Source organism: Gopherus flavomarginatus, chromosome 1 (genome assembly GCF_025201925.1).
Source record: "Gopherus flavomarginatus isolate rGopFla2 chromosome 1, rGopFla2.mat.asm, whole genome shotgun sequence".
Taxonomy (NCBI): Eukaryota; Metazoa; Chordata; order Testudines; family Testudinidae; genus Gopherus; species Gopherus flavomarginatus.
The window spans coordinates 33813398-33957576 of NC_066617.1; the positions used below are offsets into that span (position 1 = coordinate 33813398).

The window sequence follows — 144179 nt, forward strand, 5'->3', positions numbered from 1 at the left end:
TTAACAGTTAGTCTCATTATTTACTGCCTCACAAGCTAATGGGTGAATAGCTAAGAAGCTTAGTGAGTTGCAAAACAGTTTTAACAAGTGTGCTTTTAAAGATGTTACTGTCAGCCATAGGTATGTTAGTGGTAAGAGGATGTGTTCTCTGGCCCAAATAAGAAGTATGTAATATATATTTCATTTCATTTCATTTCTCTTAGAATGTAATGCATGTGATATAGAGGAACGTGTGTATCTCACAGCCCCAGAATTTAGTGCAGATCCCCCTTTACCACAGAACTGTGCTTCAGGCACTAAAGCTTTCATTTCAAACCATGTTATAGTTGGTTATGAAGAAAGCTCTCCATATGTTAACTAAGCACAAAGCCAATGCAGTTCTATGCAATGCAGTCTTTCAGACTCTGCAGGCAGTCTGATACAATAGCTCTGACAGGGGAGAGCTGCCTGTGCATCTTCATGGGACACTGAATATAAGCGTCAATACTGTTACTGCTGATCAGCTTGACATTCACGCCAAGTTTTCTGACACCTGAGGTGTGATGGAATGCAGCATGCTGGGGCACTCTCATGCTGGGGAGCTGGCTGGAATGACTTCATGTCACTCAAAAGGAATATATGTTGGAACAGTGATGTTTGCTAGACACACCTTACTTGACAAAGCTGGTTAGAGTCAGTAATTTCACTGAGTATAATGTATCAGAGGGGTAGCTGTGTTAGTCTGGATCTGTAATAGCAGCAAAGAATCCTGTGGCACCTTATAGACTAACAGACGTTTTGGAGCATGAGCTTTCGTGGGATGCATCCGATGAAGTGGGTATTCACCCACGAAAGCTCATGCTCCAAAACATCTGTTAGTCTATAAGGTGCCACAAGATACTCAGTGTAATGGAATCACCAGAAGTAACACACTCTAGATCAGGGTGGGCAAACTTTTTGGCCTGAGGGCTACATCAGGTTTTGGAAATTGTTTGGAGGTCCCGTTAGGGAAGCTGTGCCTCCCCAAACAGCCAGGCGTGACCCAGCCCTTCCCCCATCCGATCCCCCCTGCTTCTTGGCCCTTGATGACCCCCCTGGGCTCCTGCTCCATTCAACCCCCCTGTTCCCTGATGGCCCCCCTGGGACCTCTGTGCATCCACCCCCTGATCCCTGTCCCCTGACAGCCCCCAGAACCCCCACCCCTGACTGCCCCCCCACTCCCTATCCAACCCCTCCTCACATTCCTGACTGCACCCTGGGACCCATGCCCCCATTCAACCCCCGTTCCCTGCCCTCTGACCTCCCTGACCCCTATCCACATCCCCACCTCCTGACTACCCCCCCAAACTCCCCTGCCCTCTATTTAACCCCTCCACTTCCTACCCCCCTACCGCACTGCCTGGAGCACCGGTGGCTAGTGGCACTATAGCCGCGCCACCCAGCTGGAGCCAGCCAAGCCACCGCACAGCACAGAGCATCAGGTCAGGCTGGGCTCTGCAGCTGCGCTGCCCCTGGAGCTCGCAGCCTCACCGCCCAGAGCATTGTGCCAGTGGTGCAGTGAGCTGAGGCTGTGGGGAAGGGGGAACAGCGGGAGAGGGGCTGGGCAGGAGGGTCCTGTGGGCCGGATGTGACCTGCGGGCCGTAGTTTGCCCACATCTGTCCTAGATGGTGCAAAAGAGGCTCACTCTGTAATATGGTGACACAAAGCTAATAGAATGATTATGTTACTGCACAATGTTTCTCTCAATAAAAAGATTATAAACTGTTGTAATAAGTATTGTTTTTTTATGATATTTACATGGCAATGATCTGTAAACTTGATAAAACTTTCTAAACAAATAAATAGTGAGAAAGAAAGAAAGAAAGGATAGTTAGTGGTGTGTACGCTAAGCCTCTGTTCTGAACACAAGGGCATTCAGCACATACTGTAGCAGTAAAAAGGAATTTGTTTTTTGGTTTTTTTCACCTTTAACACAATCATCATTTTGTCTTATGACCTGCTCTTTCGAAACATGGATGAGTTTTTAGAATAATTCATGAGCAGAGATTTCACAAAAAAAGTTGAGCCAGGTGCAAGCAGGCACAGCTCCTCTTGAGGTCAATGGGCATTGCACCTGATTCTGCTAAGGTTGAATTAGGCCTCCATCCATCCTGTTGCACTGGGCTTGTTCTTGTCAGTAGTTTTTCCATCATTCCTAATTGGCTGTTAATGAGCTGTCAGTAATGGCTGCTCATTAGGTGGCAGCACATATTGCAAGGTTGTTGTGGCTAGTCTTGAAGTTTATCTGAAATATTACAGAATAAACATCAAGCTGATAACTGTCATTACCCTTTTGTCCTGATGTACAGTACACATATAATGTGATCTACCCCACAGATGAGTTGACTTTAAGTGGCTTTAAAAATATTTAACGAGGTGAACAGAGGATTTATAATTCATATAAATGCTGAGCTAAAGTTCTGTTTTGATATTACATTACAGTCCAGTTTAGTATAATCCTGCATTGACGATATAAAATATCTCTTGTGACCACTTGTTATTTAATAACAAGAAATTGACCAAATGATAGTGGGTTGGCTACGAGGCAACAAAATGTGTATTTCTTAAAAAGGATTAGAGAGAGAGAGAGAGAGAGAGAGAGAATTCATATTTAGATACTCCACCTTTCATCCATTCCTTGTCTTCTTAGACTGTGAGTTCTTCAGAGTAGGGGCCAAGTATCCCTAAGGTTTTGTACAGTGAGAGCCTGCTCCTGGTCGGTGCCTTTGAGGCTACTGCAATATATTAATGAACAATTAATAATTACCAAGCACCATAACTGTCAAAGGGAAGATGTGGAATCAGGATTAAAAGCTGGGAAGGGGATGGGCCCCAAGAGGTTCACTCTCAAAAAACTGCTCACACTATGAACAAGTTTGATGTCAAACATGCAATAAGGCAAGACAGCAAACATTTACAATGGCCCATTTCCGCATGACATAGGAATAATGTGACAGTTTTCGGATGACATGAAAAAATCCTATTGGATGAGACCCCAAAGTGAGGTGCTGAACCTCTAGTGGTCATTAAAGGTTCCATGTCACTTCTGTTGTGGACATGCAGGAAGAAAGACAAGATATGAGGAACGGGGTTTAAGTAGACCTCATCTTTAACTTAATTCAGCTGGGAGGGCTCCATCTGGAGGGACAAGGTTTATATACTCTTCCTCAGAGGCACAAGGCCATTAGCTTACCTGAGCACCTTCAGCCAGCCCACTAGCTCAGATGATGCCTCCCCTCTTCACCCAACCACCCTCTCTCTGCCCACCCAAGGGCAGTACGGAACTCTTAAAGGAGCTACAACTCACCTCTTCCTGCTGATCAGAAAAAAAACAACCCCTCCTCCACCAGCACACACACATATACTTTTGAGGTTGCAGGGAATCCATTTTTAAGAATAATGCTGTTGGGTCGGGTGGCAAGATTTCAGGTCAGATAACAATGTTCTGACCTGCCTACATTTTCCCTGTGCATTCAGTTGGCTATTAGCATTCACTTTCTATCTTAGCCTGATGTTTAGTGTTGCTGGAGAGGCAGAGGAAAGGATTTGTGGCAAAACTGATGCATGCTCAAAGGTTGTATAAGATGGAAATAAATAAAGTAAGGATAATAGAGGCTTATGGGGATAAGCAAGGAGATTTGTGGTATAATTTTTGAAGAACATGATTAGCACAAAGATCAAGGAAGGAACATAATGAAAAAGAACCCAGAAAAAATATTAAAGAAGCATAAAAATGAATAAAGAAAGGTAAAATAGCAAATACAATGAAACTAGCAAAAAGAGAGGAAAGAGAAACAGTAGCTTCTTTAAATACACTCTAGCTGGCCCAGTGTCTGCACACAGGAGTTTTGGGCTCTGAAACAACTTCAGCTTTTTTGCTAGGGCTTGGAAAGTCTTTAGAGAGAGAGCAAGAGGAAAGACACTGTAATTAGCACTTTTCAGAAACTGCCAGCTACTGGATACCAGTGCCAGGTGGTGGACATTTCTTGCCTTCCCAGTTACAGAGTAAAGTGAAGCCATCACAACTTAACATGGTAGATACTATTTAAGGATATGATTTAAAAATAATTATATGGGGGAAATTTTTAGCATAGCTAAAAAGCTGGGCTCACAGGCTTTGGTTTTATAATGCAACCAGCAAAAATGTAGCAGTGTCTAGCCACTCCTCTGGGAAAATGGTGTTTCCCTCAGCAGTTATCCCTTGCTGTGGTCAGTAGGAGTGGGATTTGCAGTACACTCAGATGTGAGCCTCGGGAACAGTTTAAAATAGTTATTTTAGCACATGCTTAAAGGCAGTAGGGCAAGAACTGAAAGTTAATGAGAGCTGAATGATATTGCTGCAGGTTGAAGAGGGGACAGGGGGTCAGTGAGTAGAATACAGGTTTGGGAACTGGGAGATCTGAGTTGTAAGTGGCTGTGGGGTTTGTTACAATACTTAAAGGCTTTATTATCATTTCACAAGATTCCACCCAAGAGATCATAGACTGTAGCAGAGAGAGAAAAAATTCAATATGTTTCCATATGAATATGTTTAAAACCCTGCCAGAGACATGCAAGGTACCTGATGTTTGTAAGAAAATACGCCCCTCTTAAGGAACTTCTGTGGTCTTACTATTTGAGTTGAAACTGTCGGGGGTTAAACATTTGGAATAGGATATTATTCTTATTTATAAAGGGTATTTTTTAAATGTTGCACCCACACATTTTGAGTACACAAACATAGCTTTAGTTAGACATGTAACTACCTTTGTGCTTTAATGTTAGGCTATTATGTACATTCATCTTTAACAAACGCTGCATGAAGTTTAATAACTTACACTGGTTCACCACCCCAAGTGATCTGTTTGGTCTAGTTTTCTTTTTTATGAGGATGAAGCAATAAATCTGGCAAAATATCCATTTCCAGAACAAAAATCTCCCAAATGAATAAGCTTGGACTTAACATTTCTTGCAAAGAAAACCAATCTTTTTCTAAAAAAGTGTTGCTGAAAAGTAATTGAAGCGCTTAAAAAAAAGAAGACAGCAAGCACTTGTGCAGTTGTGAAGATGAAGAAAGGCAGCTTGGGAAGAGTAGCCACTCAATCCCTCTGGATTTTTTTCTCCTGCAAGCGTACATGGTAACAAGCTAATGTAGGATTTTGACTGACCGCACTAAAGCTCTTGGCATTCAGTGACAAGATGGAATGAACTGATTAAACTGTCTAAAAAGTGGAGCAGCTGTGTGAAAGCTTATTCAGAGAGACTAGAGCACCAAGGCTAATTGGCAGTTAAATTTATGTTGCTGTGTTGAATGAAAGTTTAAGAACTGAAATTTCCCAGCAGGTATTTCCCCCTGTTGGCCTTTTAATTAAAACTCTGGTCTGCACTGACTTGGATATAGAAAATAAAGGTAAGACCGATTATTGAAGGGTACTATGGAGGACATGGGTTATTTTTGTTTCACAACAGCCAGGCTTTCACTTACATTGTGTAGCCATGGGAGATAATTTCTGGGAGAAATGAGGCAAGAACAGGGCTAGAAGACAGGAAACCTGGGCCTCATTCCTGGCCTTGGCAAAGAATACTTTTGCGTTCTTGACCAAGTGACATAGGCCAATTTTTTTTTCAGACTTGAGTAGCTAATGTTAGGTATCTAAATCCACATTAGACAATTACATTGAGTGGCCTAGTTTTCCAGCTCTGGACTTCACAGCTGCCACTGAAATCGAGTTTGAAAGAGTTGGCCTTAACTTCACAAGGAAATGTGGGCTTTACTAAAGAAGTCCCATGCACTCTAAGCACAGCGTAAGCCTCAAACGTGGGGCTTTGAATTCTGATCTCCATTTTCTTTTCATCAGTAAATGTAGATAATGGTGCTTTACTAACATTTGTAAAAGATTCCTTGATGGAAGGTGGTGCAAAAAACCATAACCTGTCTGTGAGGGTCAATGCAAATCTGCAGGTAAAAGGAATGCCGGGGACAAACAGAAAATTCACTTTCTTGTAACAATAAACAAGAATCTCTACTAGTGACCATTATCCCTAAAATGCTTATGTCTCACCCTCCACCTCATAGTCAGGCTCTTGCTTAGAACTTTTCAAAGCCTTCCTCCTGCCTGGCTTCCGTCTGCTGATTTCAAGAAAGCATAGTCATATCCTCACACAGGTCGTACTAATTAACTACTGTTGCAGAAGCCTGGTCATGAAGTGTTGGGATTTAAACAACCACAACAAAGCATAGTAATTTAGGCCTAAATTCTCAAATGCTGTCCTCCAATGTTTCCACCCACCATGAATTGTATATAGTTTTGCAAAATTAGGCTCTGTCTACACTAGAGTTAAGTCAACGCAAGTTACGCCAACGATCATAAACTGCTATAATTACATCACTTGTGCATGTTCGCACAACGCTCCTTGTGTTAGCGGAGTGCATCCACAGTTGGTGCTCTAGCATTGACAGTGAGGGCAGTGCACTGTGAGTAACTATCCCCCTGTGCAGCTCAGCACCTTCTGCAGCTAGGAGTTGTGGGAAGACAGCACAGTGCATGATGGGTGCAGGCTCAATGTTCTATGATGCAGTTTTTTCTGTCACACCATTCCATGGGCTTGTGACTACATTTTGTACCATTTTTCAATGGCTTCTGTTTACTGTGTGTCCACCATCTCTGCCTGAAAAGATTGATCCCGCACTGGCCTCTACTGTTGGGGTCAGTGTTATGATCATGCAGTATATCATGAGCTCCAACTCTGAACGGGAATCCATGGTGCCTGCCCTGCTGTGTGTCATGGAAAGAAACACCAGATTACTTTTGACAGCAGAACATGGTGGACCATCACTCTTGGGCTCAGGAAAGAAGCACTGAGTGGTGGGATTGCATTATTATGCAGGTGTGGGATGACAAAGAGTGGCTACAGAACTTCCAGATTAGAAAAACCACCTTCGTGTGCAGATCATGCCCCAACACAAGGACACCGGTGGAGAAGCACATGGCGATCACTGTGTGGCAACTCCAGACCGCTATTAATCAGTCTCAAATCAGTTTGGAGTCAGAAACTCCACCGTTGGGGTTGCATTCATGCAAGTGTGCAGGGCCATTAATTGCATCCTGCTATGAAGGACTGTGATTCTGGGAAATGTGTGTGAAATAGTCGATGGCTTTGCAGCCGTGGGATTCCCTAACTGTGGAGGGGGATAAATGGCACACATATCCCAATTTTGGCCCCGGACCATCTTGTGATGATTACATCAATAGAAAGTGGAACTTCTCTATATTACTGCAGGTGCTTGTGAATCACCGAGGTCGTCTCACTGATATCAACTCACACACACATCTTCAGCAACACTGGCCTGTACAGAAAGCTGCAAGCAGAGACTTTCTTTCCCAATGGAGACTTTCAGAGCTGTGTGTAAGTCCAGCTATCATTTTGGAAGCTTTCCAAAGGGAAGGAGTGAATGGGATACCAAGATGGGCCAGGAAGATGCAAAGAAAGTATGGGAGGAGTTTGGAGAGGCATGGCAAGCTGTTCTGTATTGGCTGCCATGGAGAATGGGGTGTTGGGGTAGGTGAGCAGGCATGTGTTCTGCCTTCAGAGTGATTGGGGACTTCAGCATCTCCATTTGCTCCTCCATCACTTTAATCATCCACTCCTGGGCCACTAAAATTTGCTCCTGGTTCTCCTTCCTATCTTGACTGTCTATTTTAAATTTTTCATTAACTGTCTCTCTCCATGTCCTGTGTGCTTGTTCTGCAATGACAGAGTATTGGAGCACCTTCTGAAACAGGTCGTCCTTGCTCCTTCTTAGTCGCTTCCTTATCTGGTAGAGGCACTCTGCCAATGTGTAGGGGGTTTCCCTGAAGGCCACATCTGCAGAAGCACAAGAAACAATAAACAGAAGCATGATTGTTGGTGCACTCACAGCATAGAATCATACTAGTAAAGTACACTTCTTTCTCATTCCTCACAGCTCAGCAAGTGCCCTTAACATGGTGAATTGAGCCTAGGGGAGGAGGGGCATTCAACAGGGGGCAAAGGGTCTAGATGTTTTGTAAGGGGATCACTGCAAGCAACTAGGGACAATATTGTAAGTTGTGCCACCATTTTCCACAGGCACGAGGGGTCATTGAAGCCAATATCTCACTTCTGAGGGTAAGCAAGGACACAAGGGTGCATCTCCTGCATGTGTGTCACTTCAGACTGGGTACCTTTGCTTCACTCATGTGCTGCTTTGGTCCTGGCACAAGTGCATGCCGATTGGTGCAGGAAAGTTTCCTGCAACAGGGGAAGGAACAAAGCAGCTCTGCAGTGGAACCGATTGGTGCAGGAAAGTTTCCTAGCAATCTCGCTAGATGATTTCCAAGAAATACTGGTGTGTATTAACACTATATGTGTGTACAGTGAGACTCTGATCTCTCTTGGGGCCCCTAGGCACTACTAGAATACAAACAATAATAATATGTTCAAAAATCACAATTCAGGACCCAAAAATCATGAGATTAAAACTTATGAGATTTTAAAATAACAATAATAAATTTGGGCTGCTTTCTAGTTGATGTCTGGTTTTGAGACCTTTGAGGGTCACTCAGGTCACATTTTCAAGCTTTGCTCCACAACCATGAGGGCTAAAAATAGCACACAGCAGCAGGGTTAGTCTGTATCCGCAAAAAGAACAGGATTACTTGTGGCACCTTAGAGACTAACAAATTTATTTGAGCATAAGTTTTTGTGGGCTAAAACCTACTTCATCTGATACATAGAATGGAACACAGAAGGTATTTATACATACAGAGAACATGAAAAGGTGGGAGTAGCCATACCAACTGTAAGAGACCAATCAATTGAGATGAGCTATCATCAGCAGGAGAGAGAAAAAAACCTTTGAAGTGATAATCAAGATGACCCATAGAAGGTGTGTGGATATTTAAACATGGGGAAATAGATTCAATTAGTGTAATGACCCAGCTACTCCCAGTCTCTGTTCAAACCTAAATTAATTGTATCTAATTTGCATATTAATTCAAGTTCAGGAGTCTCTCTTTGGAGTCTGTTTTTGAAGTTTTTTTTGTTGCAAAATTGCCACCTTCAAGTCTGTCACTGAGTGGTTAGAGAGGTTGAAGTGTTCTCCCACTGGTTTTGAATGTTATGATTCCTGATGTCAGATTTGTGTCCATTTATTCTTTTGCGTTGAGACTGTCCAGTTTGGCCAATGTATATGGCAGAGGGGCATTGCTGGCATATGATGGCATATATCACATTGGTAGGTGTGCAGGTGAACGAGCCCCTGATGGCGTGGCTGATGTGATTAGGTCCTATGATGGTGTCACTTGATATGTGGACAGAGTTGGCATCGGGCTTTGTTGCAAGGATAGATCATCAGCAACCGCACACCATACAACATAAACACTACCCAAGGGACATGGGGTGCGTGTGTGGGGTAATTGGCGCCTATAAAAGAAAAAGCCTCAAATTTTGGGACTGTCCCTATAAAATCAGAACATCCGGTCACCTTACCAGAATGACAAGTGGTACAAAGGCTGCTGGCTAATCTACATATACAGAACCAGTGGTGTATGTGTGTGGTGGTGGTGGGGAGTTAGGGGACATATTCCCCATCTCCAACTTTTTTACTATTTCATTGACGGGGCTGTACTCAATGGGGCTGTACTTCCAAAAATATCAGGCCACTTAATTTGAGTGCTGACTAGGGACTTAAGTGCATAACTTTAGGCACCCAAGTTTGAAAACATTGATTTCCCCTCTCAGTGCAGTTGCTGGTCTCCTGCTTTTTATCTCCTCTTCCTCCAAAATTAATAATGATATGGGGGTGCTCGCTCTATTTATAATTATCAGGAAAATGAATTTATATATATACCTGAACAGGATCTACATCTGAGTGTATGGCTTTCCCTACCATCCCATCCTACCCCTTTGTATGTCACTTGTCTTCTTAGAGGCAAATGTCTTCAAAGCATGGACTGTATCTTGTTAAGTGTTTATACAAATCCTAGTACAATGGATCCCTGATTCTGATTACGGTTGTGCCTCTGGCATTACCGTAGTGTCAGTATTACATAAGAACACTAGCACCACGTCAGCTGCACCCTGCAACAGAACATTGCAAAAGCAATAAGTGTTGTAACAGACCAAGCCCACAAGGAGGGAGACCAGGATTTTGAAAATATAGCTCACAATAGCTATAAAAATTGCCACGCTGGTGAAGGGCCATCCTTATGCATGAGCACATTCAACGAGGCAAAAACAGGGCCAAATTCATCTCCCATACTAATTCTGAGCTCAGGTTGTTAGTACGCACATAAACGTGTTAGGGGTCTGTACAGTTAATTTATTTCTCATAAACAGTGAATGGGTAGTGGAACACTGGACACCTGCTGGATCTTGAAATTCTTTAACTCTGAAATTGTGCCAGTCGGCCGGGGAGGTGCAGAAGAGCTAGGGAAGGAGTCTCTAGTAGAAAAACCGTTCTTGGACTCATGAAGCCATGCAGAATTTTAAACACCAGATGCTTGTTATACCTGTAAATAATTGCTGTGCTGCTGAAAAAACAAGATTGTTCTCTAGGGATGCAAGTGTTCTTTACTCTGAACCCTGGGAAAATAAATGGCTTTCTCTAAAAAAACAAAAATGTCATTTAGAGCTCAGCAATCAGTCTCAAAAGGTGGTACTTGTCTGACACAGCTATAGAGGTGGCGTTCTCCTCAGGAAGGAGTTTGCATTGTTATTATCATAATTCCTGCAGGTCCAGCTGGCTGGTTGGCAGAATGCAGAGCAGCTTTAATCACAGTTTTAAACAAAAGTGGCAGAAATTTATGATAGGAACAACAGTGGTGTCAGCTGTGTTGGATGCTGTTACAAACTAACAATCAGCTGTCAGAGATGCAGACAAAATAAAAAGAAGCAGGCTGCTCTTAAAATGGGGAGGTAATGTTATAAAAATATAAAGAACACAATTAAATTTAACCAAAAGTTTGCACTTATAAACGGCTGCCACGGAGGCTTCCTGGGGCTTTGATAAACACTTGAATATTGTCAAGTGTGTCTGCAGGAAGATTAGATGGAGAGGTATTGTAATGATAAGGGAACTGAGAGAAAGGTACCTTCTCCTGCAGGTATACTCCCCAATTCTATAATATATAAATTATGTCCCTTGGCTGCTTGCTGCTACCTCTCTCCCTTGAACTTGTGCTGATGATAATCAAGGCTGCTCATTACTGCAGAGAGGAGAAAACCAGACAGAAACAGTGAGAAGTCCTCTAACATTTTGCTCTTATGAGTCAGGTCCTAAAAATAACAGACCTCTGTGTAATTATGCAACAATATCTGGTATTGAACAGCCTTCTTCAGTGTCACAAGCTGGTGGCAATGCGCTATTGCACCTTGTCCGCATTTTCTTATTGCTCCTGCTCTCACTCCATTGTCCTGATTCTGCTGGACTGGGACCAGCAGTAGCAGAGTTTCTTGTCAATCATTGACAAGAACAGCTGTCTCCTGAAGGGCAAGTTTCACACTGCAGAGTAGTTCAAGAGGTAACAGAGAAACTGATTGCAATTCCAATATAATATTTCTTCTTAAGTAAATAAGAATATGTATCACTAGCAGGCTGGACTTGAAGTTTCTTTTCCTAAGTAAATAAGCAGATTGGCTTATACTAGATTAGCAATAACCATGTAATGTAAAAACGCAGCAACTTTTGGAGGCCAGAAAACTAAAGGCAAATGCAGAAAGAATTTTCGACGCGCTGAAAGCATGCTACTGGTGGGATGGAATTTAATACCTTGGTGTTTGTTACAGTCATTTGAAGGACTCCTTGAATCATCCACACATGTTGTATTTTCAAAGTTTATGAATTGTCACAAACCCTTTTCCCCTCATGTTTTTCTTCTCACCTTGGTGTCCACATCTACTTCATGCTGATTAGGTTTCAACTGGAGCATGTGTCCCGTTCTGGGCACAACATTGCAGGAAAGTTGTGGACAAATTGGAGAAAGTCTAGAGAACAACAAAAATGATTAAAGATCTAGAAAACATGAGCTATGAGGGAAGATTGAAAAAGTGGGTTTGTGTAGTCTGGAAAAGAGAAGACTGAGAGGGGACATGATAACAGTTTTCAAGTACATAAAAGGTTGTTACAAAGATGAGAGAGAAAAAATGTTCTGCTTAACCTCTGAGGATAGGACAAGAAACTATGGGTTTAATTTGCAGTTAAGGCAGTTTAGGTTGATGCCATAACTATAAAGTGAAGGTTAACAACTCTCCTGTGTACAATTCTATAAAATCCCTCCTGGCCAGAGGCACCAAAATCCTTTTACCTGTAAAGGGTTAAGAAGCTCAGGTAACCTGGCTGACCAATAAGGGGACAAGATACTTTCAAATCTTGCGAGGTGGCGGGGGGAAGGTTTTTGTTTGTGCTCTTTGTTTTGGTAGTGTTTGCTCTTGGAACTAAGAGGGACGGGACATCAATCCGTGTTCTCCAAATCTTTCTGCACAAGTCTCTCATATTTCAAACTTATAAGTAACAGCCAGGCAAGGCGTGTTAGTTTTATCTTTGTTTTCTCAACTTGTAAATGTTCCTGTGTTTGCTGTAACTTTAAACCTAAGGCTAGAAGGGGTTCCTCTAGGCTCTTTAAATCTGATTACCCTGTAAAGTTATTTTCCATCCTGATTTTACAAAGATGAACTTTACCTTTTCTTTTAATAAAATTTTTCTTTTAGGAACCTGATTGATTAATTTTTCATTGTTTTAAGATCCAAGGTTTTGGATCTGTGTTCACCAGGACTAATTGGTGAGGGTATACTCTCAAGCCTACCCAGGAAAAAGGGGTAAGGACTTGGTGGAGGGGAGAGGAATTAGTCTTAAATCTGCCCAGGAAAGGTGGGATTAGGGACTTGGGAAATATTTGGGGGAAGGCAGAGTACCAAGTGGCTCTCCCTTAAGATTTGAAACACGCTTGGTGGTAGCAGCTTACTGTTAACCTAAGATGGTAAATAAGCTTAGGTGGTCTTTCATGCTGGTCCCCACATCTGTACCCTAAAGTTTAGAGTGGGAAAGGAACCTTGACAGTTGGACATTAGAAAAAACTTCCTGTCAGGGTGGTTTAGCACTAGTATAAATTGCCCAGGGAGGTCATGAAATCTCCATCATCGGAGATTTTTAAGAAGAGGTTAGACAAACACTTGTCAGGGATGGTCTAGATAATACTTAGTCCTGCTATGAGTGCAGGGGACTAGATGACCTCTTGAGGTCCCTTCCGGTTCTACGATCCAATACCCTCAGATCTCCCCTGACAAAGTGGCCCATAGTCTCACTTCCCAACCTAAGACCAATAAACAGGCTATTACTTCATTGCAGATGTACTCCTTTATTAGCAAATCTTGCCCTGTGCCAAGGCCAGATATAGAGGCTTGAGGCAAGGGAACAATCCTGGAGCTGGAGAGAAGGAATCTTCTCCCCCAGGCTCCACAGAGCAGGAAGAGAACTGTCTACTACTGAACTCTTAGGGCTTCACTGACTTCCACACTGCTTGCTCCATCCAACCAAGGTGGGAAATGGTGGGTGGATCTGCACTGTCATGAGTCCAGTGGTCCTACCCATACTTCTTCACCTCAACCCCATTCCCAGTTCAGCACTGCAGGAGAAGTCACAAGTTGAGTTCAACAGGCAGACTCCCAGAATCCTCTTACCCCTTTCCTGAATCCTCCCTCACCCTCCCACCCTCCTGCAGTAGCACCACAGGGTATGTCTACACTGCAGCTGGGAGTGAGCACAGGGCCTTCATAGACACACTCGCACTAGCGGGGCTCAAGCTAGCATGCTAAAAATAGCAGCTTTGGCAGAGACTCAGACTAGCCCCCTGATCTCAAACCCAGGTAGGCTTAAGAGCCTGGTCTGCTGCCTCAACTGCAACAGCCACACTGCTATTTTTAGCACACTAGCTCAAGCCCCGCTAGTGCAGAGCTCTCTACCTGGGCTGGGAAACTTGCTCCCAGCTGCAGTGTAGACATTCCCCCAACAGCAGTGGTGTGGGCCTGGATTTGGAGCAGAGATTTCCATTGTTCTCTGTTTGTACAATGTATAGCACTATGGGGACATAATAATAATATCCAGACTATAATAACAGTGAGAACAAGTTGTAGGGAGATAATCAGATCAATTTAAAAAATGATCACACTTTTCACTGTTTCTGTATATTTTTTAAAATAGTAAAGTTCATACACAGAAAGCAGACAGTGAAGTAGGCTGGCTCTCTGCTTCCACACATGTTACTCTGGAGAGTGCAATATGTGGAAGCTGGCAAATATTGTCATTTCAATGAGAAAGAATCAATGCATCCAGAATAAAACTCCTTAGAAAATCATTGGTACCTCACTGCTGATGAAACAACTAAAGTTGTCTTAGTTCATGTCCCTCTGAGCTAGCAGTTCTGTACTTTTTCTGCCTCAGGCCTGTTAACTCCTTGTAGCGGCCAGGAGTCGTCCCTCCCTGTCAAGCTTGGAGGCAGGCCACTCTGCCTCACTACAGCACATAGTATAGAGTCAATTACTAGGCTAGGGCTCTGGCCCTCTGGTGGGGCTGAGTCTATAGCCTGAGCCTTCTGGTGAGTCAGGGTGCTCCAGAGCTCAGTAGCGGGGCTGGAGTCTTGCAGCTGGCTACAGACACCTGTTTCCTTCACCAGTTCACTCCCAACTGAGCTGAAGGGCCCATGTCTTATACTCAGGGCCAGATTAACCTTTTTTGGGCCCCGGCACCAAACATATTTGTGGGGCCCTATGTAGTCACTGTGGGCTCCAAGTGTGGGCCTGGTGTGGCAGTGCCATTGATGCCATATGGTGCTGAATCTCAGAGACATTTTTCATTTTGATCACACACCTCTGCATGACTATATGCATTGCTATACACAGCTCCCTCAGCCCCCCGTTTTTCTCACTGAACTGTACCATGTGGGTTTAACAGTGTCCACAGTGAGCAGAACTTTCATAGTGAACAAGGAAACTCCCCCACAGATTTATCTCCTTCCTCATTCAGACCTTCTATAGCTATGTCTCCAGTAGCACCCTGTGTCACCAGTTAGTGCATGTGATCCTAGTCTCAGCTCAAAGCCAGTAGATACCTGCTCAGTTCTGACAAATCCCTCCCTCAGCACCCCTTCTGCCATTTGAGCAAGCCACCTGCAAACACTATTTCCCCAAAGTGAGGACTTAGCTCTTGGGAATCTGAAGACACCACCTCTGCTCCCATCTACATGCTAGTCTACTACCTGATCACCACCACCTAGCCCCATGCTTGTTTCCTTTCTACTTTGGACATGCTCCCCAACCAGCTAGAGCTATTCTCCCTTTGCAAGCTTGACCTGCTTCCTCTTTCCCTGCTTCCCTTGACATGTCTTTCCTGTGGGTGACCTCGGTTCCTTGAGGTTAACTCCAGTTTCTTCATCTGCTCTAGCTTAATGGCCCACAGTAGTCACAGAGCCACTTTGTAGCTTCTCTGGCTACAGCCATGGGGCCAATTGCAGGAGGCCAGCCTTAGATAGCTGCAGCTGCTAGCAATGGAGGGGTGGCAATTCCAAGGCTGAACATGCTTGAACCTTGCAATGGCAGCACTAGGGACTCTAAATTCTCAACGTTGGCCCTAGGCAGCTGCAGACTCTGGAGTTAGGCACGTTCCTCCTCTAGGCCATGGCTTTAAGTACTTGAGATTCCCATCACCTACAGCAGAGGCCATCAATTCCCATGCACCACATCATGCAGAACGTGCAGCCTGAATGATTTTGGAGGCTGGGGTGTCAGGAGGTTCCCATCCCTGAGCAGCAGCTCAGCAACAAGCTCACATGCCCCCCTCCTCCGCTGTGAGACCAGGACCCTGTGAAGACAGTGGAATTACCCTGTGTATAACCAGTTCTGTCCAAAGCCTGTTGAAGTGAGTGGGAGTCTTTTCATTATCTTGAATGGGCTGTGAATAGCAGCAAAGGACCCATTCTAGACTCTAGGAGCAAAGTGCATTCTATGCTGCACTGGTTTACTATTGTAACAGGAAGGTCTCATATTACCTAGTGAATAAGCAACACCACCTACAGCACTTAACTTTTTCTGAGAGGCTTCCCACCCAATTACTAAATGTAAACCTGCTTCTCTTACAAAAGGGCTGAAAATATCAGGGAGTATGGTCACAAAAGCAAGGCACTTCTGAATTCAGCAGGAATTTTGGACGTGCACAGAACACAGACAGGCCTGGTTCCTGCATGGTTACAGAACTGCAGTGAAGTGGAACAATTTTCAACTTTTGTGATCGGAAGATATCTGGATCCATATTATAAGACTGTCCTACATAAATGAGGAAAAGTTGAGGTGTCTTTATTATTCTTTTGTTGCACTCTTTGTTTCTACAGGGAATTTGCCAATGCATTATCACTGTCTTCCTTTTAAACAAATAAAACAAAACAAAAAAAACCAAAAACAAAATAAAAAGGTAATGGCTGTTGAAAAAAAGCAATTCCAGTCCTAGTAGGCACTGGGAAGACTCCAATTGCTCAATTTTATTCTACTTTTTCTACAGCAAGTTACAGTGAATCAGCATATTTGATTTGGAAGAAATAATGTAACAGCTGCCCAAATTGAGCTTGAGCACTCCTGAATTCTGAGGGTGTTCAAATGTGGAAGGCAGGTGCTAGATTCCCTTTCTGAGTATTAGATAAATCTGGAAAGGAAAAAGTTAATTTCTATTTTCATGGCTCAGAAGTGGAAATCCTTCTGTACTGTATCTGAAGCTGCCCAGGTTCTCTAGTAGAGCCTCCCCTCACTTACTTTAAACTTCTAGTGGGATCCACATACCTCCCTTGATAGGCTTCAGCTAGAAGGCTGCACTGTCCATTTAGTCCACCCACTTCCTTCTTTGGGGGCTGCCAGGTGAGGTCACACCAGCATCCCTAAGCCAGTCTGGGGAAGTCTTCTGAGGGTGCTATCTGGGCCAAAGCCTTCTACTCTTTGGGCATACTTGTTCCCCATTCACAGTGCCACCCCCTTCTAGCAGCCAGCTCTCCATTAACAGCAACCTGCAGCGCACGGAGTCTCTCAGCTTCCCCCTCCCTTTCCTGTTGATAGCAGCCACAGGAATGCTTGGAAATGTAGTTCCTTCCCTGCTCCAGGGCAGGCTCTCTAGGCAGGGAGCTGGCCAAGCAACTACATCTCCCAGGGCCCTGTGGAGTCTCAGCTCCCATGCAGGATCTGGGCTGCTCTGAGGCTCCATTTCTGCAGAGGAGAGGAAGCAAGTGTTACCGGCCCCCTTCTGAGCTTGGGCCTGGCACTATGGTGCCACTGGCGCCATGGTAAATCCAGTACTGCTTATACTTCCTGTCCCACTCCTCTTCTTCCAGTGTGTGTGTGGTGGTGGGTGGTGGCTTGGCTCCATCCACCACGGGGAGTGTCGTGGTCCCTCCCCATCAAGTTCAGAGGCTAATCTGCCTCACTACGCTCCTCAACTGAACCCTAGCATTGGGAGTTCAGAAATACATGCCCCTCAGCTTTTGATCTTGGTTAATTGCCAATAATTCCATGATTTTGTAGCTTTTTCACACTTTCATGCATCTTTTTCCCCTCAGCATTTAAAGACTTCATCGTTTATTTCTTCCTATTGGTGATACTGGTAAGTACACTCACTTAACTGAGTTACAAGCAAATACACAGAATAATGACAAGGAGTTTATCTTTCACACTCTCTTCTGAGCAAATGGGATCCTTGAAATTGATATGCTGTTTTAATATAATGTCAATACATTCTCTTCTCCTTTCCTCTGTTGAGATGAGTTTGTGTATTACCTAGAAAATGGAGATTTGCCTAGCCCAAGACAGTGCCTGGAGATTAAAGTAACACTTCCATCACACTAACAACAGGGGTTCACAGAAGATCAAGAGAGAAGTGCAAAGTTAGTTCTCAGGTAAAATTAGCAGAAAACTATTCTGTGTGTAATATAATAGATACAAATGACTGTTATGCAAAACAAATCTGGTGAAAAGTAGTTTGTAAAACCACTTGGGTAGGATGTATATTGGCCAAAACAGATTGGGCCAAATTCTTAGCTGGTGTAAACTAACGTAGCTCCATTAAAATCAGCGGAGCTATGCTGATTTACATCTGCTGAGTATGTGGCCCTTAAAACTCAATTGTTTTTGTCCAGGGTATCTGTAAGGGAAGAGAAAATCAGGTTGCGTTCAGTACCACAAACATTTAAGTGGACTGAAGAGGTTGTGTTAAGATTTGCTTGGATTTCAAACTTTTATGTAAGATTGTTAAAGTAGAGTGGTCATGTGCCAAAGGCTTCAAAGCACAGTCAGTTTGGATTTTATAATCAGCATGCTACTGGCCAAGCCTTCAATGCAAATCTGGGTAAACTCAGAGAAGCCTTGCCTTGGACTGGCAGCTTTTTTCTGTTGCATATCTTTATTCTACTGCTCCCTCCAGGGCAGATGGAAAAGTACTCGTCCTTACCTTTTTGATGGCCACTCTCATCATTTCCACTACAGATCCAATATAATAATGTTCATGCTCAGCAAAATGTCTATGCTCACAAAGTCCTTCCGGCAGTATAAATGGCCATTTTCCTATTTACAGCTTATGGTCTCTGACAAAATCCAGTTACAAACATTAGGCTGCTCTTCAGTCAAGTATTGTGCAGATTAGGGATCCCATTGTAAGCAAGCCACCTCATGGCCATAAATGTTAGGAACATTTGCATTGTAATCACTCTAGCCTATTTTCTGCAAAATTGCTTTTACGTATAGATCATTGCTTTGCTATACAGGAAACAAGACCTAGAGCATGAATATTGATATTCATATTACCCATACACTTAGACATCATAAAGAAACTGGTTTTTAAAGGCCTTCAATAAAGTCTGGCTGTGGAAAGGTTAAGTAGAGCGAGAACAAGTATCTTAGCAGTACCCTATGGTACTTCTGTTTCCTTGGAGACTCTCTTAGATCTGGAAAAAGTAAGAAAATATTACTGTTCACAGTATAAGAACCAGAAGTTTCTTTTAACCCTCTCTTAGTGCACATTAGGTAGATGCAATGCAAGGGTGAATATGCCAATGCTTTACTAAAATGGCTATTGCCCTGTGCTTCTGTACCAGCTATGGACTGGCTACAGAGCTGGGTTCTGTAAAGACACGTAGTAAGAGCTCCTGTTCTAAAGAACTTACAGTCTAAAGAGACAAGATGTGCTCATTAGAAAGTCCTTTAATGCTCTGCCAGGTCTGGCTCCAATTACCTTAAGTAAGGTATTTTACACACTGTGCCACCTTGTGGTTGAACAGCATAATACAGTATATCATTCCGCTACAGCTACGGTAATGTTTTGTAATCTTAGGACACTGCTAGGGGCAGTTCAATATTTAAGTATTTAAATATTCTCAAAGATAGCATCAACCACCTTATCTACTGAAGTTCTTACACCCAATATTATTTTCATATTACCATGTTAACTCAGATGCTGTGCCCTCAATATTTCTATCTGATAAAGGGTTTTTAACAGGTAAACTGTACTGATCTTTATACCTCGCTATACATGTCTTGGTTACAGATAAAAGCTTGGTCTCTGTGACTTTTGTGTTATGGTGTCAATTTTAATTATTGGTTGGATCAGACAACGTACCATTACAAAAGAGATACTTCCAGAGGCCAAACAATTATAATACCCCTTCACTGGATTATAAGAGTATACCCCTTGTACCAAATTCAGGTCCATCAGCACTTGGAATATCTTTATCATCAGAAAGTTGAGAGGAAACTATAGAGAACAGAGGGAGCATAGAGAAGGACTAGAAAGACTGTCTGCTAGAGTGGCAGAGAACTGTGCCACAGGAATATCAAAGAAGGGCCAAAAGAGCATAAAGGAGTAGAGAGTAAGTGTGGTGAGGACAGTACTATAGGGCCCAGTGACCACTAGAAGAGGGCCAGGGACGGAATAAAAGGTAAGGTTAGCATGAAGAGAAACCTGCACGGAAAAGCCAGACAGAAAAGAAGGGGCCAGATGTAGGCTGGATAAGCTCTAGGAAAGGCTGGGCAGAACAGTAGAGCTCAGCAATGATTTGCAGCATGAACGAGCACATGAGGGCGGGGCATATCCAGGAATTTACATAGAGAAGAAAGCAAGAGTTGGATTTTCTGGAATTCCTGCACTTAAAGTGGCAGATTTCACACAAATTTGCCAAAGTGACTTCGAATGATACAAAAGCGAGGGAGTGATTTTTACGGCGGGTTTCCTGGAAGGTGCTGGAGTGAGGGAACTAGAAACATACTGCCAGTATTCACCCACATTCTGCCAATGTGCCTCAGGAGGAACCACCATCCGGGATGAGACGGTAGCCCAGCTTCAGAATCTGTTTATTTCTTGCCCACTCTATTGAGACTGCCAACAAAAGTGCTAATTAGAATGAGTGATGGGTGTGCTAGTAGGTGGACACTTGGCAAATATGAATTAGACGGAGCTCACAGGCTCATTTCACATAGGTCATCATATAGCAGTCTGACGAAAATGGCCTTCATTAACAAATGGTCAGTACTACGTATGACCTGGTGAGAGACAAAACATTACATCCCATTACCAATCACCAAGCCAGACTAAATCTACAGGAGCCATACAAAGAGCCCAAGGATCCCAGACACAAAAGAGCTACAAAATTGTTTTCATCTAGTGGCAAAAATCTATTTTTTTCTGGTGTCTGCATGACATTTTTAAACATCTCTAATGAAGCCAGAAATCAGAGACCTTGTCCAACTCGTTCATCTAAAAAAAGTAAGTAATTGGAAAGAAAACAACTACAGATCAACATAATTTTATATGAATTATCCAGAATTATTTGCACTCAATCATCACTGAAAGAAAAATTAAAAACCAGAAAGTATCAGTTTGTAACAGAAGTCAATTCATATGCTTCAAGAAAAAATGCACATCTCTTTTCTTGGCCATTTCTGAACAATTGGCTTGGATTTGCCAGCCCACCTTCAGAAACAAAACCCCTCATTGAAATATACAGTATTTTAAGAGAATTTATTTTCAGTAGAGGGATCTATAGGACCTCAAAATCTGCTAGTGTTCCAGGGCACAGATTTTGTAGATGCAATTTCCTATAGATGCCTACATTTCAAATGCAGTCTACATTTCTGATTCTTTTGGTCATATTCTCCCGCTGTTGCTACTAGCACAGCTCCACCACTGCTAGCAATATGCCAACTAGCCAGCTAGCATAGTTAACTGCCAACATTTCACCATTTTGCAGCCAGCCCCATCGTTAGGCAGCCTTCTTTGCCAAAGTGCTTTAGGAAATATAAAAAAAAGCTAAGGCGGTGGCACGTGCTTGTTCAGAGGAAGAGGAGGCTGAAGCAAAATACCCAGTTTCCCACAGACATCAGAACACATTCAAGTGCATATTCAGTCTAGTTACCTGCTTGGAGATTTATCTGTTTGGCCTCTTCTCTTATGCAGCTGCATAAAGAGACTTTAAAGGCTTATCTCAAATAAGCTTTGTGTCAAATTACAGGGTTTCCCTATTGTCAAAATTAGTGAACACAATAATGAAGGAACGGGCTATTCCACCCATCTCTCCCTTCTGGGGTCCTCAAAAAAAAAAACAGGGTGGGGGGGAGAGGAATATGAACAGGTGGGGCTGTCTGAAAGAGAGTGAAGGGGAAGGAGCAAGCTTTCCCATCATGGCTGCCACCCGCACTATCTCTTGTGACCTCAGACCTTCTTCATCCTAATCCTGAAGATGTCATGACCAGACTCAGGGAGCCAGATGACACCGCCACTCCACCAGCTACAGCTAAATCCCGACCACCTGGGATACAATAACATTTTCTCACTCAAATACCTTCTTTCTTCTTTTCCGTTCTCTCTAATAAGAGTCTGTCTTAGACAGCCAAGACTGTACATTTTGCAACACTGCGGTCAGCCCGTGAACAGAAAGCTAAATGCAATGCCCTAAACAGCCCCAACACTGGTACAAATTGGCCAGGTCCTGAAGTGGCTGATAAGTCCGTGTACCATGCCTGTGGTTTTTCCAGCAGGGAGGCTGCAAGAGAGAGTCAACACTAGAGACAGAAGCTGGGGTTCTTTCTGTTTTTATCGTTCTTTTCCTTTCCCCTTTTGTGTATGTTTGTCTTGTTTTGTCTTCTAGGAAACAGGACTGGACTTTAGCAACGGCACCAACAACAGCTCCAGCCCATCCCAAATAACGAAAATCCAGTCGATGCCATCTTTAATTCCAACTAAGTGATGCCCAGCCAGGGAGGTTTATTTCTAAAAATGTTCTCTGGCTACTGGGAAAGGGAACAAGGGACACTGTTAACATTAAAGTCTTAATAGTTTACATTGTAATTGCTTTAACTGCTTTTCCTTCTTTTCTCTATCTTTGATAAAGCATTAAAAGATTTTTAGGGTATATTTGGCACAGTACTATGTATGCTGAGGTCTCTGTACACCAAGCCCCAAACCTTGTTTAAAAACTCTTCAGTACTGAACAATTTCATGCATAGGGCAGGGAAAGTGATTGCATCTCACACCTGAGGTTCTGACCCCAAGTTTTGAAAATATGGCACAGTGTATGATCTATTTGAAGACCCTATGCAAATATGCACTGCCATTTCTGCAACAGCCAGGTAAATACCAGTGAATCGTCCTACAGATCACTTCTTTGCTTAGCTTCAAGCAGTTTTTACTTAATACTGATTATGCTCTAGCACTTTTTTTTTTGGTCTGAGTAGGTTGACCTTTGTTTATATAACTACACGGATAAAAACCATATAGATATTGCAGCAACAGGCACCTTGGAAATACAACAGATAGTAGATAGAAATAAGGACATACAAAGAGAACAGACGGTGTCTCTCCCAAATAGAATTCTGAGACATGTATTCTCATTCTGGGCTTTCTGGGATATACAGAAAACATGTTTCATTTCCTAGTATTAAACAGTGATGGAGTTACTTACTATACTGACATTTTAAAAATCCATGCTTTTGTTTAAGGCAGATGTCTAGAAGATATTATCTGTTCACTAGTTTTGTGGTTCACTTTGGTTTTATAGAGTACAATATAGTTAGTGCACCCAAATACTTAATTGCACTGCATCTAAAGCTTTGTTTGCTATTTTACAGTATGCATCTTATAAATCAGTTATTTAAACAGACATCTAATTATTTTCAGTCAGAGACTAAGTTCTGGAAAGATAATTGCTAGAAGTTGCTATTGGTGTTGTGGCAACAGTGTGCAAACTCAAAGATTTGGTAGATATCTGAACATTGTCTTAGTAATGGAATTTATACCAGATTGTGCAAGTTTTTCTTATATTTGGGTTTTGGAAAGAGTTATTGTTATTCACATGTATAGTCTTCATATTAGAGAGACTAGGTGAGTGCGGTAACATCTTTTATTGGACCACATTCATATTGTCATTTGTAATCTATGCATACTGCAAACTCAAACTTTATGGATTTGTTATACTCATTTCTTTCTCCAATGTGAATCAATATCACTACTAGTCACTAAATAAGTCCTGACGTCAGTTTTTCATTAGATGCAACACTGACCAATAAATGATCTGAGAACTGTATTATCTAAAATTCAACTATGTTTCTTTCAGTTTTTAATCCAGGGTGAATCATCAGTACAATGACTCAGTTTAAATGTAGGACATCTTTTTTATTTCCTACACAAATGTACTTCAGCTCCAGACTTGGAGATGTTGATGGCTATGGCAAAGGACAGATGTCAGGATTTTACAAAATGAGCTGTGATCAAATTACTTTTTCAGCAGTGTCACAAAGATTGCAAAATATGCTGTGACCATCATAGTCACCACCTGTAAAAACAAAATCCACTGACTAATTTGCCAGTTCCTTGTTTCTTTACTTCTGCAAACAATTGTATCTCTATCAGCAGGCTCATATGCATAAAGGATGATGCATACTCTTCTGTCTTTGTTGCTCTGTATCAAACTGGCTGTATAGTAACATAGTTCTATTCAATATTTTGAATCTAGATCTCCCAGATGGAAGCCTGTTAATTAATTCTGTGTTTGGCTAAATCTGCTTATGTTGGTGCCAACTAGCTCTTGCCATCACAAACCAACAGGACAGAGATCAGGTGATGAGTACATTTTGGTGGATGAGAGAATCCGGGTGGGTGAACAGGTTAGCACTAAGGTATTACAACTTGTTCTGAATTTTGAAGCTCTGCTGTGCAGATCAGAGCAGCTAAAGAGTAGGGGAATTAGCATTGCAAAAGAGGTCAGATTCAAATCTGTGCAAAAAGAACAGAATTGTTGGAGCAGAAACTTATGACAAAAGAAAATCAGCCATATTGTGTACAACATCATTTTATTTTTCAGAAGAGTTCACTTCAATGTGTCAGAACAAAATGCAATTTTATAATCTTGAAGCCAGCAAGATTTAAAAAGTTAAACTTTTAGTTTTTCCATCTGTAATTTCAGTATTGAGATGGTTTTTAGAAAAGTACAATCCTATTCTAGTATTAACTAAGACATAAGCAGACACTACTTACACAGTTCTCTATGCTTAAAAATAAACTGGAACACATCACGCAACCACATATGCTTTGATAGTACAGGTCTGTCGCATCTTATGTGGGGGTTCCGTTCCACGGTTATCGCGTAAAGCGAAAACCGCATATAGTCAAAACCCCTAGCCCTTTAAATCCCACCCGCAGCTCCGGCAGCGGGGCTGGGGAGAGGAGGGCATTTAAAGGGCTGGTGGAGCCCTTTAAATGCCGCCCCCAGGTCCTGCCACCAGAACTGCAGGTGGGATTTAAAGGGTTCCCCCGTCCGGCCGCCGGAGCTGCGAGCGGGATTTAAAGGGCTCCGCCAGGCTTCCCGCTGCGGTGGGGAGCCCAGTGGAGCCCTTTAAATGCCCCCCGGTCCCACCGTCGGAGCTGCGGGCGGGATTTAAAGGGCTCCCCCCCCCGCCCAGCTGCCAAAGCTGCGGGTGGGATTTAAAGGGCTCCACCAGGCTTCCTGCCGTGGTGGGGAGCCCCGAGGAGCCCTTTAAATCCCGCCCGCAGCTTTGGCAGCCGGGCCGGGGCTGGCATTTAAAGGGCCCGAAGCTCCACGGTGGCTGGAGCCTTGGGCCCTTTAGTTCGCCCCAGGGGCTACCTGCCACCTCTGCAGCTGGGAGCCCCCTGGGTGATTTAAAGGCCCTGGGACTCCCAGCCACAGCTGGTGCCCTAGGACTTTTAAATCTTGAGGCCTCACCTCTTCTACTTGAGGCCACGCCCCCTCCCAGACTCCAGGCCTTTCAGCGTAAAGCTGAAATCGCGCATGTTAAATGCGCGTAAGTTGCCAGAGATCTGTACAAAAAACTACAAAGAAAGTTATTCAGATGAAACAATGTAGTTTGAAAATTAGCTATATTCTTGCTATGTTGCAACAGCCCAGTTAATTTTTAATTTACCTTTCATCTCTCCACCACACTACACAACTCCCTCTCAGCTTTCTCCTTGTGGCTTGTTCTTCACAATAGGCCCTTGAGAATAGGATTCTTTCGGGAACATTATACACATAGCCTTTGGCAGTAGGAGTTCTCAAAGGACATTTATGAGAGGACGAGGGGCTTTTACCCACATAACCCTTTTTTCTCAGCCTTACACCTCTGATCTGGGGCAGTTGGATAATGATCACTTCTGAACACATAAATTGTAGTTCTGCCCAGCTGGAACTGATACTTTAGAGCATGATGAGTGTCCTCATCTGCCCGTGAGCAAAAAGTGCCACATCCACAGTGCTGTGAGCCACTGCCTACCCAAAGATCAAAAGAATTGAAATGTGGGTTTCCCTCTAGATGCCTATCACTAGGCCACTTAAGTGGACAGCAAACTTTTACACTAACTTGATACTTTTACAAAACATGGATTTGTAAAACTGGATTACTGTATTTCCAGAGGAGGTTTTACTTCAAAATACAGTTAGTAAATGTGGCTTTAAAAATATAGTGTAAATCGCGTTTTTATGTTAAGTAAGTTTGAAGAACATTGGTTCAGTCAATTTTCCAACCCGTCCCATTACAGAACAGCGTAAAATAGTACTGCTTTTGGAAACGTATTCAAATATTTCACTGAAATAGTACATAATGAAAAATAGAGTCTAAGTGTTCTATTGCTGTATTTTAAAGGAAAATCATTTGCATATGTTTTATCAGAACACTGCAGTACAAATAGCATTACAGTAATGATACAGAACCCCATTTAATAATTACACTTAAACGTAATTGCCTCCATTGGAAAAAAAAATCAGCCATCTATAACTGTACTTCAAGTGCGTCAGCAGTACAATGAAAAATTATCAAAGTTTACACAATACAAACAGGTGTGAAAAGGAAAACTAATGCAGCTACACAACAGAAGTTTCAATAAGTTATGTAAATATGGTACTGTTAGTTGTTCAGACACAAAACAAACACAAACTGAACATTTTATAGCAAAGCATACGCTCATCAAAAGGCAACACAGAGAGAGGGTGCTAAATTCTGATCTTCATTATGTAGGTGTGAGACTGGAATGATAAAAGAGAATTCAGCCCAAAATCTATATTGACTTTAGCACAAAGTGTTAATACTCAAATTAATAGACACATGTAAATAATCACTCCATATCTGTACAGGATAATCAATTTTCCCTGCTAAAATAGCAAGCAATTGACACAGTGAATTTGTAATCTATCAAAGGTCAGTTTTTCCCATGACTTCACACAGCAAATTTTCCACATTTCACTAATTAAAAGTACCTAAAACCTTTCAGTCAATTAAATCACATTTAAGATGAACATTTGGCCACCTGTTCACCTTGTATAATGGACTCACCAAAGGACTGTGCCATTGTCATTGCTAGGAGGGAACCTTTTTGTGTATTAATTTAAAATACTTTAAAAATGTAGAATTTGCTGGTGCTTTATAATATATTTATAATTTTTCTCTTGCCTGTGCCTTTCTGGTATTACAAATGCCCCTATGAGCTGCTTGTCAGATACTTCAACTGCCGTTTGGTATCATCCAAACAGTTCACAAAAGCCTTTTATAATCCCACAAAGTTCCATGCATTGGAGTTTATAAATACAGTATGTAAAATCAGATATGCTTTATATACAGATGTGCCTTTTATTTACTAAAATACTTCTAAACTCTTAAAATTATTACTTAAGCCAGGAATGTATATTTGAATTGCATTGATAAGTTGCAAGATACAGTCAGAATCAAGTAATGAAAGATTAACCAAAAATAGAGATGAAGTAAATGAAGATATATCACTACTTTCCAGTATTTAATCACATGCAGCTATAGAATAATTCTAGCAAGGCAGATCTTTTCAAACTGACATTGGAAATATCTCATTTTGATCTCCTCTAAAGGTGTGATTTCAGTGGAAAGTACTCACACTACTTTAACACATCTATAATTATTATTGCAACACAGCCAGTCAGTTAGTTCTTTAAAAATGGAATGAACATCAGTCATTATGAAAATGTAAGCCAATTAATCCTCTTCCTGCCACACACATAATTTAGGTTGTTTCTCTGAAATATCTCCTGATGACTCAGAGAAGGTTTAAAATCCTTAAAAATGTACACAGATGAAATTAAAATATAATTTTATAAATATTTTACCATCAAAATGCTTTCCAATTTTAAAATATTTATTAACTTGAATGAAATTCATATTTACTCAAGTAATTTTCTTTAACTTTTTTTTAACCTGTGTGGAAGGATATCTATAGTAATTGCTCAACTGTACTCTGGTTGTAAATAGCTTCATCATTAGAGTTCTCCTCTATTCCTCTTGCAAAGAGTTTCATTAATTGACAGTGAACCCTGCAAAATAAAGAAATTATGTACTGAAGGTTTTTTTACTAAGAAGTAATCACATTTGCTATGGGCGTAATTTGGAATCACTGTGCATTCCACATGGCTGGGCTAAACTTTCTATTCTGCAGCACAAAACTATTGCCCCCTTGTAGGGGACCCCGGAAGATATAGTTACGGTTTAGCTAGGGCCTGCACTTTCTCAAGGAGAGGTTATTAGCGGACAGAAGTTGCTAGCAGCTGCTGCTTCTAACCGGTTAGAACTGCCCTGTGTGGGAAGCCCCTGTGTTTTGGGGAACTGCAGAAAGTCTCTGGCCTGAGGCCAGGGGAGGCGGCCATTGCTGTTGGAAAGTCCCCTATTGCATATGTAGAGGCTGCTTTGCATGATATTAGCATGATGCTATAATTGCTATGGGCTGGAGCTTGCGCGTTGGACTTTGCACCTGACTGAGCTGTTCGGACATTGGACTCCCCAAGCCAGTGGCAGCAACGCGTGGAGTCCCCGTTGCGGGTGTGTCACTTAACCTTCATTAAAGCCAATTAATTCACCTGTGTGTGTGGGCCTCATCCTTGCAGAGCATCCAGGCACGTAACACCCCTACTGCTGGGACACTCCCCTTCTGCAGAGGACGTTGGACAGTGGGGTGCATATTCACAAGTTCACCAGCCCTGCAACCACCACTCCCCACAGAGGGTGTACAATGGGAGTTTTGCATGATTTGTAGATTCCAAGGCCGAAAGAGACCATTGTGATTATCTAATCATTTGATTACTGTTTAATGGAACTCTGTTCTATGGACAGACTTTTGTACTGTATTTCTGGTTCCTTTTACCAATTAAAAAAACAAACTTCGGCCTTCCACACTCCCTCTCCCTTGAACATTTACCTAGTTGAAACATACTCCTCTACTTGCCAAGGCCTGAAAGTCATATGCAACATCTGACAAAGAACCAAAATCAACCAAAAGTATCTTCATGCAGGTTAAGTACAATGATATGGGATTCACTCCTTTAGAGAATGCAGTTTCTATCATCTTAGTTTTATGATCCTTTATTTCTGATGCAAGTCAGTTTTAACAATAAAAGTAAAGAGATAGTGAATTTGTGTGGAATGCTGGTAACTTTGAGATGTATATGAATGACAGCCCTCAAAATGAAGGATAACTGAAAGGTACAAGTACAAAACCAAAAGTGTATTTTAAGATAATTTCTATGCCTGATAATGTGGTATAAAATAATAAAAACTATAAAACACCTATGTGGATATTCTCAACCCTTATGTAACCTAACCAGAAGTTTGGCACACTTGTGATGTTGCATGGAACTAATTCCTCACTAGCCCAAATGAGCACTGGAAATGCTCTCTGTATCTTCATTGTGGAATCCTGGGAATTGTGGAAGCAACTAATAGCTATATAAGCTGTTAGATGAAGCAGGAAGAAAGGGATTGAACCATCTTCCTTTCCAACCATTGCTATGCAGGATATTTACAGTTAGTTTTACTTAGCAAACAAGAAGGCACATGAAGAAAACATAAGAACATAAACGTAAGAATGGCCATACTGGGTCAGACCAAGGGTCCATCCAGCCCAGCATCCTGTCTGCTGACAGTAGCCAATGCCAGGTGCCCCAGAGGGAGTGAACCTAACAGGCAATGATGAAGTGATCTCTCTCCTGCCATCCATTTCCACCCTCTGACAAACAAAGGCTAGGGACTCCATTCCTTACCCATCCTGGCTAACAGCCAGTAATGGACTTAACCTCCATGAATTTATCTAGTTCTCTTTTAAACCCTGTTATAGTCCTAGCCTTCACAACCTCCTCAGGCAATGAGTTCTACAGGTTGACTGTGCACTGCGTGAAGAAGAACTTTCTTGTATTTGTTTTAAACCTGCTGCCCATTAATTTCATTTGGTGGCCCCTAGTTCTTATATTATGGGAACAAGTCAATAACTTTTCCTTATTCACTTTCTCCAAACCACTCATGATTTTATATACCTCTATCATATCCCCCTTAGTCTCCTCTTTTCCAAGCTGAAAAGTTCTAGTCTCTTTAATCTCTCCTCATATGGGACCCGTTCCAAACCTTTAATCATTTTAGTTGCTCTTCTCTGAACCTTTTCTAATGCCAGTATATCTTTTTTGAGATGAGGAGACCACATCTGTACGCAGTATTCAAGATGTGGGTGTACCATGGATTTATGTAAGGGCAATAAGTAATTCTCTGTCTTATTTCTCTATCCCTTTTCGAATGATTCCTAACATCCTGTTTGGTTTCTTGACTGCCTCTGCACACTGCATGGACGTCTTCAGAGAACTATCCACAGTGACTCCAAGATCTCTTTCCTGATTAGTTGTAGCTAAATTAGCCCCCACCACATTGTATGTATAGTTGGGGTTACCACAACTAAAGTGCCCCAAATCAAAAGCAAATGATCCCTGACAAACCCAACCACTCATTGAAATTCTTGTCAGGATGTGATTTGAATCTGCTGTCAGGTACATTTTAGTGTATTCTAATGAAAGCGAAAGGATGCATTTAATATTTTCCTGGAAAGTACTTGGTAAAAAGCAAAGGCTAGCGTTCAAAGGAATTCTTCACAAAGATTCTAAAAATCGTCATGGAATTCTTTAGGAATATAATGTTATCTATTGCCTATTAACATCTTAAAACTGACTACCTTAAAAGCAGATACCTTAAAAGGATCACCTTGCTACAAATAATATACACTTTGACAGTTACTCACCTAACTTCAATTGTGGAGCTATCCAAAGTTTCTCCATCACAGTTCCAGACGCTGTTACTAAGATTGCAGCAACAAGCTGGATGGTCTCTGCAGAACTGGCCAAAATGTTTCTTTCCTACGTCCCTGACATCATTGTCACTGTCTTCTAAATGCTTTGATGTAAATTGAAACTTCTTTACCCGATAAACCTCTACAAATGTGAAGTCAAACTATAAAGAAAAGTTAAAACAGGCATTCTACAAATGATTTTATTTAAATCAATCAGTAAAGCTCAATATAGAAAGCAGCATTTCATTTTCACTAGGGTCTCCAATTTTCCAGAGGGGCTAATTGTGGCACGAAGTATAAGTGATATTTTCCTAATGTTACACTACAAGTCAATGGCTCTTTTCACATAAAACACATGGTCCTACTGGCTTTCAGGCCTTTGCTTTCATCACCAGCATATGGGCTCTCAAAGGACTTTTTTCCCAAAACCCTGTCCTTCTTTATGGCTAAATGAGGTAGGATCTTGAAACTATACGTAGGAGGGGGCCCCAAAATTATTTTATGTCATGTCATAGGGTCACACTATGAAAAAGATTGAGGCCCACTGCCATACCAGTCTATGATTCTCAACTTCCGACCCTATACAACTGCCACATCTAGAGAAGTCCATGGCAGTATAGGAACTGTGAGGGAGTTGGGAATGTCAAGGCTGGAGGGGAGAGAACAGTAATATTTATTCTGCAATGAAGTAAAATCTTCTTAACTAGCTAACCTCACTGAAAACAAATGTGGTAATTAAGAGACTATTTTAATTATCAGAGGCTTACAGGATTACATTGTGATAATATACAACCACTTTATTTCAAAGTTGTTTAAAATAAGCTTTGTATAAAACATTAAGGGACAAATCAAGTTGCTGCGTGTCTTCCGCTCCCAGGAGGCAACTTTCAGGATCTGGTCTGAAATGTTTAAAAGTCAGGATAATGTAAGGTACTAAGTTTAGCAACTGCAATACTGGTGGGAAACAACAAAAGTGAGCAAAGGGACACCCGATAAAATGCACGGTAGCAAATATCAACTCATATCTGTTAACTAGTCTATATTAATGCACAGACAACTCAATGTATATAGGTTTTAGTACCATCTAAGCACCTAAATAAGAGTTTCTCAACAGGGGAATGCTAGACTAATCCAGGGACAACCCAGGACAGAGGAGATGAGCAGACAGTGGTATGGGGCATATCACTCTAGGTAGGCAGAGGAAAGAACAGAGCAGGTGAGAGGGGAAAGCTGCATGACCCTGGATCCACTCTGACTTCCCACTGCAAACATGTTCCTGTGGGGAAAGCTGTGGGAAGCTTCTCAAAGCCTATTTTCCCTCCCTGCTGATGCTGTGCTCCTTAATATGGCAAGCCACAGCAGCAGCCCATGAGTACAGGGCTATAGGCTCAGTGAGCAGCTTGCTAGTAACTTGTATTCATGACCACGGAGAGCCACTAATGGATGCCCTCTCACCCGGAGCAGCACGTAGCCTTGTGATAAATGATGGAACAGGTAGGGGGAGCAACCAGGGACAGGGCGCAAGGAATATGCAAAAATGATTGAGAATAGAAAGGAAAAATAAAGAAAAAGCAAGATGGGGGTGTGGACAAATGGAGGTGGGAAAGGAAGAGAGGGAGAACAGTATGAGGGAATACAGGGCAAGAAGTTATAGCCACTTACGCTGGGGAGGGGAGTGGGAATAGAAATAAAACGGTGGGCCTAAATAAGCATTTTACAATGAGGTGCACCATTAATAAATTGTTTAGTCAATCATCCACACATGGCATTGAAGTCATTTGTCTGGCAATCATTCCAGGTAAGTCAGCATGCTAGCAGCCATAGCTATGATCTCAGCACCCTGAACTAAGATTTCACCTCATACTACATTCTAAACAAGATAGGCACACTTCCCTTGGAATTAATCCTGTAAAAATGTAACAGCATAATATCAGGAGAAATTTTGAGGTAGGACAGGTAAAGGTCATATTCTAATCACTTATGGTCATTGAAGATCTTTTGGAAGCCTGTGTCATGCCCAAATTACAGTTTTGCTAACTACATTCTGATAAACTAAATACACTATGCAGTTTCCAATGAGTAAATAATTCTTCTTCATTTCATGTTCTGAACAGTTGTGTGATATTGCTGCGGGGCAGAAGTTCGTGCATTTCAGTGTTTGGTGAAACAAACAAACGTTATGAGCATGCAAACATTTTGGGATGAAAGGATTTTAAATACTAACTGTATCCAACAGAAATTACAAGGGAAATGTTACAAAGGCCTAATGTAATTACCAAAATTGGAATTTGGCTAAGGACACCATGGGAGAAGTCCTTGCTCTTACGTAAAATGTCATGAGATCTTCGATGGTCACATGTGGACAGAATATCTCATCCAAAATGCATACATGCTCTTGTTTATCAGTTCCACCATTAATGATTTTTGTTCCAGACAGTTCTTCCAGCATTTAGACACCCTTCAGACCCTGAACAGTACATAGTCTTAGAAAGAGAGAATACATACCTGATCATCTTGGTTTGTATGCCTGACGAGATACCTTAGAAAATTGAATCTGGAGCATTTGCGAACTAGAATGAGGTCACTAGAGCCATCTGCCAAGTGAGCTGCTGGTGAAAGGCCTTTAGGACTCCGTGGACAGGCACAGCTCATATTGACTGCATTGATGGCCAGAAACTTTCCTTTAATAACCTTCCAATCTTCTCCTCCTTCATCCTCTGAAACACACAGTCAAACATGTCGTTAAGACTATTACCAATATACTTACAGGAGAAGTGAGATACAACCATGCTTAGCAAGTTTCAGCTATTTAATACAAATTTTAATGCATTATGGATATGTATCTAACTTAAGTAATACAATGTATATTGTATATTTTATCATGACTTCACACACAAAGTTGATATTGTAATATTTCATACTTCTTCCTACTAAGCATTCTTTTCTGAGTCTTTAGCACCAGAATGGTACACGATCTTCTCCCTTATATCATAAATGTTTGACACTTCTGCCACATGAATATCAAATTCAGATTCCATATGCTCAACATTCATGGTCATGGGATTAACCCGCATCAAAGTAAAGAAAAAAAAAGTGGTGCTGAGTGAAAAAAAGGGAGCAAGGGGAGAGAGAGCAATTTTTTGGAGTTTTTACTTTTAATTAATTAATGTATTCATTTATTAAGATGCTGATCCAGGAAAATTAAGTGAGAGAGAGAGAGAGTGTGTGTGTGTGTGGTGGTTTGCGTGTTCCATTCTGTTTTGATTTTTTCCATGCCACAAAATGTATTCAAATAAATTTTAAAAATATGGGAGGGAGGATAAATGATTCAGGGGTCAGTGATGGCTGAAGTTTCAGGAGGCAACGACGGAAATCTGAACATTTTTCTGGCATTGGGAGTTGCACGGGATTAACTGAGGGCAGAATTGGTACTTGTGAGGTATTATAAGCCTGCCCAGGTAACTGAAAGACAAAAATAGTAGAGAAGCTTCAAGACCAAGCTATGGGTATTAAAAGATTATAACCAGACTCAGTTTAAATGTCTGGATGCAGCAATTTTATTACCAGGCAGCAGTATTTTTCCTCCGGACACAGTGGACTGTTACACTGGAAACACTGCATAAAAATGGCATATTTTAAATAAAATGTAAGGAAAGAGTCAGATATCAGAAAAATAAGTTAAATTGCATGTTTTGGTTTTAAGATTACATCTTTTCTGCCTTATCCCCTCAATGAATTAAAAAGGCCATAAAGATATTTTTAAACATCCTTTCCAAATATAAGTGGATTCAAATATTTAAGACAGACTCCTCTGTATGACCATCTACCCAGGCAAAAGATGCTTGGAGACTATGATAATGAGCACTGTTTTGAAGAACCTATCTAGACAGAAAAGCAGCACTATAGATGATTAGGGTAGAGTATGTTAAAGGAAATATTAAGGAACCAATAAAGAAGATAAACTTGGATGATCAAGCTCAATAATATACTGTATCAATGAAAAGGGCGGAGATGGAAGCCACATGACATGCTTGTAGGGATTCTGCAATACTACATTCTCCTCCTCTAGCCATTTTGGTAAATCAATAACTAATGGTTTTCTCTCTGAGTTGGTTTTCTGTGCCTTAAATGTAGTATTTTAGGAACTCATCTGTCCTGTAATTCTGATATTCTTTGAACAATTTGATTAAATGGTGTCATGCTTGTTTTAGAGAAGAATTAGCCTGATTGTGCAGCTTGCATAGCTTGTATTCAAAAGCAGTATCTGTTGCCAGTGTTGGATTAATGTTGAACTGATTTTCCTCCAATCTAAACAGCAACAGAAAGCAAGAGCCCGAGGGAGTTATTTCTTGAAAGCAAATGAATTTTTCTAACTTCACTTGAATTTTCCACTTTTTGAATCTTCCACTCACCAGATTCTTTGGCAACTGAATGAAAGGAAACATAGCTACAGAATGATACAATAGGAGTATTAAACATGGAAATGTTTCAGAGTATTTAATTGCAATATTCATTTGGGCCTTGACTCTGCAGGCTGCTGGAAGCTGCTGAAATTACTTGTGCAGACACAAAGAAGTGCCAGTACTCAACATTTGCACAGCACCTGCAGAGAGACTTCTACATAGTACTGAGAAATGCATTCAGTGCTCAGCAATGTGAGCAAATTTCTAAACCTGTGCTGAACTGAGCAGGGGGGTTGCAGGCATGATGGAGGGTAGTGAGAGCAATCCAGCAAATACAAATTATGTGTGCAGTGGCCTTTTTAATCATTTTAGTTATTTTTACTCCACACCAAGAGTAGCAGATTATTCCACTTTGCTTATCTGCTTCGCTTACAGAAGAGCTGGGACAGCCACGAGGACCAGCTGCTGACAGTATCTGTGTTCTAAAAAAATAGTATTCTGCACAACCAGAGGCTTAATGCCTCATGACACATGCTGGCCACAGTATTCCTGGCTCACTAGCTTGCAGGTCCCACTCTCCTGAGCCAATGGTTATTGGATCATAACTAAGGTAACACCATGCTTAGCTGCCTTCATGATGGCCCTGAACTCCTCTTTCACAACAGTTTTCTAAACCTTTGTAGGTCGAGTCTTTGATCAACACATCAGATAATTTTCTTCTACTGTGACATGACAAATTACCATCATCTTGCCACTTCTTTCTGCACATAAAGATGCTGAGTTAATGTAGATTTAGAAGGAAAAACAGAAATCTGAAACAACCATGGAACTCTAATAAAATATAAGCTTCTAAAACTGATTAAAACATTTCCTCAATATCATGACAAATTTTTTCAATTCCATCTTACCACAGACTATGCAATGTTAAAATAAGTTACATAACCATAAAGAGCAACAAGAAAACCTGTTTCAGCTTGGTTTCAGCTGTATGTGAGGTGCATGTCCATAGGAAGAGCAGTGGTACGAGATACTGAATGAAAAACATTGCTAAAAATACTCCTTCGCTCCTGATCTTGGGGATTCTGGGCCTCATTCAGTGCCCAGACAAGACTCCTATTGCCTTCAACAAGCACTGGCTCAGGTACTCTGTGAGCAGGGTTGGTTCCTAGACATAAATCAAAGCAACCTGAGAGTTCTTCTAATGTACTCCAGCTGCTAACTATCTTAAGGGGTTGAAATAGCAGCTGGGGATCAGTGCAGCCTGAAAACATCCCAACTCTTACACTGGCAGCAGGAGGTGGGCCTGTCATATAAGTCGACACCCTTGGTACTAGATATGCTAGTTTTATGACCAGACTCAACCAGTGATGTTGCACAAAATGACTGCAATATACTGGAGAATCTGGTCCATTATGTTTAATATTTAAGGCCTTGATCCACTGAAGTTAGGTTTTGCATGCCCTAAGAAAACAAAGAAGAACAGAAGTAGAGGTCAGCACTGGAAGTCTATCCAAAAGACAAGAACGCTCAAGAAGGATTTACATGAGGAGATTGAGGCCAGGGGCTAGTTTCCAGTCAAACGGAATGCACCCATTTACATTAGTCTGAATTTGGCTCTACTAGAGGTTCAACGTTTGCCAAGAAGTTAGAGCACAAGTGAGGGAGTAATGGGCTACAGGAGAAGTGATGCAGCCAGGAGCAGAGCTGCACACTGCCTTGAAGAGGTGGAGTAGTAGTCTGAAGGTACTGAGGAAGGAAACTGAAAATCAATGCAGGAATTCAAGGAACTGTGTATGTTAGTAGAGGGGGTTGACATGACTGGAGCACCAGATGAGGAATGTGGAAGTAGAGAAAGAACTGTCAGGGATTTGTAGGGGATCTTAATGCATGACAGTCTCTGCTAGCAAGAGTCAGGCTAGCTGTAACCCTAATAACGCGAGATTTGTAGAAGCGAGGATTGTGTGAGGCGAATGGGAAAGAACTGTGTGAGAAGTTGTTGCGACCTTGAGTCGATAAGGTGGAATGCAGACTAGTGTCTAAATAGAGGTGAGAAAAATAAGATATCAAGATGAACTATGTATAAACAAAATGCAGCTGTTGCTTATTATTGTATGTAACAAAAGGTAAAAATGCTTGCTGTAACTGTTTACCTGGAGAGAGACCTGCCTAGGAGGGGGAGACCCTGTGTCCTAGCGCACACCCTCCCTCTGTGCAATTGCTTGAGAAAATAAAGTATCTGACTTTGCTGCACCCAACCAAAAAGTGAGAACTGAGTTTTTCTCCGACAGGAACAACACATGTAGTCTGTACAGAGAACTGGTAGGGTGTCACTGGAAAAGATGTTAAGTAGGCTGTTAATTGTCCATGTTCACAGCATGATACTTACAATTTTTAAAATGTATAACTGTTTATTTACAATGAACTTTACTGCTGACAAAGTACAAAACCTTAACTGCTATCTGCCCAGACATCTATTTAGGAGGCAATTTAGCTTCCACACTAGCTTAGGGCTTGCCAATTAAGCGTTATTTTGTGATAAGAGTTCAGATGATTTAGGATTTAGTTGAGACCACAAAATAAACTCTTCTTCTCAGGCAGGAGAAGCCTGATCCACTGAACTGTGCAAGGAATCAGTATATTTATTAGAAGGATTGTTGGACAGCGATAATTTCTTATGGTTTTTCTTTAAATCCTTCTTTTCAGCTTGAATCCTGAATTCTCAGCTAGTTAATAATAATTAAAACACAGTGACACTGATCTAGATGTTTAAGAATTTTTTTGTAATGAAATACTACACAGTCTTTACATTTATCACTTCAATATGTTACCATTATGTTCTAATCCATATTTTTTCTGTGGTTCCTCTGGTTGTTGCTTACTTTGCCTGCAAATTAAGCACCTGAAAAACAAGAATATTGTTCAGTTTAATTTTAGTATGTTTTTCTCAACTATTGAAATAAGTTACTTAAATTATTTCACATTTGGAAAATGTTACTTTTACCACAGCCTACATTCATTGTTCTTTAGCATATAAAGATTCCAAGTGCTTCAAACAGAGTTCAATGCCTGGATTTACACTGAAGAAATCTGTGTAAGAAATACCCAGTCCCTAAAAGGGATACATACACAATAATGGATTACTGTAGTACTTAAACTATGCAAAAGTCACACTAAAACTTTTATTTTTTGCTAGGGATCAGAATCAAACTGAGCTGCCATTCCAAGAGATCTGTAATGCACACCCAAGAGTCTACAGCAGAGTACAGATAACAGAATAGGATTGTGAGCATAAGTGCAGTATGACTCTCCTCCCCACATCCACACCATGGTCCCATTCCTCCAACTGGATCCACACAGATGGATTCTTATGCCCATGCAGAGCCTCACTGATTTCAATGATCTGTCCTCTTGGATTGGACTGCAAAACTAGGGCTGACATTAAGTCTGTTGGGAGCAGAACATTAACAGCAGTAATGAAGGGCTGAGGAAAGCCCGATCCCCATTTCAGATGACTTTTTTTTTAATGTATATTTGCTTGGAAACTCCTGCTTAGCTTTTATAAGGTTTTTTAATTTCATAATTATTTTTAGGTTCAACATTTTTAAATGGAAAAAAAGTGAAACACCTTAAAAATGGAGGTAGAAAGAAAAATGTCTGTACAAAATTATGCAATTTCATAAGGTCCCAATATGACATTAGTAGAGTGGGACGGGATTCTCCCTGTGTAGCTCTTCAGCAGCAGGATGGAACCAGGATGCCTGGATCTAAAGCCATGAGCCTCTACTAACTGAACTCAAAGACCCACGTCCATTATCTCAAAGCCAGGAACAGACTCTTTAACTTCAATGAGTATTGACAAAGACAGTTCTAACTTAGAGCAAAATTATTAATAGAATTGGAAAAAAGGAAACCAGTGATTAATTAAAATATATTTGGCTGTATTAGGGGATCCTGCCTCCAGTTAATGTGGGTTTGAGTTTTGCAATTTACTTCAATGGGAACAGAACTAGGTCCTAACCCTGAAATGACTGAACCATGTATGTAGTCACATTAATCTCAAGAGTCTTATTGTGATAATTGAAAAGATTTTACCTCAGTGGGACTACTCACATGCTTAAGTCTTTCCAGGATCTGAAGCCTCATAGTGTAATTACTTCCTTGTTTGTAGGAAGCTAGAAGGCTTTTGGATTTGTCCTTTGCTACTGTTTACATGACTTGTGCCCTTGAGTGTTTCTATTTTGCTTCCTTTAGTAATGCAGGATGAAATACGTCAGCTGGTCAATAGACACATTTTTGTAATACAAGCCAGTTCTAGGGTTTCTTTTTGTTTTGAAGAGTTTACTTTGTCTGCTGACCTAGAAAAATTAAGTGGTCTATTTGATAATCAAGGAACTGCACTTCTTTATAAAATTCAGCTCTTCCATAGCATGTTTCTGGATATGGAGAAAACAAAATTGCCCTTATCTGTACCCAAAATAAATAAATAAATGTTCTGTATTACTTTTCTTTGTTATATCATGTGCAAAATGAAAGTGAATAGTTTATCAAAATGTAAACTCTCAGTTCTGATCCTTTCCTTTTTTAAACAGTTTGTGTGAAGTAACAACAGAGAAATATTAACCTACCCTGTTCTGCATCTTTTCTTATCTCTTGGAGATCCCAGTGTGTGTTTTGTTGGTAGAAAGGAAACTGTTCCCTCATAGTAATGATGAGAGAGAAACGTCTTGAAACCTTTTAAAAAAACCACATTACATAGCTTTTAGTTGTAGTTCCATTTCCTCCACCAGGAATTGCAAGAGAAGAGGTCCTCTCCTCAATTCCACATCTCTTTGCTCTTCTGGAACTTTTAGACTAGGTGGAAGGTGAATAATACCTCTCCATCATTTTCCTTCATTATTACTTGAATAACAAAAATCGTGGCCCAGACTTTCATAGTCAGCTATGGCGCTTAGCTATACAATTTCCATGAATTTCAAAGGCCTACATAGGGCAAAAACATTAGTTTTTGATTTTAAAGGAGAGGGGACATAAACAATACTTCCCAGGAGCACAACCACTAGATTTATAGGGTTAAAGAATGGAGAGTACACCCAAAATTAAAATTCGGATATTAATTTCCAAAAGTCTCTGTGAAAATGAGAAATACTACAATATGAAGGTCAAATACAAAATTGAATGAGTATATTCCTGGATTTACACACACTTTGGAAAACAGTCTTAAGAAAGGGGGATAAAGAAGAAATACAGGAGTAGAAATATTTGAAGATCACTAGTTCCCGTCCCCTAAAAAAAAAAAAAATCCAACCCAAACTTATTTTTTCTGGCCAACATGATTTACAGAATTTAGGAAAATAAGGTTCTGTAGGTATGGATGCTTCCTCCACATTACTGTAGTTCCACTGCTCTTTCAAGCCCAACCGCCTCATTCTCTACAGCTAATCCAATACCTTGCTCCATTTTTTTTCTCCTTGAAACTCTAACATATTTTCTATGAGAAGAGGAACATTTTTGTTCATTGGTTCGTTTTCTATCCTCACATGTTGCTTACTGTCCTTACTTGTTGCATCACTAACATTACTTGTTATCAGACAAAAAACATTCCTAAGCTCTCCTACTAAAATTGGCTACTGAATGTTAAGGTTGATATTTGATATCACTCTTACGAAGAGCTCATTAACAAGAACAGTGCTATTAGTAAAACTTGGACAATAACTAGCATGGAAACTATCAGATGTTGACATTTAACAAATTTTGCTTAACCTGTCAGCTTCCATAATGTGAATGGAAACAGCTGATGAACAATACTAGGAACTTTCTTCACTTTACTCACCAAGTTAGCCTATCAATGAAATTTTAGTTGTAGATGAGAAGATTACATACCCGTAACTGGAGGTTTTTCAAGATGTGTAGTCCGTAGCTGTATTTCACTGTGGGTTATACATGTGCACCATGGGCCCACAATTAGAAAATTTGAAAGCAGGGTCAGCTGTTCCGCACATGTGCCCCGGCTCACGTCATGCCTCCGACCGAGGTGGTAAAGAGTGATAAAGGGTGGTGGACTGACTGCATCTCCAGTTCCTTCTCCACCACGAATCTTACAGATCTGAAGCGGAGGGGAAGGAGGGCAGGAAGTGGAATACAGATAGGTACCACACATTTCAAAGAACCTCAGATTACAGGTAAATAACCTCCTCTTCTCTTCTTCTTTGAGTGATGGTTCCTATTGTATTCCACTGTGGATGATTGACAAGCACTACCTACGTGGGAGGAAGGTGCGAGGATGAGGACAGAAGTGTTGTGTGGAGGCATCTGTCACCGTGACTGGCAGCAAGGCATAGTGTGTTGCGAACATGTGGACGGAATTCCATATGGCTGCTCTACTTATGTCTATCAAAGGCATGTCTTAAAGGGATGCCACGGTCATTGCTTGAGCTGTAGGAAAGTGAGCCCATATCCTAGTGGGGGAAGGTAGATTCAACAGCGGGGAGCAGAGTTTAATGCAGCCAGAAATCCATTGGAGAGTCTCTGGGTGGAGAGGCCCTGTCCCTTGATTCTCTCTGTTACCACAACAAACAGTCTAGGGGACATCCTGACTCTTTTTGTTCTCTGCAGGTAAAAGGCCAAAGCTTGTTGGACATCAAGGGAATGGAATCTACATTCTTCTGCAGATGTGTGGTTATGGAAAGAAAAACAGCTAAGTGAATGGACTGGTTAATATGAAACTGGGAGACCACTTTTGGTAAAAATTTCAGGTGTAGGTGTAAGGAGACTATATCCTTGTGGAATACTGTGAGTGGCTTTGTGACACTATGCCCCATATTCTTCAAAGAGATATTATGCTATGATATGATTATGGCATAACTATGATGTGTTTTATGCAAGATGGATCATGTAAGATATTGTTGAAAAGGTTATGATTCACTGAATATGATTATCCTATTTGTATGCATGTATCATTTTGGTGTCTGAAATTAGGAATATTGTCTATGCATCTATTACAAATGAGTTTACACCAGGGGAATGTCCACTAGGCAGAATGCAGTCAGTCTAGATGGCAGACTGGGAAGGGCCATTAGGGAGAACAATAGGTCTTAGAAAATGCTAATCTCCCACTGGGAACCCTTCCTGAGGATGCTACAAACAGCCTCCGAGTTATGGCTGCTGTGACCCTACAAGGACATGTGACCAAATCACCTGATACTGGACTCCATCTTGAAATACCAGTGTTTTTCCAATGAAAGAAGTGGGAACTAAGCCTGGAGACAAAAGGTTCCCGCCATTTGCAAAATTTATGGCAGGGATGTGACATCATCATGGTTCTTCACTGACTTCCCACCCAAGAAGACACCTGAAAACACCTGAGAAACAAGGCCTGAATTGGGAAGAAGGGCTGAACCCAGGCTAGAGGGATCTCTTGCCTGTGAAAAGAATACCTGGGGTTTTCACCTGCAAGCAAGTGAAGACTGCCCTCAAGAATCTCTGCAAATTGCCTAAATCAACAGTTAGGGTGAGAATGTGCTACTCATATCCAATCTCCGCAGTATATTAACCTCAGATTGTGTTTTTGTATATTTGCAAGGTAATCTGCTTTGATCTGTTTGCTATCTCTTATCATCACTTAAAATCTATCTTTCGTAGTTAAAAACTTGCTTTTGTTTGGTCTAAAATCAGTGTGTGGAAATTATAACTCAGGGAAGAAAGTTGCTGCATATCTCTCTCCACATTGAGGGAGAGAGCGAATTTCATGAGCTTACACTGTACATTTCTCTGTGCAGTGCAAGAAGGTACAATTTGGGGTTTATCCTCGGGGGGGGGGGGGGCGCCTGAGAAGCTGGTAAGTGCCCAAGCTGTATAGCCTTCCCATGCAGGGGCTGGTCAGAAAGGGACAGCTGGCTGTGTCCCTACCTGTATGCTGGTGAAAGTCGGAGTGTCTCTTCAGTTTATCACAGAATTACTGGGTGGGAGCCCAGGCGGATGGGTCAGGGTGCTAAGTGGTACCCCAGTTCCAGGCGGCACCCCGAGGGGAACCTGTCACAGGCGCGTCTGCCATCATTGTTCCAAGTTCACTGATGCGTCTCCCTGAAGTGACAGTATTGAATAGAGACCTTCATGGAGAGTAGGGATATGGAGCAAAACACCACTGGTTCAAAGGCGGGTGGGGGGGTGGGATTTCATAATACTGAAAGTACCAGATTCAGGTCCCATTGAGGAGTGATCATTTGGAGAGGGGGGAAGGTTCTTAGGAGGCCTTTTCAAAATCAAGCGTTAGCATAAAAACGAGTAAACCTCTGTAGAAGGATGGAACGTGCTAACCGCCACAAGGTGGACTCATAAGGAGCTGAGGGAGAGACCCAATGTCTTTAAAGATAGGATGTGATTCAGGATTAGGGAAACTTTGCAGCTTCTGATATAACACTTTTATATTGTGCCCAAGACGAAAAGCATTTCCATTTAAGTCCAGTAACATTGTCTAGTGGAGTCTTTTCCATCTTTAAAGACAATGTCCTCTACTGCTGAGGAACATATGTGTTCTAAGGTCGATGCCCATCCAATACCATGCTCTGAGTTGGAGTGGTCGTGGATTGGGATGCTTGATCCTGCTGGTGTACTGGGTGAGAAGATTGGGGAAGTTAAGGATGGTAATTGGTGGACAGGATGACATATGCAGGAGACTGGGGAACCAGAATTATCTGGGCCAGAAGGGGGCAATCAGAGTGACCATCTCCTTGTCTCACTGGGAGCGTCCTCCCAGAGTAGGAGCAGTAGTGGACGCAAGGCATAGTTTAGTTGGTCTGACCAGGAGAGAAGGAGAGCGTTGCCCTGGGAACAGTGACTGAGAGCACCCTTGAGCAATATATTGCTGTTTGTCTGAGAATTGAATAGGTCTCTGGTTGGGGTCCCCCACTGTGTGAAGATGTCATATAGCACTTCTTCGTGACGTTCCCACTCATGGTCGATTGAAAAATATCTGCTAGGTGAATCTGCGAGCACATTCTCCATCCCCAGAAGATAGTTGTGGATAGAGTGATCTGATTGCTGATGCGCCAGATCCAGAGATTGACTGCGTCTGCGCATAGAGCGGTGGATTTTGCTCCCCCCTGTATGTTGATATAGAAAACAGTGGTGATGCTGTCTGAAATGATCAAGATGAGAGCGAGTGAGTGGAAGAAAGAATTCGCATGCCTTCCTTACTGTTTGAAGTTCCAGGATATTGATGGGCATCCTGGATTCTCAAGATGTCCATGTCCCTTGCATTGTGCTATTGTCCATATGGACTTCTCAGCCTAGCAGACGTGCATTGATGATGACAGTTTTGTCTGGGGAAGAGAGAAGAAAGGGGACTCCCATGTGTATGTGATGTGGGTCTGTCCACCACAGGAGGGAGGACAGTACCTTGGACAGGACTGTCAGCATGAGGTTCATGGAGTGACGACTCACTGAGTACATGAACTGTAGCCCTGTCTGAAGGCAACAAAGGTGAAGTCTTCCAAATGGGGGTCACATAAGTGCACAAGGCCATGTGACCAAGTAGAGACAGACAAGTCTTGGCTGGTTCACAAGGGTTGTTCATGATGCAAACTATGATGTTGTTCATTGCCTGAAATTTGTCCATGGGCAGATATGCCTGTGCCAGGATAGAGTTTAGGGAATCCTGAGGTGGGGGGGAGGGAGGAGGCTGGAGAAGAAGCTGGAAGCGGTGATGGAGATGATTACTGGGGGTGGGGTCTGTGCCCCTGCTTGTCCCCCCTTGTACATGCCCCCCTGCACAGACCAATGGACACTATTTTCAATTTCTCTGACTCCAGACACATGGCACACATGTGTAACCCACAGTGGAATACAATAGGGACTACCACTTGAAGAAGAACTATATCTATATGCAACTTCAAGTGTTAAAACAAAGCCACTTGTTAATCACAATAATCTGAAAAACAGATTAGATACCAGTTGTAACATTTCAAAAACCAAGTCATTTTAAACTCTTTCCAGCTCCCAAAATATTGAAAATATTGATTTATAACTTTCCAGGAAATTTAAATTGGTATAATCAGAGTAAGTTGTCCACAGTTTTGGTTATCTGAAACACACATTTTTTATCATAGGTAAAATATTAAGAAATAAAGAGACTGAAGACCAGAGTTAAAGAAAAAACTCAGCGCAACCTTCATTTTGGAGATATTTAGGATGCCTCCATGTTATGATGTGCTAAGCACGCAATAGGCTAGACTATTAATGAGATCCAGTGGGCTTGGTGCTGCCTTAGGGAATTTCTGTCCGATTCAGTCTGGCTCTTATTTTTGAAAAGCTTCACAGAAGTTTACTTAGAGAGATGTTATCCAGCGCTCCATTATTTTTAGATTTTTGATGTAAGGATGTAGTAATTACACAAAAGTTACCTGAAAAGTCATATCTGATCATACCCATCCACCGCTTCTTTTCACTGTCTTTTAGTATATCGCCATAAAAACCATAACCCAATAGTGACACAGAGTACTTAAGAAATGTGTTGTTGTGATGTATGGAGGAGACATCCAGAGGCTGAGAATCACCTGTTAACAGAAATTCCAGGCTTTATCTCAGTTAAAAGTTTATTTGTTTCAAATCTGCTACTAATTTTTAACATTAAACTTTTTTTTTCAATTGAGAGCAACCTTATAAAACATGCAACAGAGAAAAAGAGAAACATTCTGCAAGGCTAACAATGCCATATATTGTTAAATGAGGAAAAATAATGAAGACACAAGGAGGCCAGTGTACCAATCGGAGACACTGGAGTGGGGTGGAAGAGACAACAGCAGTATCTTGCTGAATCCTACCATTTTTGAAGGTGCTTAATGTAATGTATTTGGGCTAATTCTATATTTTAGCATAAACAAAAAAAAAGCAATACCTAAAAAATACAAATGTACACCTACATTTAATATTCTGGGCCAAACTATGTCCAGAGCACATGAGGGCCCTAATCCTGCAAAGATGTCCACAGGTGCTTAGCTTTATACTCACTTCAGTGGGACTACTCACGGTGCATGAAGTTAAGTATAAGCATAAATCTTTGCAAGATCGGGTATTAGTATTACAACAGTTAAACTTTTGAAAGCCAGGAAATGTTGAAATTAAGGTTGCATGCAAAATCTTAATGCTGCTCTTTATACTTCTGCATTACAATAGTTTTAAAGTACACAATAATTTATTTCTTGTTTGCAATATACCATAACATTTCCTACAACTTTAAATCATAGTCTATTACTGCATATTGCTCTGTGCATGCCAGACAAAATCCGCAAAAACATATATACCAGAAGTTAAAGTTTCAGAAAGTTATGATCACCTGAAACAGTGGGTTAAAACAAAAATGTTCATCCAGTCTTAATTCAGCTCTCTTTAGCATCATATATATCACTAGCAAACATCTCATACTTTAACTAATTTATTTATTTATTACAATCAAGCTATATTTTTACACAACAGAAATTATGATCATTCTGGATATGTTAAGGTCTTGAAAAGAAGGTAATGACTAGTAAGCTGAATACCTACCTACAATAATATGTAGTGCTGATGTTACTGGATCAGTGACACCAACTGTTGCATAGCATATGCAGTCTGTTGAACCTGTAAAAAAGGAATGCTTTTAATTTTTCATATTTTAATAATAGAAAGAATATTGCTCTATACATGTGGCTATTCAGATAAAAATATTATATCCTCTCATTGCTTTTTATTCTCTTTTCTTAAATGCAGAAACAGAATAAAACCAAGCAATAATATGGATATGAAAATTATAATAAATAATGTGATATAAATTAAAACGTTGATTTCCTCTCTAAGTGAAATTTACTCCTTCTGAACATAGTCCACATACTTCCATTTTATGCACTGAAGAATGCTGGATTTGAGGAGAAAGAATCAGCTTCTACCTCAGTGAAAGGACAATGGCACAGCCTTTATCTCAGCCTATGGACAGGAGTGGCAGCTGCTGCCACTTTGCACCCCAAGTTCAGAAATTCCTGCTCACTGGAACCTCATTAAAAAAAAGGATAAAGCAACCCACTCCATCCAGTCAATTCACAGCCTTAGGGCACAGTTCCTTAGGACATAGGGATGCACCTTTAGGTATTGCTTTTTCATCACTAAGGCCTGATCTATAATACAGAGTTAGATCGATGTAAGGCAGCTTAACTTGACCTAATTATGTCAGTGTCTACACTACAGCCTTGTCCTGTCGATGTAAGTGCCCTACTACACAGACAGAATAATTCCATTTCCACGAGAGGCACTGGGTTTATGTCAGTGTAGCTAGGGTGACACAGTGTCTGTGTGAACACTGTGTTACTTACATCGCAATTAGCGCTCTTGTCCAGCAGAGCTATGAAATTGACAAGAAGGCTGGGCAGCTATAGCCCAGCTGCCCCCTCACTTCACTGGAGAGCTGGGTGACTGGACCTTGCTTCCAGCTGGGAGCTGGGGCAAAAATGCATCCTGCTCCTGGCTGGGAGCTGTGAGCAGCTAGACCCCACTCCTGGCTGGGAGATAGGGAAAGAAGCCCAGGCAGCCGGACCATGCTCCTGGCTGGGAACTGAGGCAAGGAGCCAGATTGGCTGGACCCCACTCCCAGCTGTGAACTGGGTAAGAATGGACCCTGCTCCTGGCTGGGAGCCGGGGAGAGAAGCCCAGGGGCCCAGAACCTGCTCACCGGGGGGCAAGAAGCCCTGGGTGACTTCCCCTGCTCCAAGCAGAGAACAGGGAGGCAGAAGCCCCAGGTGGCTTCCCTCACTCCCAGTGGAGAATGGGAAGACGAAAAGCCCTGGGCAGGTTCCCCCACTCACGGCAGGGAAGCGAGAAGTCCTGGGCAGCTTCTCCCTACTCCCGGGGGGGAAGGGGAGATGAGGGAGCAGCTCGCCGAAAGCCCAGGAGCCTGTGGGACAGCCAGGCTACCAGGAGGGAGCTGGCTCTCAGCTCCTCACACTGCCCCTCTTAGGTCAGTGGAAGCACTCCTGCTGATGGAGCACACCACCGATCCAAGGAGCATAGTGTGGACATGCACTACTGCAGTAATTGCTGTGGGGGGCTGTAAGTCTATCTAATATAGGTCAACTTAAGTTTTTAGTGCAGACATACCCTAACACATGAACTACTACTGCATGCATCATCCCCCTATTCCCTCAACCCTCAATTTTGTTTGAAAGGGCAGGTTGGATGTGGGGCAAATAGACCGTGTAAAGACCTTGAATATATACTAAATACATTTAGGTTACTTATATTTGCACCCATGAATTTGATCAGGTCCTTACAGAAAATACTTGCAATCTTATTTTTTTCTATACAAAAATCCCTTCTTTCCTACTTAAAAAAATTGTTACTACAGTACAAAATTACCAGTTTCTAGACTCAGTATAATTAGTCAGTAATTTTATCTAAGCATCTGGATTGCACAAATGTTTGTCTGGAGTAAAGATACAACAAAAACTCTAAAAACTACTAGATATACCTGTGCCTTTGTATTAAAGTAGCATATTTATTATTAATACATATTTTTGTTTGGAAGAGGAACAGCTTGTGATAAACCCAACACATTGGAAAAAAGTTATGAGACAGAGGTTCATGGGTAAAAGCTTCTCCCTGTTCTTTGCAAACAACTCTCACCTCAGACCTGACAAACTCACTACACCAAACACATCTTACAGGATATTTACCTGTAAGGTATCCATAGAAAACTCACAACTTGTCAAGATTCATAATCGTGAGGTTTATGTACAAGTAATATTTAAGGACTAATGTACTTGTTAAAAACATGCTTTATGGACTTGGAGTAAAAAGTAGTCACCAGAGGATAATGTGTGTTGTTGATTGCCCATTCAAACAGGAGGCAGTTGCCACCCTGCCTATTTTGCTGGTGATACAATACAAGGCTCAATTGTTTGGCCCTGTTAAACCCCAAGACTTACAATGGAAAACAATCAGAGGCAACGGCAAACAATCAAAACCTCTTGAAGGTAAAAAAGGAACATTATAGCAAGACAGGGGTTCACCCTGTCTATGAATAGAAATAAAACAAACACAGAGGAAGGGAAGGTACCCTGAATCCTTTTGCTGTGGAGACACCTAGAGAAGGTATTCTCATGAAAAACTGGATCTTGGTTCATGTGAAGCCAGCCACAGACTGAACTTGGGGGTGGAGAGGGGAAAACGGGACAGACATCTACTTTTTAGATAATGAAGGTAACTATTAAGTGTAGACTCAGGTTCATGTTTTATTATTTTGTATTGTAATAATCTGTTTGCATCATTCTCTCTTGCTTCTAGCAGAATCTTTATTCTTAAATAAACCTTACAAATGCTGTGTGTTAATCAGGGGCAGTGGATTAAGATAAAACCAGTAAACTGCTCCTCTGCAGGGCAGAGGATCTGGAATTTCTGTTAGTAGCCAATGTCAGGGGCTGGATTCACAGGGAAACAATTCAAAAGGACAAGGGGTGCACCTATTGTCAGTCTGTAAAGTGAAGTCACAGCTGGCATAGCCTGAAGGAAAGTGCTTGAGTGGCTGAAAAGCTGGTGGCATTAGGGAACTGACACCCAGCCAAGGAGAGGCAAGACACTCTCATACTCAAGGCAGTGGGTAACACAGTGACTCTCAGTTCTGGATACCCTGAGAACCATTACAGTTGTTAAAACTAAATTTTCCTCTTTATAGCAGAGCAAATAATTTTTATTCGACTTTTGTCTCTACAGAGGCTGGCGGGGGGGGGAGGGGGAGGAACGAAGGGAGGGGGAAGGAATAATTTGTGTAAACGGGTTTTGCTATTTTGAAGGGATATAGTGAAATTTTGCTAAATATTTAGGTTTTGTAAAAACAAATGTTACAAAATCTAAGCCCAAGAGATTTGTCTTCATGCATTTTTAAGATGCCAATAGGACCAGTTTTTTAAAAAAAGTAAGCCTGGGTAGTGTTTAAAACTCAAACACTTCAGCATTGTGCAAACACATGTAAGCCTGCGAGTGAAGTTGACTAGAAAACAAAGTGTAAAGAAATGAAATTGACTCAAGTTTATTTTCAGCCTTCTCTTTAATGCAAAGAAACCCAGCACACACAGTGAGGAGTATGTTTGATTTTTTTCATCTTTAATAACTAGAAGTGTTCTCTGCAGCACAGATATGGAAGTTTTATTCAGAATGACTTTTTTGTGACAGCATCCCTTTAATTTTTGGCCTTTCTTATGTTCATGCATAGATATTTAACATATCAAACACATTTAACATTAGAAGATAAAAGCATAAAAAGATCTATTCAATCAGGGAAATCTATTTTATGCTGTTTGAAGTATTTCACAGGATTAATTTAAAACCATAATATAAAGGACGTATAACATACATTCGATTTTAGATTATAAAATACTGTGATTATTTGCCTTCAGGTGAAGAACCAGCTTTTAATGCAGACTGAGCAGGAGGAAACTTGCCTGTGGGAGCCCAAACAAGGTTTAGGAATGTGTGTGGAGGAAGGTCAAGGAAGTAAATTAGTCAAGTCAAAGAAAAGATCATGCCAGGAGCCAATAGCTAGGTGAGATTTGTTAAGGGTCTGTGGGTCCTTCTCCTCGCCTTGAAAAACTCCTTTGTCCACCTGCCTGTTTTCAGATACACCAAAGACATATTGGACAGAGACCAAGTCAGACTACTTCATTTTTACAAGGCCAATTCAGACTCTGATAAACATGCCAAAGGATGAATGATTCACTGATTTCAAATCTACTGTCCATTCTTTTTCTCACTTCAGAGGAAATCAGGGCATATACACTGGTAGATGGGGGCAGGGAAAATCCTTCCCTCTGTCTCACTGTCCAGGAGACTGTCATCACCGCTTCCACTTAAAGACACAAGAGAGGAGGCTGCTCCACCTCATATGAACATTTTGCAGATGCCGACTACAGTGATCAAGAGGTTTTAATGAGTAAGGCCCTGACAGCAGCAGGAGGCAAACACACATAATGGAATCACACTCCAAAGGAAACAGTAAGGCCACGTCCAGACTAGGTATTAAAATCGATTTTAGATACGCAACTTCAGCTACGGGAATAACGTAGCTGAAGTTGAATTTCTAAAATCAAGGTACTCACCCGTCTGGACGGCGCGGCATCGATGTCCGCGGCTCTCCGTGTCGATTCCGGAACTCTGTTCGGGTTGATGGAGTTCCAGAATCGATGTAAGCGCGCTCGGGGATCGATACATCGCGTCCAGACTAGACGCGATATATTGATCCCCGAGCAATCGATTTTAACCCGCCGATACGGCGGGTTAGTCTGGACGTGCGCTAAGTGTGATGGAGGGACTTTTCTGTGAGACCAGCACAAAGTTCAGGGCACACTGTCATGAGCAAGTGGTTCTGCACAGCACACAGGACTCCAATTTCTCTTTTAGGGTGGTGACAAACATGATGGATGACATGGTAAGGAGCCAAATTTGGGGTAGCAATAGCTGTTCATAGATTGGGCATGTTGAAATGTTACACCAAATCTTTCCATTTCATTTTGCCTGCAATCTGTGGAATGCCCTGATGCATGCATGAACTCTGTCATATCTTGGCTTAGTTAGGGAAGAAAGCAGATGACCCTCTAGTTACCCTCTTAGTTAATATCATAACCACTTGAAGATCTGAATAGGATCTGTGCATTCAGGTGTGAATGCCTTGTTTGTCACTTAGCCTTTGTGCCTTCATCTAGGTCAGGGATTTTGCAGTAGCTGAATAGAAACTTAGTTCCATATTCAGTCCTGGTCTGAGCAGATGCAACTCCAACAGTCAGTCAATCACACAAGGTCTGAACAGTAAACAGCAGTGTGAAGCACTACTAATTTGATGCTCTCAGGTACTAGAGTATAGCCATCACAGAGAAACAAAACATGATACAGCAAACGGATATCCCACTTCTTTAATAATTCTTCACATCATTCCAAGAGAGTATTGTGATGCTGATAAACCAGCTCAGATTAGAATTAACAGACCAGTTCACCTGTGTGTAACCTTTAAAGGCATGTCAAGCAGCACTGCAATGCAACTGGGCTAATTCAATTGTGTGAGTATCAAAGGGATGTTAAATGGGCTAGCAGACAACAGCTCCTTCGTCTGTGCTGACAAAAAAAATCAAGGAAAATAGTGTTTGTATGCTTACATCTGTCTATATCCTGTACTTATTTAGCCTTAAGATCAAAGATGTGTATACACTGCATGGAACTAAAGATTATTTCCTGTATTGTCTTCATTTATCTGTCCATGTTTTAATGAATGGCCAGTGTAACTGAATTATTAGTGTATGCATGGAAAGTAGGCACTTAACTTCAAACCAAGGGTCCTTGGCTTAACATTGGAGACTCAAACTGTCTGCATTACCTATGCTGCGCCAGAAACCCTCACTGAGCTGCTTCCAACTACAAATACTGGACCATAGGAATAATCCTGCTCTCTGATTCATTTCTGGACTGCCTGAACTCTGGCCGAGCAGCGGGGGGAGGTCTAAGCGGACAGAGAGAGATCCTCAGAATTCATTTTTGGGAAGCCCTGAGGACTTATATAAAGACTCTACATCTATGCTCTCATTTAGACTACAAGCTCTAATTCACCTGTAATGTATACTATTTGCTTTAATTTCTTAATGCTCTTCTTTTTTAAATTAATAAATCTTTAGTTAGTTTACTAAGGATTGGCTAACACCATTTTGTGGGTAAAATAAAAGTATCCGATCACCTGGGGTAACTGACTGGTCCTTTGGAACTGGAAGAACATAATATGAGGTGTTTTTTATTTTAATAATCTTACATCATAAAGTCCAGTTTACCTGGGTGATAAACAAGGGCCTGTATTTCATGGTGAAACTAGTGCAGTGGTTCAGGAATACTCTTATTACTGGCTTGGTGAATTTGGAGGTATTTGCCCTATGTTCTGACAATCTGTCCTGTGGCAAGTAGTTGCAGAGGGTAGATCTAGCGGTGCTCATAATATATGTAAACTGTCTTGAGAGGGAATGACTGTTCACCACATGTGCCTAGCCCCAAACAGTTACTGGTGGTTATGATTGGATCAGGGTGCTACAATTGGCCACCTGTATGAAAAGGTGCTCCACAGCAATTTTATAGGCACAGGACTTCAGTGATCCAAGGCTCACATGGCACAGTATACCACTGCTTATCCAAATAGCATGTGCAACACAGATTTTAGGAGTTCAGATAATTGCGGGGGCAGGATCCATTCAGCAGCAGAGTAGCCTCCCATGGGACCAGGGGCTTGTTCTGTCTCACTCTCTTCTCCTGGCAGCCTCAGATGCAGGTCTCTACTCTTCCCCATTCACTCACTCCTATGACAGCAGGGCTACAGGCAGCTTGCTGCACGGCTCCATGTAGGGGCAAGGTATGGGGCAGAAAAGAGGCACCCTCCCCCCAGGACCCTGCTCTGCCCCTTGCACCTTCCATCTGCAGGGATTGGCAGACGGCAGCACAGCGACTCTTCTATAGCTCTACTGTTATGACTCTGCTCAAACACTCCCATGACAGGAGGTTGCAGAGGGATCCCTGTGCTGGTGTACAAGCCCCACAACAGCAGGGAGGAAAGGCCCCATCCTTCAAGTTGCAGTCCTGGCTAGGGAAGCTCTAGTCTATTAGCTAAACTGCCTCATTATCTGAGTCCCTTCCTTGTCCCACATCATGAAATGCACACAGGACAAGGAAGAGACTGCAATAATGTGGAAGGCTTAGATAACAGAGTATACTGTATATGGTTAAAGACCAAGTCTGAAGTCACTGACTTCATGCTCTGACTCCAAACAGTCACTGGGAGTTTTGGCTGTGGAAAGACTGCAGGATGAGGGAATGATTTGGCATGACCAGTTTGCGTTAATATTAATTATGCTAATTCTTGAATGGAAGTTGCTAACTCATTTACCCAAAACAGCTGCCCAAGTCCTTGATTCTATATAATTGTTTTCCTGAATTTTTCCAATCAAATGTACAATAATTCAAAGGGAAAATTATCGTGACTGTAAAATATCTATACGAAAGAAGTGGTCATGACATACAATTTATAGATTTGGAACATGGACAGAGTTCATACTGCAGATCCAAGGGGAAAATTGATGAGAAAAAGATATACCGGTCTGAGGTGAAGAGACACCACAGGATATCACTGCATTGAACAGAATACGATGCAACTAAAGAAAGAAGCTAAAGATTTTCCCTTTCATGCACCCACACACGTGTTTTAAGACAGATAGTGGACACCACAGCCCTTTCTAAATTACTCTTCAATCTGTAGAGTTGATAAGCGAGATTGGATGCATTCTTTGGAAACCATTTTCTGGTGGCATAGAAGAACTCATACTACTTCTCTCAGAATATAGTGACACACCAAAGTAGTGCTATGCTTGCTTTCTTCCAGTCCATTTGATGACACTCACAGAAGGCAAACCCGTGTTTCAAGAGAAGTTTTACAGACCGGTTGATCCATTGTTACTGCATGGCAATATAAAAAAGTCTTTTGACAAGTTGTTACTAGTGCTGGAACACTCCTAAGACAGTGAAATAGACTCCGGCACTATGAGACAAAAATCAACTGATTCATGTGAGCCGAGCAGTAGCACAATATGTAAATTCAGCAACCTAGTAGCAATCTGGATAGTTTCACAGACTGCAGTAACAGCACAAGTCTTTAAGTTCATTAATTGTATACTGAAGTTAAATAAATACAAAGGACTGGTGATGTCTTAGCCAACAGGGGACATGCTAAAGAAATATACTAATGACCACTTGATCAGTTGTTGTATGGGTAAATTGCCAATAGATTCACTTTTCACCGTATAACAAAACATCGCCGTTCACAATACAGTATTGCATAACATTCTGAAAGTAGGTTTAGTTTCTGTTAGTGGACACGCTAAAAATTCTTCGAGAGGCCCAAGTGGGTGAGTTTATGTGATGCTATTATCTTGCCTACATCCATGCAGTAAATTGACAGTTAATGAATATACAAATGACTTTGGAATTTGCAGGCATGAATTAAGCCTGGTGAAGTGCATGCCATTCTGAATGCTGAGCTATCACTTTATCTAGATTATGTGATCAGTCTTTGCATACACAACATAGATACATTTCCTAATTTAACAGGGCATACATAGAATACGGTTAATTTCTACTGCTATCTAAACAATATTTGGGGGTATGCCTGTAACAGAAGGAGGGAAGGTATTCTGAACCATAAGAGTTCCCTGGATTTGTAAGAGCCAGTTGAATGGAAAAGAAAATGGAAGAAAGTGCATTGAGAGACAAGGATACCCCAAAAGAAGAAAGTCAGTAAGGAAAAAATAACAGGAAGCAGGGTGAAGTGTACAAGAAAGCTGAGGATAGTGCAAGAGAGAAGAGCAGTCCGAGAAGCCTGTCTGAAAAAAAAGTGGTTACCTTGATAGTAGGTACTAAAGGTCAAAGGTACAGTACCACTGCCAAATAGGGCTCTCCCTATTTTACTTCTAATGAATCTGAACTGGTCTCAAACTATCTTTACACAGAACTATTATTTGGTTTAAAACATGGAATATGGCCCACATAAGAAGCATAATTCTACTTTAGTTGACCTTCATACTAGGAGAGTCATCGCTTTTTTTTTTTCCCTTCAGACAGGCTTCTTGAATAGCTTTTTCCTTCCTTGCTTCACTGGTTCTCTCTATTACACTATCCCCAGTTTTCTTGAACATTTTACCCTCCTTTCTATTACATTTTCCTTACTGACTTCCTCCTTAAGGGTATCCTGCTATTATCACAGCACTTTCTGCTGTTTTCTATGTGCACACACAGGAGCATGTCCTGTATAGGTGAAGAAGAAGAAGAAAAAAATGATAATGTGGTCACAAGGGAGAAGAGAGTGATGGGCAAAGATATAGGTAAAAAGTTCTGTTTTTTGAGGAGTTTTGATGGCAAGAAGCTTGAATTTCATGTGAAAGAAAAAACTTTTTTCAAAAGCAACATGCGTTTAAGTTGGAATAGGACATTTTAAATGAAAGCTGTAAGAAGGAAGGAAGGGAAAATAAAACGTTTGTAAGTAGTGAGAACACTTATTTTAACTCTGTTGAAACCAGGAACAAAAGAATAAACGTTCTTGCTACAAATGCATCATCTTACTTTTATCTGCTCTTAAATGGTTTGTTTCAACTCAGGGGTATATTCTGAATTTCTAACAAACTTTAATTGCACATTCTCTCTTACTATTGGGCTGTCAAGCGATTAAAAAATAATAGTATACAATTTATTTAAATATTTTTGGCTGTTTTCTACATTTTCAAATATATTGATTTCAGTTACAGAACACAATACAAAGTGTACAGTGCTCAGTTTATATTATATAGAAGTAGGACTGAGTGGACTTGTAAGCTCTGAAGTTTTACATTGTTTTGTTTTTTAAAGGCGGTTGTCTAACAAAAAATCTACATTTGTAAATTGCACTTTCACAATAAAGAGACTGCATTACAGTACTTATGAGGTGAATTGAAAAATACCATTTCTTTTTTCATTTTTACATTACAAATATTTGTAATCAAAATAATATACAGTTAGCACTGTACACTTTGTATTCTGTGTTGTAAGTGAAATCAATATATTTGAAAATGTAGAAAAAACATCCAAAAATGTAACAAAATTTCAATTGCTATTCTATTGTTTAACAGTGCAATTAAAACTGCGATTAATCACTACTAATTTTTAATTGCAATTAATTTGAGTTAATTACGTGAGTTAACTGCGATTAAATGGACAAGCCTACTTATTATTAATTGGAAAGTTAGCATAGCATGACAGACTATATTATAAAATTTCCCTTTTGTCCCACAATACAAGGGAAACAACACAAAATACACTATACACAAGTTAATACACTAAACTCAGCAGTTTCCCAAAAGGTTTTCATGCTGCAGTCCCCTTTGGGCTCACCTCTAAACACAACCTGCCTGGTACTAAGTATTCAGGTTGGCTTTTCACAAATGAATGCTCCATCTTAGCAGTCTACTTTGAAAACTATGTGTGGGTGAAGAGGCCCAGATTAATCGATGTGCACTTAGAGCACTTGCAGTGTCTCCATCTCAAGGCCCGCCCCACCTCCCCCCCATCAACCACCGGATCCAAAATAAAGAATGGCCAACTGTGGTCTGAGAGCCATATCCATCCCACCAGAATATTTCATTTGACCTGCTGCCCCATGTACTTGAAGGGGGTGGGGAATGGAAATTCCTCTGTCTCCTGATCGACACATTGCTCCTGCATCTTCTATGTGGCACTTGTGACATGTTGCAGGCTACAGAGACAAAGCTCTGTTCCTCCAGAGGTAGATGGTACTGCTTAGCTGCCCCAAAAGCTGTTTGCTTAGAACTCTGTTGCATTTCTCCCACCCCTCCATAGTCTCATGGCCCCTCAAAAAGTAGCAGATGCTAGACAGTTTGCCTTTGCCTGACACTTTCAACATTTTAATTCTCCCCTCACTTGCCCCCAAAACACCTTTTGACAGATAATGCTTTTGAGTTAATTAAACTGAGAACTGTTGAGCATAAAAATTCAATACTTTTGTCTACTAATATGTAAAAGTAAAAATGAACAGCTACATGCACTCTGTAAATTACAGAAACAGATTTCCATTTCCAATATGATAATGTATAATACTTTTGTCCCACCAGTGGAAGACAGCACTACAGAAACTCTAACTTAACAGACACTGCACTCAGGTGAGCACTAGCACTACCGCTGTGAGTGGGTTCGCCAGGGGTTAGGGGAGAATTCTTGCAACTTCTCCTCAAATATGTCAGTGATTGTTTCACACGTGGCCATCTGGTCCCTATGATTTAAGAGGACCTGAAATTGAACCTTAAGATTTGTACAGTGCACAGATTGATATAAATTACTGAAAATATGAACGTACACACTATACATATGTACTCCTTTACCAATTTCTTACCTTTATTTAGCAATAAAACATCAACCAAAAAAGACTCCTTGCCTTTCCCCTTAACATTAAAAAACCAAAACAAAAAAACCATGCATACTTAACCAACTATATATATCTATATATATATATATCTATATATATATATAAATAAAAGGATTTATATTTTAAGTTTGTTCTCCAGAAGAGCGTGCAACATCATTTAGAGGTTAACTTGCTTAATCATGTTCATTAAATATATTTTTTAAAATCACTATTCAGAACCAAAAGTAAAATTATGACTATTACCAGAGTGTGTTTAATATAAAACCTTGCAAAATACAAGACAAGAATACAATGTAAATTCACATACAGCAAACGGCTGTACAGTGGACAAAATGAATGCAAAAAGCAAACAACTCATTTATAACAGACTATGAAGAATTGTACAAGAAATTAAAAAGTTTAATTCTGTTTTAACATCAGTGGAGATCGTTTTTCCTGTCTGTTTTAAAAACAATAACCCCAAATATGTACAGTTAATAAATGTCAGATGGTGACAAACTGATACACTACAAAAGCAAAAACATTTCAATTCCCTTTTAACCTATTCCTCTTCCCAAAATCTAACTGTGCCATAACCTAAACATTAGAGTTAGGCTTTTTTCCTGCACCTTCTTTAGGTCACTAACACCATAAACAGATGAATGTTTTCAGATGAGCATATGTCAAACACAGAACACTTTACTCAGATAAAAAAACCTTTACTGAAGTCAATGAAAATTTTGCCCAAGCAGAAAAAGAGTTAAGTGAGAAAGCAATCCTGATTTTGTTCCTATAGGTTTAATTGAGTTGCAAATGGATTCAAGTGTGTTTCTTTATTAATATTAATAGAAACACATGCAAATCTCTCAGAAGAGTGGTTTATATAAAAACACATCTGATATACAGTACCTTTGTTTTACTGACTAGACTATATGACTAAATGAACAGTAGCGAGAGTTGGGTACATTTAACAATTAAAATAGTAAATGGGGAAATTTAATATATGTGCACTAAAAATACTAAATTTCAGAATTTTTCATTATTTATCAGCAGCACACTCAGTGTTTTGTCTCATCACTACTAATTTCAAATTTTAATCATTTAGGGCTGGTCTACACTAGGGGAGGGGATTGATCTAAGATATGCAACTTCAGCTACGTGAATAACGTAGCTGAAGTCAAAGTATCTTAGATCGAGTTTCCTACTGTCCTCACGGCGCGGGATCGATGTCCGTGGCTCCCCCTGTCGACTCCGCTACCGCCGTTCGCGTTGGTGGAGTTCCGGAGTTGACAGGAGCGTGTTCGGGGATCGATATATCACGTCTAGATGAGACGCAATATAGCGATCCCCGAGAAATCGATTGCTACCCACCGATACGGCCTGAAGTGAAGACGTACCCCCACTCAAAGGCAGCCATGTGACTGTCAACACACAGAATAATTCTGCGCCTTACCTGAACAATTGTATGCCCACACTCATCTGTGGTTCTGGAGATACCTCAGAGTATTATTACTATTAACTCCATTATTGGAAGGGGGAGCCTTCCCTCTAGCCCAGACCACATTTTGAATGGAGCCTTAGGGATGTCCTTTTTTGGCTACATGGGTCATTAATTTTCAAGTGCCAAAGACTCTCTTTAGATTAGTTTTTGCAGTTAAATCTACTTTGTCAAAGAACTTCACTTAGGGAAGAGTTTTGAACAATGCTTCTCACTAGCAGTGGTCAGAATTAACCCAAAAAAGGTGGCTATCATAGTGAATTGGAATGGACCAGCACCTCATTGAGATACAGAAGGAAGCTAGCAGAAGGGCTTCTGCAGGCCTTGTGACTACAGAGCACCAAGAAGAACATAATATGGACCTGTCTCTGGAATCTGTGGACCAGCTCCCCAGTGGTTCTATGCTTCTTGTGACAGAAGCACTGAGGGAGAAGGAGAGGCTGTGTTTCAATCCTACAAAAGGGATTTCAACACTTGCACAGTTGGCCAATAATGAAAACAGATAAAGAATATTGGGATCCCTTCACTGTATAGAATAAAGTGTATAGCCTCGACTCAATGGGTTTCAACTGATAATGATTTCAGTTAGTGTTTGTTAGTGCAAATTTATAATTTTCCCTCACCATTCCTTTTTAATAAACATTTGTATTAGCATACGTAAGCCCCAGAACACTAAACAAAAAAGCAGTTTAATAATAATTTTATCATATACTTAAATTTTTGCTTCCTCCCCTTCATCTAAATTCCCTCTCCCACAAACAAGGACATCGCAGCCATCACTATTTATGTTGGTCCACCAATAGTTTTAGGGACCATTACAGTTTATGTTTTATTCTACAGGCAGGCCTAACTACAAAAAGTTATCACATTAATAAATAAAGTAAACTGAAAGTTAACCCTTTTTTGTTCTTACCAGCAGGGATTATGCCAATCCTTAGATTGCACTGGGCTAACGGTGCTTTGGGATTATTTTGATCTATGCCAGAATCCTTCTGTATTCTTCCAATTAGACCATGCATCACTTCACTGAACATTCCGTCCCCACCAACACAAACAATACTGCCAGAAAACACAAGTTAGAATGCATGCTAACACTCAATAAACACATTAAATGTTCCAATTAGTGCAGCCACCACTTACAGTCATCACTTTGTTCTCCCTATTCACCTTTATGATTTATAATAAAGGGACACAGTCAACTTAAAATATTATATTTAAAACAAAAAACAAGGTACACCTCTACCTTGATATAACACTGTCCTCAGGAACCAAAAAAAAAAATCTTACTACATTATAGGTGAAACCGCATTATATTGAACTTGCTTTGATCCACCAGAATGTGCAGCCCCGCCCCCTCGGTACACTGTTTTTCCGCATTATATCCAAATTTGTGTTATATCAGGTCACGTTATATCAGGGTAGAGGTGTAGCTGCAGGAACTACGGGAGTCCCCCTGCCTCATTTTGTAATTTTACAACAATTTTCTCCTGTTTTTCAAATATGCTTTTTCTTTCCCCTGTTGCTTTGTGAACACAGACACAAACATTAATGGAAACTAACTATACAAGTAAAACACTGAAACAGACTGTACACAGAGCCCTCAAATACAAAATTAAACAAAGTAAAAATTCCTCCCCTCTTTTTTAGTTGCTGTGTTTATAAACAATTTGTAAGTTAACATACGCAGTTTCAGATAGAAGTATGATATTTGTATTCCTTTAATATGCAATATAATTCCATTTAATGTTTTTTATTAATTTTATCAACTTTACTTAATATGCTACAACACACACAATTACTATCAAAAGACATACTCTGAATCCTGAACTGAACATGTATACATTTTAAAACCTTACAGTATGTTTATAAAATGGTAGACAATTGGAGGCTCAAGTCTCAAAAGTACAAAGGCTTATATACTAACTAAAGTGACTTATCCTTCCTAAAGTGGCTGAATCCTGAAATCTTAAATTATCTTGTTACAAGAAAGCATAAAAGAATTGGATATATATGAAGATTACAATCCTACAATCTGACAACAAGTAGTTTTACATGTCTTCAGAAGAGTTTGTTTTGCAAAATTAATCCAGTTTAACTATAGTTGCTACTCCAGCTAAAGCTAAAGCTCAGGACAGATAGACTCAAAGTCTGTAACCAAGAGTAGCACCAGAAACAAAGCATTACATGATGGTAAATAATAACTTGTCTGTGCATAAATATTAACAAAACACACTCCCTTAAAAGTCTTAAAAGGGCACAGAAAGTTAATTAAAAAAATCTTCTAATGGAATGCACTATGAGAATGAGCCTAGTCAAACCTTCAGAAAATTGTGTATTAAGTCCCCAAAATACACATACAAGCATTAGAAAGTAATATATGAAAACAAGTGGATTAGTACAATTACTCTCTAGTTTGTTCAGTGTGTACTCTGAGGTGAAGCACTCATTTCTATTTTGCACCCATTTCTCATGCAGAATACTCCTATTGCACATTCTGCACCATCTGTATGAAACAGACCAGTATCGGGAATAGGCACTCACAGTACAGATCAGAATAGAATTTGTCCTCATTATTCAAACGCATATAGGCTATTATACTAATATACTTTTTCATGTTATTTGTTGATCACTTAAATATTTCAATTGTTATCACTGAACTGCTGCACTATCAAACTGATCAAACTCTTGGCACAGAGTAGAAAAATAAGCAGTTAAGAGAAACTTCTATGTAGAAAATCCACAAGTGACATTTATCCTTTGAGAGAACCCTATTTTTGCTCCAGTACTGGAGTCACAGTCGTATAAATATATGTTAGTTTCTGCTCAATACTTGCTCTCTATGCCAAAACATCTTGTTTTAAAAGTAAAAGAAAGATACAGTTTCTCAGTTGTATATTATTAAGCTACATTATACCTCAACAGAGAAGGCAGTTGCCAGTTTCTCACCTCCTTAAGTATATTCTATACCCAATCAGACCCTTGAGAGATTCCTGCCCCAAACTCTAGATTGGATCTACAGTGCTGTAGAATTGGTTTAGAATTAATGTAGGACTGATATAAAGATAGTATTATCTTGCTCTCAACTAACAGTAAGTACAAATTCAATATTGTCCAAATGAAACAGATGCCTATCCCTTCTGAGGATAATCCCCATGGCCAATATAACAGAGACCAAGAAATTCCTGGTATATTACTTTGACTCAAACCGGAAGTGAATACCAGAATATCAACGTACAAAAAAACGTGCTTTAGTGAAGAGTTTCCATCTAGAGCTATTGCTCGTTTTAAATAATTTCTTATGAATTGGCATCCTGGGGCCTGGCTATTATGGAGAGAAGTGGTAGCAGTGACAATTTTTATGCCGAAGTATCTAATGAGTAGATATCTTAGACACGGATAGAAAAAAATCCTTTCAAATCTAACTAAATAGCTAAACAAATATTTGTGGCAGTCATGTATGCAGTGGGAACCAAAAAGGGTCAGAAGTGCAGTCAGCTTGATAACTGTCACACTTCCTTCTAAAGATCAGACCTTCACTGTATCTGAAGTATCTACTGAATTACTGTAAGACGACTATTTTGGCCTTTTTTTAAAATCTTGTTTCTTTTAGTCAGACAGTTCAGATTTTTCTCAGCCAAATCAAGGAAGTTCCAATTAAAAATCTAATGATCTATCAAGTTAGAGAAATCAAATGAGATATTCAGGAATAATAAAGACTACACACAGGGATAGCTGGCTCTTTCTTAAGGAAGACTTTGAACAAAATATTGGGAGTGATTTTCTATAAGGATAGGTCTTATGCGCATTAGGAGCTACTATATTTGGTCACTGCTACTCCCTCATGTTTTCAGGGAGGGTGTGAACTCACTATGAGGATTGTTGGGTGTTATTTACAACATATACTAGATTACATTTTGAGAGGGTCAGTTTCCCTTTATACAAGTGAATAGATGTATCCCCCACAACTGGCTTATAAACATGAAAACAGCACTTCAGCCCACCTGTAAATTCACCTCTTTATTTTGGAGTTATTTGAAACCTATTTTCAAACATCCACTCCATAACGTCTCCAAAAAACACAATTCCCCTAAACTTAACAAGCCTCATTTTATCCTAGAGTAGAATTTTTCTGGGAAATCAAAAATGAGTTTAAAAGCATGTGGTGTTGAAAATATTTTTCTGTTGCCATCATAAAAATTATTCAATATTTTAGTTCATCTCTCCAAAATGGCTTTGCCTACAAAGTCCAGGTTTTATTTTTCTGGGCTTCCTCAAAAGAAATATATTAGTATCCTGATGGAGTGATGACTGGTATTAGTAATAGAGTTTAAAAATATATCGTGCTTGTGATAGAATGCATATAGTTCACACTAACATGTGGAAGTGGAAGAGAGGGACAGGAAAAGCAGAGTCTTTTATCCATGTTAAACTTTACAGAGGAAATTTTCAAAAGTGCCTAAGAGATTGTATTTTAAACTATCCTCCTTAATGCTTTCCTTTTCTAAATATAGAACTTAAAAGGCTAAAATTTTGTGATATAACAACTTTTGGCTAAAAGACTATGTTCTTTAATACTGGAAATCAAAATCCAGTCCAATGATTGGCATACCGATATGGCAGTGATGGAAAGGATCTCCAACCATAATAAAAATGATAAATTCATTGACACACAGGTAGACTTTATAGATATAGTGGAATATCTTGGTGAGTCATGTTATGACTCCTCCTTCCCTCTTCCCTTTCTTCTCTATATTCTTTCCCTCAGTCTTCTCTATTTTTATTACCTTTTCTATCATTTCTATTTAATTTTGTGTGTAAAAGTTAACGATTGGTAGTCTGATCCTCTGTATGGTAACTTTCACTGTAGTGTTTGGGTCATTTTAAATTATAACGCTTTTATATTCAATAAAAATGGGGGGGAGAGGGAGAGAATAGAAATGGTTACTTACTGTAAGTGTGGTTCTTCAAGATGTGATGCAGACATGTATTCCACTTAGGTGTCTGCACACCCAGTGTGTCAGAGCCAAAGACTTTTGCCTAGCAGTACCTGTAAAGGGGCAGTGCATGTGCCTCTCCCCCCCTCCCTGGGTATATGAAGCGGCACCACCCCAATTCCTTCACACTGAAAACCCATGAGATGAGACTCCAAGGAAGAGGGGATGGAGAGTGAGTCAGGAAATGCATGTCTGCATCACATCTCAAAGAACCACAGTTACGGTAAGTAACCGTTTCTTCTTCAAGTAGATGCAGATGAGTATTCCACTTAGGTGACTCGAACAGTACACCAAACCGGAGGCGGGGCTTGAAGTCTACTGCAATAGGGATCACAGGACTGCCCTTTCAAGATCTGCATCCAGTCTGGAAGATGCAGTAATAACATAATGAGCCATAAATGTATGTATGGACAAGCATGTGGCTTCCCTGCAAACGTTCAGTATGGAAATGTCACAATCAACATCACTTGTGCACTCGTGGAGTGAGCCCGTATCTGCGAAAGATGTGCAGTGAAAGGTATCTCATATGCAGCCTTGATACAGGATGTTATCCATCTAGAGATGTCCTGTGCAGAGATCGCTTGCCCCTTCATGTGGTACGCATATGACAATGAGATAAAACATGCAACAGATAAAACATGCAACAGTTAGTCCTGTCTAGATAAAAGGCTAGACATTGCCTGATATCGAATATGGAGGTACTGATCTTCTGGAGAAGACTGCAGCTTAGGGAAAAACACAGGTAAATTCAGATGAAACAGAGACCACTTTGGATAAAAACTTTGGGTGTGGTTGCAGCGTTACCTTCTCCTAGAAGAATTGTGTGAAAAGCAACTTGGCCATGAGGGCCTGCAACTCGCGCGCACTTCTTGCCAAAGAGATGGCTATCAGAAATGTGGTTTTCTGAGACAGGACAGGAGAGGATGCAAGGGGCTTGAAAAGAGGGCCCATCAGAGCCACCAGAATTGTGTTTAGGTCCCACAACGGACAGACCAGAGGATAAGTGGACAAGCTCCTTTAGAAATCTCATCACCATAGTATTAGGAAAAAAAAAACTGACTTTCCTTGAATTGGGGGATAGAATACTGATATTGCTGCCAAATGCTCTCTCGGTGAACTGAGCACAAGGCCCGATTTCTGAAGATGTAACAGGTATTCCAAATTGTACTGGATGGAGGCCTCTGTCAGGTGGGTCCCACGGACCAATGGCCACACTGAGAACCTGTTCCATTTCACTAAGTATGCCGTTCTAGTGGAAGACTTCCCACTGTTGAATAGGACTTGTTGGACAGTTTCCAAGCACTGTTCTTCCTTTTCATTTACTCCATACAAAAGCCACACCATGAGGTACAGCAGCCGACTGCAGGATGGAGGGTTTGGCTCTGGTTCTAAGTGAGCAAGTCAGGACGGAGAAGAAACAACATGGAAGGTTGAACTGACAGAGCAAAAACATCTGAGAATCAGCACTTTCTTGGCCATGTTGGCATGAGGATGAGTTTGGTCTGATCCACTATGAGCTTTGAAATGACCAGAAAAGGTGGAAAGGTGTACAGAAGAGTTGACTGCCAGCTGCAGCAGGTGGTGTCAGAGAGGGAGCCCTAACTAAGGTCAACTCGAGAGCAGAATAGTCAACACTTCTGTTTTCTCTCATCGCAAACAGCTTGATTGCCGGAATGTCTTATGTTGCAAAGATGACCTGTAGAACACTCTCCTTCAGGGACCACTTGTGGCTCAGGGAAAAAACTTTGCTGAGATGGTTCTCGAGATGACTTTGCATCTCCAACAAATGGACTGCTACCCAAATGATGTCTTCTTCAATGCAAAATTGCCACAGGTTGATCACCTCTAGGCAGAATAACCTGGAATGTGCCCCCTCACTCTCTCTGCTTGTTCACTGACAATACCACCACAATGTACTATGTGAGTACATGAACCATGATGTGGTTTCAGAAGGCAGGACACAAATTGTGGAAGGCCTGAAGTTCCAACATGTTGATATGGAGTGAGGCTACTTGTTCCAACCACAGGCCTTGCACCCTCAACAAGTCCAGATGTGCCCCCCCAAACCAGAAGGGAACCGTCAGTAACCACTGACTTGGTCGGAGAGGGCCAAGCTAAGGCGACTCCTTGGCACACATTGTATGGGGATTCCCACCAGAGCAAAGAATATACGACTAGTGGAGGAAGGTGAACCAGCCTGTCCAGAGAATAGGGAGCAAGGCAATAAACCATCCTAAGCCACATCTGAAGAGGGTGAAGGTGGAACCTGATGCATTGGACCACCTGAGTGCGAGCAGACTTGTGGCCCTACAGGCTCAGATGCACACATCAATCTTGTCTGAGAACAAGACTCGACCATCAAAGGGCAAGTCCTTCATGGCTTGCTGGACATCCAGAGTGATCCCAGAGTTTTGCAACCAGGAAGCCTGCATAATAGTTACCACTGAGGCCATTGCCCTGGCTGAGGTATTGGCAATAGAGTGGATGGTGGGAATGTTTTAGCCACCAAGCAACTTTCCACAACAAATGGCTTGTTCTCCTCACATGAGGCCTTGGGCAACTGATCCTCAAATTTAGTCATGGCTGACCAATTGAGGAAAACATACTTGGCCAACAAAGCTTGTTGATTTTCTATCCTGGCTTGTAAGGTTAATGAGGTATAGATCATCCTGCCCAGAAGGTCCAATAGTTTGAAATCTCCGTCCCTGGGGGTAGACTTGAACTTATCTTGCCGGGCGCTGTTTATGGCCATTATGATCAAGGTATTTGGGGCCAGGTGGGAATAGAGCCTCTCAAATTTCTGCATGGGAACTAAGTAACATTTTTCCACGTGTTTGACTACCAGCAGTACCGAGACCAGTGTATTCCACAGGGATCTTGCTGACTCAAGGAGTGCATGATTGATTGGGAGGGTCATTCTCCTTGGGATGGTGGGCTGCAAAATGTCCACAAATTTGTGCCTGTTTTCTTGGAAGAATTATACATGGATGCCCAAGGATGCGGCTACATAGTCTAAAAGGGTCCCTGTACACCTTAAGATTCTCTGGAGAAGGAGAAGATGAACCAGGCAGCTCAGCATCATCTGGCAATAAGGATTAAGGGAGGGAGGACTCAATCACCATATGGAGTAAGACCGCTAATGCCCAGGCTTGTGGTTGATCCAAAGCCACCACTGTCAACCTGGTAGGTGATTTTGGCTTTGAATGGGATGAAGAACAGGGTCTCCATGATCGAGGAGCATCCCACTGAGTCTAAGGCAACTGAAATGGGTAAGGCATTGGTGGACAATAGGGGGCTAAGACAAGGACCTCCATCCTGGCCACAGGGCACACGCCAACACTGGGAGCCATACTGGTCCACTGGCAGCCCCTCGAATTAATCAGGTGACAGGGAGGGGGAGGATGATGACTCTGAAAGAACTCAAATGTGAAATTGCGGAACTGTTAACTAGGGTTTGTAACCTGTCCTTTAAATCGGCTTCTGTACCCAACGACTGGAAGTTAGCTAATGCAACGCCAGTATTTTAAAAGGGCTCTACAGGTGATCCCGGCAATTACAAACCAGTAAGTCTAACGTCGGTACCAGGCAAATTAGTTGAAACAATAGTAAAGAATGAAATTGTCAGAACATAAACATAGAAGAACATAAATTGTTGGGCAAAAGTCAACATAGTTTCTCTAAAGGGAAATCATGTCTTCCCAATCTATCAGAGTTCTTTGAAGGGGTCAACAAACATGTGGACAAGGGGGATCCAGTGGACATAGTGTACTCAGATTTCCAGAAAGCCTTTGACAAGGTCCCTCTTCAAAGGCTCTTACATAAATTAAATTGTCATGGGATAAAAGGGAAGGTCCTTTCATGAATTGAGAACTGGATAAAAGACAGGGAATAAAGGGTAGGAATTAATGATAAATTCTCAGAATGGAGAGGGATAACTAGTGGTTTTCCCTCAGGGTCAGTCCTAGGGCCAATCCTATTCAACTTATTCATAAATGATCTGGAGAAAGGGGTAAAAGTGAGGTGGCAAAGTTTGCAGAGGATACTAAACTACTCAAGATAGTTAAGACCAAAGCAGACTGTGAAGAACTTCAAAAAGATCTCACAAAAGTAAGTGATTGGGCAACAAAATGGCAAATGAAATATAATGTGGATAAATGTCAAGTAATGCACATTGGAAAAAAAATAACCCCAACTATACATACAATGTGATGGGAGCTAATTTAACTACAACAAATCAGGAAAAAGATCTTGGAGTCATCGTGGATAGTTCTCTGAAGATGTTCACACAGTGTGCAGAGGCGGTCAAAAAAGCAAACAGGATGTTAGGAATCATTAGAAAGGGGATAGAGAATAAGAGTGAGAACATATTATTGCCCTTATATAAATCCATGGTATGTCCACATCTTGAATACTGCGTACAGATGTGGTTGCCTCATCTCAAAAAAATATACTGGCACTAGAAAAGGTTCAGAGAAGAGCAACTAAAATGATTAGGGGTTTGGAGAGGGTCCCATATGAGGAGAGATTAAAGAGACTAGGACTTTTCAGCTTGGGAAAGAGGAGACTAAGGGGGGATATGATAGAAGTATATAAAATTATGAGTGATGCGGAGAAAGTAGATAAGGAAAAGTTATTTACTTATTTCCATAATACAAGAACTAGGGGTCACCAAATGAAATAAATAGGCAGCAGGTTTAAAACAAATAAAAGGAAGTTCTTCTTCACACAGTGCACAGTCAACTTGTGGAACTCCTGACCTGAGGAACTTGTGAAGGCTAGGACTATAACAGCATTTAAAAGGGAACTAGATAAATTCATGGAGGTTAAGTAATGGCTAACCACTAGCCAGGATGGGTAAGGAATGGTGTCCCTAGCCTCTGTTTGTCAGAGGGTGGAGATGGATGGCAGGAGAGAGATCACTTGATCATTACCTGTTAGGTTCACTCCCTTTGGGGCCCCTGGCATTGACCTCTGTTGGTAGACAGGATACTGGGCTAGATGGACCTTTGGTCTGACCTAGTACGGCAGTTCATATGTTCTTATGTCCTAATCAGAGCTCCAGGAACTCGGTAACATTGGCGGAGCGACATCAAAGGGAGCGATCTAATTCATCCATCACCTAGAACATGGCAGAAATTGGTACTCCTGACATGGCAGTACCCGGCATGCTGATGGCACAGGTAGTGTTGGTCCAAACATAGGTACTGATTCCATGGGTGCTCTGGGGCTCAAGTACCCACAGAAAAAAAAATAGTGGGTGCTCCGCACCCAGGAGCCAGGAGCCATGTGGAATGTGATGAGTTCTGTGCTGCTTCAACTTCTGCTCTTGGGGAAAGGAGTTTATAAACAGAGGCAGGGTGATTAAGATAACAAAAGACTTGTCATTATATTAAATTATGGAACTTTAGATGACCCTGAAAGCATTATCAGGCATTCCAGTTAAAAGATAGGAAACAAAGGGCAGGAATAAATGGCCCATTTTCAGAAGGAAAAAAGTACATAGTGGTGTCCTACAGGGGCTTATACTGGGCCCAGTGCTGTTCGTCATATTCATAAATAATCTCCAAAAAGGGGTAAACAGTGAGGTGGTAAAGTTTGCGGATGATTTACTTAAGATCATTAAGTCCAAAGCAGACTGTAAAGAGTTACAACGGGGTCATGTAAAACTGGGTAACTTGGTAACAAAATGGCAGATGAAATTCCATTTTAAAGGAAAAGTAATGCGCATGGCAAAACTTAATCCCAACTATACATACAAAATGATGGTGCCTAAATTAGCTGTTACTCATCAAGAGAGATCTTGGAGTCATTTGCAGAAACTCTAGAAGCATTATGTTTCCAGAGTACTGCAAATTTATAAGAATCCTTGTCACCGGGCCTGTATCATCCTGAACTCATTCGCCAGCTTCAGAAGATTTAAATATTATCTCCAGTCATCAATGGGACAGCCGCAACTAAATAACGTAGCTGTCCTTAATGCGCATCAAGACAAGACCAGGGAACTAGATGTAAATAAGACTGCTGACAGTTTCATACAGAAAGCTACAACGAGACATACCGTCTTACATTAGTTGGACATTAGGAAAAAGTTCCTAACTGTCAGGGTAGTTAAACACTGGAATAGATTGCCTAGGGAAGTTGTGGAATCTCCATCTCTGGAGATATTTAAGAGTAGGTCAGCTAAATGTCTATTAGGGATGGTCTAGACAGTATTTGGTCCTGCCATGAGGGCAGGGGACTGGACTCGATGACCTCTCGAGGTCCCTTCCAGTCCTAGAGTCTATGAGTCTTTAAACTGGGACATTAGTAAGACTGCTTGTAGGTGACTGCAATGATTTTAACAGTGTAATTCATGATAATGTATTTATGTAGTTCATAAGAATTTAATTATTAAAATAGTAAAGATATCAATGACAGACACATTCAATAACTAGAATATGAAAGAAGTGTATAAATATGCTGAAAATAACCTCTCCCCAAAACTGGCAGAGTACCCCCTTCCACTCCCCAAACACACACACCTCTTCAAAAGCATCCACCACTAAAAACAAAAGTCAGTGCCTGTAGGTCCAAGTGCAAACAGCGGTACCAAAGTGAATCAACATCAAGGGTGATGAAAGCCGCCAGTGGAGAATCTGTGGTGTTGAATGCAGCGGGGCTGAAGACAGTCCTGTTGCAGAGTTCCCCTGTACCGATTCCAGTACCAGCTCCATCCTCACCATTGGGAGGGGAGCATCTGGATGGCTGCCAACAGACACGAGTATTCAGCAGTTGGCTCCACTGGAGGGGCTATACTTGGTGCAGCCCTGGGAAAGTCCTGGACCAACAGGGAGGTCTGGACCAAAAGGAAGAGGAGTCTGCGGCTGCCTTATATGCTGACGACATGGACATAGTTGGTACCAGCATCTCCCTCGTCAGTACGGGACTCAACCGATACCTGGAGTTTGAACCAGAGTCGATGGTACAGGGTTTCTGCCCTTTCCACTTAATACCAGGGAAGGGTCAGAAGTACCCATGCCATTCTGTGCGCCAGAACCAGTGCCAGTCCGGTCTATGCTTTTCCTGGGGGAGGCAGAGGAGCTGCCCCATGACCTGGGACAGTTATGATCGGTCTTATGAGACCTCGTCCTCAGTGGTGACAAAAAGAACAGCTCCTCTGACTCTTTGGAGAGGTGCTTGTCCCAGAATGAGAAGTGGCAACGCTCTCCAAGCCCAAGAGCGACCTTCGGCCTGAGGAGGGCCTCAGTACCGGATCAGGCTGCCTGGCCTGTACTAGTAGGTGCTGCATGTGGCGAAGATCCCGTGCCACCTGAGTCCACTTCTTGAATGATCTACAGACTGAACAACACTCTTCAAGTTGGGCCTACGTGTGGAAGTAACTATTGGGGGATCACCCCTCCACACAGATGACAAATGTTTAAACCCTACTGAGGGAACAGCTGGGAACACTATCTGCTGACTGACTACTACTAACTAAATACACACAGTAAACTAGGCTAAGACTAAATGTGAGACTATAAACACACAGAGCTCCGACTACAGCCACAGGCCGTGAGAAGGAACTGCGGGGGGTCATATAGCCAGGGAAGTGGCCACAACCACAAGGCATTAATGCCTCCTCTCTACAGGTACTGCTAAGCAAAAGTGTCTGGCTCCAGCGTGCACACATCTAAGTGCAATACACATCTGCATCTATTTGAAGAGGAACTTTTAGTACCCATTTAAAAAGCCAAACTGGGCAATTCAAAAAACAACATCATTTTTTAAAGAGCAACATAAGGACATGTTTCAGTGGCGTACTGCTAATATTCAACATTAATGTTCTTTACAATGTGCTTGCATGGTCTGAATACATTTCCATTAAACTATACCAAACAGATCAATCATTCCAACTATATTTAAAAATATATTTTAATTTCCCCAACACATCACATTATAAGAAAACAGTGTTCCCTCTAATTTTTCCCACCCACGTGCAGAATGAATTTTGTTATGTGCACCAATATGGAGGTGATATATGACACATCACTTCATATTGGTGCACATAAAATTTATGTGGTGGGTGGGGCTGAGGACTCCGGCTGGGGGTGCAGGCTCTGGTGTGGGACAGAGGATGGGGGGGGCAGGGCGTTGAGGGCTCCGACTGGGAGTGAGGGCTCCGAGGTGTGGTTGGGGATGAGGGGCTCTGGGCTGGGGCAGAGGGTTGGGATGCAGGGGGTGGGGAAATGTGGGGTTTCAGGTGCAGTGGAGCTCCGTCAGGATATGGTGGGAAGAGAGGACTCCCCCAAGCTCTCTCTCCCATCCCAGAGCAGCACTTGGGCTGATGGGGAGAAGTGCCTCTTCCCCAGCCGTGGCTGGTCCGGGCCAAGCAGGGTCTGGGGAGGAGCACCTGTCCGCTGGTCCCAGCAGGTCCGGGCCTTGGGGAGAGGCATCTCTCCCCGCCGCAACCCTGAGTGCCTACACAGTGTTTAACAGGCAGCTGCGTAGCCGCACAGCATAGAGAGAATTTAGGCCACCGTATACGTCCAAAAGAATAATTCCCAACTACAGAACAAGTCAGGGGGCAAAACTGAAATGGAGCTGTGGCTAAATCAAGTGAGGTGTGACTACTAGTAAAGGATTACATTGTAATGGGGAAAAAGTGACTGGATCCTGTAATTATTCACTGCCAGACTTTTTAAAGTGTTAGCTTTTAAAACAAAGTACAGAAATTTGAGTGAAGTATAATACTGAGTGGTGGTTCAACTCTGCTGAAACGTGCTGATGAATTTATCTGGTTTTAGGCCCTGATTCACAAAAAACTTAAGCATGTGCTAACTGAGTTGGGGCTTAAATTTAAGTGTTTTAGTATGTTTATTTGGTACATAAAACTATAGACTAACTTAGCATATAAAGTTCATGCAAGTGTAAGAGGGGCTTACTTACCTGCAGCTGGAGGTTCTTCGAGATGTGTGGTTCCTATCTGTATTCCACTGCGGATTTCCGCATGTGCACCACGTGTCCGGAGCCAGAGATTTTGAAAGTAGGATCCATTGGTCTGCGCATACACCCTGGCTCACACCTCATGCCTCCAACTCAGCTGATAAAGAGCAAGGTGGACTGACCACCTCTCCAGCTCCTTTTTCACCATAAATAATAGAAGACCCGAAGCAAAGGGAAAGGAGGACTGGTAGTGGAATACAGCTAGGGACCATATATCTTGAAGAATCTTCAGTTACATGTAACTATCCACTTCTTCGAGTGATGGCCCTTAGTGTATTTCACTGTAGCTGGTTGACAAGCATTACCTAAGGAAGAGGAGGGTGTGGACAGTGGGGCTGAGCAGAGATCTGCCATCACAAAGGAAACATCAGCAGCACAGTCTTGCATCAGGGCATAATGCCTTGCAAATATGTAAATGGAACTCAATGTGGCCGTTTTTCAGATGTCCAAGAAGGGTATGTCCAGAAGAGACACTTTAGTTGTTGCCTGCGTTCTAGCAGAATGAATTCTTACCCCTTGGGAGGTGGGGTTCAGGAGTTGATGGCAGAATAGAATGTAGCCAGCAATCCATTTGGAGATTCTCTTGGTGGAGATGGCATGGCACGCTCTCTAACTCTCTCTGCCATGGCAACAAACAGTATTGGGGATTTCCTGATTGGTTTTGTCCTCTGAAGATAAAAGGCCAAGGCTTATCATAAAGTGAGGAAGTAGAGTCTTCATTCTTCTATAGAAGCTTGCAGTTTTAGGATAAACAGGTAAGTGAATGGACTGGTTAAAGTGAAATTCCCAGACTACTTCAGGGATGAATTTGGGGGTCTAGATGTAAAGGAACCTGATGTTTATGGAACACAGTGCATGGAGGGTCTGCCATCATTGCTCCCAATTCACCAACCCTTCTCAGTGACGTGACAGCTATGAGAAAGGCAACCTTCATGGAAAGGAATGCTATGGAACACGTAGCTAAAGGCTCAAAGGGTGGCATTGTCAGTACTAAAGGAATGAGATTCAGGTCCCATTGGGGCAGAATCTTCTGAGTAGGCAGGAAGGTCCTTATTAAGTCTTTTCAGAATCTATTGATTAGAGGATGTGCAATAATCAAGTAGTCCAGAGGAGGTAGAAGGTATGGACTGACCACTGCTAACTGAACTCATAAGGAACTGATGGATAGACCCGACGTCTTCAAAAGACAGGATATAGTCTAAGATGAGAAGTTGTGGACATGAAGGATTCTGACCTGGACCATACGACTGTGAGAAGGAAGTGGAGAGGTCAGCCCACCCCCACCCTTTATCGCCTCGGTTGGCGGCATAAAGTGAGCCAGAGCACATGCATGGACCGACGGATACTAATTTCAAATTATCTGGCTCTGAGCGCATGGTGCACATGCATAATCCTACCGTGGAATACAACTGGAACTACCACTCACAGAAGAATATTGATTCAGGGGGTTAACTGGACTCCTCTGAAACAGTCCATTTTTGCGTTTGGGAATAAATCCAAATTCAGATGCAGTGGACCCAAAGAGCATGCTTGTTTTGAAATGCTGTTGATTACAATGATATCATCAAAAGTTATCACATTACCATAAACTATCTTGTTACAATAATCTCTTCTCCAGAAATTAAAGCTATATATTCCATGAAAAATAAACATGTAAGTTAATATGAATGAAATCACTTACCCATCATACTTGTATATATTAACTTCAAATAAGTTATCCTTAGCATGGTTAGCACGTTCAGTTACTATGGAGAAATAAACACATAGCTTAATAGGAAGGCTTGAGTGAATAAGTAAGTTTCATAAACTTATCAAGTAATGTTTCATAAGTTCCATAAATAAAAACAAATGAATGTGGCTGTCAAGCAGAAAACAAGAACAAGGTGGGTGAGATAATATCTTTTATTGGACCAACTTCTGTTGGTAAGAGGTCCAATAAAAGATATTCCCTCACCCACCCTGTCTCTCTAACATCCCAAGACCAACTACATTGCATACGAACAGAAAACAAAACCATTACAATGTCTCGGCTTACCAAAATTTTTCATTTCAATGAATTTTACAATAAGGAAACAACTGAGAAATACATGTACTACATAGGAGGAAAATTCTTTGTGTACAAAACATTAAATGTAAATTTAAGTGTCACATACATGTATCTTTCATTGCGAGTCACTATCATTTAGTAATTAATTCATCAGGGTAACAACCTATGCAGGTTTAAAGGGCAAGTTTTATTTATTCAAGTGGAAAAAGCAGGATATCTGTTTTATAAATTAAGAGCTTAAATAGCTTGGATGGATCACTACCTACAAAATGGTCACCACTGTACTGAAATAAATGGTGCATTGCTACATCACCCTCATTTGTGAATTGCAGGGCTATAGCTACATTAGCTAGAAATCAGTTATTCCATTTCGTATACTTATTAATGCAGAAAGAGTTCTAAAAAGACATTTTCTTAAGCTGTAAGGAAGAGTTGCTTTAAAGAATTTCATATTATATTTAATGAGAGATTGAAGTAGATTATTACTCACTAATAACATCAGTGGAGATGGAAGCTAGACTAAACAATGGAGCCACTTTTTGTTCATAGATCCTCTTCCCTTGCCGCTTTCCTCCATATGGATTAATATATACAAGGAGTTGCTTTGGTCTAGATTCTGAGGGTGGAGAAAACAAACACCCCACATTGTTAGGCACTTGAGTATCAAAACAAGCCAGTTATTACATTTAAATACATACTCTTATAAAAATATTTTGTCAGTGAACAGAGACAATTTGAATAAAAGATTTTACTAAAATTCCTTAGTGTGAGGATTAAGTGAGTTCCTTATTATATGGAAAGAGCAGCAGAAAGTTCACATTACTTTCAGACAGTTCTGCAGTCACCTTGCCTAAAGAGGCATATTATCTTCTCTTTGGCAAACAATAAGCATGGCAACTGTATGCATCCTGTGGGTGAGATGCATGTAGAAATATCCCTGTATAGAAGGTATTTCATAAATACAATTCTAGAAAATAGCTTTTGTAACAGGCAATTGAATGATCCTCCACATGATGGACAAGTGGTAAGTATATCTTGTAAAAGCGTATTCTGAACTGCAGGAAAAGGCTCTGAAGATTTGAACTCAATATAATCTAAGAATACCTATCATAATTGTCTGAAGTCTGTTTGAATGGACTTCAGATTTGACCTCACAGAGACAGTGAAGTCAAGGAACCAAACACACCTATCACAACAGGGCTATTCAACTAGACACCGTAAATGAGAATGCTTTCCACTGCTAGAGGGCCTTATCTGTACTTTACTAACATTAATCAATTAAGATTCAAAGTATCCCTATGGAGGTATTGATTATTATCCCTATTTTAAAAAGGTAAGATTAACTAAAATAGACATTAGTAAACTGGCCAACCACTAAGTGGAAATCTGTGATTGAACTGGAAATAGAATCTAGATCTCATGACAGACCTTCAGCCACATTGACCCTTTCTAAAACAGTTGGCAACCTAAGGCCAGTTAGCCCAAATTTTGAGACTCAAGTTGGGATGCTTTTCACAGTTTTGTATGTTTCAACAACAAAACAGGACTGACTGAAAGTGCCAAAATTTGAATCTTTGCCAAAATCTGAATCTTTGCAAAAAAAAAAAAAGTTTTTCCACAGAAAATTCATATATTTTGTCCAGTTTCATCACAAACATCATCTGTACTGGAACATGGTGAAAAGCACCAGGTTGGCTGAATTAAGACAACTTTTGACAGGAATGTAAGATGAATACTGAATGTATTACTTAGGTCTTTGCAAAGAACCAAGGCTATCCATATTACAGTACATGATTTCATATATAGCCAACTCGGACATTGCATAAACAAGACTTTTTTCCCAGCACTGACTGCATATTGCAACTCATTCACCAGTCCTTGGAATCAGTCTTGTAAACCTAACGTTCAATTCATTCTTCGGGATCATGGAATAGTCTTACAGGCTGTACCAAAGAAATATTTATGCAAACACCTTTTTACACAAAAGATATGTCCTGTATGATTATTCAGAGACAAAACTTAAAAAAAGGAAGACAACAACGAAACTGGATTATACTCCTTTTTCTGTATCATCGTGGTCTACTAAATTTCAGACACCTCCACATGAACAAACCCATTGTAACTGGTGGAGTTGCACATACATTGCTGAGGGCACAATCTAAACAAAAAGCTGCATAAATAATTTTGAGCCCAATCTGCCCTGCAGAGCCTCTATTAATGGTGATATCGCATGGGGGGGGGGGAACCCACCTGACATTCAGAGCACAGGCTCAGTGTGCAGGCTGATCATTACATTTATTTGTATTTTTAAACTGAGTACATTTAATACAGAAATTATTTAAAACAAATGAGGAAACCTATAGTGTCATTTTGATGAAGACATTCTGATAAAATTATGATTTCAAATGTCCTTGTCCTCAATCCCAGAAAAGGCACACTAGCTTCTCTCTCAGACACCTATTCCAGAAGTGCAGATTTAGCACTCTATAATTCACTCTTGGTCCTACCACAAAAAGGGCAATCAGCAAGTTCACCTTTCTCAACATCTCTAGCATAGTACTGAATGTCATCTGATAAATTGTATTTTATTAGAGCAGTGTCCATAGACCCTGATCAAGATTGGGGCCCTGATTTCATGTCTTAGAAGCAAAATTTCACCACCGTGTAGATGTGACAAGGTAGAGGAAGATATGGTCCCTTTCCTGAAGAGCTTATCAGTATGTGTTATACCTGAGAGGAAAATTGCACCTCTTAACTCAGTAAGGAAATTTTCCAGGCAATATCAATCATACACATTAATATGTGCGCCCAGAAGCCTTAAGTAAAACTATTGGGCTCAACAATGGGCTATGCAGGTGAAATTCTGTGTCCTGTGTTATACAGGAGGTCAGACTACATGAGCCAATGGTCCCTTCTGACCTCAAAATGGATGAAACAAAAGAGTTTACGTATTCAAGCTTCTGGACAGTTCACTGTTAGTACCGGAATAACATTAGAACCATTCAACAATAATTCCCTCTATTTTTAAAGTAGTTTTAAGCAACATTAAGATTCTCAACAAATACCCAAGGCAAGCAAATTCCCAGTTAAGGCAAACACCTAGTCACGATAGGCGCAGAATGGGAAAAGTGAGTGAAGATTGTGTCTCTTTGGTCTCCTCCTTTCATAAGTAATGCATACAAAGTACTTTAAAAACAACGCAATACTGGTATTACAGGAACTACACAGCCAGCAACTACCAAGCACTCTGAAGTAGCTGACACTGGTGTGAGAACTGTAACTTGTTTTATTGGAAGAAACATTAACAAAGTTATCATCAGATGTTTGTTCCCAGTGTTTAAGACTCTGGGAAGTTTACTATTACTAAATAGTTATACTGGGCTTGTAGTTCGAGACTCATCATTCTAGGTGCTTTACAAACACATAGATCTGGTCTACAGTAGGATATTAGGTTGGTATAGCTATGCTGGTCAGGGGTGTGAAAAATCCACACTCATGAACGATGGACCAAACTGACCTAACCCCTTCCCCTCTGCATACAGCACTAGGTCAACAGGAGAATTTTCCCATAAACCAAGCTACCGTCTCTTGGGCAAGTGGATTAGCTACACCAATGGAAAAACCCCTTCTGTCAGCACAGGAAGTGTCTTGAGTGAAGCTGCGCCACTGCAGCATCTTACGCGTCGACAAGCCCACAGTCCATGCTCCAAAAGGTTTTGAATCAAATACAAGTGATATGTGATGGTGGAGATGGGGGAAGAAGAGCTTAAGCAGCAATGTATTTTTGAATCTAATGAAGTTTCAGAGGTGCAGGAGATACTATGGATGGAATGGCTATTCTGTAGTAGCATCAGCTCTGGCTAACATACAAATGTTTATGCAGTGGTCAGGGAATCCTTGTCAGCATGAATGTATGCAAAAACTCACACCACTCCAAGCCTTCTGCCCCTCTTGAAGAAGTATGCTAGGGCACAGGTGAGAGTCCCAGGAATGACTAATGGACAGTTTCCATTTCATGTGACCCATAGTGCTGAAGAGACAGTCCCACTTTCCAGCTGTTTCAATACTCAATACAGATGTCCCTTTAGATCTCAGGACATCTGAGAAATATGAAAGCAACATCCTCTGTGCACTCAGCAGAAAACGCCTCTCATCCATTCAAGTACAATACTATGGAAAGTCTGCAGGCCCCAAATTCTCCAGTGCTTTACACACTCATTTACACTTGGACAAATAAATAAGAACCCTACTATTCTGATCTGTTAGGGTTTGACATTCACTTTCCATGGGTAATGCCTTGCACCTTGCAACAGTGGAGAATCAGATACTTGCTAGTTCAAATGCAGCATACCTCCTACCCCTCGACTGCTCTCCCTTAGGAGGGCATAAGCTAGGCTTAAGGGCTTGAGTCAGCCACTTTAATAGAAACTTAACTAAACTGCTGTAGATGCCATGAAAATAATGTTGTATATTTCAGTAATTTAGTCAAACTTACTCTGTAACTCAAGTAATTCTTTAAGTGCCTGTATCCACTGGTTACACAGTTGCTCATCAATGCACCAAAATGTTACTTCGCTGCACCGCCAGCGGTGTTTTTGTGCTCTTTTCACGTAATATACTATATATATATAAAACAAAACAAAAAAAATTTATACATTCTATATTTATTGCAACAAGTCGGAAATGTACTTAATTGTGGGTTGAAGCCCTAGTTTTAAAGACCTGTGCAACATATTTAAAACACAACATATTAATGGACCAAAAGACACTACTACCCACTTCTAGAATGTTTCCATTTCTCATAATTCTAATAGGAAAACTTTGTGTGTGTGTTTGTAAGAGGAAAACAAAGTATTTTTCATGATTTAAAAACAGTAATTCCTCCCCCCCACCACATTTTAGCTTACAGTAACTGCTTAAATTTGAAAATGATTTTTTAAAAGATACTTCTTAGCATGCCCAGAGGAAGGGACACTGGGTTATTACATGGTTGCTTACACAAAACACAGAGTTGCAGCATTCATATGTGCCTGAATTTCTTTTGTTTTGAAAAATTATGCGCCATATAAAGTTTGCAAAGTTCAGGTCAGAAAAAACACCCAGTCCTCAGTACCACCTTTTAAAATCAAATTTGTTTGCAGGAAGCTGAAAGGAAGAGAGTGAATCTGAAAGCCATTTCCAGTCTCTTGAGAAGCATTTGTGTGGGTGGAAGAGAACCACCAAAACATTTCTATTTTTCCAGTTTGAACAATGATACACACATCCCTGCAAACTATTTTCTCACATTTAGTCCTTCTATAAAGCCTTGGACAAGTACATTGAAGTCCCCTTTCCAGGGTTAGCTGTACGGAGGGTTGCCATTATATCACTAAGCAGGTTAGAGTACCACTGTATCTCACTTGATTGTACAGCTGAAGTGCTTACATAAAAGAAAGCCTTGACACTTGGAAAAGTCTGTGAAAGATCTTTTTTCACACAGTCTGTTCATTAATAATGACTGGAGTTTTCGTGAGGACTCATTTTCACAGCATCTCTTATTTGATTCTCTAGTGGAGCCATACAGAATTTATGATGCCACAATATTTACTTCTCAAAAGCGAGATGTAGTAAGCAAGGGTTATGATTTCATTGTGGGACCAAAGAGAAGGAGATGAGCCATGAAGGAAAGATTTTATTAAAACATCTTTAACAATAATAAAAAGCCAGGCTCCTGACCAATAGTTTTGCTTATAAAAAACTCTTTGTACAGCTTCCAAATTCAAGTCCCCCTTAAAATAATCTACAGATTACTACAGTTAAGCAATTACTGCAGCATTCTGAAAATAGGAGTGATTTCCCTACCTGTGAAAGCATGCGGCTTTGCCATTTTTTGCCATTTTCCACTACTACGCTGCTTCTCGTCAATTTCAGTTTCTTCTACAGCAATAATCTCAGAGGCGGGCACAAAACAATTTCCTGTACAAACACAACATCAATACATGAAAACTGAATGTTAATATAAAAACATTAAAATAGTTTCAAAACATAAATGCAAAAATGTGTATTTCATATAAAATGTAAAGATTATATAGGTGATATCAGAGAAGCAGCTTTGAACAAAGCCATGCACAACCAAGGACATAAATCAGAAATACAGGGTCAACACCACTCACTCAAAATTGGCCCAACCATGTGCACATCACACTCCCGGTCCCTCCCCTAGCCATGACAAAGGCAAATAAATCTTCAAATAAAGTGTTTTGTAATTCTAACCATCGCTGTTTCAATCCTATTCCTGGTACTGAAGAAAGGCTTACTGGTGTCTAATTTCTACATCACCCTCGCACCATGATGATCTAGTTATACCTCTACCCCAATATAAAACGACCTGATATAATACGAATTCAGATATAATGCAGTAAAGCAGCGCTCCGGCAGATCAAAGCAAGTTCATATAACACGGTTTCACCTATAACATGGTAAGATTTTTTGGTTCCTGAGGACAGCGTTATATCGTGGTAGAGGTGTATTTCAGAAGCCTGGTTATATTAAAGTGGGAAGTATATGGGGGGGGCAGGGAGAAGAGATTTCACTGTACAAATAATTGTTAAATTTATCTAGTCTAAAAAGAGTAGGAGGGTGTGGCAGGCCAACCATAGCTATTTCTGTTTCTAAACAGACTCTAGAGCATAAATATAACTTAATTTATTGAATAAATATTGCCAGCTGCAATTTAACCATGATTAAGAGTATAATAATGGTCAGCTCTCTTGATAATCAAAGAACAGAACCATTTATGTAAGGGGATTTCAAAATTTAGTTGCCTTGACCTGGCTAAACACGAAGCAGTCAAGGGGAGGAAGGCAAGAAACAAAAGGGAGAAAGATATATTTACTCTACTCTGCTTTTGTTTTTAATTCTACTGCTGAACTGTATAAGTTACTCAGATATTCTTCAATATTAAGGGTAATTCTGTGTTGCATTTACAATAAACAAACTTTTACTGATGGCTCCTTTATGCTATATCCTGGACATGTTAAAATTAAAATGAGATATTCCAATTAGATACAAATGTAAACAAAGATTCTGGATAGGATACTCATTGGCATGTTTGCTAGGAACGAGTAACAGAAGTCATATTGCTTTATCACACATTTTCTATACACTAAAAAGAAAAGAAAACTGTCTAACCTCGTAAGTAACAATAAATTCATACAAACTTTTAAATATACATTATTGCAAGCATTTATATGGCACGAGCCTAGTATCTGGGCTCATTTTACATTAGATAAAAGGTAACCCTACATCACAACCACCACCATTTTAAAGACACATCAAGAAAATTTCACTAATCGAAAATGAGAGAGGAAACTAAGCCAGCAGCAGGCAGAGAGCTAGCCCAAGTTTCATGACTCCTTCTGAATGTGGCCAGACTTAAGCTCAGATGTATTCCTGGCAAGAGAAAATTCCAGAGATGTACCTGCTACTAAAAATACTCAGTCCAGCAATCCCCTTAGTTCTTAATCTTGGGAGTTTAGTTTAAGCATTCTAGAGGAAGGTAGGCAGGCAGCATGGCAGAGAGGTATCCAAGCCGTACGACTTGTATATAGATTTTACTGGAAACACTGATTCAGCCAGAAGTTGACTGGCAGCCAGTACCAGGTGTGGTACAAACACAGTATGTTCGTCATAGCCTAGATCAGTACCACTCTCTGGACAAACATTCTGTTGTGATGAGCTCCAACTGCTGAATCCCACATGTAAAAAGCTCTTCGACTCTGGGTAGCAACTGATCACTGTTCCTAAATCTGGGTCTCAGGAAAGCTCTCCAGGGTGCAGATCCTGTGTTTCAGACACCCTTTTTGGGCAGTGAGATGCTCCCTAGATCCTGGAAGCGGATGCTGGGACTCTTTCTCCCTACAGTCCATCTGGCTATGGGAGCTCTGGTTTCCTAGTTAACCACTTAATTGCTGTCACAACTTTCCAGACAGTCTCTGTGCTACAAATCAGACTCCTGCTACACAATGAATGCTCAAAGCTACACTTAAGATTACATTCAAAACAGAAGCTCTAATATAACTGGCATTCTCAAAAGAAAAATAGAGTTCATAAGCTGAGACAAAAATTGCTGAAACTGTCACATAGTTCTCCCTAGTTAACCCTGCCCTGAAGGCAAGAGAGACATTCTGAATTAGGGAAAACTTCCAAGCAGCTTACACACACAAGTCTATATATTGTTAAATAATATTTAATGGGGCTAATAGAGTGCATGATGGGCACGAATCGGCCCAGTCTTTCTATATAGTTCCCTTATCCTCTTTTAAATAGAAGTTAAGTGTCTTGATTCCACCACTTCTATAGAGTGTTTTCAACAGCTGAGGGTTAGATCTATCTCTGCTTACAGCTTTCCCCAGACAGCAGTAACCTTAATTCACAATAAAGTCATCAGTTTCATTTCTGACTTCGACTGGGTAGTACCAGTGACAGTGATAAAAAGTATCTTGCAAATTCTACAGAAAAGCTGCTTACTCATTACTGGTGAATACTAGTTCAAACTATGGTTTGAGAAATCTCAGTTCCATCTAGGATGACTACACTAATTTATAAGGCCCTACTGTACTAGTGCTAGGCACTGTACAGACACCAGACAGGTCCACTGCTTTGACAGGACAAGACTGTCTCAACTTCCAGCAAGTTAAGAAAAATGTACTCCATGATAGGAGGTAAAATTTCCAGCTCTCCCTCTTCCAATGCTAGTCAAAATACTAGCTCAAGTGTGAGACCAATACCGAGAACATTCCCACATAGTTTTGAAAAGTTGTCATGTTACCTACAGATGGACAAATGTCATTGAGATGAATATAGGGTCTCATTTACTCTGCCAATAGAATGTTGTGGTGAAAAGGTAAGGTCAACAAACTGTAGCCTAGGATCCTTGTCCACTGCACCCTATTCCCTTCCTCGATAGAGTGGGTAGTTTCCACAAGTAGGTGCTCAACAAATTCATAGAGCAAGCTACAAAAGGGATCCTACTAAAAACCATCCCGCCCTGCCCCCAAACAGAATTACTTTATCTGCCAGCAGCCTGAAATATAACCACAAAAACCCACCCACAGAAGTAAATAGTAGGGCAACTCTCTGAGAATCTGTGGAGAAATTATTCCCCTTGAAAATAATCTACACACTCAATCTACTAACCCCATACATCCCCAGAATAGTTTTACACTAGACTGAAATGTCTTAGTGTAGTTCATTGCCATTTACACCGGTGTGAGATCAGTATCAGACCCTATATGTAAAGTGTAGAGTATTATGGGCCTGTCTACACTACTGCTTAAATCGATGTAACTTACGTCACTCAGGGGTATGAAAAAAACACCTCCATGACCAACCCAAGTTACATCTACTTAAAGCAGTGTACACACCATGCTATGTCAGCAGGAGACGCTCTCCCATCAGCAGAGCGTGTCTTCACTAGACATGGTACAACTGCACCAATGTAGCGCAATAGTGTAGACTAACCCTAAGAGTAAGAGTTAGCCCTAAAAGACTATCTCTGGCTGACAATACTGTAAACTCCCAACAAAATGAACATCTAGTTGAGTACACACACACACACACACACTCCAGTCTGTATCAAGATTCAGTAGACACAGAATCTATTGCTGAAGCTTAATACATAAAATAAGCAAGGCTAAAGTACAATCCAGCAAAACTCCCAATCATTCCTTTGTGGAAACACAGAACTATACATATTATATGTACGAAGTTTCATGACTGATCTGTTCAAGTCTTTGTAAGCCATACCTGCTTGACTGAGTGGATTCATACCATAAAGACCTCTACCCTACTTTTAATTTTATGTATTCTACAACACAAGTCTCAAGACAGAAGCAACACTGCTTCAGAAAAGCTGATTTGCATGTAAAAACTCACGGAACAGTATGTTAAACTCTGAGGCACAGCCAAGAGCATTTTCTGACACTTGGCTTTGTTTATATTCCTAAAGTAACAGTAAATAGTCAAATGATAAAATATTTTTAGTAAATTGTGAATATTAAATCCTGAATTCAAAATCAGCATGTTACTTTAGATTATACTGTGACAGGTATGGCAATTTCCTGCCATATCCTTGAAGAACTTCATGTATTAAGCTTATGTATTAGTGGAGGGAGTTCAGGATTTTACGTAATCTCTCTTGGGGGAAGATGTGACAGATGAGAGTCCTGGAAGTTCAAAGTCTATACTGAAAACGTATCAAAGAAATATGGACTTTTTGGATTTGGATTAAGTGGATTTCCCAGAGAATTCCTAGGCAGAGATTGATGCAACTTCCCAACCCTGGTTATGTGAAATCCCAGCCTTTCAAAGCTATGCCCTGCAGAGTGAGTCTCTGCCTGCTGATTAGATGTTAGCAGGAAAAGCTCAAAGGCCTAAACTGTATAAAGAAATAGCTGACCTACAGTCTCGGTTCTGGATCTAAAAGCCACGGGGAAAACCTAGTTGTGGGGTTTTAAGGAATTAAACCTAGAAGAGCTGTAGATTGGCATGGGGGGCGGGGGACATCTGGTAAGCTTTGAAGCATGTGTGTAGGTTCCTTTAAATATGTTTTATCTTTAATTCTTTTACCTTAAGAATAAATGTGCTTACTCAGAATGAACTCAGTGGTAACTTATAACTTGGGGCAATACATTTCCCTTGGAGGGAAAGCAATGAGCAAAGTGCAGGCATTGGCCTTTTAGGCAGTTTGGCTTGCTGGAGATATCACAATGTCAGGCAGGGAGCCACACTGCCTTAAAATCCCTGGTCAGGAGGGAGAGACACACCGAGGTATGTCTACACTACGGGATTATTCTGATTTTACAGAAACCGTTTTTTTAAAACAGACTGTATAAAGTTGAGTGCACGTGGCCACACTAAGCACATTAATTAGGCGGTGTGCGTCCATGTACCGAGGCGAGCATCAATTTCCGGAGCGTTGCACTGTGGGTAGCTATCCCATAGCTATCCCATAGTTCCCACAGTCTCCCCTGCCCATTGGAATGCTGGGTTGAGATCCCAGTGCCTGATGGGGCAAAAAACATTGCCGCTGGCGCTTCTGGGTACAGCCTCACCCCTCCCTCCATGAAAGCAGCAGCAGCCAACTGTTTCGCGCCTTTTTTCCTGAGTGAACTGTGCAAATGCCATGGAACAGCTAGCATGGACCCTGCTGAGCTCAAGACAGCAATCATGGATGTTTTAAAGACCTCGCGCATTCTCGTGCAGTCAATGCTGAACCAGGACCTGCAGAGCTATGCGAGGTGGTGGCGGCTACGGCAGCGTGGCGACGAGAGTGATGAGGACATGAACACAGAATTCTCTCAAATCGCGGACCCCTGTGCTTTCAAGATCCTGCTGGTAATGGGGCAGGTTCTAGCCATGGAACGCCGATTTTGGGGCTAGGAAACAAGCACAGACTGGTGGGACCGCATATTGTTGCAGGTGTGGGACAATCCCCAGTGGCTGCGAAACTTTCGTATGCGTAAGGGCACTTTCATGGAACTTTGTGACTTGCTTTCCCCTGCCCTGAAGCGCCAGAATACCAAGATGAGAGCAGCCCTCACAGTTGAGAAGCAAGTGGCAATAGCCCTCTGGAAGCTTCCAATGCCAGACAGCTACTGGTCAGTCGGGAATCAATTTGGAGTGGGAAAATCTACTGTGAGGGCTGCTGTGATACAAGTAGCCAAAGCAATCACTAACCTGCTGCTACGAAAGGTTGTGACTCTGGGAAATGTGCAGGTCATAGTGGATGGCTTTGCTGCAATGGGATTCCCTAACTGCGGTGGGGCGATAGATGGAACCCATATCCCTATCTTGGCACCGGAGCACCAGGACTCCCAGTACATAAACCGCCAGGAGTACTTTTCCATGGTGCTGCAAGACTGGTGGATCACAAGGGACATTCCACCAACATCCACGTGGGATGGCCGGGAAGGGTTCATGAGGCTCGCGTCTTCAGGAACACTACTCTGTTTAAACGGCTGCAGCAGGGGAATTACTTCCCAGGCTAGAAAACAACAGTTGGGGATATTGAAATGCCTGTCATTATCCTGGGGAACCCAGCCTACCCCCTGATGTCATGGCTCATGAAGCCACACACAGGCAGCCTGGACAGTAGTCAGGAACTGTTCAACTACAGGCTGAGCAAGTGCAGAATGGTGGTAGAATGTGCATATGGCCGTTTAAAGGCGCGCTGGCGCACATTACTGACTCGCTCAGACCTCAGCCAAACCAACGTCCCCATTGTTATTGCTGCTTGCTGTGTGCTCCACAATCTCTGTGAGAGTGAGGGGAAGACCCTTATGGCAGGGTGGGAGGCTGCGGCAAATCACCTGGCCGCTGATTATACGCAACCAGACACCAGGGCGATTAGAAGAGCACACCAGGAAGTGGTGCACATTAGAGAAGCTTTGAAAACCATTTTCGTCACTGGACAGGGTACAGTGTTACTGTTGTGTTTGTTTCTCCTTGATGACCTGCCCCACCGCTGGATTGACTCATTCCCTGTAAGCCACACCCCCCCTCTTTGATCACAGCTTGCTTTCTAAGGAAATAAAGTCACTCTCGTTTAAAAATCTTTATTACTTAATGATAAAAAGAGGGAGAGAACTGACAAGGTAGCCCGGGTGGGGTTTGGGAGAATAGTAGGGAAGGAAAAGGCCACTAAAAAAATTTCATAACAATGAGAGCCTTTTGGTTGGGCTGTCCACTGGGGTGGAGTGGGCGGGTGCACGGAGTCTACTCCCCCGAGTTCTTACTCGTCTGGTGGGTGAGGAGGCTAAGGAACATGGTGAGGGGGGAGGGTGGTTATACAGGGGCTGCAGTGGCACTCTGTGATCCTGCTGCTGTTCCTGAAGCTCCATCATACGCCGAAGCATGTCAGTTCGAACACGCAGCAGCCCCAGAGTTGCATTCCTGCCGCCACCTCTCATCTCGAGCATCTCTCCTCTCATCTCCTCACCTTGGTCCCTCCTGTCCTCACGGTCACTGGCATCTTTCCTGTACTTTGCTACCATGTCTTTCCACTCATTCAGATGAGCTCTTTCATTGCAGGTCACTTCCATGATTTCCGAAAACATTTCTTCTAGCGTCTTTTTTTCCCCACCGCCTTATCTGAGATAGCCTTCGGGATGGAGGAGGGAGACTTGAAAAATTTGCAGCTGCATGAGGAGGGAAAAAAGGGATAGAAGATATATTTTAGAGAACAATAGTCATACTCTTTCACGATGAACAACACTATTCACCTTACATAGCACATGTGTTTTCATTACAAGGTCGCATTTTGCATCTTAATATTGAGTGCCTGCGGCTTTGGTGTTACAAATCACAGACGCAGGTCCGGGCAGCAGAATTCAGCTTGCATGCAGCCATGGTAAGCCATTGTCTTTCGTCTTCTGCAGCCTTCATCTATTCAGGGCCTTCCTTTCCCAAATAGCAAGCAAAGCCCGTTGAGTGCTGCTTCTTTCCTGTTAAAGTGCAGCAGCAGAAACCACCCCATGGCTGGTATCATGGAAGATCACTGCTAAACACCCCCCTTTCCTCTCCCCCCAACCACGTAGCTGGTAGCAGGAAAGACTCCTGTTAGCCAAACCCGGAAAAGCTCAGCGTCAATCGCACCTCCCTCTCACCCTGCTTGGCTACCTGCAGGGAAGGATTTCTTTTAAGCCACAGGCAAACAGCCCAGTAGGAATGGCCATCTCTGTCCCCTTACTGAAATCCTGAATTTCAACCAGGTTACCATGAACGATATCACTCTCCTGAGAATAACACAGTGAGATAAGAATGGATGTTGCTTGAATGCCAGCAATCACCAGGACCATACGCAGCTAGGCTTTGTCATGCAATGATACCAGATTACTTGCTACATGCATGGCGTGGTCAAGTGTCCTACCATAGAGGACGGAATAAAGCAGCACTGCCCAGAAACCTTCTGAAAAGGCTTCTGGAGTACCTTCAGGAGAGCTTCATGGAGATGTCCCTGGAGGATTTCCGCTCCATCCCCAGACATGTTAACAGACTTTTCCAGTAACTGTACTGGCTGCAAATGCATCCCAAGTCCTCAGGGCAAATTAATTATTAAAAAACGCTTGCTTTTAAACCATGTCTTATATTTACAAGGTACACTCACCATGGCTTCATTGTCTGGGATAGCTGCTTGGGAAGGCTGAGAGGGTAATTCCGTCAGGGTGAGAAAAAGCTCCTGGCTGTTGGGGAGAACTGAGTGCTGTGTGCTTTCTACAAGCTCGTCGTCCTCTTCCTCTTCATCTTCCCCATCCACAGAATCCTCAGCCATGGCTGCGATTACCACCCCCCACCTCGGAATCCACGGACAGGGGTGGGGTAGTGGTGGTGGACCCCCCTAGAATTGCACGCAGCTCAGCATAGAGGTGGCATGTTTTTGGCTCTGCCCTGGAATTTCCATTCGCTGCTTTGGTTTTCTGGTAGGCTTCTCTGAGCTCCTTAACTTTCACACGGCACTGTACTGAGCCCCTGGTGTGGCCTCTCTGCCTCATGGCCTTGGAAATTTTTTCAAATGTTTTTTCATTTCGTCTTTTGGAACGGAGTTCTGTTAGCATGGAATCCTCTACCCATACAGCGATCAGATCTAGTACCTCCCGTGCGGTCCATGCTGGAGCTCTTTTTCAATTCTCAGGAGACTGCATTGTTACCTGTGCTGATGAGCTCTGCGTGGTCACCTGTGCTGGTGAACTCTCCACGCTGGCCAAACAGGAAAGGAAATTCTAAAGTTTGTGGGGCTTTACCTGTCTACCTGGCCACTGCATCCGAGTTCAGATTGCTTTCCAGAGCAGTCACAATGGTGCACTGTGGGATACCACTCGGAGGCCAATACCATCAATTTGTGGCCACACTAACCCTAATCCGACATGGCAATATCGATTTCAGCACTACTCCTCTAGTCAGGGAAGAGTACAGAAACCCGTTTAAAAAGCCCTTTATATCAATTTAAAGAGCCCTTTATATCAATATAAAGGGCTCATTGTGTGGACGGGTGCAGGGTTAGATCAGTTTAACTCTGCTAAATTCGGTTTAAACGCATAGCGTAGACCAGGCCCAAGAGAGGTAATGTCTGCGAGCTGGAAACCTGAAGCGGGAGCCCTTCCTGGACCACAGAGGGGGAATATGAGCATAGCTAGCTTAAAATTGTAACATATATACATTTAAATATACAAGCACCAGAAAAACGCTAGAAACTCTGGCTACTATTGTGTTTCCAACCCCTTAGCTCCTCATCAACTCTTCAGAATGACGTTAGGATAATTACCTGATGTAACTGAAGTTCATCTTATTTCTTTTAGATATATCCATTTCAAGAACAAGATCTCAGCATACAGTACGCTACTTATTGCTTTGCTAATACACATTTTATGCCATATTGGCGAGTGACAATACTTAGGATCCTCTCTTTCCTTTATACGTAAAGAAAAAAATGCACATCACTGTTTCATTGTGACACACAAGAAAAGCAAGAACAGTGAAGGTCAGTGTGGAATTCTAATCACAAAAAGTGCAAGATTATGGAGTCACAAACATGTAGGGCTGGAAGGGACCTCAAGAAGTCATCAAGCTCTGTGCTAAAATAGGATCAAGTAAATCTAGACCATCCCTGGCAGGTGTTTGTCCAAACTGTTCTTAATAAACCTCAAATGATGGCGATTGAAAGCCTATACACTACCTTTAACTACCCTTAGAATTAGGAAATTAGAAAGATTTTCCTAATATTTAACCTAAAACTCCCTTGGCCATTTAGGATTAGTAGTAATGGGCTTAAAGGGATATAGCAAACAACTGATCACCATCCTTTTTATAAGATCTCTTAACATATTTGAAGACTTATCAGGTCTCCCCTCAGTTTTTTTTTCTAAAGACTAAACATGCCCAGTTTTTTTAAACCTTTCCTACAGGGCTGTGGATTCATTGCGATTAACTCACATGATTAACTCAAAAAAATTAATTGCAATTATTCGCAGTTTTAATCACACTGTTAAAAAACCGAATACCAAATGAAATTTAGTAAGTATTTTGGATATTCTTCTACATTGTCATAGATTATATTCTGTGGTGTAACTGAAATCAGTATATATTAGTTTTTATTACAAATATTTGCACTGTAAAAAAGATAAAGAAATACACCTCTACCCCGATATTTCACATACAACGCGGTAAAGCTCTGACATGCTTCTCTGAGCAGCATGTTAAAGGTACCGGGCCAGGCAGAGGCCAAGGGGTTCGATAAGGGGCAGAGGGTCTTGGGGGCAGTCAGGGGCTCCCCCCCAGGGTCTGGGGGGCAGGAGCTATGGGAGGACACTTTTGGGGGCCCCGCAGTCCCAGGGTGGCCTGGGGTATTAGCAGGGGGCCAGGAGCAGCCTGCTCTGCTTCCCTCACCCCGGCCCCAGCTGTGTCGCTCAGAGGAGTGAGCTTGGGGAAAAGGATCGCCCCGCACTCACCAGCAGTGGCAGAAGCGGAGCAGCCTGTCTCCAGCCCGCTCCACTCTGCCAGCTCCCAGCCGCAGGTGAATACGGGGGATGTCCTTTCATCAACCTCCCCGCACTCACTGGCAGCGGGAACCAGAGCAAACCAGCCCTAGCCAGCTCCACTCCGCCAGCTCCCAGCCATTGTGCTCCATTTCCCGTCACAGGTGAGTGCAGGACCTTTCTCCAGCCACCCTCCCGCGACACGGCTGGGGCCAGGGCAAGGAAAGTGGAGCAGGCCAGGGCCACGTTGCTCCGCCTCCCGCTGCAGGTGAGGGGGGGGGCATCCTTTCTCCAACCTCCCTGCACTCACTGACGACAGGAACTGGAGCGCCCCGGCTAGGAGCTGGTGGAGTGGAGCGGACTGGGGCCGGGCTGCTCTGCTTCCCGCCACTGCCAATGAGTGCCTATTGGGGGCGGGGTGCTTAGGAGTCAGGACAGTCAGGGGACAGGGAGGTTGGGTAGGGGTGGGATCCTGGGGGTGATCAGGGAACAAGGAACGGGGTGGGGCAAAGCAAGTTTGATATAACACAGTCTCACCTATAACGGTAAGATTTTTTGTCTCCTGAGGACTGCGTTATATGGCAGTTGAAGCAGGAAGGGACATACGAATCTTCAGCGCCTCTGGCACGCAAATATCTTGCCATGCCAGCTACAACAGTGCCATGAGAACACCTGTTCTCATTTTCAGGTGACACTGTAAACAAGCAAGCAAGCAACATTATTTCCTGCAAATGTAAACAAATTTGTTTATCTGAGCGATTGGCTGAACAAGAAGAGGACTGAGTAGATTTGTAGGCTCTGAAGTTTTACACTGTTTTGTTTTTGAGTACAAGTTTTTTTGTACATAATTCTACCTTTGTTAAGTTTAACTTTCATGATAAAGAGATTACACTACAGTACTTGTATTAGGTAAACTGAAAAATACTATTTCTTTTGGTTTTTTGGGGCGGGGGTGTTTTTGTTTTTGTTTGTTTTTTTACAGTGCAGATACTTGAAAACTCTTGCTGTCACACATTTACAGCCTGAGGTCTCTTCCAACCCTAATCTTCTATGAATATATGCGCATATTGCACTGAGCACTTAGTATGACAATTTCTCCCATTGACAAACATCAGCTTGTAGAACTTCTCATTACACACTTCCTACCAGTTTTATTTTAGATTATTCAGTTATATAGGAAGAAGTGATGGGCAACCTTCAATACAGGGGCTGCGCCACATTTCCCCATAATTTTCACTTACTGCACAGGCATATTAGGAATTAATTTGAGTTTTATTGGCTGACCTAATCTCTGGCTAAAGCCCTACTGTCCCATACACACTGAAAGTTTTACAACGGATGTGAAATCAGACCAGACCGCAAACTGAATATTTGTATCAATTTATACCTTAGAGGCTCTCACTAAATATGTTGCCACTTTGTACTAGGCACTATACAAAGTGAGATATCAGAGTTTACAATCTAAAATACAGTTAGAAACAAGGGGCAGGAAGGAAAGAAGGGAAAGAGGTGAAGAAATGTGCCTAACGTTACATAGAAGTCATTGGCACGGCTAGAAATAGAACCCAGATCTTCTGACTCTTGGTCTGACACCTTCTTTGCTACACAATGCTCTCTATTATGAAAGCACAGTCAAAAAGCCCTACACATTGGAGTTTGGTTTGCCAATATAAAAGTTTCACATTAGATATCAGCAATATTATAGCTCCTCTCCAAAAGACTGTCAAGGCCACACCTAAATGCTGAATTGGCTTCAGGCACTTAAGCCAGGAAGAGATCAAAAAGTTAGAATTTTTTTTCAAAACAGAATGACTGAAGACCTGGAGGAACTAATAACAGAAAATATTAAATGTGAAGCTTGGCTACTCAATAACTAAATGTAATTAATGACTAAGGACTATGTACTTTTTTTGAGGTGCGGCTGTGGGGAAAGAAACCTTATAAGTATTTGAAGAGCATTAATATACCAAAGAAGTAGTAATATAACTGAAAGTAACAGAGGAGCAAAGAGATAATTTAAGGTAAACTTGAGGAAATTTATTTCCTAAACACTGAAATCTATTAGTTCATAGTAGTCTCCTAAAGAAAGTGGAAGCCTAATTGTGTTGCTTATTTAAACTAGTCTGATGAAAACATATTGTAGTTAATAACCTTGCACTAGCAGGGGGAGGAGAAACGAATAGGCTTTTTCATTTGTAATACCTATGATTTAAATCCTACATACAACAGTATGAATATAGATAAGCTTTATATCTAACAGTTCATTAGAGGTCTTTATAAGTACCACATATAACTGAAGGTGAAAACACTTTTCCTGACAAAATAAATTTTTCAGAGTGGCATACAAACTTCAAGACTTTCAACAGATCCTCCTAATTTGAAAACTTTTAAATCGTCAGTTTTTCAGATTAAGCTTTATTTTTAATCTCTCCATGCAGGAGGAATTCCCCTCTCCTCCCCTGCAAACTGTTCCCTTTTGGGAAGTTTGAGCAAGTTCTCTTTAGCAGTTTCTGTATTTGGGTAGGAAGGAGAAGAGTTGGCATTTGAACACTCTTTATGAGCAATCCCTTCCTGCTCACCAATGTTTTCCTGTTTTATAGAAGTACCAAATAACTTTCACAGATATGGCCAAGTCCAAAAGGTCAGACAATAACTGGAAGCTAAACAGCCATTAAGAAAGTGCTCTCTTTGCTAAGGTTGAGACAATGATTGTTTTAATGTAATGATCATGTGATAACTACAAGCCACTCAGAAACATGCATAATTTTATACAGCTGCACATAGGTAAATTTATATTTAGATATACTGCATAGCAATGCCCTGACTGTGAAGGATCAACTTGTAAAAGGAAGTCAATCTTTACCAAATTACTGCCTCTTCACCCAGGGTACTTTTGGGTGGCTGCCAATCCTCCCCATAAATGTTCATTTATATGTTACCAGCACACATTTCTTTCACATTCCCAAGTCCTTGTATAGACTGTATTGAGGCCTCCAGAGCACAGAGGACCTAAAAGGCAACAGGAGACACCTGGGGAGCTCTAGTAAATATTGCAGCAGTAGCTTTCTGCACACTCCATAAATCACAATCACAAAAGGAGCATGCACTTCAGATACTGAATTATTTTCTTCATAAAATGTACCTGTGCCTCCAGAAGTGCACACTTGCAATTTTCCTTGTTTTTACTCTTAATTTATCGAAGTGTCTTAAACAGACTTTTGCAGGATTTCAGTCAAATTTGATAATAGGGCCTGCCTTGATTCTCCAACCTACCTAGTGCTTAGGAAGACATACCAAGAAGAGTCAAGTTCATTGTGCTTTTTCACATCTCTCAGCCAACCTCAATTTTTTGCATGTAGAATGACCAGACAACATTCTATTTGCAAAGGATTAGGGTATACCATCTGCTTTGCAGCAGCTATCTTGCCCAATCCATGTGCCATCCCAGCAGAAAATAGTCAAGAGCAAGTAGCAGCATATAAGCAGCCATTGGTCCCAAAGCTAGAGTGCTGGGATCACGTCCAGTAAGCTCTGTGGCTCTTTCACCCAGGAGCAGGGCAATTATTTGGGGCCCCACACCGCAGAGGGCACTGTGAAGCTTCAGCTTTCTGCTGTTGGCCCCAGTGAATGCTCATGCTGGCCATGCTTGGTGGATCCCCTAAAACTTGCTTGTGCCCCCTCCCTCCACAGGGGGACTCAGAGATGGTCTGGAGGAAGTATATCATCTGCACAAGAGGCGCCAGTTCAAAAGCAGCCCCACTCTAGCCTATGCATCAAGTAACTACTACGGGTATATCTACACAGCAAAGTGAGCCCGGGCTCAAGCCTAACCCCCCCTTTTATTCACACACCAATTGTGCTAACTTAGGTCCCAAGATCCTGCAGGACTGGAGAGCCCAAGCCTGTGTTAAACTAGGACCTAGGGTCCAAGCCCTATTGCTTTGCCAGTGCTACATGCAGCACTGGCAGTCTTCCCCATGTATCCCAGAGTTCTTGGTGGAAGAGGAAAAGTGCTACTGGCAGCAAGCGCAGTGGCCAGAAATACCATTATTGCTTGGCTGAGTGCGCTCCCTCTTCCTACTGCTGCACCTAACTCACTGCTCCATGGAGTTTGCCTGGAGCAGGGAGCAAAGCTGACAGGAAGGAGGCAGCTGCCGGGATGTTGGGGGGGTGTCATCCCTCCCCCGACAGAGCTGAGCCTGGAGCTCTGCCACTGCCCCTCCCTGCAGGGCAGACATCTAGTCCCTGCTCCACACTCTGTCCCTTGGTCCCAGGCCCCCATTATGCACACCTCACCAGGGCTGCATGTGCAGATGCACCCAGGCAACGTGCACTGTCAGGGCAATGAATGAGAGCCAGCCCTAAAGCTTTCCCACTGCCTCCCGAGGATCTCTTATTTCTGCCTCCAGGGGTGCAGCAAGAGTAGGGATAAGAGATCCTGTGGGTGCTGAAGCACTCTGCACCACAAGCCCAGAGGATGCACTTCACTGACTCTGTGGCTGGCAGCAGCCAGGCTGGGGTGCATGTGTTTTTACTCTGAAACCTACATTTTATGTTAAACTTCAAACAAAAGAAACAAGGACAATAATAAAATAAAGTGGCCTCATTACCACTACAAGAGTGATTTTTCCTCCCTTGGTACTCTACTGTTGAGAATAGCCCACATCCACTTTAAATGAATTGTCTCGTTAGCACTGATGCCCCCAAACACTTGGTAAGGCAACTCCCATCTTTTCGTGTGCTATATATATATATATCTATATATATATATATATATAGCACACGAAAAGATGGGAGTTGCCTTACCAAGTGTTTGGGGGCATCAGTGCTAACGAGACAATTCATGGACAAGTTTATGGCAGAGCTGAGTTGAACCTATATATATATATATATATACACATACACATACACATACACATACACCTGCCTACTGTTTTCTTCCACTCCATGCATCTGATGAAGTGGGTTTTAGCCCATGAAAGCTTATGCCCAAATAAATTTGTTAGTCTCTAAGGTGCCACAAGTACTCCTTGTTGTTTCCGCACAATATAGGAGTCACTCTGGATTAGCACTTTTGCAAAAAAATTGAACTTGGCCACAAAGTGTGTGTGCACTATAGTTGGTTTCTGAGGCAGGTTTTTCCCTCAATGAGGGGGTGGCGGGAGGGGTAAACACATTACAGTGTGGACAAAAATATATTCAGCTATTTTAAAGAGCAGTAAAAACATAACTGATCAGAGTGTAAGGATTATCCAATGGTCAGGGCACTAATGTGGGATTTGAGATGGCCAGGTTCAACTCAGCTCTGCCATAAACTTCTTCTGTGACCTTGTGAAATCACTTCATTATTCCGAGTATCTCAGTCCCCACACACAACTTGTGAAATAGAGATAACAGTACTTTCCTACTTCATAGGGATATTGTCAGGATAAACACATTAAAGATTGTGAGGCACTTACAGTCATAACAACGGCCTTAACACCTCGAGATAAATAAAATTGTTGAAATAATCATGACACTACATCAGGGACAAAGCACAACCTATGGAGGAAGTCATGGATCCCGTGACTTTCCACAATTTCCATCACTTCTGCAGCAGCCAGCCACTCTAGCGGCCCTGGTGACAGCAACATGGCTGTCCTCAGGGACCTCTCAAGCAGCTGCCAGTGCAGCTGTCCCCAGGAACCACCTGAGCAGCAGCACACCCAGAGCACCCTTCCCTCACACAGACATGCAGCAGCACCCCCAGGGGGCCCCAGTAAAGGTCACAGACCATGAGTTTGTTTATTGTCCATGACCTCTCCATGACTTTTTCTAAAAATACCCATGACTAAATTATAGCCTTACCTATGCATACTATTTAAAATTTAATAGGAAATTTGATATTATTCGTACACAGGAAGTTTCCAGAAGATAACTCTAATATCAAATTTCTTCAAACTTGTCAGACACTTCTCTTCCAGTGAGTTGAATGCATATCTCAAATTTGAAGTTAAGCTTTTTTACATACAAATGGATACACAATATCAACTTCCTTACTATGTGAAGAACTTCCCTTATCTCACTGTGATATCTCATATGACCTAGGAGACTTCACAAGACTTGGCAAAAGAAGTTCCACTTTTCAGCTGAGGGATCATGCCAACAGCTTAAAGGATAAATTCACCTGAAAAGTACTAAGTGCCCGAAGCTATAATGGCTTAGCATTAAAGTGCTTCCTTGGCCATAACTAAGCCAGCTAACTTAAATAAAAAGGAAAGGAATGTTTTCATCACTGTTTTAAACCAGTAGTTATTCTACTATATCCAGCTGCAATTAATTTGAATATGAAACAGAAAAACAACTATGCACCAGAACACTATTTAACATTTTGAGGTTTTCAGAAAATAGTGTAAACATATTAGCAAGTGTTTTTGTACTCCAGAGTATATATTGGCTAAGCAGTTGGTATGTTGTGACTGCTGATTATACTAAACATGATAGTACCACTTGTTAACTTGTCTTTTCTCATTTTCTCCTTCTCTCACTTACCCATTACCATGAAGCCAAGGAAGACTTGTACGGGCACAGTGGTATCTGCAATGATATACTAGCAAGATTTAGCCCCAAGACTCGTAAGGTCTTCGTGGCAGAGACTGTCTTATTAGCTGAGTGTAGCACCCAGCACAACGGGGCTTTGACCCTCAGTTATGCTGTGGTAGTAATTTAGAGACCTCATAACACCAGGCAACCACCACCTTTGTTCTTAAGAGGAATGCATGCCTGAGAAATTCTTGAATTATTAAGCAGTCAGTTCTATAAACACACTACAAGTTTCCATTTCAATTGCAAACACGATTTCACAGATGTAGTTCTTCTAAAGTCTTAAAGGGCACATCCATTAAGTGATAAAAGTAGTAAATCATGTTGTGGCTTGAATATTTTAATAAGTATTCTGATTTTAGATCTGTTAGTTGCTGTAACATATTCCAGCTAAAACCCCTACTGCCAATGACTCTCAAAAGTGACTAAAAGCCACCTGCAAGATCCTCAAAATAAGCATTTTTTCCAGCTGTTACTAATTTATGTATAGTGTGTAGAAACAGGACTATGCAAGCTTCACTTTATATCTGATGACAAGCTCTTGTGGTTGAAGATGAAAAAATTCCTTATTAGTACCTTGTCAAATCATTATGAGCTTGTTAATGTGGTCCAAAGTCTATGCATGCAGACTCTCCCATAATTATGAAGAAACTTGGTGAATGAATCCAGGAGCAGAAGTCTAGAAAGTTGTTTTACTATTAATTCTCACCAGCTGGAGAGACACTGGACTCCACAGGACTTTAAACACTGGACTCCACAGTCCTGCCTTAAATACATGGCTTTCCTACTTAGTGCTCAGCATGTCATCTTCTTAAACTGTTAGTTAAGAAAAAGTTGCTGATGCCATGCAAACTAATATGTATTAAAAAAATCTATTTTTCAGCAACACTCGAGAAGCCTCTAGTAAATACTGCACCAAACACACTACAAATATAGAGTAGGCTAAACACCACCACCATGTTTAAAAAGAATCAGAACCCTCTGGGACAAGAACAACATTTCCCAACTCCATTCTGGACCCAAAAATGAGAGAGGAAAGAGCAGGAAGCTTTGGAACTTTACACCCTTTAACAGAAGGCAGACATGTTCGCAATAGCTTACACTATTAGCTGGTCTGTCCCTTTTCATAAGAGCTAGTTGGACATAGAAAGAAGGTGCCTTATCTTCTTAGTATGTGAGTTACCTCCCCCATGCATCTCAGTGGTACACGGGAGAGCACCAAGGGCACAAGCAGACAAGAACAGGAATAGGTGCACTCTATGAGAGCCTCCAGAGCTACTCCAACCTCCCCCACACACTATACAACCCTTCACATTTCAGAGCCCCTCCAAACCTCTATTACTATCAGAGCCCCTCCAGTGTCCCCCCGACTATGCCCCCACCAAAGAACCCCTCAAACGCCACATTATCCAACCCCCACCTGCCAGAGCCCCTCCATTGTCCCCCACTATACTCCCACCCCAGAGCCCCTCAAACCCCACACCATCCAACCCCCACCTGCCAGATCCCCTGCGATCTGTCCCTCACTATGCCCCACCCGCCTACAGTTTGCCCCAGCCCCTCCTCTGGCCAGGCCCCATCACTCACCGCCGCCCCGGCGAGGCTGCGGATCCCGCCAGGACAGCAGCCCCCGCTCCCACTCTAAGGTGACCTCCCAGGCGCGCTGCCCGAGCGCCAGCGAAGAGACGAGCCGGGGCCGCCGCTCCGGTGCGGGCTGCTCCATGGGCGCTCAGTGCCGAAGCACGGCTGCCCCGCGACGCATGGCCCGGGCCTCAGAGGCCGCCCTGCTACTGAGCACCGGGATGGCAGCAGCCGGCGGCTAACGGGGCCCGGCCTCTCCGCTATCCGGCTATTGCCCAGGGGCCGGGGTGGAATCGTCAGCACGTATGCAAATCTCCGCCGGGAGGGGCGCGTATGCAAATCTACGCCGGGGCGGAGCCTCGTCATTTGCAGTTTTGGGCAGGATCCTAAGCGGCGCTGGGGCTAATGGAGGCGCTTCCCGATCTTAGCTGTGGCGAAGCGTCCGGCCGTGCCCGAGTGCCCCCTGCCGCCCAGCACCGCCCGGGACCCTCACCGCCCAGGCCCTGCCCGAGTGCCCCCTGCCGCCCAGCACCGCCCGGGACCCTCACCGCCCACGCCGTGTCCGAGTGCCCCCTGCCGCCCAGCACCGCCCGGGACCCTCACCGCCCACGCCGTGCCCGAGTGCCCCCTGCCGCCCAGCACCGCCCGGGACCCTCACCGCCCAGGCCGTGCCCAAGTGCCCCCTGCCGCCCAGCACCGCCTGGGACCCTCACCGCCCAGGCCGTGCCCGAGTGCCCCCTGCCGCCCAGCACCGCCTGGGACCCTCACCGCCCAGGCCGTGCCCGAGTGCCCCCTGCCGCCCAGCACCGCCTGGGACCCTCACCGCTCAGGCCGTGCCCGAGTGCCCCCTGCCGCCCAGCACCGCCCGGGACCCTCACCGCCCACGCCGTGTCCGAGTGCCCCCTGCCGCCCAGCACCGCCCGGGACCCTCACCGCCCACGCCGTGCCCGAGTGCCCCCTGCCGCCCAGCACCGCCCGGGACCCTCACCGCCCAGGCCGTACCCAAGTGCCCCCTGCCGCCCAGCACCGCCTGGGACCCTCACCGCCCAGGCCGTGCCCGAGTGCCCCCTGCCGCCCAGCACCGCCTGGGACCCTCACCGCACAGGCCGTGCCCGAGTGCCCCCTGCCGCCCAGCACTGCCTGCGACCCTCACCACCCAGACCATGCCCATGTGCTCTCTGCCGCCCAGCACCGCCTGGGACCCTCACCACACAGGCCGTGCCCGAGTGCCCCCTGCCGCCCAGCACCACCTGGGAACCTCACCGCCCACGCCGTGCCCGAGTGCCCCCTGCTGCCCAGCACCGCCTGGGACCCTCACCGCCCAGGCCGTGCCCATGTGCCCCCTGCCGCTCAGCACCGCCTTGGACCCTCACCGCCCAGGCTGTGCCTGAGTGCCCTCAGCTGCCCAGCACCGCCTGGGACCCTCACCGCTCAGGCCGTGCCCGTCGTGTGCCCCCTGCTGCCCAGGACCACCTGGGACCCTCACCGCTCAGGCCGTGCCCATGTGCCCCCTGCCGCCCAGCACTGCCTGGGACACTCACTGCTCAGGCCATGTCCATGTGCCCTCTGCTGCCCAGCACCGCCTGGGATTCTTACCGCTCAGGCCGTGCCCATGTGCTCTCTGCTGCCCAGCACTGCCTGGGACTCTCACAGCGTCAGGCCGTGCCCCTGTGCCCCCTGCCGCCCAGCACCACCTGGGACCTTCACTGCTCAGGCCGTGCCCATGTGCCCCCTGCCGCCCAGCACCGCCTGGGACTCTCACCGCTCAGGCCGTGCCCATGTACCCTCTGCCACCCAGCACCGCCTGGGATTCTCACCACTCATGCCGTGCCCGTCGTGTGCCCCCTGCCGCCCCGCACCGCCTGGGACTCTCACAGCGTCAGGCCGTGCCCATGTGCTCCCTGCCACCCAGCACTGCCTGGGACCCTCACCGCCCAGGTTGTGCCTGAGTGCCCTCAGATGCCCAGCACCGCCTGGGACCCTCACCGCTCAGGCCTTGCCCGTCGTGTGCCCCCTGCCGCCCAGGACCACCTGGGACCCTCACCGCTCAGTCCATGCCCATGTGCCCCCTGCCGTCCAGCACCACCTGGGACACTCACCTCTCAGGCTGTGCCCATGTGCCCTCTGCTGCCCAGCACCGCCTGGGACCCACACCGCTCAGGCCGTGCGCATTTGCCCTCTGCTGCCCAGCACCGCCTGGCATTCTCACTGCTCAGGCCGTGCCCATGTGCCCTCTGCTGCCCAGCACTGCCTGGGACTCTCACAGCGTTAGGCCATGCCCATGTGCCCCCTGCCGCCCAGCACCACCTGGGACCTTCACCGCTCAGGCTGTGCCCATGTGCCCCCTGCCGCCCAGCACCGCCTGGGACTCTCACCGCTCAGGCCGTGCCCATGTACCCTCTGCCACCCAGCACTGCCTGGGATTCTCACCACTCAGGCCGTGCCTGTCGTGTGCCCCCTGCTGCCCAGCACTGCCTGGGACCCTCACCGCTCAGGCCATGCCCATGTGCCCCTGCTGCCCAGCACTGCCTGGGACTCTCACTGCTTAGGCCGTGCCCATCGTGTGCCCTCTGCCACCCAGCACCACCTGGGACCGTCACCGCTCAGGCCGTGCCCGAGTGCCCCTGCCGCCCAGCACCGCCTGGGACTCTCACTGCTCAGGCCGTGCCCATTGTGTGCCCCTGTCATAAACGGATAGTTAAGGGTTAATAGAACAGGAGTACTTCATAGCTCTTTTGCCTGTAAAGGGTTAACAAGTTCAGTGAGCCTGGCTGTCACCTGACCAGAGGACCATTCAGGGGACAGGATACACAAATCTTGAGGAAGGGAAGTTTTTGTGCTGTGCTGTTAGTTTTGGTTGTTGTTCACTCTGGGGGCTCAGAGGGACCAGACGTGCAACCAGGTTTCTCTCCAATCTCCCTGATACAGGTTCTTATAGATCCAGAATAGTGAGTACTAGGTAGATAAAGCGAGTTAGGCTTATGGTTATTTTTTTATTTGCAAATGTATATTTGGCTGGGAGGAGTTCAAATTTGTATTTTGCTGAAAGGATTTTAATTTGTACTTGTATACTTAGGCTGGGAGGGTATTCCCAGTGTCTATAGCTAAAAGACCCTGTACCTATTCCATTTTAAATTTACAAAGATAATTTTTACTGTTTTTCTTTCTTTTATTAAAAGCTTTTTCTTGTTTAAGAACCTGATTGTTTTTTTTTTTCTGGTGAGACCCCAGGGGACTGGGTCTGGATCCACCAGGGAATTGGTGGGGAGAAAGGAGGGAAGGGGGAGAGAGAGGTTATTTTCTCTCTGTGTTAGGATTACTTTCTCTCTCAGGGAGAGTCTGGGAGAGGGAGAGAGAAGGAGGGGGGAAGATGAATTTTCCTCTCTGTTTTAAGATTCAAGGAGTTTGAATCACAGTGATCCTCCAGGGTAACCCAGGGAGGGGAAGCCTGGGAGAGGCAACGGTGGGGGAAAGGGTTTTCTTTCCTTGTGTTAAGATCCAGAGGGACTCTGTCTTGGGAGTCCCCAGGCGAGGTTTTGGGGGGACCAGAGTGTACCAGGCACTGGAATTCCTGGTTGGTGGCAGCGCTACAAGTACTAATTTGGTAATTGAGCTTAGAGGAATTCATGCTGGTACCTCATCTTTTGGACGCTAAGGTTCAGAGTGGGGGTTTATACCATGACAGCCCCCTGCTGCTCAGCACCGCCTGGGACCCTCACCACTCAGGCCTTGCCCGTCATGTGCCCCCTGCTGCCCAGCACCGCCTGGGACCCTCACTGCTCAGGCTGTGCCTGTGTGCCCTCTGCCACCCAGCACCGCCAGGGACCCTCACCTCTCAGGCCGTGCCCGTCATGTGCCCCCTGCCGCCCAGCACCACCTGGGACTCTCACAGCGTCAGGCCGCGCCCATGTGCTCCCTGGGCCCAGCACCGCCTGGGACCCTCACCGCCCAGGCTGTGCCTGAGTGCCCTCAGCTGCCCAGCACCGCCTAGGACCCTCACCGCTCAGGCCGTGCCCGTCATGTGCCCCCTGCCACCCAGGACCACCTGGGACCCTCACCGCTCAGGCCATTCCCGTCGTGTGCCCTCTATCTCCCAGCAAAGCCAGGAACTCTCACCACTCAGGCCATGCCAGCGTGTCCTCTGCTGCCCAGCACCGCCTGGGACTCTCACCACTCAGGCCGTGCCCGTCGTGTGCCCCCTGCCGCCCAGCACCACCTGGGATCCTCACCGCTCAGGCCGTGCCCATGTGCCCCCTGCCATCCAGCACCGTCTGGGACTCTCACCGCTCAGGCCGTGCCCATCGTGTGCCCTCTGCTGCCCAGCACCGCTTGGGACTCTCACCCCGTCAAGCCGTGCCCAGGGATTTCCCTACATTCCCTGTTAATTTCCTTAACACCCCTCCTCCCCCAGTGGTCACCCAGTTACATGAAATGTTGTCAATTTAGTCATTGGTTGGAAATTTGAATTGAAATCAAAACATTAATACATACTTTAAAAACACCCTCTGCACCATTGCAGCATAATACCTCTGAGGTCTCTCATAGCATCAGCTCCTGCTCAGTGTACAATGCAATGGTGCAGAGAGCACATGGGCAATCCAGTACTTGTTAGGTCTCTCCAACAGGCTCTCCTATATTGTACTCTTAAAGGCTCATGCATTGTATCACCGAGTGCCAAACTGGGTCCTACTCTGCATGTGAGAGGAAGAGCCCATGAAGTCATTGCTGGGAGAAGGATGCAGTAAATGAGCCTCACACAGTGCTGTGAGTAGTTGCCTTTCCCAATCTGCAGTAAAACATAGGGCTGGTCTACACTAGGGGGGGAAATCGATCTAAGATACGCAACTTCAGCTACGTGAATAGCGTAGCTGAAGTCGAAGTATCTTAGATTGAGTTACCTACCATCCTCACAGCGCGGGATCGACGTCCACGGCTTCCCCTGTCAACTCCACTACCGCTGTTCACGTTGGTGGAGTTCCGGAGTCGACAGGAGCTCGATTGGTGGATACGATACGGCGGGTAGTGAAGACGTAGCCACAGTCCGCTTACTGTACCGAGTTAACAATTCCATCCCTACCTGAGTCTGGCTTCACAAACAAAGAAATAAACCTTTACATTCTCCCCAGACTTGTATGCTCTTAGGGCTTCTACTTCAGAGCTACCGAGCATCTTCCCTGACCCCCGTGAAGGTGAGGCAATGAGCCAGTTGCTTATGTAAAGCAGCAGAACCCAGTGGATCCTGCTGGGAGAGATTTAACATCTGCTGACATGCCCAGGTGTGTTATGCAAACATTGCTTGCGTGTTAAACTATGTAAATATTAACTAGATCAGAGCTGAGTAATGGTGCCAGTTTGCCTCTGTATATAGGTCATCTATATTCAGAGCTGAATTAGTTTATTGTTAACTGTTTCATGTCTGAATGCCATCTCTTCTAAATCAGTTTGTATTTAAAGAGAGCAATAGCAGTGGCTAAACAAAAAAATGTCTAGTATTTGGGTGCAGACAAGATAATGTAGGCCTTATAGGAGCAGTTCGTAAAATTGTGACCCATGGTCTACAGCAAAGTGCCTGCTCAGGGTGCCTAAGTCCCTGTTTTGCCTCCACTGTGACCCACAAAACTTTTGCTGAACCTTGTAGGTGCCTAAACTCACTGAGCCCCTAAGTTTTTCAGAGTAAAAGTTCCCTTGGTGCTTATGTTTCTACCTCAAGGCATGTGTACTGCAGCCTCCCCCTAAGCATCCAGGCACATACCTCCCACCTAAGCCCCAGAGCAATTCACAAATCAGAGGAAGACTGGTATTTGGCTGCCTAATTTACAAGTACGCCTGCTTAGAGGGAATCTTGCAGATTGGATCCCATGCAAAATGCCGCTGGAGCTACTGACCACCTTCTGGGAGATGCTGGTTCAATTCCCCCCACCTCTATCAGTAGAGGAGAAAGGATTTGAAGAGGGCTCGCCCATTGCTTAGGACAGTTCTCTAATCACTGAGAGCTTTGCGATACTTTCAGAGGAAAAGAAGAGGAGTGACTCCCTTAATCTCTCCTGTTGAAGCTGTTCCATTGTGGATCAATACTAATGAATGTGGTTGAAGTAGGGAAACTATACCTGAGGCATCTCACCTCCCAAGTGGGTGCCTTAACCTCTGGACTACATAGTCATTCCCACTCTCTGTCCCAATGATTGTTCCACTGTGGATAAATACTAGAGCTGTCAATTAATCACAATTAACTCAAAACAAATTAACTCAATTAATTGCAGTCTTAATTGCACTGTTAAACAATAATAGATTACCAATTTAAATGTATTATAAATATTTTTGTATGTTTTTCTACATTTTCAAATATATTGATTTCAATTATAACAGAATACAAAGTGTACAGTGCTTTATATTTTTTTTATTACAAATATTTGCACTGTAAAGAAGATGGACAAAAGAAAAGTATTTTTCAATTCACCTCATACGAGTACTGTAGTACAATCTCTTTATCGTGAAAGTGCAATTTACAAATCTGGAATTATTGTTTTTTACGTAAGTGCATTCAAAAACAAAACAATGCAAAACTTTAGAGCCTACAAGACCAATCAGTCCTAATTCTTGTTCAGCCAATCATTAAAAAAGGCAAGTTTGTTTACACTTACTGGAGATAATGCTATCCTCTTCTTCTTCACTATGTCACCTGAAAGTCAAAAGAGGGGTTTGCATAGCATTATTGTGGCTGGCATTGCAAGGAGGGAGCCCACTTGTGGATTACTAAGAAGAGCTAACCACTCCCCTGTAAACTGAAATTAGACATGTATCTCTAAGAGGATACCATCCCTCTGATCAGCATCTCCCATTGGGTAGCTTTGGTGACTTCCTGCCTAGGGTGCTGACGTTGGTGGATTGTATTCTGATGCGCCTGTTCATTGTATAGGGAGGCTTGGCACCTGACTGGCTTTATGGATCCCAGTGTTGTTCCTTGAATATGGCCCACATGTTTATTAAATCATTATCCCTCATTATCTGGATTCGAGTTGTACAGCCCCCAAAGCATGGCTGGTCATCAGGATGTAAGAGCAGATCAGGGTAAACACCAGTTTAATGTAACTGTCTCAGAGATCCTGGTTAAGTCCTGACAAAGCAGAAGGACTTCACATTTAGCTGCTGTCAATGTCTATTTGCTCAAGGCTAGACACTCGTCTTATATGCTACTGGTAGGCTTCTTTAAATTAGCACACCTCTTAAGAGTATCTTTTAGGTTAATTATCCCTCGGCACTATAAAGCAATGGCATTTTCAGTGGTAACAAACAGACATAAGGTCAGTTTACTTATATAACATAGTACCAAACTTACAAGAAATAGATTCAAAATAAAGTGACTGGTCTTCTTCCTAATAGAAATGACAGAGTAATTTTTTTGAATTTTTATCAATAACATACATTGATCTGTAGCTACTCAGAGCTTACAATATAGCAATGAGATGCAGAACACAGAAGGAACCCTTTCCCCATGAGCACCTTATTTGTGTTGATTTTCACTACTAATTCCCCTTTGCACAGAGTTACCCTATTGTCTGGTCTCTCTCACATGCTTTTCTGAGGCTGTCTCTTTCAATATGGCAGAACCAAAGTGCTGCAACTCTAAAGTGGGTATTTTGTAAGTGGAAGCTTCATCTTTCTCTCTTCAAATAGTAAGTATTTGTATGTTCGCCCTCGCTGCCTCTCTGCTTTCCCTTTCTTATTCCTGAGGTGACAGCATATTCTTACAGTGACTTAACAGACTTGCCTCCTAAGATAAGATTCTTCTGGCTGAAGTGTTACAAGAGCGCTCTACAAAATAAATGTCTATATTTGCAGAAATCCAGTTAATAGAAAATTTGCCAGTAGCCGATATTCAAGAAATTGTTGGCATTCACCATTGTTCATGGGTTTTCTAGAACCAATAAAAGTTGTTGCTGTTCACTGCAAATGGCTTCTAGTGTGCAGCTATTTATGTGGAGCTCTTACTGTGAATCACTTGCATTTCACCAGGAAGTATTGGCCCTGAGTCAAAGACTGTACTTGCTGAGTTGAAAACAGTCCATTTGCTTCAGTGGACTGCAGTGAAGTTGCATCCACTTATACCAGGGGTGAAATTGGACCCTACACTCTAAATTAAAGGTCATTTGAAAGGGAGAAAAGTGGGATTTGTGCAGCTCTTTGTTTCTTTATAGTGAAGACTGAATTTTTTAAAGTTGAGTTTTATTCTGATGCGCTAAGTCTTGCATTTTCTGATTTTGCTGGAGGTTTCCCTTGGAAGATGCAGAGAAATGATTTAGGAGTTCTCTGACCTTGAGTGAAGGCCCAGTATATTTAACTTTTAACAAAGGGAGTTTTTCACCCTAAAGTTTAAGGTTTAGTTAAGTAGTTGTTTGTTTTTTTAAATGTAACAGTCTGAATAAAAATCACTTCTCCCCGCAGTGAATCAGGTTTCACTTCCTTGGTATCTGTGATGTCAGTAACACAAGCTCTCCAGTTTTTTAGGAAAAACAAACTAGATGAGACCTGAATATCTAGTGTAAAATTATTCAGAAAACAAATCTTTTGTGAACAAAAAGTGAAAAAAAAAGGAAGCTTTCAAGCTTTCTTTATGCATCATAAAGGGAGGGCAAGGTAGGAAAGGAAGCACAAACCCATTTTTTTTCTCTCTTTGCACGTCACTTTTAGCATCGAACATTTCTTCTCTCTCCCAAAATCAAGCCTTTAGTAACTAGTAGTAACTACTGTAAAACCAGTAGTAATATATGTAGTGAAAGAGCAAAATGGGGGATGGGTAGTTGACAAAGCAGCTAACAAGAGGGTAGAAGATAAACTAGGCCCCCACTTCTTCATGTCACCCACAAATCTTAGGACCAAATTTTACCCTGGTGTAACCAGGTATAACTCCATTGATTTCACTTCTGTGAATAACTGTTTACACAGGGGCTGAACTTCGTCCCAGCACAGTCGGACCAGGTAGGTTACACTTGTTTTTCTCGTGTACTTAATTTTAAACAGGTGAAGTGGCCTTTCCTTCAAAAATGTTATAGATTATAGGATAGAAATGATGGAGTACATTGTACAACAGATACACTGGTTACAATGTCATGAAAAAAATACATGGAGGTAACCAATTTTCTAAGGCTTACAACATTCCTAGAACTGTTTTATATATAGCTAACAACATTTTAACAAGTTCCCAAAAATCTGAATTTATAATAGATACATAATTTCTATAAAAGTACATGCTTTAAGAAACTGAACATTGTACTGAGCAGGATAATTGCACAATATGTAGGAAATCAGTTTAGGAACTTTTCTAAGTAATACATCTTTTTAATCAACAGTATCTAACAGGTGTTCTTCAAGATGACCTGCATTAACAAAATATTGATTTAAATTACAGAGGGGAACCAAGTTGCAAAGTAGTGTTGATCCTTATCATAGGGAGATAGTGAGGTTATCCATAGTTAAAATAAACCAGGTTATGTTGCTCTGTACCGACTCTTGTACAGGTGTATTTTTTTTTTTAGGACCTTGCAATTAAATGTTTAACTGCCAAAATCAAATGGTTGCATAGGTCTTCAGAGTATAATATCCTAGGCAGAGGTGGAAAATACTATAAATTGAATAAGATTATCTGGGAGAGTGGAAGAAGGTGGAGAGCTGAAATGCAAGTTCTAAACCACCACAGATTTGTGTGAGTCTTGCACTGAAGGTAGTGTGTGTCAACCTGGCTAGAGTGGCTCATGACCATGTGTGCTAACCTCAAGACAGACTGTTAAGAAACAGGGCATAAACCCCAAACTGGTTGTGTGTTCTGTACTTAGATTTCACCAGCCAAGTGTGAACGCTTCAATCACTACCTGTAGGCTGTTCCAGGAGGCACTGCGAGGGAGGGGAAGTAGTTCATCAGTGGGGCCTGGACATGACTTGTGGGCCCCTTGGAGTACCCTTATGGACTCCCAGGCATCTGCGGACCCCAATTGGAGAAACGTTGCCTTCCACCAAAAATCACAACAATACTCAAGTTAATTCTAGTCCCAAAGGACCCGTCACTTACCCCAGGTTAATTCTACTTTAGGTGCCTCCCCAATGACAATGTTTGTAGCCATTCCTATAATAAACTAACTAAAGATATATTAACTAAGAAAAAGAAAGTAGATATTTACAAGGTTAAAGCAGTTAAACACATGTACAAATGAGTTACAGTTTTAGGTTTCAAAGGGTAATGGAAGATGCTGTAATATGCAAATTCTGTATGCTGTATAGGGCTAACTGTGACGTTCTGTACCTCAGGGGAACACCCAGCACCCTCATCTTCATCCTTATAATATGATTGTGTGGAATCTGATGCAAAGTTTGTCATGTCGGGTGTCTTCGAAAGGCTCAGGATACTGAGCCTTGTTTTGTTATAGTAATTGTTGTTATAGTAATGTTATGTTATAGGTTGTAATTTCATGTATATGGTTATGAGGTTGAGAATGTGTCTTCATGGCTTAAAGCAAGCCGAGGCAAAGACTTTCCAAGAGCAGAGGGGCAGTTCACACCTCATCAGGGCATGTATGGGACAAACCCCAGCCCAGCCACACAGGAACAAAGGACACTGGCCTAGGGAATAACAAAGGATCTGTTGGACTCTCGAGCGAGTCACCCCTCTTCCTTTGGTCAGTTTGGGACTGCGATGAGGTAATGCTCACCTGACTCTGAAGCGGGGGCGGTGGGGGGAGAGAGCTAAGAGAGAAGAAAGAACATGATAAAAGGAAGAGACATTTGCTATGCTCTTCCTCTCTCTTCCACCTTGTAGCGAGGCGGACTGGCTCCCAGCCGCGCCTGAGAGGGCCGAGCCAGAACAGATGCCAAAGTGAGTGGCGCCACCGCGACCGCCACCTGTTCCCGCCCATGGAAGTCAAGGGGCGGGACAGGAAGTATAAAGGCCCGGCCCCAGCGCTCAGTTGACCGCTGGCCGCCGGAGAGGACAGACGCTGGTGCCCTAGCTCCCACTGGGCCGAGCTTGCCCCGTGCTCACTACCCGGAGGAGGACTGGCCGAGCCGGCCCCGGGCTCGCTACCCGGAGGAGGACTGGCCGAGCCTGCCCCCGCCCTCGCTACCCAGAGGAGGACTGGCCGAGCTTGCCCCCACCCTCGCTACCCTGAGGAGGACTGGCCGAGCCGGCCCCGGGCTCGCTACCCAGAGGAGGACTGGCCGAGCCTGCCCCAGCCCTCGCTACCCAGAGGAGGACTGGCCGAGCCTGCCCCCGCCCTCGCTACCCTGAGGAGGACTGGCCGAGCCGGCCCCGGGCTCGCTACCCTGAGGAGGACTGGCTGGGCCTTCCCCTCTCCCGGTACCCTGAGGAGCCACCTGAACCTTCCCGCGACCAGTATCCCGAGGACCAGCCCCGCCTACCCAACGCTCAGTATCCTGAGGAGCCCGTGGTGTGGGACATTGCGGAAGACGCAGGTGATCCACAGGTATCAACGGAGGGGGAGATTGGAAGTGGCCCGGGGGTAGCCGACCCTAGTCTGGCTCCAGGAGACCCCGAACCAAAGTCAGTGCGTTGCGGCCAGGATCCCCACTGACACAGCAGCAGACCATCTGCCGCTGTTAGGGCCCCGGGCTGGGACGCAGTGGAGTGGGAGGGCCTGCGTCCCCCCCTGCCACCCTTCCAGGGGTGGCAGACTTCCCCTCTCACTGGCCTGAGGAGGCCTTTCTTCTAGACTTTGAACTGTTTGTTTGCTCAGTCCCTGCCTAAGGGCCTGAGCCTTGAACTGCTTGTCACCCCGCCGGGCTTATAAACTGTTTGTTTGCTCAGCCCCTGCCTGAGGGCCTGAGCCCTGAACTGCTTGTCACCCCGCCCTGCTCAAGGGCCTCGGCTTATATACTGTTGTTTGCTTAGCCCCTGCCTGAGGGCCTGAGCTCCTGACTGTTTCCTGCCTCACCCAGCTAGGTCAACAGCTCACCCAAACTCGGGTAGCGAGGCGGACTGGCTCCCAGCCGTGCCTGAGAGGGCCGAGCCCCCACACCGGACCGTTACAAACCTCCATCTACAGACATCACCACCAAGCAACTGAAGCACTGAGCAAAGGGGAGAGCCTGGCTGAAGGGCAACCAGCCAGCCTGCGGTGAGAAGCATCTAAGTTTGTAACGGCACTGAAAGTGTTAAAATCAGCTTAGAATGCATTTTGCTTTTATTTCATTTGACCAAATCCCACTTGTTATGCTTTGACTTATTATCACTTAAAGCCTATCTTTGTAGTTAATAAATTTGTATGTTTATTGTACTTGAAGCAGTGCGTTTGGTTTGAAGCATGTCAGAGACTCCCCTCGGGAGAACAAGCCTGGTACATATCAATTTTTTTGTTAAACTGACAAACTCAAATAAGCTTTTAGTGTCCAGCGGGCATAACTGGACACTGCAAGATGGTTGTGTCTGGGCGGGAGATATTGGCTAGTGTCATTCAGTTGCACAATCCAAGGAGCAGTTTATATGCCAGAGGCTGTGTGTGAACAGCTCAGGAGTGGGGGTTCTCACAGCAGAGCAGGGTAAGGCTGGCTCCCAGATTCGAGAACTGGAGTGACCTAGCAGATCACCGGTCCAGATAACACCAGAGGGGAACATCATACTAACCTAAACTAAGCAGCTTAGGGATCCCTTACTTATAGGGTGACCAGACAGCAAGTGTGAAAAATTGGGACGGGGGAGGGGGGTAATTGGTACCTATATAAGACAAAGCCCCATATATCAGGATTGTCCCTATAAAATTGGGACATCTGGTCACGCTACTTACTTATGCTTAGAAATATTGTCATCTCCAAATGCCAAGCAACACAGTGATACAGTTCCTTCTGGTCAAGCATTTTTATTTCCTGTCTCCAGACTGATGAAACAAGTGTCAGTGCTTGTCTCTTCTTTGTGTGGTTGTGAGTAGAGGGTGGGAAGGCAACCAACTAATTCTTTGTCCTTTGATGTTCCACAATGGCTCCTTTAGTTTAAAAGGGCCTTCTTGCGTGCAGGTCCAGCACTTTACATTAATTAATGTATTCATTTCTTGTTTGCTGTGTTACACAATTAGAGAACTTTATAATGTAAACAAACTATCAATGTAACTTCATACCATGGGCTACAGATGTTATGAGTGAGATCAATACATGAAGCATCCTACAGGCATTTAATCAAATCCAAACACATTGTTATCAACTTAACATCTATTTTAACAACGCTAACACCACAGGTGAGCCAGACTGGTTTCCAGCTATGTATTTGTCAGTGTCCAGTGAGACCTAGGGGTCTTGGCATGAGATGGCACCTGATCTGCCTGCATCACACTGGGGACTCGTGCTACTTTAGCAGATGCGCCATGAGGCTTTGTGATTGAACTTCAAGGTAGCTAAGTAGCTGCACCATTCTTTTATAGGGTGCAACATGTGCTTTCCTCTGTGCCAACCTGGTTGGTATAGAATGAGGTGGAGCTAAGGCCTTGACTCCTCCTTTTCCAGCTCATTTGGGTAGTTTGCATCACTAGCCAGCTGCAACTGTGCTCAGTCCCTGAGCAGGGGTCAAATCTTATTATCCTCATTTTACAGATTGGGAAGTGAGGCATAGAGTGAAGTGATTTGAACAAAGTCACTAAGCAAGTCCATAGCAGAGCCAAGTATGGAACCCAAGTCTTCCGAGTTCCATGCTAGGTCTGCAGCCACTAGGCCACAGTACCTGGCTCCCTTGGCAGGGGTGCAGTTGGGTGAGAGGTTCCTTCCATCTGCCCTTGCACAATCACATAAGGGCCAGCACAATCTGGCCCAATGGAGAGATTCAGGTAGGGTTAGTGGTGATATATATCCTGGAACTTAAAGGATAGTCCCAATTTCAAATTCCTAAGTGGTGAGGCTCACCGTGGACAACTTTTGGCATGGGTGTTTTCCACTTCCCATTGGCAATTTCGATTTGTTTCTTCTCCTCATGAGAAGGAACATCCTTCTCTAAGTAACCCTCTGGGAAATGTCTGAAATGTATCGCTCAAAGCACCTCAGGAAAAGTGGAAGATGTACACTTGGGCACCCATCCAGTTAAAATTGTGCACCTATATCTGAGAGCAGAATTTTGTCCTTTAATGCTTCTAAAGAAAGAAAACTAATGACAAAAGGTAATAATGTAGAGACAAAAATGCATTTTGACATTAAAATGCTAAATGACATTCTGAACTGATGAACAAACAATGACCTAAATAGTAAGTGTAACAGCTTTTCAGCTGATGAAAGGGATGACATCATTCTCTCTGAAAATTCTTCAGAGCCATTTTACAGTCTTTTTATGCTTATATTTTAAAATATCAATTACAGTAATTATTGAAGAGAGTCTGGAAAAACAAATCCTGAAAGCTCGTCAAGAAGGCTTCTATGCCTCTGGCCTTTTTTCATGCCTTTTTCGTTTGAATTGAAAGGTAATTGAGGGAAAGTTATTGACATACTGAAGGGTCTGGGAATAGATCCAAAAGATAATTTGCTTTCCTGTGAATGGCAATGCTGCACTTGATCATGATCCAGGGAGATTTGGAGAGCAGCCTTTTTTCTTTTTCTCCTACAGTCCATTGGTGCCCCAAAGAGGTAGTGTTACAAGCTAAAGAGAAACTTGTTGTGGATTTCTGTCTTAAGGATTTAACAAGAACTTTGAATTAGCTCTTTGAGACATGGACTGTTTCTCCATATTCTCCGCATGATACCACATACATCCATTGAACGATATAGAATCATTAAAAACAATTGTGACGATTTGTTTCAGGTTGCTATGTCCGTAGCTTCCATCCATAGGTACTAACCAAATGGAAAATGCCATTAGAATTATTACCAATCCTTCACTGAGACCTCAGGAGAGTAGCAAATCAAATCCTAACCCCAAAACCAGTAAAAAAGCAATACCAGGAGAAGGGAAAGAAAAGTGATTTGATACAGGTTGCCATAAATCAAGGTGAGAGAAATCTCCAATTTAAAAATCTGAGACCCACTTGATACTAATCTGTGCTATGCTTACCAGGACACACTGCAGAACTACAAATCAAGACTCCAAAAGGAGAAAAAAGTGAAAGCACATGAAAGAGAAATTAAGACAAATTGAAGAGGCAATAAACAACAATTACTTCCAGCATACCTGAGAAGAATGTGAACCAAATCAGAAACCAAACCTCACTGCACAGAATCGAAAAATCTGGAGAAAACATTTACAAGGCCTACTAGAATCTAATCTGAGAAATTTTCTTGAGAACAAAACAGCCTCATTAAAGAAACCATGACACAAAAAAAAGTCATTTACAAACTTCCAGCAATCCTGGACACCCCTATTACAAGACAGGGACTCAAGGAAAAATCTTCAAAAAGTCAAACTCAGGAAATTCTTGAGCCCAGAGAATATAGCAAATGAGATGTTGAAACAGCATTGAGCACACCTGGGAAGCCTTCTCAATATTGTTTAACATGACTCTCCAGTCCAGACACTTCTCTGAGGTATGCTCAGATGGGCCAATTAACCCATTACATAGAAAGAGATATTTTCATCCATAGGCAGCACATGACTCTTTCATTTGGGGAAGCCTACATGACCACTGGAAGCTCCCAAGAAGTGTGTGTGGTGGGGGGAATGGACACCTGGACCATGGTCCCATCCCCCCCGAGGTCCTTCCACCTGCCACTCACTCCTCTTCACGTCTTCCCCCAAGGACCCCTGCCTGGTACTCGTCCTTCTCCCCCCATTGCTCACCCATAAGGAGGGAAAAAAATGGGTGGGCATAGCACTGACCAGGATGTGGGACTCCTCTTCCTGCTGCATGTGCTGATGCTGGAGCAACTCTTAAAAAAAGTGGCAGAACAGGGTGGGGAAGGGGAGGTGGTGGACAGGGGCAGGAAAAGGCAGAGCAAAGCCAGGGCCTTGGGGGAAGAGGCCGATTGGGAGCAGGGCCTCAGGTCACAGTCGGAGTGAAGTGTAGGCAGCGCCACGGTCCAGGCACCAGTGGCCTCTCCACTTCTAGGAAGCTTTTGATGGCAGCACTTCAAAGGCAGGGGGCTGGCATGCCTCCAAAGGGAGGTGACCCGCACTGCATCTGGTATTTTTTGCCCCTTGCATGGTCAGCTTTTTTGGGGAAGGCTTAGCCTCCCAAAGCCTCTCATATGCACTGCCCATGTTTCCATCCCAGACAACTATATGTAAGCAGAGTCTGCATGAGCTCTCCCCTGACATCTAGTGATGAGCTGGGAAAGAAGACTTCAGGAACTGACCTTGTTTGCATGGGTATGCCCATCCTGCCTAGGGGCTCAGCACGATGGGACTGCTTTGCCCAAAAGATTACTTTTGACTGGTGCTGGATCAGAAGTCACTTTGTTATTGAGTGCAGGGGTAATAAAGTGTTGTCATCCTTGTTTGAATCAAGGGCAGCAGAACTGGACTTGGCATGTCTTGACTGGGGGATTTACCCTCAACTGAACTGCACTTGCTCGGCAGGGGACAGGGTGGCCAAAGCCTAGTGGAGCTGAGACAGGGTGGGGATAAGTATTTGTAGCTGGTGATATGTATTCTGTTTAAGGAGCCTAGAACCTCTTTGACCATTCTATTTGCTACTGTGCAATAACAGAACTAATTAAGACTTAATTGGGAATCTTTTGTTGTAGACCAATAGAGCTGACATAGCTGATAACTGGGTCTTAACATTACATGTGGTTATTGGTGATAACTGATAACCCTGCTTTGCAATAGTGTTTTTGATGCAAGAGATTGCCCAGTCTGCTCTAGCAGTGAGGATCCCCCACTAACAGCTGAAATCACTAAGAGCTGTGTTTAACTGGTGGGACCTCAAGATGTCCTAGAAGGCACAGAATGGCCGAGGCAGTGTGAGCACCCAGACATTGTAGTAAACAAAGTGCCTTTCCCCCCGTGCCGGGGCAGGAGGAGAACTCATGTGAACACACCTCTGAACTCTGGATCTTCACTGACCAAGGACAACAACTGTGCGTGGGGTGCAGTAGGAGAAGGGAGGGGCATGTTAAAGGAGCATTTGGTTGTTGGTTTAAGAGCCTGAGGCAAAAGACACTGTCCAATGTACTATGGGGTGGGTGTTTTTACTTATGGTTTTATGCTTATGAATCCTGCTTGTGGTGTTTTCCCATGTTAATGTTGGGTTACCCCCTCTTTTAATAAAAGTTTCTTTTCTACTCTCAGACTCTGTGCTTGCAAAAGGGGAGTATCGCCTCTTAGAGGGGGTGCTATATAATTTCCCCAGGTTACTGAGTGGAGGATCAAGCTGGTTCTGTGTTGTATCATTGACAAGGAACCCCTAGATATTGAACCTGGCCCTTGTTGCTACCGACTCCACCTGGCAGAACGGTTACATATAGATGCATCTGTGTTAGCAACAATATCAGTGAAGTATTCTTTAGCATATGCAATAAGAGAGTAATAGGTTGACTGACCAAAAGCATAATATATGAGAAAGTCTTAAGAAATGAACCATTGAACATACCTTTACTTTAGAGACTCTCATTAATAATATGTAAAAACAAAAAGTGGGAATGAGATTTACATGCTTTACAGGCTTTAGAAAATCTTCTACCTGGTCTCCAAGACTGAACTTTAAATGCTACAAAATGGCATCAGTGGAAAAACCTGACATAACCTAAATTTACATTGAAAATAGTTTCCAAACTATTCTGTCCATCAGTCTCTCCTCCTAAAGCCACTTGAATTCCACTCCGATGGCCATGCTTCTTACTACAAAGCTCTCACTAGTCTCTGGAATCTCCGAGAGGCTGTACTTCCGCAGAGGCAAGTGAGGTGATCAACTCACTACTGACCTCTATCAGGTCTTCCTGCCCTGCTCAGGGGGTAACATTTTCAAAGGCTCCTAAGTGCCTAGGTCTATTTGGATAATTGGGATTTGTGCTCCTATGTCACTTAGGCACTTTTGAAAATGCTACTGTCGTCTCCTCAGAAACCCTAAAATGCTCATCTCACTCTTCTCAATCCTACAGTTCAGTCTCAGCAATTTGGAACTGAGTATCCACTCTTGCCCACACTATCTGTCAGCTCATGCTCAGTCCAGCTCATCTCCAGATCTTTGACTGTAGTGGTTAGAGATGGATCATTGAGTCCATCCCCTTGCAAGAGCAGCGTATGGCTCCTCCAAGAGAAGATGCATCTGATATTAAAATGATAGTACACTTGATCTTAATTAGGAGTCCTGTATGATGCCATACCTCTATTCAGTTTATTCCACCAGCTCAGTCATAGAAAGACACAGACATATACAACACAGTCAACTGAGAAAAAACAGTTCAGAAAAGCTAAAAGAATATATGAAACGCAATAAAAGTACTTGGGGCTACACAGTTTTTAAGCAGAACGCCCACTGATTTCCAAAAAAGGGGTGGAGAGTTTATGTCTTCCTAAAGTTGCTTCAAGGGCAGCTATCATCCCAGGGCCAGTATCCTGCTTCTAGATTCTTTATTAAAGTTGCATTTATGGTTTAAAGTTAGGATGAGGGGTATTATTGGTTTTGTTTTTAAAGTATTTCCAAAGCTTCTCCTTGAAACTGCATTGAGACAGCTCATATATACGTTAATTAATCAGATAAATTTCAGTGTCTAGTCCTATAAATTATTTTTAAAGTGCCATATAAACATAAAGTAGATGCTTAAAGAAGTAAGCCAAATTATCTGTCAAATGCTGTTTTTACATGCCGATATTCAGAACAATCAGATATAAAATGTATTAGAGTGGTTTGTGTTTGAACTGAGTAATCTTCACTTTGATTGTTCACTGAATTCTGTAGTAAAGAAGATGGCAGCTGGGTATGAAGTTGTCTGAATCACTGATACTAGAATGCAAATGCACTCCATTATTTTGCATAAAATCTGCAAAGCAGAGCTATTTCTGCACTGACAGCTCAGCATGTGTGTTAGGCTGAATAGGCTGTCTCTCTTCCTAATTTTCTCATACCAAAATTAGAAGGGAAGCTAAGAACATTATGAACAGAATATAAAATCAGACACAGCTTACACAAAGAGGTGGGGGAATCAGGAGAATCATTTCATATTTAAAGCTATATATTTAATTCTAATAAACGCATATATTCAAGGAAATCTGATCTACTTGGATGCAGAAAATCACCATTGTTCAAGGGCAGGACAGTGCGGCAATGGAGACATTTTTGAGTATACTGCAGGGAGGTTGAAAGGGGCACTAGTCAGTTTGTCTCCCAAGGTAGCAATGGCTGACAAATTAATTGGGAGTATCTTCAGTATTATGAGTGACTTGTCTAGAGCTGACTGATCTACATGTCTATCTGCAATACAGAAAAGCTAGTTTTGAAAACAGTAGGTTTCTATGAAAGAGGTACATTTTCAAAGGATTGCACAAGGTTTTAGTCATCTAGTCATTTAGTTCATTCAGTCAGAACTGTGAAGTTAAATACACTTGCAATGCTTTGAGAAATCTTCAAGCCATCTCCTAACTGTTTTAATTTGAACAAATTTGCAAAATCATACTCTCTAAGGAATTATTTCAAATCTCTGTAGCTAAAAACTTACAACGGGGGCCATGAGCAGCACATGAAAAGCCAGCTGAGGGAGGCTAACCTCCAGCCTTGCCCCCTTCTGTTTGAGGCCCCACCCTTTCCACACACCCCTGCCAGAGCCCAGAGCCCCCTACATCGTGGCTGCTGGCCCCTACCTCAGGCTAGTGCCCCCAACCCCAGGAGGGCGGGCTGCACAGCCCCAACACCAGGAGGGCAGGCAGCACGGCCCCAGCCCCCCCAGCACCGGGAGGGCAGGCGGTACTTCCCCAGCCCAAGCTGGAGCCACTGCATAGGAGGACTGGAGCCACACACAGAGTGGGAAGCAGGAGAGGGGTGGAGGGTAGAGTGTAGGTGGGACCATGCCTGGCTGTCTGGGGAGGCACAGCCTTCCCCAGCCTATGATAACCACCACCAATGATTGGGGGTAATCAGTGTTGCTGGAAAAAGAAAACATTCTGACTAATTGCTCATATGACTAGTATGTTTAAAACAAGTCTTCAGGAAAGGGATTATATTCTTAAAGGCAGATTTTTCTCCCTTGATTAGAGGTGAAAATGCATTAATGAGACTTCTCAAACTAATAACACATTCAAAATGGATTTAGTTATGAAAAACTTCCTCCCCCTTCAAATAAGGATGGACATATGACAACCTACAAAGTTGTTTGCAATGATGTTGGATCCAGGATATTAGAGATACAGGGTGGGTCAAGTAACATCTTTTATTAGATCAACTTCTGCTGGTGAGAGAGACAAGCTTTCGAGGTTACCCAGAGCTCTTCTTCAGTCTGGGCTCTGTAAATTCAAAAGCTTCTTTCTCTCATCAACAGAAGTTGGTCCAATAAAAGATATTACCTTCCCCACTTTGTTGCTCTAATATCCTGGGACCAACATGGTTACCACAACACTGCATACAATCGCTCTTATTTTGGCAGGAGGGTTCCATGCTGAAATACTATGGGACAGAACATGGGCGAGAGGGATGAGAAATGAGAAGCATTGCATGAGGGTTTCTCAATGAACAATAAGGGCCCAGCTAAGGGCTAAATTGTAGCTTGCCTTGCCCAGGTGTGTAAGGGTAGAAGTAAGGGAGAGGGCACAAAAGCCAGACACTGTGCAGCTGTTGTCCATGCCCCACGGTCACACTGCACCAGTGTAAAGAGGGATAGGAGCGGTGACCCTGGGAGGAATTTTGTTCAGCCATGGAAAGTTACAATGTAGCTTATGTGGTGTAACCCCACTTCAAGCTGTTCCTACACAATTCTGAATCACAGCAAGACAATGTCATAGCTGCCACACACAACTTACCTGAAGAATGTCAGAAAAAATAGCATTAGTAAAGGTGAATTAAAGACTGAAGAAAGAGTGACTGATCCATTCCCCTCACTTTATAAAGAAAATCTCCCTGGAAAATTAACAAGAGTGGAGCTACTCTGAAAATAGCTTAACCGATGTCCTAAATTCAGTAACTCTTTATGCAGTTAAAGCTAAGCTGGAAGGTACCACATTGAGCTCACTATTCTATACAAAGGAGAGTGGTAGAAGTATAGTGGAGTTAGATTCACTTACCTTACAGACCTGACTATCCTAGACTTAAAAGTTTCACTCTCCAGTTATCTCTCTGGAAATCTATTTAGCTATTCAGAGGATGTGATGTTTGACAATAATGGTGGTTGCCCCTCAAACACAGAAAGAATGAGGTGTAATCTGATGAAAATTTTGGAAATTGGGGCTGACCATTTGCAGCTATAAATGAGAACTGAGGTACTCAGCATCACAGACTAGCCTAGTCCTGCCCTTTGGACTGACACCAGCCTGTTGGGATGGGATCCAACTGCTGAAACCCATGTACTTCTAAGCCCTGTAGGTCTGAATCGTGACTGGTTGCTGTTCCTAGCTCTGGGCTTCACAGGCACACTCCCAGGAGCAAACTCCATGTATGACTCCCTGCCTAGGGAATAGGACCCTGCAGTCCAGCCACCTAGACAACAGAAGCAGTGTCTCAGCTCTCCTGAGCCCCCAGTTGCTTAGTCATATTCCCCTCAAATTGCACCTGACTCTGGTTTCCTAGTTACACCTTCCAGGGAGAACATGGCAGTAAAGCAAAGGACAAAGGCTTAGCAAAGAAATTTCTTATACAAGCACTTTACTGCTAAAAACCACAAGAGAGTTACAGATCAATAAAAACAATGAATGCCTGCATACAACCCCCTCAGTGTTCTCACCACCCCATGAGTCCTACGTTTGGTCAAAGTCCTTTAGGCCAGGCCATTTTTCTGGACTTTTTGGCTTGATTGTCTCACCTCTGGTGGTTAAAAGGCTTCATTGGGTTAGGGACCATTCCTTTTTTAGAACAGCCTCTGACACCTTTTCTTGCATTTATGCTTCTTTTGGGAAATTTTCGGGCTCCAAACCTCTTCTGGGCAGAGAGTCATTCAAAGTTAATGGCCCTGCTGGTAGCAAACCCTTTGTTTCACTGGGGTAGCACCATGCAACGTTGATGGCCCCTGATTACTCCATCACAGCTTCCCAAATGCAATCTGTCCACTATGTGTTAAGTTCCTGCTACAGAGCCACACTGAAGTTTATATTCAAAATGGTTCACAAAACTAAAATGGAATTCATAAGCTGACCCAGAAATACCCACTAAACTGTCAGACTCACTCAGCATTTTTGATACTTATCTATTAATATAAGTGCCTTACATTAGGCACCTAAGTTCAAATATTCTGGCCTTTGTATCTAACTATTCCCAAAAAGTAAAACCAGCACCCATTTTAGGTAGAAGCAATTTCAAATTCACTGTTCAAGGGGCAGAAGGGCTGTATATGGTAGGGTGACCAGATAGCAAATGTGAAAAATCGGGACAGGTGCCTATGTAAGAAAAAGCTCCAAAAATCTGGAGCTATAAAATTGGGACATCTGGTCACCCTAGTATTTGGGCATGCAGAGATGTCCTCCTAAGCACTCACTTAGTGGCCAATCTGGAAAATACCAGTATTTACACAACCTTCCTGACCTTATATATTTGCACTAGTGTCTTATCTTCCCCTCTCTGTTCCATCAACAGTGACAACCTCTGTTGCAGGGTTTCTCAAACAGGGGTCGCCGCCTGTGTAGGGAAAGCCTCTGGCGGGCTGGGACGGTTCGTTTACCTGTCCCATCCGCAAGTCCGGCCAAGGGACGTACTGGGCACCGCTTCCAGCAGCCCCCATTTGCCTAGAGTCGCGATCCGCGGCCACTGGGAGTCGCGATCGGCTGGACCTGTGGATGGGGCAAGTAAATGAACTGGCCCGGCCCACCAGAGGCTTTCCCTACACAAGTGGTGACCCCTGTTTGAGAAACTCTGCGCTATTGCCTGTTAATAAACTTTTACCACAAACTTCTTTATGCTTTCTTCCATGCCACCCCATTTCTGCTTTCCCAACAGGGAAGAATTAGTAGGGGAAGCAAAAGTGGACGGGAACCTGGGAGGCACTGACCATGAGATGGTCGAGTTCAGGATCCTGACACAAGGAAGAAAAGAGAGAAGCAGAATACGGATCCTGGACTTGAAAAAGCAGACTTTGACTCCTGCAGGGAATTGATGGGCAGGATCCCCTGGGAGAATAACATGATGGGGAAATTCAGCCAGCTCCACTGGAGAGCTGGCTGTATTTTAAAGGTTCCTTATTGAGGTTGCAGGAATGAACCATCCCAATGTGTAGAAAAATAGTAAATATGGCAGGCAACCAGCTTGGCTTAACAGTGAAATCCTTGCTGATCTTAAACACAAAAAAAAGACGCTTACAAGAAGTGGAAGATTGGACAAATGACCAGGGAGGAGTATAAAAAATATTGCTTAGGCATGCAGGCCTGACTAACCTAATTGCCTTCCATGATGAGATAACTGGCTCTGTTGATAAGGGGAAAGCAGGAGACATGTTATTCCTTGACTTTAGCAAAGCTTTTGATATGGTCTCCCACAGTATTCTTGCCATCAAGTTAAAGAAGTATGTGCTGGATAAATGGACTATAAGGTGGAGAGAAAGCTGGTTAGATCATTGGGCTCCATGGGGTAGTGGATATGAGAAAGTAGAGGTGATATCAAGGAGACATGCGGGTAAGGTCGCAGACAAGTGATCCTCATGGAAGCTGAAGGTTGTGATGAGAGGATCACAGAGCCAGGAATCAAAATGAAAGAGGAAGATGGCTGGGGAGGGGCAAGAAGGGCGACAGCAGGCAGCAGCATGGAGGGGAAAGAGGAGAAAAGAGTCAGATTGCTGCTCAGAAGGAGGAGTGGGAAAACAGAGGAGTGAAGAATTGGAAGGAGCAAGTACAAAGAGGCCCAATATCCATGCCATCTTCTGTTAGGGATGATTCTGGATAGGGAGTGTGAGAGATGGAGGCCACCAGAAGCGTGGCTTTAAAGACAACGTTAGAGAGGGATCCAGGCGAGAGCCAGAAGATGGAGGGAGTGAGAAATGAAGAGCTCAAAGATCACTATTATGCTTTTGGAAATGGGCATGCCAGACGGATCTGGGGAAGGGTCAGGAAGGCTGTGAAGTTTGGGAGATAAGTACCGTGAGGCAGAAAGTGGTGAGAGGGAAGAGAACAGAATGTAGAAAGGTTGAGGCTAGAGGGAGGCTCAGCGTTGGAGTAGAGGTGATCTGAGGGAAGGAGGAGTGTGCCAGAGTGGGATTAGGATGGATGGGAAGGAGAAGTGTAGGTAGAGCTCGGAATACTAGCAATGGATGGGAATGTTATAACTCACCTTCACTCCTCAGACAAGATTTTGTCTGTATAACTAAGAAACCATTGATACAGAAATTCACATATATACCTTAAGGCAATATCACAGAGACCCTGGAACATCAAAATGCCGTGTGGGATTGTGTTTGATTATAATTCTGTTCCATTATAAAGCACAGCACCCTTCTAGGCTGTGGCCATCCTTTACAAAATACCAAAGAGCTTCAAGATGAGGACAGTTTAAGATTGTTAATAAAGACAGCTTAAAAAATAGTGAGCCTAATTCCCCACTCCATGCACCAGCATAAAACTGGCAAAACTCCATTTATGATGGAGTTACATAAGCATAAGACTGATATAGGTCAACCATCATTTATAGATTCTGGCTATCTCTGTATATGACTGATCTTGATAATGAAAGATCTTACAATTTAGAGCAGAAAAACTCCTAAAAGGGTAACACAAATCACAGTATCAGAGCATCTATTTGGGTAACAAGTGCTTCTTAGCTAGATAACCTGCTACTACTTCCTATTTCATTAGGCACAGGAAATTCGTGATTTCCTTAAGTTAACACTGCATCTTTTGCATAAAAAAATACAAAAGATAGACAGATTCATGGCTAATATGGCCATTTTTGGCCATGTTCTATAAATGGATCTCTTTCCATTATGGCCATGAGGCGAGGAAGAGTCTGAAAAGATGTGCTGCTACTGTGCATGTATAGAATGATGCTATATATTCAGTAACAGTGAAAGAGGAAAACTGAATCAGGAGAAAGTGTAAATAAATGCTGCCTTCTGGGCAAATGTCTGGTAACGTTCAATGTTGTTCTGCCTTCATGAGTAATCAATGTGAGACTTTAAAAATAAAATCTGCCACTCACCAAAATTCTAGCAGCAGGGCTCATGTTTATATTCAATGCAATTAAAAAAAAACAAAAAACCTCAAAGCACCTATAGTGCTATAATGGATCAACTGACACTATGACACATTCGATTGGGTGGCAATGTATAACAACACATTGTATTCCAGTGAGCAGTCACCTTCTGACATTCTATTACATGAAATGGTCCTTTCTTAAATTCTGATGCAATATGTGAAAGAGGCTAGATGACTCTAAAAAGCTCTCAAATGGAAGACTAGGGGAAAATAGCAAAGTTGGCAAATGTAATATACTCTCTTTCCTACATATATCTTGCTCTTTATTATTAGCCTCTGGCTGGCACATGCAGTGAAAGTTCAAGTATAGCATTACAAAACGATACAACTTCAGAGGGTTGTTGAATTAAACCAATAAATCCTTGACTCTGGAGTGACGAGAGGAGAGAGAAATCGAGCATTGCCAGAAATGGTAGAAGCTTTTTTAGCAACACCTGTTACTAATCCACATACTGAAGTTACTGCAGTTCTTTATAATTTGCTAGCAATATTATTCTTAAAATGCTCAGTTCTTGAAGTGCCTGTTTAGCCCTGTCTTGTATTGCAAATGGGAAAGTATGTAGTTTAGATGAAGAGGTTTAGTTTTCCAAAAGATTGTTTATTTAAGAGGCAGATGTGGTGTTGGGTACTATATTATGGAGTAGGCGTTTCCTTGCAGTACAGTGTCATTTCCAAAAAGGAGATGCTTAGCACAAGCTAATATTTTTATAATCCAGAGCTCTAGAAGGTGATAAGAAGATGCTGAACAGCTGCTACTCATTGATTTTAATGGTGCTCAATGCCTCTCTGTGTTTCACCATTCTCAATGCTGTTATTCAGTGAAGTAAATTATGTACCAAAAATAAGCCATTTAGTTTTTCACCCTAGCCCTAGAAAGAATGCGATATTGTTTAATATTGTCTATATAATCTCTCTGAAGATGGACACTATACTTCTACATCAACTGCATTTTCCATTTATAAACCTTTATTTTGTATTGTTTTAAGTGTAAGAAGCTTGCATATTCACACACTGGTTCTGCAACTTTCTGTATAAGAATCACACTTCCCCATAATTAATTGTCTCAAACAGAAAGTGTTTTAGCCAACCCTGCCACTAACTGGTTAAACTATTTTAGGCAGAGCACTTTTCTTTCTTTTAATGAGATGAACAATGTAATGGAAATGCAGGTTTTAAATTCTAGTGGTTGCAGAAAACTTTAAAATGCATGAGAAATATTTCCTTCTGGGAAACAGAAAGACTCTTTAAAAGTAAGGTATAGAAAATCCCAACAGATTACATCTGCTGGTTGTCCCACTCGTTATGCTAGCTACAGGGGATTTTGTGGCTGAAATGGAGGACTGCTAAAGGGTAAATTTTCATAGCATGCATAGGGGAATTACATGCACAATGAAAACAGGAGTGCTGTGCATAGGTCTTTGTGCATCACTTTAAAAATAGACATTTAAAATTGTCTTCTGTAGTTATATGAAATACCATCAGTTATAGTACCGTGCATGGGAAAATATGACAATAAATTAAATTTCATAGCATTCCTTCATAGAAGGTATTCCAGAATGCATTGCAGGAGGAGTTAGAACAACAGAGGGGTAACATTTTGGAGTGTGGTTCAATGACTCTGGTGTAGGCTGAAAGGGAAAGTGACCTACCTGTACAGAGATGGAGCAGAGTAAAACATACCTGGTGAGGTTTATAAGGGGTAAATATTGTTATATAAATCTAATTTGTGAAGCCTGGAAAATTTGCCCTTTGCCTTTGCATCAGAGTGAGCCCCTGCTCCACCACCCCCAGCTGATTGACTGGATTTTCTCAATAATTTGTTCAGTTACATCGATTTTTTACTGAGGCTGTAAGATTTTATAAAGCTGTGATGAAAGTCATTAATCACCCACTTAGTATATCTCAGTGAGTTTGACCAAAGAATATATGGTAAATTCTCCATACGTGATGGGAGGACACTACCCCTTGTGTGAGTTTCATTAGACCCAGAACTGCCACTTCAGTGTTGCAGTTTCTAAATCAAACTGTTTGCTTATCCAGTGATTTCAGCATCAAATAGGGCAAAGTTTTAACCTTGGGGGTCTAAAGGAAAGTCCCCCAATCTACTTTTAGGATGAGATTTTCAAATAAGACTAAAATGGTTGGTTGGAACTGACTGAATAAAGACAAGAAGTACTTTTCCCCAACTTGTGCATAGTGGACGCATGTATTGTTAGTTGATTTTAATACAGAAGATGTATTGTTTAGCTTTCCCTACTTATACGTAAATAAGGTTGAAGCCTGGAGCAGGGAGCAGAACTAATTTTTCAGCAGTTGTGTAAAGAAAACAATGTTCCAGGTAAATGAGTAACAGAGATAGCATTAAAGGTTAGCACTCATATGACTTCCTTATTTAACGATGCACTGAGGATGATGTTGAAAATAAAGTAATGAAGGAAAAATCAGCTTAGCTTCTAAACCTTAAAAATCACAATTTGAAATGTCACTTGAATGATCTTGACAAGTGCTTCAAGTCTTGCAATCTTATTACAAGAAGTGTACTTAGGCCACTGACATAGGACCACCAGAAAGTCCCTGAGTTTTAGAAAGGGAATGATAGTGCAATCAGGATTTCTTAGAAGTCAGAACTATTTTAAATCAAAGGATTAATCTCTTGTAGTGAGACACTGAAGTACAGTGATAATAATTCTGGCATGCATGGTCATTAAAATAAAATTTCACAAGTAGACAGAGGAAATGAATACGTTAAGCATCATTCTGCAAAAATCTCTGTAAATGTCAACAGTGGGAATGCGCTGCGGAGAAGGTACAATTTTAGATACTAATCAAGCTTGAGGATGTTCTTCTTCAGAATCATTCTTTCCTATTATGTTTATGCAGACCTATTACAGAAAATTAAATATATTTTCAAGAGAGAATATATGTAAACATGGCAAGACAAGAACTCTCCACTCCCACAGTATATGTTAGTTTAGTCACATTCTGATCCACAGTTTAGTCAGAAATATCAAGCTGAGCCCAAGTACCATTTGTTTCCATGATGATAAACAGACATTTAAAATAAAGTTGTATGTGATAAACTTTGGAATGTTATGTGACAATAAATTCTACACCTACTCATTCTATGTCTATTCATTCACTGACATTGTGATTAGAAAATTAACACAATAAATATCTATGCAGCACACACTACATGAATTAAAAGCTACCTACTAGATATATCCAAAATATATTAGTTAACATGGAATCAATAAACAATGACATACCTAGTGAGATCCTGCAGGGATCAGTTCTCAGCTCAAGACTATTCAAGTCTTCGTTATCAATGATCTGGAGAAAGAAATAAAATCATTGCTGATAAAGTTCGCAGATGACACAAAGATTGTCATTTACCACTCCACCAGTGATAAATCACTTCTACAGAAGAATCTAATGAGATTAAGTGTCTGGAAGTGGAAATTAGAAAAATTCAAACTGCATATAAGGTACATATTTTCAGCAGTGAGGACAGTTAACCGTGGAACAGCTTATTAAAGGCTGTGGTAGATTCTCTGTCACTTGGAGTCTTTAAATCAAGATTGAATGCCTCTTTCTAAAAGAAATGTTTAATTCACCCACAAGTTATTGGTCTGGATATGGAAATTATGGGCTGAAATTCTATATCCTTTGTTATGCAGGAAGTCAGATTAGATTATAACAGTCCCTTGTGGCCTTAAAGGCCTATGAACTACTCACAAGACTATTTCTTTTCAGTGTCTGTTGGTTGTTCAACTCTTTCAGCCTGTGTTATACAAACTCCTGTAAGGGTAGAAAAATCCCCAAGATTTTTTTTATTGATTCTATTACCTCAACTATTTAATCTTGAATAAAAAGCAGTGATTCTTGGTGAACTTGATGGGACATGATACTTGTTTCAAAGGTTTCAACTGTTACGGTTTAAAGTGAGCTTTCCAGGTGTACAATTCAGTAATTTCTATAAATAGCATCTTGTTTGCATTGTTTAAGGAAAATTAACAATTTGCAATTAACAAAAGATCTAGAAATTCAGTAAATAGAAACAATGTAATGTCTCTGAAAATACTAATGAAGGGGATAATGATGTACCAGCAGCAAAGAATCCTGTGGCACCTTATAGACTAACAGAGGTTTTGGAGCATGAGCTTTCGTGGGTGAATACCCACTTCCTCAGATGCATGTAATGGAAATATCCAGGGGCAGGTATATATATGTGTGCTAGCAAGCAAGCTAGAGATAACGAGGTCAGTTCAATCAGGGAGGATGAGGCCCTGTTCTAGCAGTTGAGGTGTGAAAACCAAGAGAGGAGAAACTGGTTCTGTAATTGGCAAGCCATTCACAGTCTTTGTTCAATCCTGAGCTGATGGTGTCAAATTTGCAGATGAACTGAAGCTCAGCAGTTTCTCTTTGAAGTCTGGTCCTGAAGTTTTTTTGCTGCAGGATGGCCACCTTAAGGTCTGCTATAGTGTGGCCAGGGAGGTTGAAGTGCTCTCCTACAGGTTTTTGTACATTGCCATTCCTAATGTCTGATTTGTGTCCATTTATCCTTTTCCGTAGAGACTGTCCAGTTTGGCCGATGTACATAGCAGAGGGGCATTGCTGGCATATGATGGCGTATATTACATTGGTGGATGTGCAGGTGAATGAACCAGTGATGGTGTGGCTGATCTGGTTAGGTCCTGTGATGGTGTCGCTGGTGTAGATATGTGGGCAGAGTTGGCATCGAGGTTTGTTGCATGGATTGGTTCCTGAGCAAGAGTTATTATGGTGTGGTGTGCAGTTGCTGGTGAGAATATGTTTCAGGTTGGCAGGTTGTCTGTGGGCAAGGATTGGCCTGCCACCCAAGGCCTGTGAAAGTGTGGGATCATTGTCCAGGATGGGTTGTAGATCCTTGATGATGCGTTGGAGGGGTTTTAGCTGGGGGCTGTATGTGATGGCCAGTGGAGTCCTGTTGGTTTCTCTCTTGGGTTTGTCTTGCAGTAGGAGGCTTCTGGGTACACGTCTGGCTCTGTTGATCTGTTTCCTTATTTCCTCGTGCGGGTATTGTAGTTTAGAGAAAGCTCCACCAAGCATTCTCTAAACTACAATACCCGCACGAGGAAATAAGGAAACAGATCAACAGAGCCAGACGTGTACCCAGAAGCCTCCTACTGCAAGACAAACCCAAGAGAGAAACCAACAGGACTCCACTGGCCATCACATACAGCCCCCAGCTAAAACCCCTCCAACGCATCATCAAGGATCTACAACCCATCCTGGACAATGATCCCACACTTTCACAGGCCTTGGGTGGCAGGCCAATCCTTGCCCACAGACAACCTGCCAACCTGAAACATATTCTCACCAGCAACTGCACACCACACCATAATAACTCTTGCTCAGGAACCAATCCATGCAACAAACCTCGATGCCAACTCTGCCCACATATCTACACCAGCGACACCATCACAGGACCTAACCAGATCAGCCACACCATCACTGGTTCATTCACCTGCACATCCACCAATGTAATATACGCCATCATATGCCAGCAATGCCCCTCTGCTATGTACATCGGCCAAACTGGACAGTCTCTACGGAAAAGGATAAATGGACACAAATCAGACATTAGGAATGGCAATGTACAAAAACCTGTAGGAGAGCACTTCAACCTCCCTGGCCACACTATAGCAGACCTTAAGGTGGCCATCCTGCAGCAAAAAAACTTCAGGACCAGACTTCAAAGAGAAACTGCTGAGCTTCAGTTCATCTGCAAATTTGACACCATCAGCTCAGGATTGAACAAAGACTGTGAATGGCTTGCCAATTACAGAACCAGTTTCTCCTCTCTTGGTTTTCACACCTCAACTGCTAGAACAGGGCCTCATCCTCCCTGATTGAACTGACCTCGTTATCTCTAGCTTGCTTGCTAGCACACATATATATACCTGCCCCTGGATATTTCCATTACATGCATCTGAGGAAGTGGGTATTCACCCACGAAAGCTCATGCTCCAAAACCTCTGTTAGTCTATAAGGTGCCACAGGATTCTTTGCTGCTTTTACAGATCCAGACTAACACGGCTACCCTCTGATACTTGAAATGATGTACCAGCAACCCAAGCCACTCACATTTACCATGTTTGTTTGTTTGTTTTTTAAACATCTGTACAGTAGCAAGAGCAACAGAAAAAAAAAGTCTGAAAAATATGTGAAAGTTACAAGATAAGTTGTATGCTCCTGGGAAACTCATCATATTGCAGCTAGGTATCTTCAGATAAATAATCTGCTAGTGATCTCTATTTAAAGGCTTTGATATGAGTTCTCAAACAGGCTATTTGTACCAAGCCATTGTTCAGACAGCTCATCTGATGTAATTGCTCTTAAGCAGAAAAAAGCAGCCACAAGGGCTTGCTGACATCAGAGGAACAAATTCAAGATGGCAGCCACTAGTAAGAACTTGTGTGCCCTGTGACTGTTCCACATGTTTTTTAAGATTGCATGCTTTACATATGCACATTAAAAAATAATCTACCTTTTACTGTTAATAATTATGCAAAATCAAAAAAATCAATAAATTAACAAATACAATTACAATTAATACAAAGGCAAAAGAGTCAGTGGTAGAATAATAAATTGGTTTCACTGTAAAGCTCAGGAATTGTAGATTTAGGATTAAGTTCACCCTGCAACACACAAAGCCCAACTAATCAAGCTATAGTCTTGATCCAAAGCCCACAGAAAACATTGGGAGTTTTACCATTGACATCAAAACAGGGTGGGGAAACTTTCCATTTAGCAATTTTGAACATTTGTTCAGGGTAGCTTTAGACTGCTTTTATAAAATTTGTGCAGACATACTTTCCAGTGTCTTTTCATTCCTGAAATGGAAGCCTGGCACTTGCCTACTTTTGCCTTGCCATCACTGCCCACAAGGAAATAGTAGCATTTGTTTTAACAGATTTTTTGCCTGCAACAGAGATTTGCTCTATTAGAGCAGGACAATATGGCACTGATCAGTTCTCCTGCATTTCTGTATTTCATATTTGGAGAGGAGGTGAAATGCCCCAGACTACACTGTCAAAAATATGAATTCAGAGGCACCTGTGTATCTCAGTTTCCACAAATACTATCCACTTTATCACATGGATGCTACAGTGCCCATATTTGGATTGGGAGCAGTCGGATCAAACTTTATCTGGTCAAGACCAAGTTGATGTGAGGCACAAAGGGAAAATTCAAAGGACTAGTTCCGATGTTTTTGAAAAAGAGAAGGATTTTATCAGCCATGATGGGAAACCTTGGGGCTCTGTTTGACTTCACCCAAGCCTAGATAATTGGGTTGCACCATGGGTGAAAAATGCTTCTGCCAGCTCAGTTAATTAAGAAATTTCACTCCTCCCGCCCAAAAGAGGTTCCAAAGTTTAAATACAATCACACATTCATCACCCCCCACCTACATTACTGTACCATTATATTTGGGGAAGAAACATTGCAGAGGAAACAGAGAAAAAAAAGTCAAGCTAAATGCACCACGGATAAACTTCACTTAGAAAGACTAGGAAAGCAAACAGAAGTTGAGCGTTTAAGTTTCTTTTAGATGTTTAAGCCAAATGATTTCTTCCTATGGAAAAAACTCAGAGGTGGGGAACACTACTTTACAACTTCATGAGTAACGGTGTGGAGAATCCATCAGGGAGGAATTTGTGACTCCTTTCATGGATTGAGAGCCAGTTAAAAGACAGGGAACAAAGGGTAGGAATAAATGGTAAATTCTCAGAATGGAGAGGAGTAACTAGTGGTGATCCCCAAAGATCAGTCCTAGGACCAATCCGATTCAACTTATTCATAAATGATCTGGAGAAAGGGGTAAAAAGTGAGGTGGAAAATTTGCAGATGATACTAAACTGCTCAAGATAATTAGGACCAAAGCAGATTGTGAAGAACTTCAAAAAGATCTCACAAAACTAAGTGATTGGGCAACAAAATGGCAAATGAAATTTAATGTAACATAATGCACATTGGAAAAAATAACCCCAACTATACATACAATATGATGGGGGCTAATTTAGCTACAACAAATCAGGAAAAAGATCTTGGAGTCCTCTGAAGAAGTCCATGCAGTATGCAGAGGGAGTCAAAAAAGCAAACAGGATGTTAGGAATCATTTAAAAGGGGATAGAGAGTAAGACTGAGAATATATTACTGCCCTTAGATAAATCCATGGTACGCCCACATCTTGAGTACTGCATACAGATGTGGTCTCCTCATCTCAAAAAAATATACTGGCACTAGAAAAGGTTCAGAGAATGGCAACTAAAATGATTAGGGGTTTGGAACAGGTCCCGTATTAGGAGAGATTAAAGAGGCTAGGATTCTTCAGCTTGGAAAAGAGGAGATTAAGGGGCGATATGATAGAGGTATATAAAATCATGAGTAATGTTGAGAAAGTAGATAAGGAAAAGTTATTTACTTATTCCCGTAATACAAGAACTAGGGGCTAGCAAATGAAATGAATGGGCCGCAGGTTTAAAACAAATAAAAGGAAGTTCTTCTTCACACAGCACACAGTCAACTTGTGGAACTCCTTGCCCGAGGAGGTTGTGAAGACTAGGACTATAACAGCATTTAAAAGAGAACTGGATAAATTCATGGTGGTTAAGTCCATAAATGGCTATTAGCCACGATGGGTAAGGAATAGTGTCCCTAGCCTCTGTTTGTCAGAGGGTGGAGATGGATGGCAGGAGAGAGATCACTTGATCATTACCTGTTAGGTTTACTCCCTCTGGGGCACCTGGCATTGGCCACTGTCAGTAGACAGGATACTGGGCTAGATGGACCTTTGATCTGACCCAATACGGCCGTTCTTATGTTCTTGTGGAAGAAGCAGAGTTTCTCTTGAACCCTCATAGAACTCAGGAACATATTGTATTAGTTTGGATGGAATATATGAGCCCACAGAGTTAAAGGTATTAACCAGGGCTGCCCAGAGGGGTGGACAAGTGTGGAATTTGCCCCAGGCCCCACAGGGGCCTCGTGAGCCCTGGCCCGGTGGCAGTCTGGGTCTTCGGCCGGGATTTTCGCAGCGGGCGGCCCTTCAATACCCCAGGCCCCCTGAATCCTTTGGGTGGCCTTGGTATTAACATGACCCTGTCACTGTCCAACCTTAAAAAAGATTTGGCGTACAGAGACCTCATCCTGCTCAATACCATGGCAAACACCATTAAAATCATTCTAACCTTTTTTTAAAGATACAGAAAAGGAAAGACAGTTAAAGCATTTGAAATATGAAATATTAGCTAAGGTTTTCACTTTAACATCCCTTGTTCCCTTTAGCTGGAGCCTTTTATAAGGAAAACTCCCTTGTTTGACAATCTTTTAGATGATGTGGCTCTCTGAGCTGCACTTCTGCTCCTTAAGAATATTGCACAGAACAGGGATCCTCCCTTTTAGGGACCCACCCATCTCTAGGCTTGTCAGGCCTCCTAGGGTACGGGAGGGTCCAAGACCTCAGGCTCCAGTCCAAGCCTAGTTGGCTGGCACGGATGAGCTACAAATTTTTCTTTGCTGTGTAGACATACCCACATGTGCCCCAGGTTGGGACTAATTGTGCCCAGAGGCACTCTCTCACCCCTTCCTGACTGGGGTGGGGATCTTCCCAAGTGATGGGTGGAATAGGCCCTCCCCTCTTTATGTTGTCCACCAGCTAGGACTAATTTCCAACATGCCAATTTTGATATACACCTCTACCCCGATATAATGTGACCCGATATAACACAAATTCAAATATAACGCGGTAAAGCAGTGCTCGGGGAGGGGGAGGGGGCTGCGCACTCCAGTGAATCAAAGCAAGTTTGATATAACGCAGTTTCACCTATAATGCGGTAAGATTTTTTTGGCTCCCAAAGACAGTGTTATATTGAGGTAGAGGTGTATTGATTTCCAGTTCCACAGCTCTTCTGTTTACCAGTTATGATCTTAACACAGTCCTTGAGTTTGCCTTGCTGCTTGTCACTAGCAAAGCATTGTGAGAGACAGCCCAGGCTGGAAAGTTAGGGTAGCACAGCGGTACCCCAGTTCTTGGTTGTACCCCAGAGATCTCATCACACTGCCATTTCGAGATGCACCAGATTCTGAGCGGAGCACACCCTGCCCTGAGCTCTCTCTGCTCCAAAATGTTCTGAGAATTCCCACAGTTCCCAACCATAGAATTTTCACAAGAATGACCTACTGTGGTCTTGAATGGAGGAGAGTTGGCCCTTTCTCGCCATTATTGTGCTCCTTTATTTCACCTCCATTATGCAGTGGAGCTGATCAAATAGTCCTCTCCATCATCATCTTTCTACTAGGGCCTGATCCAAAACCAATGGGAGTTATTTTATTGCCCCCAGTGCTTGACTTGTAATGTGCCATTTTATCTTTGGAATGGAATGGTATAACTAGGGGGCTTATTCAAGCCTTCCATCAGAGTCAATGAGGGCATAATTAATGGGAATTTTTGTTGTCCCAAATACTGCTGCTTCAATAGAACATAATTAATGGTCTCCTCTGAGTCTGCTGTTAATACCTCTTCCAGACAGAATAGCAAGTGGTTTCTCATGAGGTTGTTGTTATTACCTCATTATGAGATTCTAATGAGAGGTCTCTCTGGAGTCTTCCAGCCAGGCGGCTGTTAGAATAGATGAGCTGGGGTTGCTCAATAGTGTAATGTTTTGGAAATCTCATTTTTGGAGATCAAGTGTTTTATCTTTGTAGCATGTCCTGCTCTCTGCCAGTGGAAGAGCAAGGAGTTCTGGAGTAACATTTGAACCTGGATTTCCTGAATAGCAACATGCCGTATCATCATCAGGCTGGAAACTGTTCATGTTAGCATGCATCACAGGTACTAGAGTCTATAAACAACTGCTGTGATAATAGAACTGATATTTATTGGGAGGAAAGTCTGCATATTGTGACCACAGTGTTTGCAGCACTGGACACTGAACTCAGGGTGACTATGTGAGAAGAAATGCCTTTAAAGGTGACAAACAAAGGAAAGAAAAAAATGGGTTTACTTAAGAAAACCAAATGGAACAAAGAGCTTTGTAAAGTCTGAATAAAAATTGCTTCCCCTACTAATAAGTAATGTTTTACTTGCTTGGTATTTGTGATATCATAGACCAATTAGTTGGACATAGAATCTTCCAAGAAAAATATGGTATACAGGAACCAGAGAGGACACACCATGTATATCATAGAATCATAGAATCACAGAATATCAGGGTTGGAAGGGACCTCAGGAGGTCATCTAGTCCAACCCCCTGTTCAAAACAGGACCAATCCCCAACTAAATCATCCCAGCCAGGGCTTTGTCAAGCCTGGCCTTAAAAACCTCTAAGAAAGGAGATTCCACCATCTCCCAACGTAACTCAGTCCAGTGCTTCACCACCCTCTTAGTGAAAAAGTTTTTCCTAATATCCAACCTAAACCTCCCCCACTGCAACTTGAGATCATTACTCCTTGTTCTGTCATCTGCTATCACTAAGAACAGCCCTGACCCCCAGCTCTGAGCCCAGCTCCTATGAACCGGGCACCCCCGACCCAGAGCCCAGGTCCCCACCCATCCCTGGGCAACAACAGCGCCACCCCCAGGCAGCGATAGCCCATTGGCACCAACCATCACCATCACCTAGCGACAGCTCATTATGTAATTGCAAATGTATACATACCATTAAAGCATTTAATGTATTTAAATAATGTATTTTGTGTATTTTCAAATTATTAAAAATTAATTTTTTAATGTATTTCACTGGTTAGTATCATGTATTTGGAAATGTAAAAAATATAGTATTGTAACTTTTTTTATGGAAGGGGCCCCCGAAATTGCTTTGCCCCAGGCCCCCTAAATCCTCTGGGCGGCTCTGATGGGCTCTCCCCAGGCAAACTCCCTCTGTTAGCCTCTCTGATGTTCGCCGCTCAGCTGGTTCACAACTGGCTGCCTTTTTATAAGGCTGCTGGCTTGAAGCAGTTGTCCTGGCTCAAAGCCTTACCCTCCACTCAATCAATCAGGCCCACCTGGAACAAAGCACCCCCAATTTACACTTTTCAAAAAATCAAGCACACGATCAAACTGACAAACTGTCCCTGCAACAGAGACTCACCTCCGCCCAGCTCCCAACACAGCCCCCCTAATGCAGCGCTTAGCATAGCTCATCTTGGACAGATTCCAGGCAAATTCCCTCTGTTAGCCTCTCCGCTGTTTGCCCCTCACTTTCACCCCCTCTTACACTTATCCTCAACCTCTCCCTCTCCTAACGTTCCTTCCCATCACAATACACATATGCTTTTGTCTTCTCCATCATGAAAAAAAGACCTTGCTTCCTCTCCGACATGCTTTTCTCCCCTTCAGCCAGATGTAGTTAATGTGTGTCTCTGCTCCGCTGAAACTGCTCTCACCAAGGTCTTTAATGACCTCTGCCTGGCAATATCTCAGGGCCTCCACTCTATATTCACCCTTCTTAACCATGTAAAAGCAATATGTTGTCCATCCTTGGCTCTTGTGATTCTGTACTTCTTGTTTTTCTGATCTCTCTGATCTCCCTTCCAGTCCTAGAGTCTATGAGTCTATAATTCCTACAGTGTCTCTTTTGGCGGATCCTCCTCCTGTTGTCATTTGCCATGGGTAGGGGGGTCCCACATTGTTCTATCCTGGGCCTCATTTCTTGTCCCTTTATAAGTTTTCTTTGGGTGAACTTATTCTGAAACATAGCTTCCACTGCCATCTCTCTGCAAACTGGCCACAAATCTACTGTGGTCCAGTGCTGTATCTCAGCCTGTCTTTCTGAACCTCTTAAAAGTCCCACAATCTGTCTGAGCTTACTAAATCCAAAACTGAAATCCTCTTCCCTTCCAAACCATCTCCATTTGTCTGAATCCCTGTCACTTTTGAAAGCACCATCATCTTCCTGACATTCCAAGGTAACCTTCAACTCCTCCCACACATCCAGGCTGTGTCCAAAACTTTCTGCTGCTTCCTCCACAACATTTCTAAGAGCCAACCTTTTCTTTCTGTCCATGCAATTCAAACTCTCCTCCAGGCTCTCAGCTCTTGTTTTGATTACTGCAACCTCTTCCTCACCTCCAGCCTCTCTGCCTCCCACACTGTACCTCTCCATTCCATACAAAGGGCAATTGCTTGGATAATTTTCCTTGCTTGACTATTTGACCATGTTATGCCCTCTTCGAATTTCTCTAGCAGTTCCCCTCCTCCACAGCTTCAAGTTCAAGCTTCTTGTCCTTTCCTTCATGGTCTTGCGTGATTCTCTCACTGCTTATCTCTTAACCTCAAATTTCATTGTCTCCTCTTTTCCTCAAATGATGCTAGCCTTGATATCCAGTCTATCTGCTTCTCCCACCCTGGCCTCTGTGCTTCTATCATACTGCTCTTTTTGTATAGAATGCCCTTCCTAAATTGGCCTGCTAGGCAACTACTATGACCCTAAGAGCAGCCCAATGCCAGATGACAATGGCCCACTTGATATGTAACAGTAGATTTCAGGTGGCCTGACCAGCTCAGTACCCCTAACACACTTAGATACCTTTTAAATAAATATATCATTTGAAAACTAATAATACGCTGATCATTAATATCATTGCGAAATGTACATACAGATGCTATGCATAAAATTATGGGTAAACTCTGGTATTATGTTTTGGAGTCTGTAAACAGAACAAGGAGGCAAAATCAAGGTGTTTTTTTCCAGACAAAGGAGAATGGACAACACCTCTTGGGCTCAATTGCAAATCAAGACAGGTGTGGCCAAGAACAATGGGCTATTCATTCTCATTGTAAAATCACAGGAGACTGGAAAAAATAATGTGGTGATGGCTCCCTGGTGGACACAGAAAGCGGAGCCCCCCAAGAAGGCTTCCTGGCTTTTTGAAAACAAATATAAACTTTGAAGATATAGAAGGAACTGCTGAAGGATTTTGGGGTATGTATCATCTCAGGGACAAACAGATGCAGCACCCTTTGAGTTCCTCTTGGAAACTGATTATAGGTGAGAAACCTGCTTAGACAAAGATTTTAACTTGCTGACATGAAGTTTGTCAGTCACTAGAAAGCCATGTTTTGTTTTGTTGTAACCATACCTTTCTCTTCTATTCTTACTTATTACTTAAATATCTGCTCTTTATCAATAAACTTGTGCTTGTTTTATTATAAAACCATCTTAATGCTGTGTACTAAACTGAAGAGTAAAATCCTCAGCCAAACTACCAGGCTGCAGTGTATTCTGCCTCTCTGGAGGCATCAAACTTGATAACTACTGTGAGAGTCCAGTGAGCGGGACTGGACACTGCAGATGAGATGGTTTGGAGGAACTGGGAGTTGGCAGGGGTGTTGGTGTCACCATGCAAGACGGCTGCTGGAAGTCAGGGTGAGGCCGTTGTTCTGTGAGCAGGCTGCAGGGGTCAGGGCTGTGAGCCAAAGCTGCACAGCAAAAAAGAACCCATGGATAAAAGGTGGGCAGTGACACAACCCTTTACTAGAGTGAACTCCCAAAGTGTTACAATTACCCTCTTTTCATTCAAATCCTTTCTAAAGAGCCATTTCTTCTGTGCCACCTACAATAAATTAGCCAGCTGTGCTTTCCTCTGTTTCTACAGTGTTTACAATACTGAGATTGTAGTCTTTTGCACAATTATCTTTTAAAAGTATTTATTATAGTGTATATGTTTTATGGAATGGTGGACACCAAAATTATCATGGTGAATAGCCATTATAAGAGGACACTGTGTTGTGTTTAGAAAGGGGAAAAAATTCAGATGAGTATATGTCAAAGTTTAAAAAGTATTAATAAGAATGAGGAATCTACCTTACTAACAATTACAGTATGAAACACTACAGTGAATGGTTTAACTGAAAAGGCAGACTTTTAATAAAAGCTTGCACTGTCACAGAGAATAACGTGGAAGATATTGCTTATCTCACCGTATAATTTAGACTACAGCCTTTGGCTACACACATTTGCACCAGTTTATTTAAACTGCTGCAATCATATGTGCAGACACTAATTTCAGTGAGAGTGGCTTATTTCAGTTCGCTTAAACCTGTTCCTTATCAAAATTTAAGAAAAACAGAAGTAAATCGAGTGTAAAGTGAAATAAGTGTCTACACAGCCTTTTGCCCTGGTTTGGCTGAATCAGTTTAAGATCATGTTAACATAAATCAGTTAACATAAATCAGTAGAAAAGTCTACAGGAATATCTCCCTAGGGCAGAGGTGAGGCCCGCAGAACAGATCCGGCCTGCAGCTTAATATCATCTGGCCTGCAGTAAGTCTCGGTGTCCTCTGCGGGGCTGGAGTGGCAAGTGCTGGCTCGCCCCACTATGGGCAGGAAACCTTAATCCTCTGTGACCCTGTGGGGCTGGAGCTGCAAATGCTGGCTCTCCTCACTGTGGCAGGAAGCCCCGAGCCATGGCGCCCCCCACGGGGCTGGATCTGCAGGCGCTGGCTCACCCCACTATGGGTGGGAAGCCCTGAGCCTCTGTGCCTCCACCCCTCTAGGCGGGTGAGTTGAACGTTTTATATTTCTCTCTCTAAAAAAAAAAACCCTACATTTTTTACTTGTGTGTGGCCAATAATTGATTTTTCCTGTGGGTCGATGGCTTGTGACAGAAAAAAGGTTTCCCACCCCTGCCATAGGGAAATGTAGCTCACCAGCTCTAACACTAATGAGTAAGCACCTTGTGATGGGTTGTCACCCACGGGGTGCAGTCTGGGAGCCACTGTGCCTTTCTACTCATCACCCAGCAAGGCCGGCCCTTTTCTCACACTGCTTTGCTGGTGACGCAGCCAGCCTCCCCAGACCCTATCATCACCCAACACAACAGCAGGTGGCGCCACACACCCACTGAGTTATCTGAGAGCTTTACCTAAGCCACTCAAAGACAGACAGTTTCCCAGCTCCCCAGGCTTGCAGTCCCCGGCTGGAGTATAAACCCAGAGTTATACTATCTTGCACCGCACAAGGACCTGCACAATGTAAGTTCATTAATAAAGTTTGCCTTCCCCTCGATGTGGGAAAGATTTGTAACAGTCTTTGCTCGCAGAGCTGAGATTTTTCCCAGACATTTCACTTAAACGCATGCCGGTTTAGATAAAACATAAAACAAATGTATTGACTACAGAAAGATAGGTTTTAAGTGATTATAAGTGATAGTAAACAGATGAAAGCAGATTACCTCATAAATAAAACTGTAAACTGAGCCTAAAATACTAGATAGGATTTGAATCAGTAATCTCTCACGCTGACTGATGAGACAAGCAGTCCACGAAGTTTCCATACACAGGCTAGAACAGGGTTTCTCAAACAGGGGTTGCTGCTTGTGTAGAGAAACCCTTGGTGGGCTGGGCCAGTTCGTTTACTTGCCCCATCTGCAGGTCCGCCATTCGCGGCTCCCAGCGGCCGTGGATCACTGCTCTGGGCCAATGGGGGCTGCTGGAAGCAGTGGCCAGTACGTCCCTTGGCCTGCGCTGCTTCCAGCAGATCCCATTGGCTCGGAGCAGCGATCTGCGGCCACTGGGAGGCGCAATCGGCCGGACCTGTGGACTGGGCAGGTAAACGAACCGGCTCGGCCTGCCAGGGGCTTTCCCTACATAAACGGCGACCTCTGTTTGAGAAACCCTGACGTAGCAGCAGTAATTTGAGGTAGGGTGAGGGAATATCTCTTAAGGCCTCACTTTTACAGCATTTTGTTATTGAAAGCATCATTCTAAGCTACTGGCATGCTTATAGCATGCCAAATATCTTGTAAGAGAGGACAGACATTTGAATCACCATTGTAACTGCACTTACAAAGCTTGCCAGTCTGCACTGGGGCTGTGGTGGCATGGACAGAAGAAAGGACAACATTGCATATGCACTGTATAATTTGAGTTATTTCAGTATAATCTCACAGCACAAGCCTGCTTCCTGCTCCATAGTGCAGGCTCTGTCATCTCAGAGTGCTGGCTCAGACACCTGTGAAGCCACTCATCAGCTGCAGTCAGATTTAATACTCTGAGACAATTGTCATGGCTAGAAGGCTAACTGTACCTCTGACCCCATCTGGTGTCTGAGTGCACCCCTCAGGGCCCCTACCTTTACCTTTCCTGGGATGGAATCGCACAATTTTCCTGTACTTAGTCTGGGCCCTGGGTACAGTACTCTGTGTCCCCATTGTGCTCACTCCAAGCAGGGTTGCCAGGGGAAGCCGTGTGCTGTCTCAGGTGTCTCTTACATGCCTGAGCACTGACAAAAAGTAAACTGCAATAGGGATATTAATTAAAAAGTACACACAGACTCCCTACTCCCAAGTAAATCCTGGTTGTCCACTTACTGTTTCATGGTGCTCCAGCACTTGTTTCACCTATGCTTACCAAGGACCTGTATATCCTATTGGGGCACCGCTGTATTAAGTGGGGAAGAACAGGAAGAATGCAAGCAGGCTGCATGAAGGGGGCTGGAAAGATGTCTCCCTTTCTAATTCTTGTTTGGACCACTCCCATTTCTTGAGTCTAGGCAACACAGAAAATAAAACAATGAGTTCAGATATAAAACAAAGCACAGAACAAGTGGGGAAATACAACCAAAATTACTTTTATAAACACTATTTAATAAATGAATGGAAATAATGAAATGTGGTTCCTAACCTCCAGATGGGGCTGAGGCCCAAGCCTAGGTGATTCTAACTCTAGAGTCTACCTAGCAGTGGCTCATAGGAAAGCTGGTGACTCTCCACCATGGCATCCACATTGATTGTATGAAGGCATAGTCCCTATCCCTCATGCTACAGATTTAGATCCATTTGTAGGACAGAACTGCTTGGAACAGTCAGTGGAACAAATCGGTACAGCAGTTATTTATGAATAAGGATACGATTTGGTCATGGAGGTCACGGAAGTCATGGATTCCATGACTTTACTGAACCTCCATGACTTCTTCAGCTTCAGCTGTCAGTGGTTGCAGCCAGGACTGGAGCTGGGGTTGTGCGCCCCTACCCCATAACTGCGGCCAAGGCTGGATCCAGGCTGTGCCCACCCGTGGCACTGAGGCTCGGGTTCTCAGTCCTCAAGCATGGGGCTCCAGCTGTCAGGCTGCCCCTCATTATTTTTAGTAAAAGTCACAGACAGATCACAACTCCCTTGAATTTTTATGTATTGCCCGTGACCTGTTCATGACTTTTACTAAAAATAACGATGACAAAATCTTAACCTTACTTATGAGTTTTCAGTACAAAATTCTGCAGCACATTGAAAATTATGCACAATATAAAATATATTGAATTAATATTTGAAATAATACAATGAACATTATACAGAATACTATTCACTTCAATATTTAATTGAGTAAAATTCTCCATATTTTTAATTTAACCAAATTTCTGTAGAAGTTTCCTATGGCTGCTCTGGACTGTCACAATAGTTAGGGGGTCTTTGGTCAGAATTTAGGTCAAGCTTTTCAAAGATTTCAGGGCGACTTCACCTCAAACTCACTGACAGGCTCCCTTCTTTATAACAAATATTGCAAGTCAAAGCACAAAAATATGTTTTTGGCTCTATACTTAAAAAATCCTGTGTTGCTACTAATGAGAGTATATTCCTTTTATAGATATTTCATTTATCATACTTTTAGTTTAGTGTTACAGTCAAAAGTTGTGCATAAGATATAAATGGATACTGACAACTAATTTAA

The 144179-nt window shown here is 42.7% G+C and overlaps 1 protein-coding gene across 3 annotated transcripts; it reads right to left on the reverse strand.

Moving 5' to 3' along the window:
* Positions 1-26154: 26154 nt before the first annotated feature.
* CERK (ceramide kinase) lies at positions 26155-100511 on the reverse strand. 3 transcript variants are annotated; one of them, XM_050936239.1, is made up of 14 exons: positions 89717-90281; positions 88550-88748; positions 81412-81525; positions 80066-80188; positions 76061-76186; positions 75205-75268; positions 60461-60606; positions 46607-46681; positions 45466-45618; positions 39694-39799; positions 37897-37967; positions 33171-33382; positions 30618-30826; positions 26155-27879 (listed from the first exon to the last, which is right to left on the reverse strand). In XM_050936239.1, the coding sequence occupies exons 2-14, from the start codon at positions 88665-88667 to the stop codon at positions 27780-27782; spliced, it is 1617 nt and encodes a 538-aa protein (XP_050792196.1). In that variant the 5' UTR covers positions 88668-88748; positions 89717-90281; the 3' UTR covers positions 26155-27779. The 3 variants fall into 3 exon arrangements, with proteins under 3 accessions (XP_050792196.1, XP_050792195.1, XP_050792197.1); XM_050936238.1 differs by lacking the exons at positions 88550-88748; positions 89717-90281 and adding an exon at positions 100251-100511; XM_050936240.1 differs by lacking the exons at positions 26155-27879; positions 30618-30826; positions 88550-88748; positions 89717-90281 and adding exons at positions 30852-31564; positions 100251-100511.
* Between the last annotated feature and the right edge of the window lie 43668 nt (positions 100512-144179).

Excerpts from the sequence above, each read along its gene's own strand:
- CERK (XM_050936238.1), bottom strand. The coding sequence starts at position 100,386 with ATGGAGCAGCCCGCACCGGAGCGGCGGCCCCGGCTCGTCTCTTCGCTG. Across the intron at positions 80,189-81,411 it reads AAAGCCGCATGCTTTCACAG|TATATTACGTGAAAAGAGCA; the intron begins GTAGGGAAATCA and ends ATATATATATAG. Across the intron at positions 60,607-75,204 it reads AATATATACAAGTATGATGG|TATTGTTTGTGTTGGTGGGG; the intron begins GTAAGTGATTTC and ends GTTTTCTGGCAG.